General features: G+C 44.4%; 2 protein-coding genes across 5 annotated transcripts; one reads left to right on the top strand and one right to left on the bottom strand.

The window, feature by feature from the left end:
• Window positions 1–28,062: 28,062 nt before the first annotated feature.
• Window positions 28,063–31,453, top strand: LOC134431523 (trefoil factor 1-like). Its single transcript, XM_063179522.1, has 4 exons — window positions 28,063–28,144; window positions 29,070–29,216; window positions 30,580–30,729; window positions 31,446–31,453. Exons 1-4 carry the CDS (start codon window positions 28,063–28,065, stop codon window positions 31,451–31,453), a joined length of 387 nt encoding a protein of 128 aa, XP_063035592.1.
• A 10,058-nt stretch (window positions 31,454–41,511) lies between these two features.
• On the bottom strand, window positions 41,512–105,864 carry ABCG1 (ATP binding cassette subfamily G member 1). 4 transcript variants are annotated; one of them, XR_010031354.1, is made up of 16 exons: window positions 105,774–105,864; window positions 102,450–102,693; window positions 67,447–67,564; window positions 66,183–66,315; window positions 64,336–64,386; window positions 61,788–61,933; window positions 60,948–61,071; window positions 59,545–59,659; window positions 58,184–58,332; window positions 57,922–58,023; window positions 56,273–56,441; window positions 54,920–55,020; window positions 53,276–53,434; window positions 51,099–51,217; window positions 44,028–49,206; window positions 41,512–43,992 (listed from the first exon to the last, which is right to left on the bottom strand). XR_010031354.1 is itself a non-coding variant. In XM_063181263.1 (15 exons), exons 1-15 carry the CDS (start codon window positions 105,813–105,815, stop codon window positions 48,978–48,980), a joined length of 2,001 nt encoding a protein of 666 aa, XP_063037333.1. In that variant the 5' UTR covers window positions 105,816–105,864; the 3' UTR covers window positions 41,512–48,977. The 4 variants fall into 4 exon arrangements, 2 of the variants coding, with proteins under 2 accessions (XP_063037333.1, XP_063037346.1); XR_010031352.1 differs by having other exon boundaries at window positions 41,512–44,027; window positions 44,063–49,206; XM_063181263.1 differs by having other exon boundaries at window positions 41,512–49,206.
• Window positions 105,865–133,659: the final 27,795 nt, after the last annotated feature.

The following is a 133,659-nucleotide window of genomic DNA, read 5'->3' as shown; positions in this document are numbered from 1 at the left end:
ACCATTTTCAACACCACACATGCAGGTCCAGAGGGCTGCCAAAGCAGGTGGGGCTGGAGGCAGCTCTGGTTTAAGCAATCCTGATTAGGGGTTTCATGGTAAACACCTTGGGAGTGTTTAACACCTTGCTATTAGGGGAGTGTCTATTTGCCACGTTATTAAAGAGGCTGATGAAACAGCTCTGCTTTGGGAACTCTGGTGTGACACTGGGTTAAATTATAACCACAGTGTCCCTTAGAAATACCCGCTTGTGGGCACGGCCTTGCAGCAGCATGCCACAGACTGTCAGGAAATAAATCCAATGTTCTCCACATGGTGCACTTTGTGAGATATGTCCAGCACATGCAGAAAAATTCCTTTGCCATTCATCCTCTGCTCCTGTCACCATGACAGTTTAGCCAGGAAATTGAGACAAAGCTGGGAAGTTTGGATGAACCACATGTGATTTTTATTCAATATGAACTTTCCCCAGGGATTCTGAGAAATATCACATGGATAAACTCTCCTTTGGCCAATCCAAAATATTTTTTCCACTTGTGATGTATGAATAAGCAGGAAATTTCTGGAAAGAGTCAGAGAGAAGCATAAAAATGAGAGCCTAAGTTTGGTGTCTGAGGAAGGCAAAGTGCCTTCTGAGGGGTGATGTGGTGTTTTTTGGGGTTCCTCATGGCAGGAGGAAAGATAAATCTGACTCTATGTTTTTAGAAGGATATGATATGATATGATATGATATGATATGATATTATGGAATGCTATACTAAAACTATATTAAAGAATAGAGAAAGGATCTTACAGAAGGTTTAACAAGATAATAATGAAAAATTTGTGACTCTCCAGAGCCTTGACACAGCTGGCTGTGATTGGCCATTAAGTTAAAACAATTCACATGAAATCAATCAAACAATGACCAGTTAGTAAACAATGTCTAAACTACATTCTAAAGCAGCAAAACACAGGAGAATCAATCAGATAATTATTGTTTTCATTTTTCTCTGAGGCTTCTCAGCTTCCCAGGAGAAGAAATTCTGGAGAAGGGATTTTTCAAAAAATATGACAGTGACAGGGTGACATGCATTTAACTTGCATTTGAGATGCTTTTAGCACATCCTGCACCGGGTACATCCCAGCACAGATCCCCCACACTGGGGATCTCCCCAGCTCTGCTAGGGCAAGATTCAAGTCTGTAAATGCAAATTTAAGAACTGCACATTAAGCTTAAAAAAAAAAAAAAAGATTAGATCTGGCTCTTCACTTCTTTGAGTGCCTCCAATACCCAAACAAAGCAGGTTAAAGCTTTCCCTCCAAGGGCTGCACTGTGCATCCTGCTCCAAGCCTGGCTGGATCCCTGAAAGCTGCACACACATCCAGCATCTCTGAGATAGCAGCACTGGTTTAAAACCTGCAGGCCAAATCTATTGCCTCCAACAAAAAGCCCTGTGAGAAGCAGTATCAGAGCTGTGGGCACCAAGAGCCCCAGATTACATAAAGCACAGTAAGAAAGGAGCTTACCTGGTGTGTTTGCCTTTAGGGAAGGTACAAGGAAGTGTTTCTTATCTGGACTGCAAGAGCACATTTGATCATTGCCTCTAATCTCTCTTTTGATGTGTTTAACGCCAGCAGAGGCTTCCAAGTTTGTTTTGTTGCTTTTGTCACGCTTTGTTTTCTTGCTGGTGGAGCTCCAGCCCCAGCAGAGGACAGCAGGTGTATGAGTAAGTTTTTGAGTAGTTTGCATCATTTTTGGCAAGGGAGAGGCAAAAAAGGCAACCAATCTTTTGGGTTGTCAAAATACAACCAGACCAGTATTTCCTGATCAAAAGAAAACTGACTCCATCACCCATTCATTTCCCTGAGGAGAGCTTTAATAGTCTGAGCAATGCAATTGTAAAATGCAATGAGCAAGAGGAAAAAAAAGATTATTGATTTCCCCACCTCCTGATGCTGGAGTGTATTTACTCAAGGTAGATGCAGGCACAGGGCTGGCAGCTGAGACAGGAGCCTGGCCTTGCCTCAGGCACCACGTCAGAGCTCTGCTCTGAGGTTGCCAGCCTTAAATTGGTGCCCCTGGGGCTTTCAGGTGAGACAGAGAGGGGGGAAAAATTATAAGGGAAGAGGAAAGAACAAGAATGCCTTGAAGCACCACAGCAGGAAGCACTTAGACGAAATAATTTGCCCTTAAAAGCACCTGTAACTCATAATTCCTTCCTGCAGGTTTCCCATTGTTTGAAGGGTATTTTGCATAGGGGGTCAAGTGGAAAGGGAGTTTTGGATCCTTTTCATACAACTCCATGTGTCATTTGTTCAGTCACCTTTACTCTAAGCAGCATTATCTCTGTCAGGAACAAATTTGAAACCCTCATAATCACATGAAGCCCACAGCAGATGGCAGCATACAGCAAAACTTTGCCTCCATCCTCCGTTAAAAAATAAATAAATAAACGCTGACCAGTTCATGCCCAGCCACCAGCAGTGGAGAATGCAAATGCAGTCACAGCATTTGTCACATTTTTGGCTGTTTGAGGAGAGGTTACTGAGGAGATGCAGCTCCCCCAGCAGAGATGGGGACCCTCAGGTGCCTGGGAGCACGGTCAGAGCATCCCCAGGTCTCCTCTGGTGGGTGTTGGGCCCAGCTCCCCAAACTGTGTGACTGCTGTGTGCCAGTGCCGCTGCTTCTCATGCTGTGGGATGCGCTGGAAATCACAGCCTCAGGATTTTTCATGCCGGGATATATTGTTATTTTAAAAAATATTAAAAAATTCTAGTGGAATAGCAGTAAGATATCACTGCATAGCTGGCTCTGATCCAGAGAGATCTGTTAAGCAGTTTGTTATCCACATCTTCAAATACCTGTCTATTCCCACTGGAGGCTGAATTTATAAGTGGACATTAACAGTGAAAAAGAACCTTCTCCTTAGAAATTATTTTGTCACTCACCAGTGACAGAAAGAAAAAAGTTTATTAAGCGGTTTAGCAGCCTTCCTTTTTATTTGCACTTTTGCTAGGACTGGGATGGGATCACAACCTACAGGCCTCAGGGCAAAAATAATACCATCACATAAAAATATTTCTGCACAGGTACCTGGTGCTTGACACTTACAGCCATGTACAGGTAATTTTAAGATGCTGGTAGGGAAGTGGAAGTTAAACTGTAGAAACAAAATAACTCATTGCACCATGGCTGCAATGAAGAGAGGAGAGAAATGTGACAACTATTCAAGATTTCCTTCACCTCCTCCTGTCACATTCATATTTTCTGAAAAATCTTCTTTGCCCAGGATTCTTCTTTTGGGAAGCTGAGAAGCCTCAGAGGAAAAGGAAAACAATAATTATCTCATTTGCTTCTCCTGTGTTTTGCTGCTTTGCAATGTGGTTTGGAGATTGTTTACCCACAGGTGAATGTTTGATTGGTTTCATGTGAATTGTTTTAACTTAAGGACCAATCATGGTCCAGCTGTGTTGGGACTCTGGAAGAGGTAATGAATTTTCATTATCATTCTTTATAGTCTTCTGTCTGTATCCTTTCTCTATTCTTATTATAATTTAGTATAGCATTTTTAAATATAATTAATATTCTTTATATAATACAATAATTCTTTAATGTAATAATATAATATCATAAAATAATAAATTAGCCTTCTAAGAACATGGACTCAGATTCCTTCCTTCCTGCCATAGAGGACCCCAGAAAATTCCACCTCCTCCTCCTGTTTCTCCTTCAGAAGGAGGAAAGGGTGTCCATGGCAGCTGGAGGCTCTGTGTCCCTGTCCCTCCCTGGATCTGCATCCCCACATCACCCACACCACGATAATCCCTGATTTTTACAGCTCCTCCTCTGCAATACCCCAGATCCTCTCTTCCTCTCAGGGACCTTCTTGCCTCACAAGCCCTTTGCTTTCTCCTCAGGTCTGTGTCCCTAAATGCCAACCTTCCCTCTGCTGGCTGTCCCTCCTGTCCCCTGGCATGGGCATGGGGCAGGGCAGCACCAGACCCCAAGGCCAGCAGCTGGTGCCAAGCCAAACCTGCCACATCCCTGCTTTTCCCTCAGTGGGAGCTGTCACAAATGGGCACAACACTTGTCAGATGTTGGTGTCACCGTTTCAGGATTTTCTCCTGCAGCTTCTGTCTCAAATTCTGTCCATCAGGATGAGGAGTGTTGAGGTTTGACTCCAGTCCCATGCAGCTGCCTCAGAAGAAAAATGTGAACCTTTTGGACTGAGATAAGAGCAACTTAATAACTGAAAATAATAATATTAATAAAAGAAACAACAACACTGCAAAGGAGAGAGGGAGATAAACAAAACCCAAGGGAACCAAGGGATGCCCAGTGCTCACCACCCACTGACCAATGCCCAGCCCCAGCCCCTCACACGCAGCTGACTCCAGTTTCTGCAGTGAAGATGAAGTTCCACAGCATGGAATATCTCTTTGGCTATTTCAGATCACTTGTCCTGTCCCTCATGGCTCCTTGTGCAGCTCCTCACTGGCAGAGCATGGGAGACTGAGAAGTTCTTGTTTTAAAGTGATCACTACTTAGCAACAGCCAAAACATCCGTGTGTTATCAACAATATTCCCCTGCTAAATCCAAAACACAGCACTGTACCACCTACTGAGGAGAAAATTAACTCTGTCCCAGCCAAATTAACTCTGTCCCAGCCAAAAGCAGGGCATGGAGTGATTGGGGGACTGGGAAGCCCAGAGGGAGGAGGGTAGATGTGCTCCCCACTTGCAAGAAACAGGCAGAACCCCAAGGTATAAAAAAACTTCAAGCCTTCATTCCCTTCCTAAGGCAGTGTCATATTTTCTGGAAAAATCCCTTTACCAAGATTTCTTCTCCTGGAAAGCTGAGAAGCCTCAGAGAGAAATGAAAACAACAATTATCTGATTGCTTCTCCTGTGTTTGCTGCTTTAGAATGTGGTCTAGAGATTGTTTACTAACTGGTTGTTGTTTGATTGGTTTCATGTGAATTGTTTTTACTTAATGACCAATCACCTCCAGCTGTGTCGGACTCTGGAGAGCCAGTCATGAGTTTTTCATTATTCTTCTTTGCAACCTTCTGTCTGTATCTTTTCTCTATTCTTTAGTGTAGTTTTAATATAAATACATAAAATAATAAATCAGCCTTCTAAGAACATAAAGTCAAACTCATCTCTTCACCTCATCCTGGCTGTTTTGCGGAGACAATCAAAACTCCACAACTTTTGTGAAAGTTGTAAAGCTGGTATATTTATTATGGCGCTGGACGCACGCGGGAATTGTTCCCCTAAAATGACACACGTACTTCTGGGAACTTCAGGTCCCCTTTTATTCCTACAAATACCACAAATACCATCTCCTCCTCAGCTCCTCGCCCCTCTGGGATGGAGCCTCTGGTCACTGTGCCCCTGTCACAGCCCCAGTCAGTCCCTGAGCATCCCTGGGCTTGTCCTGCTGTCACTCCAGCAGATCCTGTCCCCTGCTCCAGTGACATCTGGGAACCAAGCCCTGCTCCTTCCCAAGGGAGCCACAGCAGCCATGGACACCTCACCCTTCACTCTTGTGGAACTGAACCTCCTGGGTGTTTGCAGAGAAAGAAATGGAGCCTCAAACTTCTGGTAGGTTTGAAAATAAACACAAGCCAGCAACCAAAAAGGAAAAAAATGCCTTGGAAAAGTTAAAGAGCTTTACATTTAAGGTTTCTATCCAGGACCTTCTGCTCCACCTTCCACATTCCAGGAGCTCCCCAAGGGTGTGTTTGGTGGTGATTGGGCTCCACAGAGAAGCTCAAGGCCAGGTCAGTGGCTACAGAGGCAGAGCACACCTCACTGCCTTGGGGGCTGTGGGCATTCAGAGCTGCTCCCCTCCCTGCCAGCAGCAGATGGAGCAAACTGGGAGCATCCCAATTTATTGCCAGGCCTGCCCTCTGGCAGCCCTGCCTGCTGCGCAGTGCCAGACGTGCTGCACCTCTGCATCAGCCCTTCCCAGCTTTCTCAGCCCGAGGGCCACAGTCATTTTAAACAAAGTCAGGACAATCTTGGACCATGCAGCCAAATGATTTTTTTATTTACAAGTAGAGATGCTTCTTTATTTATGGGACTTCCCTTTTCCTGTTCACCCATGTTTATGCATGGACATGTGTTCATATTTATAAAGCATTCCTTTCCTTTTTCCTTTTTCCCCTTTCCTTTCCTTTCCTTTCCTTTCCTTTCCTTTCCTTTCCTTTCCTTTCCTTTCCTTTCCTTTCCTTTCCTTTCCTTTCCTTTCCTTTCCTTTCCTTTCCTTTCCTTTCCTTTCCTTTCCTTTCCTTTCCTTTCCTTTCCTTTCCTTTCCTTTCCTTTCCTTTCCTTGAAATTTCCTTTCCTTGAAATTTCCTTTCCTTGAAATTTCCTTTCCTTGAAATTTCCTTTCCTTGAAATTTCCTTTCCTTTCCTTGAAATTTCCTTTCCTTTCCTTTCCTTGAAATTTCCTTTCCTTTCCTTTCCTTGAAATTTCCTTTCCTTTCCTTGAAATTTCCTTGAAATTTCCTTGAAATTTCCTTTCCTTTCCTTGAAATTTCCTTTCCTTTCCTTGAAATTTCCTTTCCTTGAAATTTCCTTTCCTTGAAATTTCCTTGAAATTTCCTTTCCTTTCCTTGAAATTTCCTTTCCTTGAAATTTCCTTTCCTTGAAATTTCCTTTCCTTTCCTTGAAATTTCCTTGAAATTTCCTTTCCTTGAAATTTCCTTTCCTTTCCTTGAAATTTCCTTTCCTTTCCTTTCCTTTCCTTGAAATTTCCTTTCCTTTCCTTTCCTTGAAATTTCCTTTCCTTTCCTTTCCTTGAAATTTCCTTTCCTTGAAATTTCCTTTCCTTTCCTTTCCTTGAAATTTCCTTTCCTTGAAATTTCCTTTCTTTTAAATTTCCTTTCCTTTCCTTTCCTTTCCTTTCCTTTCCTTTCCTTTCCTTTCCTTTCCTTTCCTTTCCTTTCCTTTCCTTTCCTTTCCTTTCCTTTCCTTTCCTTTCCTTTCCTTTCCTTTCCTTGAAATTTCCTTGAAATTTCCTTGAAATTTCCTTGAAATTTCCTTGAAATTTCCTTTCCTTGAAATTTCCTTTCCTTTCCTTGAAATTTCCTTTCCTTTCCTTTTCATTTTTGGCAGCTGCTATGCTGGCCAGCAACACCTGTGGTCACTGACAGATTGGGACTGGAAATTCAGAAATGCTGCTTCAGGTGATTCATTAATCCCCTTCCCACTGCAAATGCTGATTCTAGGACCTGAAAATCCTGGTCCCTGCCTGATATAGGGATTTGCCTGGGAGGAGGGTGATGGCTGTTCCTGCCAGCCCTCTGAGTGCTGCCAGCATCCCTCTGTAAGCCACCAGGGGTGTCACTGTCACACCTGTCCTCACAGGGACCTGCATGACAGGGATTTGTCCTGAGAATCACACAAATACACACACAGCTCAGTGTGAGCCCTGCAGCAGAGCAGGGATGGAGCCAGGGCCATCCCAGGGACAGGGGAGCTGCTGGGGAGAGCTCCCAGCCCACAGGGCATCCTTCCCTCAGGAAGGGCTCCTGCAGTCCTGCAAGGGCTGCCCTTTCCCAAGGGCTGCCTGTTCCCAAAGGCTGCCTGTTCCCAAAAGCTCCCCATTCCCCAAAAGCTCCCATTCCCAAAGGCTGCCTGTTCCCAAGGGCTGCCTGTTCCCAAAAGCTGCCTGTTCCCAAGGGCAGCCTGTTCCCAAAATCTCCCTTTTCCCAAGGGCTGCCTTTTCCCAAAAGCTTCCTGTTCCTAAGGGCAGCCTGTTCCCAAAAACTGCCTGTTTCCCAAGGGCTCCCCATTCCCAAAAGCTCCCCATTCCCAAAAGCTGCCTGTTCCCAAAAAGCTCCCTGATCCCAAATGCTGCCTGTTCCTAAGGGCTGCCTGTTCCCAAAAGCTTCCCATTCTCAAAGGCTGCCTGCTCCCAAAAGCTTCCCTGTTCCCAAGAGCTCCCTGTTCCCAAAGGCTGCCATTTGCCAAAAGCTGCCTGTTCCCAAAGGCTGCCTGTTCCCAAAAGCTCCCTGTTCCCCAGGGCTCCCTTTTCCCGAAAGCTCCCTTTTCCCAAAAAGCTCCCTGCCCCCAAAAGCTCCTCTTCCCCAAAGCTGCCTGTTCCCAAAGGCTCCCTGGTCCCAAAAGCTCCCCATTCCCAAAATCTCCCTGTTCCCAAAGGCTCCCTGGTCCCAAAATCTCCCCATTCCCAAAATCTTCCTGTTCCCAAAGTTTCCCTGTTCCCCAGGGCTGCCTGCACCCCGCTGGTGCCTGCCTGGGGTGACCCCTGCGCCCCAAGGCTTGGCAGGCAGCAGTGTCACCTTTTGTCCCCCACTGACGTCACCAGCCCTGCAATGTTGACTGAGCCCTAATCAGTCCCTATGGACAGCAATTACTGCAATGAGTGTGGCATTTAATGAGCTCTCTTCGGGCCCTGTGGTAGTTCCCAGGAAGCAACAGAAACCACAGGCACACACAGGAATGGGGTTTCTCCCAGGCTTTTTTTGCCAATGATGGTTTTGCAGTAGAACTGCAGCTCCACCAGAACCATAATCCCAATTTCCCCAGTGCTGCAGATTATCCAGTGGAAGGACTGCACCCCTGCTCTGCCTTTTACCTGAAAGCGCAGCTACCAAATCCACCAAACACTGCTAAAAGAAAGGAGGAACAATAACAAGCCCCTCTGCAAATCCTGTCTCATTTGGGGCTGCACATATTTGCCTCACTAAAGAAAAAAACAATTTCTTCCTTTTTCTCCCCATCACTTGCAGCCCCTGTTCATTTTGTCCCTTGGATTCCCATCACTTGCATAATTTAAGAAGCAAATAGAAAATATTGCTGCACACACATATAAAAGCATTGATCTGGTGATTCACTGTATTGGATAACTTATTTAGCAGCTGGCAGAGCACACACCCAGTGATAAATGAGAGCCAGGCTGGTGAGAATGCCCAGCTTGGTGGCTGAACTTCCCTTTGCTCAGGATCAGTCACCAGCCTGCTTTAAATGTGCTAAAACATGTTAATAAAAGTGACTAAAAAAATTAAAACAATTGAAAGCTCCACAATTAAAATCAGTGTGTTTGAGTAAACACAACCAATGTCAAATAAAAGCCTCAAAAGGGATTGTTTCCTTTGGAGACAAGTCCTGCCCAAAGCCTGCAGATGGACATTATCCTGAATCTCTGAAAACTCAGGAGTTTCTCTATCAGCATCCAGGAACTGCAAAATCCAACATCTGAAATTAGCCTGGACTGCTAACTCTTCATAGGGAGTTTACTTCACTATCAAGAAATATTAAATATTAAGTGAATATTATGCTTCTAGCTGTACAGTTATGTGCAGAGGTGAAATGTAACTCAGTGCAGGACCATGGTGGGCATAATGGACGCAGCAAATGAAGAAAATTTGAGCATTATTCATCAGAAAAGGAGGGGAGTTAAAGGTTGGGACACCAATGATTTGTGTTTCTCTGAGCTGTGGTGGTGGCACAGTCACACAGAGATCTGCTGTCCCAACAGTGCTGCTTATGGGGCAGATCAACAATCACATTTTTCTGAAACAGATCAGGAATTATTGGAGCTTCTTTCTTTCTTGAGTTGGTGAAAAGCTGATTTAAACCATTCAGTAGCTCAAAGGGAGCAGCCCCATCCTACCAGCAGAGAATTAGGGAGTAAAGCTCTGTTGATGCTTTCAAATTCTGTATGGGTGCCTCTCACTATGTTGTGTATGTGCCACCAGGAAAAATAAAGTTGCATTGAGAACACACCCCAAGGAGTGTGCTACAAAAAATCAAATCAATTTTCATTCTCCAAGACAAATGAACTCAAAAAACAAGCCAATATTCATGAGGGAAATGAGTTTTCCTAAAGGTTTAGTTAATCTGCTAACAGTGTAAGGTTTATTTAAATAAGTTTCTGTGACATCATCCTGTATAATCTGCACTGTACACAGTTCAGAAAGGTTTCTTGTGGAGAAACCTCTAACTTTAAAGTTTTTATGGAGAAACCTTTAACTTTAAGGTTTCTTATGGAGAAACTTTTAAGGTTGTGGTGGTGTTCACAGGGGTCAGAGGATGAGGGAAGAGATGAGGATCTGACTCCATGTTTCAGAAGGCTGATTTATTATTTTATGATATATATTATATTAAAAATAAATGCTATATTAAAACTGTACTAGAAGAGTAGAAAAAAAGATTTCCTCAGAAAGCTTGAAAGAAAAGAAAGCATAGAATAATAATAATAAAATCTTCTGACTGATCAGAGAGTCTGACCCAGCTGTGATTGGCCATTAATTGAAAACAACCACATGAGACCAATCCCAGATGCACCTGTTGCATTCCACAGCAGCAGATAATCATTGTTTACATTTTGTTCCTGAGCCCTCTCAGCTTCTCAGGAGAAAAGATCCTAGCAAAAGGATTTTTCATAAAATATATCCGTGGCAATAACCTACTTCACTAAGCAGCCCTTTTCTCAGAGGATTGACCTGTGTGTTCCATTTATAGTGACAGTGCAGCCCTGGGCTTATGGCTGCTTTGGATCCCGGTTTGGCCACCCATCAGTGGCAGCAAGGGCAGGTGTGGCTCTGACAGGAGCAGAGGGACCAAGGAGAAGCTGACAGCAGGACCCTGTGTTGTGGCAGGGGGTTGGAACCAGATGATCTTTAGGTTCTTTCCAAGCCAAACCATCTATGATTCTGTGATGTGCAGCCTTCAGGGGACAGCTTGTGGTGTGGTGTCCCTTCTTCCAGGGCTGTGGCATGGCAGGAGGCATTTGGGAATACTGGGGAGGCAAATGCCAGTGTGGGCCCACTGGCTGACTGGCCACACTCCACGGAGGCACTATCAAATGAGATCCCCCAATACTATGGGCCCTAGGATTCATCTCTCTATTCACCATTGGAAGATTAACAGGAATTGTCTTAGCAGAGATCATCTGAGCATGGCTGGGGAGCAAGAACAAGGGCTAGGAGGAGCTCAGGGTAATCCTGGAAGGAAAACAACTCTATCTCCAGGTCATTAAGTACACAAATTAACCAGAAAAAAATCAATTCCTTTCTGCTGCAGCAAGCTCAGGCACGGATGTGCTCAGATGCTGATGGAGGGAGGGAGGGAGGGGAAGGGGGAAATTTGTCCCCTCAGCACCCCTGGATCATGGGAATCATTTAAACAGCAGCATTGGCCCAGCTGTGCACAGGAACCAGGGCAGGGCAGAGAGGCTGGGCATGGATGGGGATGCTCACACTGGGGTGTTGTGCACATTCCCCAGGTCCTGTGGGAGCTGCCCAGCTCCCAGCAGTGCTGCAGATGCCATGTGTCACAGACGCCTTTTATAAAAATTCATTTTGGTAGGATCTTTTCTCCTGAGAAGCTGGAAGGCCTCAGGAACAAAATGTAAACATTGATTATCTGCTGCTGTGGAATGCAACAGGTGCATCTGGGATTGGCCCATGTTGGATGTTTCTAATTAATGGCCAATCACAGTCAGCTGGCTCAGACACAGAGCCAAGCCACAAACCTTTGTTATCATTCTTTGCTATTCTATTCTTAGCCAGCCTTCTGATGAAACCTTTTCTTCTTTTAGTATAGTTTTAATGTGATATATATCATAAAATAATAAATCAGCCTTCTGAAACATGGAGTCAAATCCTCGTCTCTTCCCTCATCCTCAGACCCCTGTGAACACGGTCACAACCATGGGCTATTGCAGCTGGCACCAAGGGTGCAGACAACCAAACTGAGCCCTGAGGGACAGCACTCAGGGCCTTGGGCATACCCAAACGTGCTCAGTTTGTCAGGAAAACATAAAGACCTCCACCTCTGTTAATTAATCCCTTCATATTCCTGTCCCAGTGTTGCTGAAGAAGAGGAAAGCTGGAGGAAAAATGGAGTTTGCAGTTACCAGCCCTTCCCATGCAGCCCTCAGGACTGGCTGCTCCAGGTCAGGCCAGGCCCCAGGGGAGGGACAGGCAGGGCCCAGCTATGGCTGGTGCAGGTTCTGCCCTCCCTGTGGCCCACTCAGAGCTGAATCCTGCTGCTTTATCCCTGGGCACTCGTGGTTTCAGGGAAAGTGGGGCAAAAAGTGCTGGGCTGTGGCTTCATCCCTCCCCATCCCCTGCAGGGATCTCGCATTTCAGATGGGTTTTGCTCCCATGACTTCAGCTCTGAATAATCAACCACACCCCACAGCACGTGGAGGAGAATTTTGTGGACTCCATGATGTCAGAGGTCTTTTCCAACCTAATTAATTTGGGATTTCAAAACCAGTTTTTCTAACTTTTAGGTTTTTTATGGAGGATTGGAGAGGAAAGACACCATGAGTTTAGCTGGATGACAAGGGGGGCAAGCAGAGAACCCGCTGAAATCTGCTTTCATCCTGAGGGATTGCTGACTCTGTCCTGTGAGGAAAATGAGGTAGGAGCAAAAGGCTGGTTCCCAAAACCAGGGAAAGGGACTGATCCAACAATTCCAGCCTAGTTCCTGCAGGATCAAACACTGACCCAGCACGAATGAGGGGCTCAGGACAGCCCTGCTGCCTCCTGGGCTGTATAGGGAGGTGAAAAAGGGTCTGACCACCTCAGTCTGGGGTTGTTGTAGCATTTTCCTGGAACCAGGCTGAAATCCACCAGCCCAAGCAGGAACACTAGGATGGGGCTTTTGCGGGTCTGTTTTCCCTGGTGACCATGAGTAGTCCCACCAAGCCATCAGTGACCCACACTGAGCTTCAGGGGACTTGCAGTCAGAGGGGTAACCTGCAGTGCAGGAACTCTGAAGCTGTTAAAGTAAATAGTCACCATGGCATGAGCAGTTTTTTAATTTTAAAATGTCTAGAAAGGTAAAAGGATGCTAAGAGAAAATAATTTCCTTCTCTTTAATCTCATCCTCCTTTGAGCTGTGGCATGAGAGAGGGATGAGTTCAGAACAGGAATGGCCCAAACTTTAGTAAAGGACAGGATTTAAGGCACATCTGCTTTGTAGGGGTCTCTATGCACAAAGCCTATTGGATTTAACCAACTAAAAAGAGGAAGACAGAGAGGAAGAGATTATTTAAGGGTTCATTTTGTCTCTATCATTCCCAGAGACAGATGACTCATATTTTTATATCCTAGAGGATCATAAAGAGGACAGATGGAGCACACAAAGCCCTTTGTCCTCATCCTGTCCCTATTCACCCCCTTGGCTGCCACCATGGCACAGGAATTGATCTCTCCAAGAACACAAGCAAACTTGTTTTCTTTCCTTCTATTACAAGGTGAAATGAATGAGGTCAGGAAAGTCCCAGAAAGTCCTGCTGGCACTAGGATGACCCACCTAATGTGAATGGGAGCCAAATGTTCATGCCAGGCTGGTCCCTGACCCTGGTGACATCTAAAGCAAATTAATTTTGCCTTTCCATGTCCAGACAGGCTCCTTCAAAAGGGAGAAACCCTCATTGCCAAGGTTGCCCTTTAAAGACCTTCCCAAACCTGAAATCTGTTTGGGAGCAGTTTTTCAGGAGCATTTCAGCCAAGGGTGTCTCATCCTTTCACTCCCTCTGCAGGTCTGTGCCTCCCTAAGGCCAGCAATGGGCATCACTTGCTCTGAGCATTGTAAATCTCTGAGAGCAAGGCAACACCAAGAAATTCACCAAATTAGGCCTTGCAGCGGTGATTATTTTGTTACATCATGCTGTTACAATGGCCAAGTTTGGTTCCAGCAAGGGAAGAAAACCTCTGACTAAAAATTCCTGACCAGTGTGTTCACTGCCATAACTGGTAGGGAACGTTCTAATCAAAGTTTGTATAAAACTACCCTTAGGAATAGCAAACAAAGCATTTACTAAATAACAGTTACTCTGAACAGATCCCAGCACAAACAGCAGGGCTTGTGGAGATGGAAAGAAATAATCTAAATCATTGGCAGGACTTTTATGCTTACTGCTAATGCAATTTTATTAAGTAAAAATATCTTTAAGGGGCAAAGGGACTGAGCCAGGGATTTAACTCCAGGCTAGAGGAGAGAATGAAGGGAAAAGCCCCCAGTCCTGGAACCTTCAGAGATTGAGAGCAGCAGCTGGGGCTCCCAACTTCCACGGCTTCATTCTGGCTCTCACAATTCCCCTCTCAGCTTCTCCCCTCCTTAATGCAAACAATAACATGGGCTTTAGGTGAAGGTGCCTGCTCCTGTTGCCAGATGAGGAGGACATGCAGCAGGCAGGGAAGGGTTCCTCAGAAATCAGTCCCCTATTTTTACAGGGGCCTCATGTTCTGCACATTTCCAAAGCTCTCCTTCGTTATCGAGGAGGTGAATAAAGAGGTTTTGAACCACTCCAAACAAAGTCCAGCCAGGCTGGGACTAAAACCCAGAAGGAGCATTTGTACAGCAGAGGAACAGAGGGTTCCAACAAGCAGAAACTCATAGTTCAGTTTATTCAGTTAAACCCCACTGGCCTCAGTGGGTGCAAAGCCCCTCACAGGATGGGTCAGGCTCATCTGCTCCCTCCTCCCTGCCCAAGCAGGGGCATCCCAGAGCACAGAATTGTGTCCAGATGCTCTGGAATATCCCAGTGAGACACCCTTGGCTGCAATGTGCTGTGTGCCTGTGTTCTGCACTGGTGCCAGCTCAGAATTTACCACAGTGTCTCTCCAAAGGTGCAGGAGGGGGACTTTTGCCACCAATTCAGCATTTTCAGCGGGGCAGGGCTGGTGAAAGAGCTGGGCTGCTTTCCTTTGTTTACCTGCCTGGCATGAACATGCCTGCAATGCTGGGCCAGAGCCTGTTCCAGCTTTGGGCAAACTGGTTTTACTTTGGGAGAAAAGCAGTGTTTGTTCTGTGGCTGCTGAAATGAGAAATGCTGTGAATTTCCCTGAATCCACCAGGTTTTCGTGAAGTTCACCAATGGCAAAGCCTGATCTCAGCACATCTGTTTGTCCTCACAAATGCTGCTGCTGCTGTTGCCCTTCCAGAAGCCTCAGTGCTTTTCCCAGAGCCACTGGATGTCACCAGCACGTTTTAGGGCTGACACCAGAATGCCCCCAGCTGTGATAGACGAGTAATGCAGTGATTGAGTCTCACAATAATTACCAGAGAAATATCAGGTTAAGAAAAGGTGTTTTTTTTATCCCAAGTTGTTATCAAGGGACAGCTGGGGTTGGGACATCTGGGAGGGCTGGCTTTTCACTATGGTGACATCTGACCTCCAATCAGGATTTGAGGAAGAAAACTCTACCACTGGACAATGAAGACAGAGTCAATGGACAGAATTTTGGGGAGGGTTAAATGGTTAAAAGGCAAAACCTCCATTGTGTGGATGGACACATGGTGGGAAAAATCCTTTGCTCCCTGCGCTGTAATATTTTCTCTATTCAGTCTTCTGTTGTATTTTTGATAAGGTTTAATAAACCTCTCTAAATTAAAGAAAAGTGAGTGGCTATTTCTCAGAGCAGCCCTGTCCCTTCCCCAGCCTCCCTGCACACCACCACAGCTGTCTGAAACCATGTCTGTGACCGTGTTCACAGGGGACCGAGGATGAGGGAAGAGATGAGGATCTGACTCCATGTTTCAGAAGGCTGATTTATTATTTTATTATATATATTACATTAAAACTATACTAAAAGAATAGAATAAAGGATTTCATCAGAAGTCTAGCTAAGAATAGAATAGCAAAGAATGATAACAAAGGTTTGTGTCTCAGAGAGTCCGAGCCAGCTGACTGTGATTGGCCATTAATTAGAAACAACTACATGAGACCAATCACAGATGCACCTGTTGCATTCCACAGCAGCAGATAATCATTGTTTACATTTTGTTCCTGAGGCCTCCCAGCTTCTCAGGAGGAAAAATCCTAAGGAAAGGATTTTTCAGAAAATATCATGGCTACACATGCCCAGCCTGCTGCCCAGTTATTTTTGCTCTCCCAGTTCCTTTTCCTCTCCATTCTGATTTAAGCCCTTCATCATCAGCTCCCACAGGACTATCAGTAGCATATCTGTCTGACACAGGCAGTTCCACTGCTATAAATTCTCCACAGCCCATTGAATAGAGACCTTTTAATTAGGTTTTAAGAATTTTCTCATTAGTGGAGAGACATTGAGAATTCCGGTCTCATTTGTGAAAAGCAAAATATGTTAGAGAGGGAAACTGCTTGGTTTACTGCAGTATTAGCATTTCCCCCCCATATTTATGGGCATGGATTAATTGCTGTTTTGCTGCTCTGGGTAGAAATATGTTTGAATTCATATTTAATATGTTTCAATTCATTTTATTGTGCTACAAATGACAAATTTAACCCAGTGATCCAGTGTGAGAGCCTTCTTGGGCTACTGCATTGTCTGTTTAACATATAGAGAGAATGTGAACAAAATCTTTCATCATCAACATTTGATTGCTCTGCTGTTTGCACCAAACTAGCTTTGTGTTCTCACTAACAAAGAGGTTTTCTGGCTTTCACTTTACCCTTGAGATAGGACTTCATGAGAGTGGGGAAGATTGAGGCAGTGCCACCTCCTTGGCAAGTTGTTGGGAAGGATGAAAGTTTGGCAATAAAGTCTCACAGATATGTGTGCTTAGCAGAAAGATTTTTAAATGTAGAGTCTGATGAAGGGATAGAGATGGAAGCAAGTTTTGATATAGAAGAAAAGAATTGCTGAGCCAGTCTGACTGGATAACCAAGGAGGCAAAGGGTGTGTTAGATAGAAGGGGTTTTATGGCTTAGAGCAAAGGATAAACCCACCCCAAACAAGATGTTTTTACCAAGTAAAGAGATTCCACAGGCAAACAAGTCTGCAGATGTGGCAAGTAGAAAAAAGGTCTCAGAATTTTCCACTGCAAGAAAACTGAAAAACAACTTCCGGCTTAAACTGTAATGTACTAACTTTTAGTGATTGGAGAACAGTAACATGAATATGGTAATTACAGTAGTTATGATAGGCTATAGATAATAGTTCAGGTATAGATTGGTTCTACTGTATTGAGATGCTCAGCAAAGAAAAGTCTGTAATGCATTGTAACCAAAACCAAAGGGTCTGCAGGCCTGCCTGCAGCTGGAGCTGACAGCTGTGGGCACAGCCCTGTCACCCACCACCCTGGGCTGCTGTAACCTCTTGGATGGAATAAACTGCATTTTGGAGAGTGCCTGGAGTCCCCCATCCCTCATTTCAGCTCTTACACAAGTGTGGAAAGGCAAAGCTCTGCTGCCTTGGGCCCTGGACACCCTTTTGGCCACAGCAAGAGAGGAAGTGTCCCCTTCATGTGTGCTCCCCCTCACGTGTCCTCCCATCTGCTGGCTGCTCCAGACTCAGGGAATTCATGAACCAGCTGGGATATTTCTGGTGTCTTTAAACACCCAGATGGATTTTCCCTCCCAGGAACTGTTGCAAATGGTTTTTTGTTGAGGTGACAAGGACTCCTATTGCTTGCCCTATCCCAAAACACCTTCAGGTGGGGAAGGGCCCTTCTGCCAACACAATCCTTGCAGGCATCAATTTCTGCCTCAATCCACTCATCCAACTTTATGTTGGAGAGATCCCAGCCAGCTCCAGCTACCGAATTTTGTTCCTGCTGGGTGCATTTGGTCCAGCCCTGGTTCCTCAGCTGTAGATCAGAGTGGCTGCAGCACTTTTCTCTTCCTGGGGTCACTCCAGGTAAGCAGGACACAGCCAGGGCAGCCTCAGGTGCCCTTTCCTGTGCTGGAGCATCCTTCATCCCAGCTGGAAACCCCTAGAGTGCTCCTCTGGGCTGAGCTCTGCCTGCTGCAATGCTCTCACCTGCTGTAACGTTTTGTGAAAAAAGCACAGTAAAATAAGACGTTCTTGTTAAGATTTTCCTGTTTCGAGATTTTTTTTTCCTTTTTTGATTCTTGCCAGAACTTTACAGTTCATTTTTTATGCCCAGTCTCTTTAAAATCTTTAAAGTGAGGATTTCAAAGGAATTTTGTAGCTAGCCTTTCTTTTTTCTGTTGAAATTTCTGCTTCTTTCCTTTCTACTTTCTACTTTTCTCTATCATTATTTTGTTAAATCCCGTGAAGAATTGAACTGAAGAGAGACACAGTTTTCCCCTGAAGTAGCTCTCCCGCTAATCATCATATATCAACTCTTGCTAACACTGGAACTTAATATTTCTCCCTCTATTTTTAACCACATTTAATTGATGCAGAAAAACACTTCCTAGCCAATATTTCCTCCCCTCACAGCCATCAATGAAAAGAGCAGTGAGTGAAACTTGCTAAAAACAGCAATAATCTCGACTGCACTCTGCCAGCTCTGTAGGTAATTTTTGCTATCAGCCCAGGTCACTTTCTGACCCCAATTCTGTCACAGACCCTGTCACACTGCACATCCCTCTCAGCCTTTCCACTCCTCACCACCAGCAGCTCAAGCAAGATCTTTTTGCTGCCCACTTTTGAAACCACCAGGGGCAAAACTTCTCTGAAATGACCATTTCCTCCCACACAGGGTCTTAGGCTCACTTATTATTTCCTAAGTCTCCTGCTTCTCCTATTTCAGGCATTTCTCATTTGTATTTATCTCTTTGGCTATTTGTGTCAGAAGTAACCTTGCAGCCCTTTGCCTGCATTGCCTGCTTTTCAAAGTTTTGATCATTGTTCCCATAGTAGCAAATGAGAGCCATGGATTCTTTTATTTTGCTTTTTTAATATCTCATGTGTCCCAAATAGTATTCAGTCCTTGACATGTGAGGTGAAACCCAGAGCTCTCAATCTGCCTTAAGAAATTGCCAGAAAACAAAAGGGGTAACATTTCCTTTTGGCTTGCAGGGTGAATGGCTGCTGACCCCTGGCTGCTCCTGTTTACTCTGCTAATTGCTCTGACATTAATGAATGAATGATGCTAAAGTGATGTGTGAAAAACGCCAACGTTTTTAAAATTATAAAATTTAATAATAATAAAATTGTTGTTATAATAGTAATAATAATAAATTAACAATAATTGGATAATTTAATAATGTTATTATAGTTATATAATAAATTTATTATATTTATAATAAATTATTGTAATATTGTTATTATGACAATAATAATAATAATTTGGACAATTTGGATTAGGACAATATGAGACAATAAAAACAAAGAGCTACAGACAGTCCAGGTACCTTTTTCTGGGCAAAACAAGCCCAAGAAAGGACCCACGTTAACAGAGAATTAACCCTTAAAAGAAAAAGCCTGTTGTGTATTCATACACCTCACACATGGTGCATAAATTCCATTCAAACACAGGACTCTGTCTGGTCAGTGTCAGCTTCTTCCTCTTAATCCTGACGATGTCTTCAGGGCTGAGCAAGGCAGGAAGAAGTTCATTTCTTCTGATAATGGAGCAATAAATTCTCTTTCTCTGAAAGATTCAGGTGTCCTGTGGCTGCTGTCTCAGTGCGAGTCCGTTCTTTAAAAAAAGTATCCTACATAACATAGTTTCTATTTTAACCTTGTGTTATAACTTAAAACTATATTTAACACACTGCTTGAGAAAATTAATACAGCATAACTTTCTAACACAACACATATAATATTCATTTGAATATTTGCAAAAAGCCAGTCATAAAATACGCATTTTTCACAGATGCAATATGGGCAATATGTATCAGCTGTTTGGTGCCATTGCCCTCAGAACATCAGAGTTTGGGGCTGCTGGGTGGTCTCAGTGACCCCTGTCCCTGTGTGCAGTGAGAGGGGTTGGCTCAGCCCCTTGCAGGTGCTGCTCTTTCACTGCACTGCAAGAATCCCTCCCTCCCTCCCTCCCTACCTCCAGTCACTGTGGAAGGGAACAGACCCAAAAACCTTCTCCACATCACAAGAGGTGCTGGATTTGGGTCTTTCTTCTGGGAATCACAGCCAATCCACAGGTGTCACAGACATCTTCTATGAAAAATCCTTTCCTTAGGATTTTTCTTCCTGAGAAGCTGACAGGCCTCTGGAACAAAATGTAAACATTGATTATCTGCTGCTGTGGGATGTAACAGGTGCATCTGTGATTGGTCTCATTTTGGTTGTTTCTAATTAATGGCCAATCAAAGTCCAGCTGGCTCGGACAGAGCACTGAACGAGACACAAACCTTTGTTATCATCCTTTGCTATTCTATCCTTAGCTGGCCTTCTGATGAAATCCTTTCTTCTATTCTTTTAGTATAGTTTTAATGTAATACATATCATAAAATAATAAATCAGCCTTCTGAAACGTGGAATCAGATCCTCATCTCTTCCCTCATCCTGGAACCCCTGTGAACACTGTCACAGACAGGTCTGTGTCTGCTTCAGGTTTTGGTGAGTTTCTGAATTTTCTGTGAAGCTTCACACATCAGCATTTTATATTCTCCAAACCAGGACATTTTACCAGATTCAGTATCAAACCCAAACTAGATTATCTTGGCCTTGAGCTTGAAACTTTCACTAGATGATTTGAAAAGATGTCCCTGAGAAATTGTGAAAATCAAAAGATGCAATGATAAAATCATGGGATTGCCCAAACTAAATAAATCCCTCCCTAGCCCAGTTTCCTGAGCCAGTTACAGGTGCTCACAGGAAAACTTCAACAAGGTGCAAAGATAATCCACTCATACACCACATTATTCTAATTTCTCAATCCTTCTCCATCATTTTATTGAATGCTTTCTGGTTTTTTTATTCTGAGAGATGATGAGTAACTTTTTCTCAAGCCCAGCCAGCCACAGGCAGTGATACTTTCCCAAAAATATCCTTCCAACCTCCAAGGATTTGCAGCTTAGACATTTCCTGAGATAGATGTGCAGTTTGGTGATCTAACAGCCCCAAACAATATTTGTTCAATGAATTCACCCAGGTGCTTTTCTGACTTGTGGGAATTTTTAGCATCCACAGCTGAATTGCATCATATCCCTGTGCTAGGTGATGAGCCACCTCCCTTCATGTGCTTCTAACTTACCACTGAGACTTTTATGTTGGATGAGACCATGAGCTGAGCCCCCTGTGACCTGTCTGGACCTGGAGAGACCTGTTTTACACAAATATTCCTGATGAGGATTCTGTCCCACATTGCTGGGACCTTTTACAGGGACCTTTTACAGGCTGGAGATTGAGAGCACAGCATGAAAAAGTAAACACAGAGTGGGTTTATAAAATGGAAAAACTTTGTAAAATCTGTGATTCTCGATTCCTTGCCTAAGGATTGTTACTCTGTCATTTGCTTTTGTCATGGTTGCTAAGCACTGAGCTGCTGTTTGCTCCAAACTCTCTGTTACCCTCCATGTGCTCCTGCCATCCTCACCCTGCACCCACAGGAACCTCAGTGTCACAGACATCTTTTATGAAAAATGCTTTCCTTAGGGTTTTTCCTCCTGAGAAGCTGAGAGGCCTCAAGAACAAAATGTAAACAATGATTATCTGCTGCTGTGGAATGCAACAGGTGCATCTGGGATTGGTTTCATGCAGTTGTTTCTAATTAATGGCCAATCACAGTCAGCTGGCTCAGACAGAGAGTCCGAGACATAACCTTTGTTATCATTCCTTATTATTCTATTCTTAGCTAGCCTTCTGATGAAATCCTTTCTTCTATTATTTTAGTATAGTTTTAATGTAATCTATATCATAAAATAATAAATCAGCCTTCTGAAACATGGAGTCAGATCCTCGTCTCTTCCCTCATCCTCAGACCCCTGTGAACACGGTCACAGTCAGTGGTCACAGCCAGCTCAGGGTCCCTTGTTGGAGCTGGGAAGGTGGGATTGCTCCTTTCCCAGGTGTGCATCACTCCACATTTCCAGATGTGATGCCTCACGTGCCATCTGTCACAGATGGATAATGAGATGATTGGCTCTCACAACTAAAAGATAACTATTGTGTGCATATTAATAAAAGCTTTAGTGGTGTATAGTTATGTTATTGTGGTTTAGATGTCCTCTGTTCTCCCCACAGTTCCCTTTCCCCCTGTATTGTTGCCATCACACAGCCTGGGCTGTCCAGGACAGGTACAAAGAAGCTGCACAGGTGTCCCTTGCATGGGGCAGCTGGGAATGGAAAAGCTTGGGGGTGCTCAGGGGGTGAGCATGGCAACAGCTGAGCTCCAATCCAGTGACAAGAAAGCAGTTTGCACTGATAAATGGCACAGAAGAGCTGAGTGACAGACTCTGGGAGGGGCCAGGGCTGGCTGATGCAGCCCCCAGGGGTATAAAAGACTGAGCATCCATCCTGAAGATGAACTGGGGATGTGGAGTGCATGAGGGGCAGTTCCCAGCACTGCAGCTTTTTCCTTAAGTAGCTCTTTTGTTGTATTTTTGTCAATGTTTAATAAACCTTTTTAAATTTTCAAAGTGAGCAGCTGTTTCACACACATCCAACCCTGCTGTCGTTCCATTTTGCACAATCCATTGAAGCAGCTGCCCCATATTTTCACTGCCATTGAAATTCTGTGTCGCCAATGGATTTTGCCCTCTCACCTCCTCTTTCAGATGGTTTTGAGCCTGTTAGGCTGCAAAGGTCCCAGCATAGCTCTCTGCAGGAGCCCCCTCATGACTTCTCCCTGCAGTGAAAACCATCCTGCCCTCTGCTTGGTTTTATCCAGGAGAAAATTCCCCCATCTGGCCTGGGATGATTTTGTTTCTAAGATCCCTTCTCTCTTCAAAACATTTTTCCATAGCTCATTGCTCTCATGAGCCAGAGGGCTTTTCTCAGCACCTCCTCTAATTACACTTTCTCCTTTTTAACCCAGGGCAGCCAGAACGTCACAGAGGGATTGGGACTGTGTTTTCTCCTTTGTACTCCTTTCCTAATAACTGCTGAAAGCAATTTGCCTTTTTTTCACTTTGAATATTCAGCTGGCACAGCGATGGGAAGCTGTGTGAGTGACAGCAGCTAATTTGCAGCCCATCTTGGTGATTATTTACTTTGGTTACTCTTCCTCTGGGCACTTTTTATTTCATTTACCATTTATCACCAGTCAATCTTGTAAAATATTTCCACCGCTGTTCAGCTAGCTGCACTTTAAAAAAATATGAAAAATAATTCTGAATCATCAGCATATTCATTGCTTCATTATTCACTAAGCTTTCCTGATCATTTATGAGTATGTTGAGCAAAAATTCTCTCCTCTCTCCTGTGATTGCTGACCTTTGTCTCCTCTCTGAAATTGTTTACCTCTTTCTGAATTTACTTCCCTGCAGTATTTTTTTCTATTTTCTTTATTTCACTTAGAAAAAAAAGTAGTTTCTTCTAGTAGTTCCCTTTATCTCTCATTTAATTATTCTGGGTCTATATGTGAGCCTGAGGACATCATTCTCATGTTTTCTGTTTGATGGTAAATATTTACTGAGTTTTTCAGATTGTGTCTTTCAATAGCACCCTGCTGTTTGCCAGCATCTCACACACTTTACTCCTCCTTTAAGCCCAATTTAATAAATCTTCTTGATTTATTTTTCACTTTTTAGATGGTAGCAGGTCAGGATTTGTGTTCCCCCATTGCCTGTGGCACGGTAAGCTGGAATGCATCAGGACCATTATCATGACAAGACCTTTCAGAGGCCACATTTCAAACCAGATCTGCATTTTTTAGGAGTTTCTTTCCTTCTCTGGGTCACTACAGATCTGATTGGGGGTCTAGAAAATTAACAAAATACATATTTCCCTGCTCTGCTGGCTCCAGCCGTTGTGTCCTCTTCTCCACAGGCTGGTCCCCACCTCATTTCAGGAATGATAAGGATTTTCTGGAGTTATTTTGGTGCTCACAGAAAATGATGGCAATGCTGAGATCATGGACTGCTTGGAGATCCCAGAAGCATTAGGGAAAATCACTGGCTCAGATCAGTATTTCTGAGCTGGCACTGGGCTTTGCAGTCACAATCAGACCTTTTTGTAGTGTGTTGGATGCTGAAATTCAGGCTTTTAGATCTGACTCAGCTCTGAGTTACACATTTGATTCACTTCAATAATTAAATCTTTCTTTTCACCTTGGGCAAGGATGTTTGCCACAGAAATGTGACAAAAGTACCCTTCCAGCACTGGCTGTGGTTTGCAGGAATGACATTTTTTTCAATGACATATTCATTGAAAAAAATTCCCCTGAAGGAGTTTGAACTCACAAAGTTCAAGCTGATTTTGATAACTGCATGAACACATCTGTGGCAGGATCTTTATCAAAGCCAGGGATCTCAGGGGTCATTTTGAATTGTTTATTTTCAAAATGACATGTGGGGTTGTCTCTGGTTGTTTTCTGACCCCTCAGTGTTATCTGATATAGATATTGTCCTGGTTTGAGGAATTTCCTGTGCCAACTCAATATTTTCTGTGCCTCACACAGCTGGAAGGAGCAAATTGCAGACACCCCTCTCCTTTGCCACTGATTTTTTTCTCTGTTATGATGATTTATTTTAGATAACACTAAAAACTTGGGATTTACTTCGTGGGCTCACAAGCAGTGATGTTGGCCCAGTGACAGATTTCTTCATGTCAGCATCCAAATTAAGAGTTACCACAAAAGGAAATTCCCTTCAGGGCAAAACACTCCCTTTAGGATGAAAATCAAAGCTGCACTGTTTGCTTGTTATTTTAAGTGAAAAGAGATAGAAAAAAATACTCTTATCCTTCAAAAATTCTGGATTAGGAGAATAAAGAGTTGCAGGGTGCCTCCAATCCACAGCAAGACCCAGCTGTGGTTTCTCCTTGCTGGGAAGAAATGAGAGCACCACAGTACAGCTGAAAGGGACCAGGGGAGGATGAGGAGGGAGGATCATCATCCTCCCCTGGTTTTGTTGGGTTGGTGTTTGGAGAGTTTGGTGTTACTGGAATAGCTTTTGAGGTATTAAAGAGTCTTTTTTTTTCTCAGCTCTGCCACTGAAGAAGTCAAGATTCTTCAGCTTTGTTTTTTAAGGTTGTTTATTTTTTCTTATCCAATATATTATCTTTTACTTGCTGAGATCTGTCCAGCAGGTCAGGCTGAGGCACACTGACTGCCCTTGGAGTGGTGTTAACTTTTTATACTAGAAACTACATGTACTTTATTTACAATTATTTTCCAATACTTATTACTTATGTTAGGCAGTTTGTCTCTACTTTAAACTAATCTAGAAGTGTCACCATCACAGCAGAAGATGGAGGAGAAGAAGAAGAAGAAGAAGAGGAAGAAGAAGAAGAAGGAGAAGGAGAAAGAAGAAAGAAGAAGAAAGAAGAAGAAGAAGAAGAAGAAGAAGAAGAAGAAGAAGAAGAAGAAGAAGAAGAAGAAGAAGAAGAAGAAGAAGAAGAAGAAGAAGGAAGAAGAAGGAAGAAGAAGAAGAAGAAAGACAGGGCACACTTAAATTCTTTTATTTTCCTTCTTGAACCTCCATTCAAAAACTCCAAAATTCTACATTTTTACTTTGTGATAAATTCACTAACATTCTATTCAAACTTTTGTGGTTTGTAACTCTTCACACAAAGCTGGTAATTGTTTCCATGGGTTAAAATTAAAGGCACAGGTGTCTTTGTGCTAAGGTCTTTGAGCTTCCTGCTAGGGATTTGAGTCTTCTAGGGCAGCCAGAGGAATATTTTGGGTTTTGACAGGAGGAAGGAGCCTGGAGAGGAGGAAGGAGCCTGGAGAGGAGGAAGGAGCCCTCCAAACCCCTCCTGGCACCTGCAGAGCCCGAGCTCCATCACAGAGTTACCGAAAGCTTTAGGCGGGTGCCGGCCTCTCAGAAGGAAACACATTTACAGGGAAACCCCAGATAATTTTCAAGGCTTTGCTATATAAACATATTAAAGATCTTTAAGTAATCCCCTGGCAGGGAGCAGGCAGCCCATTCCCTGAGCTGTGTTTGCTCTGAGATGCCAATCAAACGCTCTTTCCGCAGCGGGAGCTCGGGGCCAGATTTGCCTTTGTGCCCGCAGCTGGGATAGGGCCCAAGGGGTGACAGCCAGCAGATAAGGCCTTAATTAATGTCCAGAAAGGAGCAAGAGCAACAAGCTTATCTGCAGTTTCAGCTGACTCACACGATGGGCTGATAATCTACTGAGAATGCCATGGTCCTCCTTGGGGATCGGGATCGCTGCTTTCCTCCTGCAGCCACTCTCACTGCCCATCTCCAGGCTCTGGGAAAGCTCCCCGTGATTTCTCTGCACAAGGCATCATGGTGGACCTCTGCACATTGGGGGAAAACTGGATTTTAAAGTTTTCAGTGCATTTTCTCTGAGTGATGGAGGTGAATATGTGATCCGCGCTGCTGGGTGATGGAGCTGCTGCAGCTCCCTCTGCCCCTTCTGCCTCTTCTGCTCCATCTCCCTCTTCTGCTCCTTCTGCTCCATCTCCCTCTTCTGCCCTTTCTGTTCCATCTCCCTCTTCTTCCTCTTCTGCCCCATCTCCCTCTTCTGCTCCTTCTGCTCCATCTCCCTCTTCTTCCTCTTCTGCTCCATCTCCCTCTTCTTCCTCTTCTGCTCCATCCCCCTTTTCTGCCTCTTCTCCATCTCCCTCTTCTGCCCCTTCTGCTCCATCTCCCTGTTCTCCTTCTGCTCCATCTCCCTCTTCTGCCTGCAGCCTGGGCTCTTGTGACATGGAGAATACACAAAATATCTCATTTACAATTACTAAAAAATATCTAATTTATCAATTGTGGCTGTCAATGAGAAATGCCTTCCATGTCTTAAATAGGGACGGATATAAATAGAGTTCATAACATATTGAACAAGTTCACTTTTAGGAAAAAAACCCTATTATTATTTTTCCCCTTGTAGGACAAAATCCCTTCCACTTTGCTGGAAATACTTTTCAACAAATGAACTCCCTCCAAAACACAACCATAAGAAGCTGAAAGTTCTCACTTTGAGCTTTGTAATGGAAAGATGCACAAAACTAATTCATATATAATATTCAAAAGCAAGAAGACACAATTCTGTCAAAGATGCAAAAGGTTCATTGAATCTCTTTATTTTGGTGATGGACAGGAAGGGTCACCTGGTGGTTTTCCCATGGGAAAAGTGATGCTGCAGAGCACCTGCAGGTCCCTCCTGTGGGGAGATGGTTCCACCATTCCACTCCTTCTCCTCCCTCCCTGGCCCTGCTCTGATTGCTTTTAAGAGCTGACAAGCAGCTAGAAGTTAAGAAATATTACAGTAAATGGTAGGAAATTGCCCAAAAGGAAGATAAAAGCCTCCAGCAGTCCAAGCCCCAAGGCCTGTTGTGCCAAAACAACCCAAAGGCTGCCTGGGAGGCCACTTTGAAACCAGGAGAAAAGCAATCAGGAAATCATTAGGTCAAACACAGTGTTTGGCTTTGGCAAAACCCATGCAGGTGGTGTTGGATGGGTTGGGAAATGCTGCTCTGCTCTGGGGATCAGGCTGAGGGGATGGGGACAGCCCCTGTGGTGGCACCTCTGGAACAGGACCTGGCACAGGGCAGCAGCTTCAAAATGAAGCTGGGACACTCAGGACTGATGCCTGGGTGGGCACAGCACCTATGGGACAGGCTGAGATCATACAGAAACTCTCATTTCTTCTCTTGCTGTTGGACTCTTGGGCTTTTGGGGTTTGGTTTTTTCCCTGCTCTTACCTAAATCCCCAACAGTGGCCTTATGTGTTCAGTATATCTCAGCCACAGCTTCCATTTTCTGTGTTTATGTATTTTTTCAGGTGCACAGTGCTCTCCTGAAGCTTGGAGGTATCACAGCTCCAGCCCTCCTCACCTGAATCAGCATAACCAAAACCTTAAACCAGGGGAAAATCGAGGCAGAATAGATACACTGAGTAGAAAATATATGTACATGTTTTTTAGTAATGACTGGAAAATAAAACTCCCTAGAGGTCTAAAATACTCTAAAGACAATGAAATCAGAGCACTATGAAGTCTGGCACTCAGAGGCAGAGTTTCTGTCAGCCAGAAGCACCCAGCAGCATCCATTTGATTGTGGGATCACGTAACAGATCTGGATCTATAGGCACGTAACAGATATGTGATCAATAGCTCATGGGAGCCCAGAAATTTATCTCTGGGATATCACAATAGGCATGGCAACACTTCCTAAGCAAACAGAAGAAAACCCAACCTTCTTGGTTGAAGCTTCAGAGGGAACAATGTTATCAGAGCCCGCTGGGCAAACACGGGGAGCGCATAAAACCCGCGGCTCCCGCGGAAGGCAGCACCTCTCCTCCTCTCCTCCTGCCAGAGCCATGGATCTCAAGGTGGTCTGTGCCCTCTCCATCACCCTCCTCATAGCCCTCAGCACCCTGGCAGAGGGGAGTGCACCTCCAAGTAAGTACCTGCACGAGCTGCTGCCCTCCAGGTACGTGTGGGACCCTCATCCCACCAAAGCCTGCCAGCTTTGGCAGCCCAGACAGAAAATGGCTTTTTGTTCTGCTGTTTATCCCCAAAGTGGAGCCTGCTTTTTAGTTTTTATCAGAGAGATGGATAGCAAAGAAAGATTGCAGTTGGACTCTTGTGTTGTTGGAATAACCAGGAGCCCGCTGCAAAAAGGCAGAGGTGGTCACTAGAACAGGACCAGGAGCCAGCTTTGCATAAATTTTCTTCTGAACATTTGGTTTGTGCTGCTTTGCCACGTGAATACAGTTTTGAAGAAGTCTATCTGCCTCCTCATTAAAGGCAAGTCATGTAGGCAGCTCCAGAAGTGGAAAGCAAGTCACTCAATGACAGCTGGAGGACAGCTGCAGAATTTCTGGGTTGTGGCTGACTGCGCAAATGGCTTAAAATGTTAAAAGCATTGCTGCAGCTATTTATACATCATCCTATATTTTATATTACTTTAATTTGTAATATTGCAAAGATTTTGTATCTTTACACCTATTTGAATATCCACTGCACTTTTAAGTCTTTCCCTCTTCACGTGAGATGGGCAAAGCAGCAAAGATCTAATAGCCTAATATTTGAAGTTTTTGGGATTTCCCATTTGGTGTGGTCGATTCAAAACCCACAAACCACACGGTGCTGGGCTTGCTTGGCTTCAAGGGAGACCACAGACCCTCAAAATGTGATGTACACCCCTGACCAAAATTGGTAGTGGTGTAAAAGCAACTTTTAAACCATTCAGGCTGTGGTCTTAGCAGGGGACTGAAAAGGTGGAAAGCATCTAGGGAGAGAGCATTGTGAGCATTTGATGAACACCCCTCCATGACAGCAGTGCAAACTGACACCTGTAACTTGCTCCTTCTGTCCTGAACAGCAAAATGCCAGTGTAAAGTGGTTCCCAGAGAGAGGACAAACTGTGGCTACCCAGGGATCTCAGCAGCAGAGTGCAAGAAAATTGGGTGCTGCTTCAACGCCTCAGTCCCCAGCGTGCCCTGGTGCTACAACCCCAAACAAAAGAAAGGTAATGTCACTGCCAGAAACACTGATTTACCTCGTGATTGATAGTCCAGAAATGTGTACAACCAGGGAGCAGTTCTGCTTTTCTCCTTAGGCAAGAAAAGTGGGTACAAACATCTGTTAGGGGACCAGTGGCAGCAAAATGCAAAATCGAGCCTTGCTTACCTGTCAGACTCCTGCCTCATCCTCTTCACACAATTTATTTCCTCTTCCTTCACATTTCTAGTTATCAAACAGCCTGTGCTGATTAATTAGAGACATTTCAGTGTCATTTGTGGTCTTGTCCATGGGTAGAGCAAGGGATTCTCGGCACTTATTTAAGTGGGTTTGCAGTGTGGTTACACCTGTCAGCATCCTGCTTCTATTTTTTACCATTATTTTCTGAGAGGATAACAGCTGCTCTCTCCTAGTCTTTCTAGGATTAGCTGGATATTTTACATAACTGTGTTAAGTAATGGAGTGTAATTAGCTGTTTTAATTAACTCAGTGTAAGCTACATTTGCTGGGCTGACAGCACAGCTCCTTCTTAGGAGAGCTTCAGAGCAGTCTCAGCAGCTGCACAGGTGGCATGAAAGGAAATGAGGGTGCAAAGCCCATGTTACCCAACAAGATATCCTGATATAAAATGGAATTAATCAACAGGGATCAGAATTACAGTGGGAAAAAATGGTTTTGCTTTTGAGCATTGCCTGCAATTCTTGTAAACCTTAAAAAACAAGCAGCAGCAACTTAGAGTGGCATTTTATAGAATTGCTTTTCTGAGCAGAACTGCTCCATGAGAGGAAAACTGAAGTATTCAAGCTGGGTGGTATAATCTCTTTACTTAGGATTTTAGCTTTAAGTGCCTGGGTGACCTGTGATTTCCTCCTAAAACACTTATTTCCTTTCTGTAACCTAAGCTGGCACGCAGAGAGGGCTGGGTGGTCCTTTCCCTGTGTTAGCCAGGCTGCTCTGGTGTTACCAGGGGCTCAGCTCATGGCCATACCTGCTCTGAGGCCAGTGTGTGTGTGTGTGTGTTACCCCTGCAGGACACACGGGACTTTCCACCCCATTGATGGATTTAGGATGGGCTGCTGCCAGACACCTCCAGGGGTGAATTTTGCCTCCTCTTTTCCCTGGGGCACAGCGGCAATTCATCACCCTTTGGAATTTAATTTGCATTAGGAGGCTGGGTGAGGACTTGGGTGAATCTGGTGGTTGAAATTGTTTCAGAGAAGGTCATTGTGGCCATGCCATCTTCCCAGTGCCCTCACCTTTGTGTCCTGTCTTTCATTTTTAATTATGCCACCAGGCAGACAGAGCACAGACTAACACATTCTCCTTCCTTTCTTGTGGTTTTTTTTTTTTTAATTTTTTTTGCTTTACAGTGAAGAAAGTGTGTCCCAACGACCCCTACAGCAGGATAAACTGTGGCTACCCTGGCATCAAGGCCAGGGAGTGCACAAGGAAGGGCTGCTGCTTCAGGGCACACCCCGCCGGTGTCCCCTGGTGCTTCTACCACCGCGTCGTGGAGGAAGGTAATGTCCCACTGCAGATGTCCCCTGTGTCCCTCTGGGTGCTCCTGGCACTGTCCCTGCCCTGCCCAGGCCTGCTGTGCCGTGCCAGACAGAGAATCCTAAAACTGTGAGCACAAAAAGGTGGTTAAACCCAAAAAACCCCATCTTATATAGAGAGTGGCAGTGTCCCTGCCCTGCCCAGGCTGGGTGTGCTGTGCCAGCCAGAGAATCCTAAGGGTGTGAGCACAAAGAGGTGGCTAAACGCTAAAAAATCAGCTTTTTGTACAGAGAGTGGGGTGCTGCTGGTGCACCTGAGCCAGGGGTGTGTGGGCAATGTGAGTTTAAGATCCCAGCTAATCGCAGAATAGAGGTGCAGCCACCAGCTCACATCCACCTTACCATGAGAGATAAAAGGCTTTCCTTCGGAAATCTGGAGTGAAACTTGCAGAAATTTCTGATCCCCAGCTAACTTTGTTTTAGTTGGGATTGACCTTTCAGCACATTTAATAACCAATAGCCTCGGCCACACTGTGTTCTGTACTACACACAACTCACCATAATTTGGTTTTACTGATCTGGATCATAATTGGCAAACACATCTACGTGTGGAGGTCGGTTGAGATGGCTAAAAAATTCCCTTTTGGGTGTCCTACATTGAGGCAAAACTCTTCCTAGCATTTTGTGTGATTTGTAGAGAAAACATGCCCTTAATCTGCTTCTCCTCCTTTCCTCCCCAGCTTGTTAAAGGAGAAACTTCCATTGAGAATTTTGAAACTTCGGATCTACTCCAACGGAACAACAGACGGAGATCCCAGCTCAGACTTTGTATTTTGCAACAGCCATGATTTCCAGGCTGGTTTTTTATCTGGGATTGACTCCTTTCTGATGAAAAGTTATGGTAGCTTTTATTCTCTCTGTAGGCTAGCACTGCACAGGTTTTCACTGTAATAAAACAAGTACAAAACACCTTGTGAGGGTTTTTTTCTTTTTGCTGTCTCTATTTAAAAGCTGTGTATTTCTCTGTTTCCCAGGAAATTTGGCATGTCAGCAACCTGCTGATGAGGGAGCAGGCACCAGTGCTTCCAAAAGGAACACAGCACTCAGCTTTTTGTGTTAGTTACTCTTCACACTTGCAAGTGACTGCTTGAATTTGTCAGCTGCCATCACACAGCCACCCATCCTTCTGAATGCTGGAAATATTCAGTTTGCCTTTATATAGATTTAGCTGTGGGTTTGGGGCTTTTATTTCCCCTTGAGTTATAGGGAAGGGTGCCTTTGATAGCTGGTCTGGCTCAAACACCTCCTGTCCTCTCATCTCCCTGTCCCTGGTGCTCACCACAAGCAGGTGCCACGGGTCACACTCAGGAAATGTCTGTGCAGCAATAAAAGCAGCACAGAGGATGCATTTAAAAATAAAAATAATAAATAAATAAATAAATAAATAAATAAATAAATAAATATAAAATAAAATAAAATAAAATAAAATAAAATAAAATAAAATAAAATAAAATAAAATAAAATAATTTAAAAACTAAAAAACAAAAAAGAAAAATTTTAAAAATTTTAAAAACCAAAAATAAAATAAAATAAAATAAAATATAAAATAAATAAAATTTTAAAAATTAAAAAATAAAAAATTAAAAAATTAAAAAATCAAAAATTTAAAAATAATAAAAATATAAAATAAAATATAAAATAAAAAATAAAATAAAATAAAAATATAAAATAAAATAAATAAAATAAAAATTAAAAATTAAAAATAAAGAATAAAAATTTTAAAATAACAAAAAATAAAATAAAATTAAAAATAAAAATAATAAAATAAAAATAAAAATAAAAATAATAAAATAAAAATAAAATAAAAATAAAAATTAAAATAAAATAAAATAAAATAAAATAAAATAAAATAAAATAAAATAAAATAAAATAAAATAAAATAAAATAAAATAAATTAAAACAATAAAAAGCACCCAGCCCTGGCCTAAACCTGAAGTGGAGCTGCTGTGTCTCACCAGACAAAGGAGAAGCTCCTGGTGTTGAGTGTGGCTGCTTTCTCCTGGGAGTGTTTAATGCTCAGCACAGCAGCTCGAGTGCTTCCCTTCTTCAGCTGAGTGAGAGATCAATAAGGAGCCTCTGAGAGCTGTGCTGGGAGCAACGTGGGGACCCTGAGAGTGCTGCAGCAGCAAACTGTGCTCAGGGCTCAGCAGGGGAGAGCAGCTGTACAGGGCTGTGCTGCAGGGAGGGAGAAAATGATGGAGACTAAATGACAGAGCCATAGAATGGTTTATTTGGAGGGACCTTAAAAGGTGCTCTAATCCAACCCCCCTGCAGGGAGCAAGGACATCTTCAGCTGGGTCACATTGCTCCTAGCCCCATCTAATCTGTCCTGGAACTCCTCCAGGGATTTTTCACTCCTCTGAGCAGCCTGTTGCAGCCTTTCACCACCCCTATTGTACAAATCTTCCTCTTTTCCCTGCCTCCTTGGAGATTTGATTTACCCCTGCACACTTTAGTGGTGAGTAAGTTTATCCAGGCAGGTAAAAAATTAGTCATTCATAAACCATCCCTAACAGACTCAATGATATGATGTGGACATGGTCCATATTCATGCTGCCCATATTACCCAATATTACCCATTGCAGTATGAGCCATGAGCTGAGCAGTGTGCTGAAGGTCTTTGGGGTGTTTCAAAGAATCACAGAAAACGATGAGCTGGGTGGGACCCACAGAAATCAAGTCCAGCTCCTGTCCCTGCACAGCCCCAAGACTCCCTGTGCCTGAGAGTGTTCAAACACACCCTGAGCTCTGCCAGGCTGGGGCTGTGACCAGAACCTGGGGAGCCTGCTCGGTGCCCAGCCACCCTCTGCGGGAGGAACCTTTTCCTATACCCACCCTAAACCTGCCCTGACACAGCTCCAGGCCGTTCCCTCGGGTCCTGTCAGTGTCAGCACAGAGCAGAGATCAGTGCCTGCCCCTCCTCTGCCCCTCACAAGAAGCTGTAACTGCAGTGAGGTCTCCCCTCAGCCTCCCCTTCTCCAGGCTGAGCAGACCAAGTGTCCCCAGCATCATCCCTGGGCATGATGTCACCTGCAGAAACCATGAACCATGCTCAGGAACCATCAACCAGAATTCCCAAGGGCTGAGCCAGCACTGGGGTGGGGTTATAAATCAGAGTTAGCTGCTCACAGCACCAATAATCATCACCTAAGGATGTGCCATCATCACTCAGTCCAAAGGGATGATGTCAGTTCTGGGGATTTACATTCAGGAATGTGACAGATGAGTAATGCCACGATTGACTCTCGCAATTAATGGACAAATATCATGTATATAGGTTAAGAAAAGTTTTATAGATTTACAGTTATGTTGTACCCCCTCACATGGATATCAAGGACAGCTGGGGTTGGGACATCTGGGAGGGTCAACTTGTCACTATGTACACATCTGACCTCCAGTCAGGATTTGAGGAAGAGATCTCCACCACTGGACAGTGAAGAAGGGGTTAATGGACAGAACTTTGGGAGGGGTTAAAGGGTTAAAAAGGGAAAACCTCCATTGTGAAGGGGCTGAGCACATGGTGGGTGTTGGAACTTGTCTGGGTGTCCGGAGTTGCTGAGGACCCCACTGAGGGGCTTGGAGACCCTGGCATGCAGCCCAAAACACCTGGGGATTTGATTTTGACCCCTGGAGCAAGTTGCCAGCTTTGTATGAGGACGTGAAAGTCACACAGGTTTGAATAGTGTAATAACAAAATGATCACAGGGTGAAAATGTAGATTTTAGGATTTCTGGTATGGGGGTTATGGGGACAAGATGGAGGAACTTGGACGTGTCCAGCCTTTCTCCTTCTTCTTCTTGTTCTCCATTTTCTGCAGTGATGTTGGCACTTTGGGATTGGTTTAGAGTAGAAGTGCACTGTCTAACATAGGTGATGGGTATTGAGAATTAAGTGTAAATATGTTATACATAGTTTGTAGTATAAAAGGACAACACTGCCTTAGGGGTGGTCAGAGTGCCTGTGGCTGCCCTGCTGAGCAGACCTCGGCTGGGCAGAAAGAAAATTTTATAGATAAGAATTAATAAACAACCTCAAGACCAAAAAGTGAAGAGTCCAGACTCATTCTTCAGTAGTGCGGGCCGAAGCAGAGACATCCTGCACATCTCGGGGCAGCAATTAACAACAGCAACCTGAGAGGTGGGGAAAATCTTTTGCTCCCAGCACCATAACCTTTTTTCTTTATTCAGTCTTCTGCTGTATTTTTGATAAAGTTTAATAAACCTTCCTCAGCTATGAAAAGTGAGTAGCTGTTTCTCACAGGAAGAGCTCGAGGTCTCTCTAGGTAGACTGTTATCAACGCCCACACAAATGAACCTGAAAAAAAACTGCCTGGAATTCTAAAAATGGAACATTTTTAGAAACAGGGGTGAGCACCAAAGACAAGTGTGCAGGACCTACAGAGATGTGGGTCCTACAGAAGGAGGGACCTTCCTGTCCTGAGGGCTCCCCTCACCTGGGTCAGTGTCCATGGGCCTCATTTGCAGCCCCAGAGAGAAAAAGCCTTGAATGAAGAGTCACCCTTTGTACCTGCAGCGCTGCACAGCCACATTGCCATGCAGGGAGTGCTGAATAACTGTGAAAAATTCGTATTTTATGATTGGCTTTTTGCAAATATTAAAATTAATATTGTATGTGTTGTGTTAGAAAGTAATGCTGCATTAATTTGCTTAAGTAGTGTGTTAAATATGGTTTTAGGTTATAGCATAATGTTAAAATAGAAACTATGCTATGTAGGATACTTTTTTTTTAAAGAAAGGACTCACAGCAGATAGCAGCCACAGGACACCTGCATCTTTCAGAGAAAGAGAATTTATTGCTCCATTATCAGGAGAAACAAACTTCTTCCTGCCTCACTGAGCTCTGAAGACACTGTCAGGATTCAGAGGAAGAAGCTGACACTGACCAGACAGAATCCTGTGTTTGAATGGAATTTATTCACTATGTATGAGGTGTATGAATATGCAACAGGCTATTGCTTTTAAGGGTTAATCCTCTGTTAATGTGTGTCCTTTTTTGACCTTATTTTGCCCTGAAAGGGGTACCCGGACTGTCCATAACTCTTTGTTTTCATTGTCTCATATTGTCCTAATCCAAATTGTCCATAATTTTTATTACTCTAATTATATTGCTATTTTTATAACCATTTTATTACTATTAACCTTTTAAAATTTTAAAAACAAGTGATTGGCGTTTTTCACAACAAGTAAACAGAGTTTTGAATATTTTTCTGAAGGGGCAAAAAGTAGGTCAGCGTTGTGATTTTCGTCAGCAAAGGTGCTACAGGAACCCATTTGTGTCAATTTGTGGTGTGGAGGCTTTGTGCTGATGGGGCCATTACGCAGTGAATGACGTTGAAAATCCCAAATACCCAATAGTCCCCAACTGCAGCCATGGCAGCTGAGTGCCACCACAGCTCCCGCTTCTAATAAAGGCTGAACAGAGCATGTTTGATGTGAAAAACACCAATTGCTTGTTTTTAAAATTTTAAAAGTTCAGTAGTAATAAAATGGTTATAAAAATAGTAATACAATTAGAGTAATAATAATTTGGAAAAATTGAATTAGGGCAATACGAGACAATAGCAACAAAGAGTTACGGACATCCAGGTACCTTTTCTGGGCAGCACGAGCCCGAAAAAGGACAAATGTTAACAGAGGATTATCCCTTAAAAGCAATAGCCTGTTGCATATTCATACATTTCATTCATCATGCATAAATTCCATTCAAACACAGGATTGTGTCTGGTCATCCTCAACTTCTTCCTCTGAATCCTGACAGCGCCTTCGAGGTGGGAAGAAGTTCCTTTCTCCTGATAATGGGGCAATAAATTCTTTTCAGGTGTCCTGTTGCTGTTATCTTGCTGTGAGTCCTTTCTTTAAAGAAAGTATCCTACATAGCATAGTTTTATTTTAACAATTTTTATAACCTAAAACTATATTTAACACACTACTTAAGAGAATTAATACAGCATTACCTTCTAACACAACACATACAATATTCATCCCAATATTTGCAAAAAGCCAATCACAAAATACATGCATCTTTCACATTTGACATTGCAGATTGATTGCAATGGTGCTGCAGTGAGTGAAGTTGTTCTGCTGGCTTTTAAAGCAATTGTCACTGAGGGAAAGGTCTGGGAAATCGTTCATTTTGGAGTAATCAGGAAAAGCTGTGTTTGGCTGTCAGGGAGAACTAACAGGGGAGAAAACTGGGACAGACAAGGAGCTCAGAGCAGGTGGGTGCCAGCAACAAAGAACAAACCTGGAGCCCTGTGAACATGGGATTTAACTGCAAACACCTCCAAAAAAAAGTGGGTTTTTTAATGTACCACTTCCTTCAGGTGCCATTCCCAAATCACTCCAGGGCATGGATCCTGCTACAGTGTCACACAGCTCCTCTGGCAAAAATGAAAGATTTCAGACAAGGTGCTAAACTGAAGTGAAAAAGAATATGGGAACTGAAATCTTCCTCTGTTGAGAGCAGCTAGGTCACACACGGTGCTGCCTCAGGTCTCTGGGTGAGTTCTGGCTTTGCTAAAGTGTGAAAACTCAACCACAAAGCCATCAGACAGCTTGGAGAATAGAAAATAAAACACAAGAACCAGGCCTGGCTCCCTGTGTTAAACCCAGGCAGAATGATGATCTCCAGACCCAGATTCAGTTTCCAAGGTTGCCTCACTGCCAGACTGAGCCTAAAAATGAAAATTCCCTACTCAGGGGTGATGGCTGCTAAACCTTCCTTGGGAAAAAAGTTCAGGTGAGAGTTTCAGAGGCTCTCAGGTGAGTTTTGCAAGCAGCTCCCTGCCAGAAACAGCAGTCCTCTGCGGGCAGAAGAGTCCATTATTACTCTGCAGGCTTTTTCCCCTCATCTGAGCCTTCTTCTGAAGCATTTCAGAGCTGCCAGTGCTGGTGTATGAACATGAGCTGCCCAGCTCCCATCCGTGGATGATCTCTGTCCCAGCACATTCACCTGGTACACAATGGGACTAAAAATGTGTCCTCAGTACTAGAAAAACACAGCCAGACACACAGACTTTGCTGTAAAATATTTAAAATATTTGTGATGCAGCACAGAATGCATTCAGGCTCCAGAAGCAGCTGGGCTGTAGAAGAGGATGCTCCTTTTTTCCAGTGTTTGCCATCCTTGGGTGCTCCTTCCCCTGCCAGTGAATGGTGGAATTTTCCCATTTTCCACTTCATAAAAATTCATTTAGTAAAATTTCCATGTACCAGAGGTGGGCAGGGTAAGAAAACAAAGTGATTTTCTGCTGTTTCTATTCACCTAGCTGGGATAACTCCTTGTGCTTTGTGATCTCCTTTTGCACACCCAGAAATCCCCCTTGGAGAAGCCACCAGACAAAGAGAAGCCCTTGTAGGGTCCTCCAACATGAGCTTCTGTCTCAGAGGATAACAGAAGGTTGTTTTGGTAAACAGCAATTTTGGGGGATTCAGCACTAGAACACCACAATTGAAATGAGAATCTGAAGGTCTTGAATTGAAATATTTCACTGCAGCTGAGCCAAATATCTCAATTGCAGGAAGATGTTTCTGCAGTAGGTGTTACAGAAATTCTTGGAAATTCCCAGGGGTCTGACGTGCTACCGGTGTGGACTGACACTCCAGGCTGGGGTGTTCTCAGAAAGCTTCATGAGAAGTACATTTGGTAAGTAAAACATGAGTAAGTAAAATCCAGCTCCCTCCTGCCACAAAATGAGATTTTCCCTGCTTCTTACCCTTTTTGAGACTTGGCAACGTGCCCCATCCAAGGAATGCTGCACCAAGACACAGAATTTGAGATTTACTTTCACTTTTGTTTCTTCTTTAAGTACTTTGGGGTTACAGTCTGACTCTTACACAGGAGAAAGACAAAACAAGCACCTGCAAGACTCTTGATGAAGCCACAAAAATCTGCTTCATATCTGATTCTACAGATGCCATGGGGATAAGAAAAAAGGTCCTAGAAATAGAGGTAGCTTTATTCTGTCTGTCCAGCAGAGCAAAACAGGCAGTGGGACAAGAGAATGACTCTGCTAGAAAGATTTGGGGGAAACAGTGCAAACTCTGAGGGGTGTTTGAGCTGTCAGAAGCTGACAGTGGATTGGCTTCATGTCTTGATAATGTTTTCTGTCTGTGGAAGAGAGAGAATTGACTTTTTTCTCAGCCTTCCCATGTGTGTGCAGGCACAGGCTTGGACAGGAATGTCAGGAATCCAGAAAAGCCATCAGAGAGAGTTAATTTAACAGTGCAAAATAAAACTTACAGATCTTGAAAAAACCTACAAGGCATGTGATGGTGTTCACAGGGCTCTGAGGATGAGGGAAGAGACGAGGATCTGACTCCATGTTTCAGAAGGCTGATTTATTATTTTATTATATATATTATATTAAAACTATACTAAAAGAATAGAATAAAGGATTTAATCAGAAGGCTAGCTAAAAATAGAGAAAGAAAGAACAATAACAAAGGTTTGTGTCTCAGACAGAGAGTCCGAGCCAGCTGACTGTGATTGGCCATTAATCAGAAACAACTACATGAGACCAATCCCAGATGCACCTGTTGCATTCCACAGCAGCAGATAATCATTATTTACATTTTGTTCCTGAGGCCTCTCAGCTTCTCAGGAGGAAAAATCCTAAGGAAAGGAATTTTCATTAAAGATGTCTGCGACAAGGGCACAGAAACAAAAAAAAACAAAAAAGGCACAGAACCAAATGAGGCTATGAAATTTAAAATGCGCTTAACAACAGGAATGGATGCAATTAGTGTCAGATTCACTAATCCAGCCCTTGACAGCTTTCCTGCCCCTACATGAAGCTGGCAATCCCTTCCTGAAGGTGTCTCAGGGGCAGATGTCAGTGCTGTGGCTGACAGCTCCTGCTCCCTGCTCACCTGGGCAGGTCCCTGCTCCCTGCCCTGCTCCATCTCTCACTCCATCCTCCTCCTTGGCTTCCCATGCCCTCCAGCCTGCATTCCAAAGCAGGGTTTCAATGGGGAGCTGTCATAAAATAAAGTTTCCTTTGGTTTCAAACACTCTTTATTTTATGCATCCATTTGGAGAGCACAGTGGGTGGGAATTGCATGCGAGGTATATTAATTTTTGCAGTGCTGCTAATGAGAAGTTTATGGTTGGGTTGTTTAATAGCATTAAGTGCCATATGAAAAGTATTACTGTTATTACTTTAAGCCACTGCTTAAAGTAATTTATGTTGCCACTCAGGCTATGAAGGGCTCCTGTTCCTCCTCTTCCCTTCCTGATCTGGGGACAAAAATTGGCACTGGGAGGCATCAAATTTTTTGGAACATAATTCCTTCAATTTAGTGTTATTTCCAGGGCTATAAAACATAAAATAAAGTATGATCTCTGACATCATGAGAAAACTGTGTTGAAAATGTAATCCTATTGCTTCCTTAGGGCAATCCATGCTTTAAGCATCACTTCATGTTATTTTTGAGTGGGTATTTGTAAAAGTTAGGGCAGTTTTCTTTGAGCTGTGGTGAGCAAGGCAGGGAATTTGGCTGCTGGGGTGGTCTGGATGGGTGGCACAAAGACAGTGATGTTGTCTAGGCTTGGCCTCAAATCCAGCACACAAACACCACGAAACAGCCTTAAAAATGCATGGAAACCAGCCAGGCAAAGTGAGAATTTGGCAACAACCCTGAACCCTCCCTCTGGCACTGGCATTGCCCTGCAGGGTCAGGATTTCTGCCCAAGGGTTCCCTGACAGTGCAGAAGAAATAGTAATGTCACTTCTTGGCCAATGTCACTTCATGGCCAGTGTCAATTCATGGCCAATGTCACTTCTTGGCCAATGTCACTTCATGGCCAGTGTCACTTCTTGGCCAATGTCACTTCATGGCCAATGTCAATTCATGGCCAATGTCACTTATTGGCCAATGTCACTTCTTGGCCAAAGTCACTTCTTGGCCAATGTGGATCTTCAGGAAAAACACAAGAAATGCAAATACTGCCTTTCTAAACCTGCTGAAGACTTTCCTGGTGCCAGAAATGTCCTGAGGGCTGCAGAACATCCCACAGGTGCTGTGGCAGGATGAGGGAGAGCAGTGTTTGCTAAAATGGGAACTGGACAGGTAGGACAGGAAGGATAAAGCAGAGTTTTTGTTCATCTGGGAAGAAGGGAGGGAGAAACCCACCCATTCCAGAGTGCCAAGCAGAAGGCAAACAGGGAATGATCCTTTCCTGCTTCTTGCAATGAAGCAGCACAGGGAACATCTGTGGCAGCAAGGGCAAGATGAACAGATAAATCTGTGGAAGAAAAATTCATCAGAATTGGATGAAAATACAAAGGTAATTAATAATCCACTGGTTCAGGAAGTCCTTCAGTTGTGCAGGGTTTCTCAGAGAAGCACCCCCTAATTTGGGGGTGTCAAAAGCCTTGTTTGGTTTGGAAGGGACCTTAAATATAATCTACTTCTGACCCCCAGTGTGACTTCATGGATTTTTACTGGATATTTCTGTAACCCACCTCTGTTGGGGGTTACCTGAAACCACCACAACTGGAAACAGGAATTCCATGTCTGTTTAGTGGATATTTCTGTAACTCACCTGTATTGGGGATTACTGGATATTTCTGTAACCCACCTGTATTGGGGGTTACCTGAAACCACCAAAATTGGAACCAGGAATTCCATGTCCCTGCTGGCTGCCAGGACCAAGGAGCAGGCAGTGGAAATGTACCACTACCAACACATCTTCCCTCAGAGTGAGAACAGGAACAAAGGCATCTGTCTGAAAATAATAACACTTTATTTGATTTTTTTCTCTCTGTGTGTGTGTGTGTTACATTATCATAAATGTTCTCTAGTCTCAGAAAACAAAGCCCTAAGTCTGGAAAATAATGCACATACAAATCTCTTCTTACAGGTATTAAGTATACAGAAATATACAAAGATTTCTCTATTACTGTAATATATCATCAGAATGCCCCACATCCCACATTTTTACTCAGGTCCACTGTACCAGGAAGCATAAACTACAAAGGTAACAAGCAGCCTGAAAAAGACATGGTTTGTATAATATAATTACAATATCTGTATATATATATATCTACAACAGTGCAAATATATCACAGCGTGCAGGCAGCAATAGTCTCTAGAGAAGCAGAATAAAATTGATTCATAGTAATGCAAATGCATTACAGAAACAAGAGACAACAATGACATATTAGATATTCAGAATATGCACACTTTAGCACGCTGATTTTAAAATCATACCTTGCATTGACTCTTGCTTTGAAAAACAAAAGAACCAAATGTTAAATAATTCAGTAACAGGTTCAAGGGCAGGATCTCACAATAAGGTCAGCTGACTCAGAAAAGGTATTTGATAAATCTTTACTGACACAGGTGAAGGCTTGGCCCCACTGCAGGATTTGTTATCTTCTTCTTTTAAGGTTTATCAGTGTAATTGTCTCAAATTTAATTTTCTTTTGCCATAATTTAGGAGAATTTTTTCCATATTTAAAAAAAAAAAACTGTTCAACAACTAATTCACATTTGGAAAGTTGGTATAATTATCACTGAGGCCAGGAAAGTTTGTTTCTGGAAGTAACAGGAGTTTGCATAATGATTACCTTAAATGGGCCACTAAAATATGCTACAACAGGGTCAAAAAAGAGACATCACAGATGCCACTGAAGTATAAAACCCCATCAACCTTAAAAAGCAGAAGCCTCCATGTTGCCTTGCAATCTGCTGAAAAAGACATTTTTTAATTTTTTTGAGTGAAGCACACACAGAGATCCAGCACGTTGGGGTTTCGGTAGCTCAAGGATGCTTCAAAATCCTCCACCTTTACCCACCCTGCGCTCTCCCCAAGCAGCTCATTCTCACACCCCACTGGACAGCAGCCATGAACAGCCAGAAAAAAGGGACAAAAGCCATTGATGGGAATGGGCTGAGCTGCATGGGAGCCCCCAGGGGAAAAAAAAAAAAAAAAAAAAAAAAACCAAAAGAAAAAGAACCAGGAAAATCTGGATGTGTCCTGAAGGCACAGCCAGTGCAGAGAATGCAGGCTGAGCCATGGCCACATTTTGTGCCACAGGAGACACATCCTGGCTGGTCTAAATCTCTTAAAGAAGAGATTCTACAGCTGACAACTGCATAAAATTATCATTCTTAGTAAGATTTCAAAATAACAAAAAGACCGCAGCTAAATTTTGTGCTCTACAGTACAATTACTCCTTCAGAAACTCTAGGTGAAACACGTACAGACACAGAAATAAAGCATTAAACAGAATTAAAATGAAACTTGCCATGTTTGCAGGCTCAAAACTGAAACTTTTAGACATGTGATATGAAGAGTGCTGTGTGGGCTGACAGAAATCACTCAGTGGGATCCCCCACACCAACCCCTCTGTGGGTTATGGGAACAGGAATTTGGAAGGAGGGCAGCAGGAGTCGATCCCTGGAAATGCCACTGCCCCTGTTCCCAAATGGCAGAGCTCCTGACGGGCTCCAGTGGCACTCAGCACTCACTGAATGCACTCCCCAGAGCTGTGTGGCACTGCAGTGACCAGCCTGCCACAAGCTGTCACACAGGACATGACACAGGTGTCATTTTCTGCCTGCTTCAAGCTCCCAACAGCTTCTCACATGATCATGCATTATAAATGGATGTGCACACAGAAATTCCTGAGCAGCTGCACCCCGTGGGGCTGTTCTGGTAGGAAATAAAAGAAATCCAAGGAAGGATGGAGACTCTCCTTAGTGCTGTAATTCACAGAAATATTTTTTACTGTCTTTTGCAGCAGTAGCCAGATTAAGTTCTAGTTGGGCTTGGGCCCTTCTAATTTCTCCTTGAATAACCTCACAGTGTCCCTGTAGCCCTGCTGGGCTGCCTGCCCTTTCTTCCAAAGGTCACACACCCTGTTTTGTTCCCTGAGCTCCAGCCAAAGCTCCATGCTCAGCCAGGCCAGGCCTTCTGCCCCTCTGGATGTCCTTTAGCACATGGGCATGGATGGCCTGCTCCTGCTGTGCCTTTAGGATTCCTCCTTAAGAATCTCTGTGTCTGCCTGGACCTCTCAGCCCTTCAGGGCTGCCTCCCAAGGGACTCTGCCAGCTCAGCTCTCAAGCACGGTCTGCCCTGCAAAGTTCTGCTGCCACCCCTCCATCTCCCCAGGAACCAGAACCTCTCACCTCAAAACCTCTCCCCAAGAGCCAAAACTTCTCATTTCAAAACCTCTCCCCAAGAACCAGAACCTCTCACCTCAAAACCTCTTCCCAAGAGCCAGAACCTCTCACCTAAAAACCTCTTCCCAAGAACCAGAACCTCTCACTTCATGGTCACTGTGCCCAAGAGCACCTCCAACGACCCCATCACCCAGCAGCCCTTCTCTGCTCACCCACAGGGCCAGTGGGGCATCACCAGGGCCTGGTTCCCTCATCAGGGTGAGGAATTACCTCCCACACAACCCAGGAACCTCCTGGATTTTTTCCTCTCTGCTGTGCTGTGTTTCCAGCAGACATTTGGCAAGTTAAAGTCTCCCACAGGAAAAGGGGCATTGATCAAAAGACTTCTCATGGAACATTTCATCTACCTCTCCATCCTGGCTGGGTGATCTGTAACAGATTCCCACCAGGATATCAGCTTTGCTGGCCTTCCCCAATTCTCAGAACCCCAAAATCCTGCCAGCACTGTGTAAATAGGTCACGTCTGTGAGGATCACTGGGGTGGCACAGGTCAGGATGTACCACACTTCCTGACAGAAACAAGTGATTAATAAAACATTCCTTCCTGCTGAGAACACAGAGTTTGCCACAGAAGTGTGGACAGAACTGCCAATCACCTGAGACATCCAGTTCTTGGACTCAGGTTCATTATCTCCCACTTACATAACCAGCTCTCCCTGGTACATGTGCACATATTCCCCTCTTTTAATTAAAATAGGTACTTTGTGCTCCAAATTCTGAGAGCTGAAGGATTTCAGCACCAGTGTCCTTCCAGTCCCTTTGACCAGATAAAGTTTGGCATTTTCTACATCCAGTTCTTTCAGGATGGCCTCTGATTTTGATCTGCAACAATGGAACCTTCTCGATTTTTAAGAGTAGGATCTGCTTTCCAAATCTTTTATTTACTTGTAAATAATAATGCCTCAAGTTATTTTTAAGAGCCTTCAGGGTTTTTCAGATCATATGCAAGTTTCCATGAACAAAAACAAAAAAAGAAGTGTGAAGGACCTAGAAGCTTAACTAATGCACACAGTAAGCAAAGCAACATCTCAAAACAAGTTAAAATAGAGTAAGGAGGCCAACAGGACATTAAAGTCTTCCTGCAATCCCAACAAAAATCATACATTCAGTTTCCAAGTGAAACCTTTAGCCTCTTACACAATCTTTAGCCAGGCTGTGGCTGGTTCAAATGGTAATAGTGGCATTGATTTCAGAGAGTTTATGGCTCTTTATATATGGCTATAAAACTGAAGGTTTGAAAAATTGAGCATTTGAAGCCTTCAGAATCTTGCTGGCCTTGTTATTCTTCCAAGTGAAGCCTCCAGAGCTTCCCTAAGTGCTGCTCACAACAAGAGCACCTGCTCAGCCCATTAACCTGGGGGTGTGTTTTGTACCAGCCTGTTAGAATTTATCTCCAAATAAAGAGAAAAAAAAGCCAACCTGAGACTACATTAAAAATCTCTGCAGTAGATGAAGACATAATTGGGATGGATTTTAAATGCTTCTGTCCCAAAGCAGTGATAAAAGAGAGATCATCAGTTAATTTGTGAGTGAGGGAGAGAAAAAATTATCTCATCTATGTTTATCACTGAGTCTCCAGAGAATTACTTCTTTACTGGGATACTACAGCCTGAAAACATTTCTAAGAATAGTAACTTCCATCTAAATGCTGCCAGCTGAAGGCTGGAAAAAGCATATCTAACAATAAAAGGAGTGACAAAAATATTCCCAGAGCAGGAATTTTCTCAGGAACACCTGTGGAGGACCAGATTTTTGGCTGCCACAACACAACACAAATTTATAGTACAGGAGGACATGCTGGAGGCTAAAAACATAAAATGAGACAGTCTGAAACCAGAGGAACAGGCACAGACAACAAGACAGCATCCAAGGAACTCATACAGCTAAAACTGGTCTAGATGGGAGAGAGCAGCATCCTGCAAGATGTCGGTGTGGGAATGGAGCAAAGTCACCTCATCTGGAGCACTGCAGGGATTGTCAGGGTGTATTTGGTAAATGGAGCTGGTAAACACAAAAAACATCAACCCTGAAGGTGCTCAGTGCCAGGGATGTCACACTCTTTGACCTCAGCTTGGAGCACAAGTCTGTAAGCCAAGAGGAATTTGGCAAATGTCTTTGTCTGCTTGCAAAAAGTGTTTGAACTGCCTGTCACAGTCACAAATATGCTGAGAGTCTTGAAATTACCAAGGCACGTTGTGCTAAAGGGATTTCAGCCTGTGCCTTGTTTAAAAACTGCTCACAGCTATGAGTATTATTTGGAATTGCTCAAATTCTTTATTTCTCAAATCTGACAGCCATATAGGCTTGTACCTGCTCGTGATTATGCCTGGAAAAGCTGCAGAGCTGTACAAAAGCTTTTAGAGAAAGAACAGCAAAATAAAAATTATGCAAAGAGGCCGTGCAAGGAATTTGGGGTTTTTTTCAACAGTAAAGATTGATTTTGCTTTCACAGGTAAACCTTATTTTCAGGGAAATTTCAGCCAGCCTTCCTAAAAACATGGGACTTGATTTAAAGCCGTCCAGACCCCAGGCTTGGTTCAGATGTCCTGAGTTTAACAGATACATGCAGTCTGTGTCTGTATTGGTAAATCAAACAGAGCCTGGGCATGGGCCAGGAAAACTGGGAAACAATTTTCTTCCCTGCTAAATGGGAAAGCTGCAGCCCAGCAGAGCCAGAGCTTTTGCAGACAGTGTTTGGGCTGTGTAAAAGTCAGTGCAGGGCCCATTCCTGTTAACCCCAGCTGTTTGAGGACTATCAGAGCTGGGCCTGGCACTATTTATTTCATGAGGATAGACACAGCCACAGAGTCTTGGAAAAGTTTGTGGATTTTTGAATGCTGGGGGCCAGAAGATGCACCAGGACCCTCTTATCTACCCTGCTGCCATGAGCTGCTGGGCTCCTCAAGGCTTTGCTGACACTGAGCTGCCTCCAGCCTGCAGTTCAGCATCCTGATGGGAATAATGCATTTACAGAGCATTCAGGCCTCACTCAGGGGTCTGGGACACCCAGATAAATTCACAGTGCTGGCAGAAAGCTCTGCAATTTGCACAAAAGCTCACCAAAGTGTCCAACATGAGCATCGTGGGTTCATTTTAGGCTGAAAATCCAAACCCATGAAAACTCACATCAGCTTGGAACCAGAATTGCCCCTGCCAAATTCACAGAGGTGAGATACCCAAAATAACATTTTCTTTGGTGTTCAGAGCAATTGATTCTCATGCTGTGCATGGAGACTTAGGGATGAGGACAAAACTGCCTGGCACAATGAGAGCTGCAGCGTTTCAGGGTCATTTGTGTGGTTTTGGGAGGGTTCCACACAGAGGGTGTTGCAGATGCAATGAACACCTCTGGATGAGGCAGCCACAGGTGTTTTAACACAGCAGCCTATTTATTTCGCTAGGATAGACACAGCCATGGAGTCTTGGAAAAGTTTGTGGATTTTGGACTGCTGGGAGCCAGAAGATGCACCAGGACCCTCTTATCTACCCTGCTGCCATGAGCTGCTCAAGGGTTGGCTGACATTGGGCTGCCTCCAACCTGCAAGAGTTCAGCATCCTGATGGGAATAATGCATTTACAGAGCATTCAGGCCTCTGGGACACCCAGATAAATTCACAGTTGTGGCAGAAAGCCCTGCTATTTGCACAAAAGCTCACCAAGGTGTCCAGCATGAGGATGGTGGATTCATTTTGATGGAAAAAATGAAACCCAAAAAAATCCAAACCCATGAAAATTCACATCAGCTTGGAACCAGAATTGCCCCTGCCAAATTCACAGAGGTGAGATACCCAAAATAACATTTTCATTGGTGTTCACAGCAATTGATTCTCATGCTGTCCATGGAGACTTAGGGATGAGGACAGAACTGCCTGGCACAATGAGAGCTGCAGCGTTTCAGGGTCATTTGTGTGTTTTTGGGAGGGTCCCACACAGAGGGTGTTGCAGATGCAATGAACATCTCTGGATGAGGCAGTCACGGGTGTTTTAACACAGCAGCCCAAGCTTTGATCTGTGGACAGCTCTTGCACTCCTTTAACAATCACTTTAGGGACAGATCCTGCTTGCACAATTTCATTAAAAATAAGCCTTGGAGTGCTTTGATTTTTTTTTTCAGTGGCAGGAGGTAGATCAAACAGATAATGAACAGAGCTAGTATCCCAAAATATCACAAATACTAAGGATTTAAAGACACTGCAAAAGAATATTTTTTTCAACCATTCAGTGACAGCTTGACCATGTCTAACTGCATGTGCTATCCAGTGCTACTTCCAATTGGGACCACAGGTTAATGCAGATTCAGAATCTGCCTTTTCCTCCTATCATTACAGTTTTCAGATATGAGACCAGCTCGACAAGTAAAGCACCAGAATTCTAAATTCAGACAGAAACAAAAATAATTACTTGAATCGCTTTAGGTTTCTTTTTAAAAAAGTATCCATATTAAAAAGATATCTTTACCTTATTAATACATTTACAGACTTTTAGCCAGAAGGGGGTAATTCTGTGGAAAAGAATTGCAAAATAATACATAGAAAACTGCAAAGATGAAATTTAAAAAGATGAGATAATCTTATTTTCTTTGCATTTCTCATTTTGCATCTCACTACCTTGTCAACTAGAGATGACATGACACTATTCTGGCCACCAGGATCCTGGAGACCTTATCCCAAAATTGGTTTTCATAAGGAAAGCTCCTGCAGCCAGGTTTCTTGTGACAGTTACACTGCCTCTGCATTGATATCCTGTGGTGTATAATTCCCTTCTATAGTTCTTCTTCCTAGTTAAAGCTAGAAAGTGTAATGAAAACATGACCCAACCCAACTGGACTGATTGGCTTAACACTGGATGTCCACTATCCCATTGTGGCTCTCCGTGGGCTCGGTCAGGACAGCATCTGGCTGTCCCCAGCCTGGGGACCAGCCTGCCACAGTGAGACAATGTCAAGTGCCCTCTATTTGATGTCTAAAGTTCTCCTACTGCCTCGGTTCAGCTGCTCCTCCTTTACCTCTCCGCTCGGATTTTGTATCTGAGCACAAAATAGGCAATCAGGCGCAGAGAGAAGAAGAAAATCCCAAGAACGATGAAGTCCAGGTAAAGTTTGGCATTTTCTACATCCAGTTCTTTCAGGATGGCCTCTGATTTTTGGAAGTGGCAGGTGTCATCTTTGTCACAGTGCAGATCTTCTCGGTCCAGTCCGTAGATGGAGAGGATGACGCCCTCGAACCCGTATCTGGAGGGAGGGAGGAAGGAGGGATTACAAGGAAAATCCTGGTGATCTGGTGGGAAGTGCAACACAACCCCTGTGAGAGCTCAGCTGAAACGCTGAGGGGGTCAATATTGCTCTGACACATCTGTCTTGGGGCAAGTTCTATCCCTGCTGCAATCAGGCACATCACGTGTCACGGGCATCTTATGTAAGAGGGAACAAGGGCAGGAGTTTTGCCTTTAATGCTTCCAGTTGGTGCACAGAGCAATTTCTCCAAAAGAAAAATGTTAATTCAGAAAGCAGCATGATTTCAGCTCATATTCAGGAATTCCCCATTTAAAATTGACGTCATTATTTTACTTTTTTTTTTTTAATAAGCCACAGGGATACAATTGTGGCTTGAAGTCAGAAAAATGTTAAAACCAGCATCAGTCTGGAATGTCCCTTCTCCTTCCCTCTGAACATTTACAGTTTCACTGATAATGTTCCAAATATTTGCTTTTGCAAGGAGATAAACCATCATGGATCGAATGCTAGTGCACAGAGCAATTTCCCCAAAAGAAAAATGTTAAATCAGAAAGCATCATATTTTCAGCTCATATTCAGAAATTCCCCATTTAAAAGTGACATCATTATTTTTTTAATTTTTTAACAAGCAACAAGGATACAATTATGGCTTGAAGTTAGAAAAATCTAAAAACCAGCATCAGTCTAGAATGTCCCTTCTCCTTCCCTCTGTACATTTACAGTTTCACTGGTAATGTTCCATGTATTTGCTTTTGCAAGGACGTAAAGCATCTCATGTTAGTGCATAGAGCAATTTCTCCGAAAGAAAAATGTTAAATCAGAAAGCAGCATAATTTCAGTTCATGTTCAGAAATTCCTCATTTAAAATTGACATAATTATTTTGCCTTTTTTTTTTAATAAACCAGAGGCATACAATTATGACTTGAAGTCAGAAAAATGTTAAAACCAGCATCAATCTAGAATGTCCCTTCTCCTTCCCTCAGCACATTTACAGTTTCACTGATAATGTTCCCAGTATTTGCTTTTGCACGGAGATAAATCATCATGGATCTCGTGCCTATGAAAGCTCCCTCTTTGTGGCTTCAGGAGACCCCACACCAGCCAGGCAATGATTTAAGGCCTCACCTTGAATTCTAAGTATTAATTCAGGGGGTGCATCTCATTATCTTTGATAGCAATCTGTGTAAGACCTCACTTGGCAACAAAGAGGATTTTTTTTGCCTGGGATTTCTCAGTGCAGGGTGGGGAAATGGGGAATGGGAAAATTCCCCTCTCCTAATTTCAGCTAAAACCATTTCAGTCTCTAGTCTAAACTGTCCCTCCAGAGGTTTCCTGGTGGGAATTGCCCCATCCTAAGACAGCTGAGTCAGACACGGGCACAGGCACTATAAGGTGCCTATGGATCCTAAAGCAGCAGTTTAAATTAGAGGTGACACAAATCCTGTGCCTCTTGTGCCAGTGCTACTGCAAAACTTAAAGCCAGGCCTTTATCCAACAAACCTATCTGGGATACATCACTGAATTCTACATTTTCTTCCAAAATGAGGTGCTGGCATCAATTTCTCAGTTGGTGATGCCCCCATTATTTCATACATCCACTACTGCAAAATCCAGGAAGATTTCCATGCTGTGCAATCCCACTGAATTCAAAGGGACTGACACGGAATTGTGGCCAGAAAACCTGTTCCTATTTATTTCACAACATCAACAACTTAAAATGCAGAGAGAGAATGTGGCTTACATCACATGTATGAGTGTGTTTATACTCTAAGAGAACATGCTGTGAACAGTCCCTCTGGCACCCAAAATAACCAAGCAAGCAAGCAAGCAAGCCAAGGCAAACAAGCAGCATGTCCAGATGGGAGGGTGAAGGGCTCCCCAGCAGTACCTGACATAGGAAATGTAGGACATCCACTGGAGGTATGTTGGGATGGTGTCAAAGCTGACAAAAAACCCAGAGAACAGCAGGACTGGGATGGCAGTAACTGGGCCCACAAAGGTTGCCACCTGTGCAGAGAAGGAACAGAGTGTCTCTTGTCAGAAAAACAGAGAAAAAGTAAAAATTAACTTCCTTTTCTATGACTCCTAGGAATAATTGCCCCAAATTATTACTAGAAAATTGATTTATTTTTTTTTTCTTGTGAGGGGAAGAGCACCAGCACAGGGCTCATGCAGTAAGGCTATGCTGGTCTCCTCAGGGTAGCAAAGAGAGGGAATCAAGTGTTCTACTGCTGAAAGCTTGACAGCATCGATGCATATTGAGGTCAGAATCATCTGTGGAATGGTCACCTCAGCTCATCTCCTGCCAGGAGTTACATGGCCAGCTTCCAGCCATGCCAACAGCTGACACTCTCCCTTCCTTTGCAGAAATTTGGGTTAAGAGCAGCCTTTTCCTACCTTTCCTTCAACAGCTTTTTTGGATGTGTATGGAAGAACCTTCTGAGCTACTGTGGAAAGTTTCCAGTTGGTGGGGATTGAGAAACACATCAGTCCTGCAGTTCCCAGGACCTGCCCAGTCTGGGATGGACAGCAAGTGAGAACCCACCCCAGCAGGGGCAGGCACAGCCCCTTCAGGTGGGGCAGGACCTTCAGAGCCTCCCATCCAGGGCAGGTCTGTGCTCTGGGGTGAGGGGGGAGCAGCAAGAGCTCTGCTACAGCAAGGAACTTCCTGCCTGTCACCTCTCAACAAACATCCTGGGGACACAGCAGTGGGACAGGGAGCAGAGTTAGGGCACAGCAGAGCTCCTGTGAGACCACAAAACACCATCAGAACTGTTTTAAGTTGTAAAATGTAGCTGTGTGTGTGTATTCTATCCCCATCTGTCATAGCTGGGGCAGTTCTCTGCTGTTCCTGGGGCAGTGTTTCCTTTCTCTCTCCCACAGCCAACCCTCCCTCCAGGAGATCTCTGCTGTCCATGGCCACTGAGTGTCCCTGCAGGGCTGATCCAATCCCAGCATCCCATGGGGAGATGCTCCGCCCAGGGGAGGAGCCAAGCATTCCTGCCTGGATCCAATCTGAGGTGCTGGGACAGCACAGCAGCCTTTGCCCCCTGCACTGCCAGAGGAGCAGCTTTCTGCTGCCCTGCATGGCCAGAGGGAGCCCAGGCCCATCTGCAGCAGCCCTGGAGCTGCAGAGGAAAACTCCCCCCTTGTGCAGGATCCCTGCTGCAGCAGAGCCACAGCTGGCACTGCAGGAGGGCTGAGCCCCCCTGGGATGGGGCTGGGACACCGCCCTGGCACACAGGGGACAGGGACTGCTCTGACTCTGGCAGTGGGTTTTTTTTTTTGTTATTTGTACTATTGCATTTGTATTTTTAATTTTTCTATTAAAGAACTGTTATTCATATTCCCATATCTTTGCCTGAAAGCCCCCTTAACTTCAAAAATATAATAATTTGGAGGAAGGGGGTTTACATTCTCCATTTCAAGGGAGGCAGGATGGCTGCAGCCACCATAGAATGGGACTGCTGTCACCACCCTGACCCACAGGCTGTCAGGTCCTGTTCTGACTCTGTCAGTGTTTTGTCTTGGTTTTTTGAGGGTTTTTTTGCTTTGTTTTGGGGTTTGTTGTTGTTTGTTTGTATTATTGCATTTGTATTTATATTTTCTTCCCTAATGAAGAACTGTCATTCGTATTCCCATATCTTTGCCTGAGAACCCCTTAATATCAAAATCATAATAATTAGGAGGGAGGGGGTTTATATTCTCCATTTCAAGGGAGGCAGGAGGGCTGAGCCACCATGGAATGGGATTGCTGTCACCACCCTGACCCACAGGCTGTCAGGGCCTATTCTGACTCTGTAAGAGGTTTTTTTTGTTTTTGCTATTGCATTTGTATTTTTATTTTTTTTCCCTAATAAAGAACCACCACCCTTCTCCAGGATCCCCGCTCCACCAGAACCACAGCTGGCACTGCAGGACGGCTGCAGCCACCATATCTTTGCCCGAGAGCCCCTTAATTTCAAAATTATAATAAATCATAGGGATGAGGTTTACATTCTCCATTTCAAGAGAAGCTCCTGCCTTCCTCAGCAGACAGCTGCCTTTCCAAACCAGGACAAGTACCTGCAGGGACGTGGAGGCTGCCCCTATGAGCAGGCCCAGGGACTGAGCCACCAGGGACGTCATGGTGCCCAGGGCGGCGAAGAGCACGAAGCGCAGCGCGTCCGAGGGCTGGGAGGTCATCCAGTACACGATGCTGCAGTAGGCCACAGGGAACATGATCTGCAAGGACAGGCACTGGCAGTGAGCCCCTGGCAGCCAGGCACTCACTGACACCCTGAGTGACACAGAAACGTGGCGGGTGTCACAGACACATTTCATAAAAAATCCTTTCTTTGGGTTTTTTCTCCTGAGAAGCTGTGAGGCCTCGGGAACAAAATGTAAGCAATGATTATCTGCTGCTGTGGAATGCAACAGGTGCATCTGGGATTGGCCCATGTGGTTGTTTCTAATTAATGGCCAATCACAGTGACCTGGCTCGGCTCTCTGTCCAAGACACAAACCTTTGTTATCATTCTTTCCTATTCTATTCTTAGCTAGCCTTCTGATGAAATCCTTTCTTCCATTTTTTTAGTATAGTTTTAATGTAATACATATCATAAAATAATAAATCAGTCTTCTGAAACATGGAGTCAGATCCTCGTCTCTTCCCTCATCCTCAGACTCCTATGAACACGGTCACAGGGGGGTTCCCATTAATCCACAGCTCTCAGCCTTTCCATGACATGACAGGTGGAGGATACCTGTCTTTCTGCTTGGGCATTTAAAAAAGGATTCCACTCCCAACCCTTCACCCTCCTATGTCTCAGACATAGTTTATGAAAAATCCTTTTGCTAGGATTTTTTCTCCTGAGAAGCCTCAGAGGAAAAGACAAACATTGATTATCTGCTGCTGTGGAATGCAACAGGTGCATCTGTGATTGGTCTCATGTGGTTGTTTCTAATTAATGGCCAACCACAGTCCAGCTGTCTCGGACTCTCTGGTCAGTCACAAGATTTTATTAACATTCCATTCTTTTCTATTCCTTTCTAGCCTTCTGATGAAATCCTTTCTTCTATTCTTTTAGTATAGTTTTAATATATCATTTTCTTTTAATATAATATATATCATAAAATAATAAATCAGCCTTCTGAAACATGGAGTCAAGATTCTCATCTCTTCCCTTGTCCTGAGTCCCCACCAAACTGCCTGGAATGAGGCTTGGAGTGACTCAGGGCTGCCCCCATCACTGTGCACAGCTCCTGAAAGGTGCCTGTGCTCACCTGGGGCTGGGCTCTGTCTGCAGCAGCACTGACACACCCAGAGCACACAGCCTCGAGCTGCACCAAGGGAAATACAGGGTGGAGAGCAGGGAAAAGGTTTTTCCAGCCAGGGTGAGAAAGTTCTGGAATGGCTGCCCGGGGAGGTGGTGGAGTCCCCATGCCCGGGTGTGTTTAACAAAGCCTGGATGTGGCACTGGGGGCCAGGGTTCAGTTGAGCTGCTGGGGCTGGGTTGGACTCGATGGTCTTGGAGGTCTCTTCCAACACAGGGATTCTGTGAATTCATTCTGTGAATTCTGATTCACCCCTGAATCTTCAGCATACACATCTGGACATTTTCCCCACTATTCCAATGGATAAAATACCAGTACTAATCTTCCTGGCAAGAGGGTTTGTCGTTCATGAACTGAAATTATTTCTGTTTTATTGAAGAGTAGAGCATGTACCTGGAAAGGAACATCAGCCATGGTCTTGGCCAGGTAATAGGCTTTCAGGCTGTACCAGTAGTTCAGATGCTCTCTGAGAAATACTCCCATCTCAAGGGGAACTGCAGAGAACACAGATTATTCAGTCAGATTGGCAGGGTGCAATGCTGCTTCACATAAAAACAACACAAATGTTGTTAAACACATAAAAACAAGATTTTTGTTTTACCCTAATAAAGAACTGTTATTCCTACTGCCATATCTTTGCCCAAGAGCCCCTTAATTTCAAAATTATAATAATTCAGAGTGATAATCTAATCCTGCACTGCTGCAGGCCCAGGGTGGGACTGAAACTCCCAGGTTTGACAGAGCAGCAAAAGTTCCAGTGATTTGTAATGAGATATAAAAGGCCAGCCCCTAGAGCTGCTCACTGTTGAGACTATGGACCAATCTACTCAGGTGATCTGAACCTCCTTTAAAGAGGATTTTTCAATTTAAAGTGGTGTCAAAACTTAAAGAACTTGGTTATTCTTTGTGGTCCAACAGGGAATCCAAACTAACAGCACTCCCAGAGCAGGTGTGAAGCAGTCCATTCTGCAGGAGTTTGCTTCTGACACCACATGAATGAGCTGATTTTATGCAGGAATCATAACCTGGAAGCCCCAGAGAAATTACTGCATCCTCCCTAAGTCCAACCATGAGCTCAGGGTAGGGCTGAGCTGCACTGGGATAAGGAGAAATTCCAGTCCAGGACTGTGACACTGAACTGTCTGTGCTGGAAAACACTGGGAAAACTGGGCAGGGAGCAGTGCCACTGGCCAAGCCTCCTCCTGCTTGCACAGTGGTGCTTCTGTGGGCATAAAATTTATCCCCCCACCTGTTTTAGAGGCAGAATCCCAAGTCAAATGCTGTCTTACACCAACCCAGACACATTCCAGCATTCCAGCTGTCGCAGACGTCTTTTCATGAAAAATCCTTTCCTTAGGATTTTTCGTCCTGAGAAGCTGACAGACCTCAGGAACAAAATGTAAACAATGATTATCTGCTGCTGTGGAATGCAACAGGTGCATCTGGGATTGGTCTCATGTTGGATGTTTGTAATTAATGGCCAATCACAGTCAGCTGGCTCGGACTCTGTCTGAGACACAAACCTTTGTTATCATTCTTTCCTTGCTATTCTTAGCTAGCCTTCTGATGAAAACTTTCCTTATAATTTTTTAGTATAGTTTTAATGTAATATATATCATAAAAAAATAAATCAGCCTTCTGAAACATGGAGTCAGATCCTCATCTCTTCCTTCAACATAAGACCCCTGTGAACACGGTCACATCCAGCACCCCCTCCCCGTGCTGTGACACAGCACCAGCACTCACAGGTGAGGACAGTGGGCATGAGAGCAGCAAACATGAGGAACAGCATGGAGAAAAAGAGGAACCCCGAGTTGCTGAGGACTTTCTTGGCCTCATTGCCAATGCCCAAGTAGAGCAATCCGATGAGCAGCCCAATGCCAATGTGCGAGGTGATCCTCAGGTGTGTCAGGACCTGTGGTAAGCAAAGAGTGGCATTAATCAGGGAGCCTGGGCTCAAAAACAGTGACAGTGGGGCTGAAACTGGATAGATTGCAGGAAAGGAGCACTTAGGTCCAGAAAATCTTCTATAGAAACCATTGCATGGCTTGGGTTGCAATGTCACAGACACATTTTCTGAAAAATCCTTTCCTTAGGATTTTTCCTCCTGAGAAGCTGAGAAGCCTCAGGAACAAAATGTAAACATTGATTATCTGCTGCTGTGGAATGCAACAGGTGCATCTGGGATTGGCCCGTGTTGGTTGTTTCTAATTAATGGCCAACCACAGCCCAGCTGGCTCAGACTCTGAGACACAAGCTTTTGTTATCATTCCTTCTTTTTCTATTCTTAGCTAGCTGATGAAATCTTTTCATCTATTCTTTTAGTATAGTTTTAATATAATATATATCATAAAATAATAAATCAGCCTTCTGAAACATGGAGTCAACATTCTCATCTCTTGCCTCATCCTCAGACCCCTGTGAACACGGTCACATTGGAAGGTTAAAGATCACAAAGTTCAATGCCCTGCCATGAGAAATGTTCATTTCCTATTGGGTGACAGAAATTTTGAGCTTCCCACAAGAATTTCTTCCAGGTAATACAGGCAGGAACTGCAAATGCTGCAAGCTGAAATCTCCCTGTCTGACAATATCATGGAGCCACTGGCTCCTATTCACCAGGGGAAAAAGACTTTCTGACTAAAAGATAAATTTCCCCAGAGCAGAGGAGAAGCAGAAAAGGCATTTCAGGCTTGTGTAGACCCATGTAACTTCATCAGGAATAAATTAGCTTTCTGTGCCTTCTCTGCAACACAGAATTCCCACAAGAGGCTTGGAAAAACAAAAGAAATAATAACATTGGGAACAACTGCAAGCCTTTAGAGTCGAGTAGGAAAAAAATATATTAAAAACAACATTGTCCTTCAATCTGTGCATCAGCAAATCAGTTACAGTTTCTCCTGATTTTAATTAATTAACTTAATTAATCCTTGTTGACAAATGTGCTTATAAAAAACAAGAAGGGAGAACAAGTTGTAGCAAAGTAAATTTTTTATCTACTGATTTTCTGTCTCCAAAAATGAAGATTTTAGGTGGTAACATTACAGCACAATGAAGTTATTATCTCTGCCATCCTGAATTTTCTGGAAAACCTAATTTTGTGACACAGCACTACAACTTCCCACTCACTTTTCAGTAGGATTAATAACTGTATAAGAGACCTGCCAGCACAGAGGGGATTTCAACTTTGGGTTTTTAGGCCAGGTGCTTCTGTGCAGGAAGCTGTCATTGACAATGAAGATGGCAGAGTTAACAGCAAGGCTGAGAGATCAGCCTCTTCCCTTTGGAATTCTGTGATAATTCATGGCTGGGCTGCTGGACAGGACCTTTGAGGAGCCTCACACCCAGCTGGACAGACCTTTAGGGCCACAAAAGTTATTATAACTCATTCTTACCGAGTCCCTCATGATGGTGAGGAAAGTCCTCTTGAAGAGGATGCAGAACTGGGTGAGGCAGCTGGCAGAGAAGCTGTGGCAGCCTTCCGTGGAGGAGGAGTCCTGCAGGAACACGGACAGAACAAACCCCTTGCTCTGCAGCCCTGCTGCTCAATCGCAAGAGCCCGCTCACGTCAGCTGAGTGCGCCCAGAGCCCCCCTCCACCTAGGGAGGGTTTAAATGGGCTAAACCACGACACTCCCCCTGCAGAGCCCACAAATACCTCCTCAGAGGGCCGGTGCCACAGGAAGGGGTTCAGCTCGTGCTCCCCAGGCACGTCTCTCTTGTAGTCGGAGTCACAAATCCTCTCCCTGACCGCCCTGACCAGGCGGCTGCTCTGGTCCCCGTACTCGCCCGAGGCCACCTCCATCACTGAAACACACAACCCGGAGTCACTGCCCTGCTGGCACAGACATCTTCTCACGAAAAATCCTTTCTTTGGGGTTTTTTCCTCCTGAGAAGCTGGGAGGCCTCAGGAACAACATGTAAACATTGATTATCTGCAGCTGTGGAATGCAACAGGTGCATCTGTGATTGGTCTCATGTGGTTGTTTCTAATTAATGGCCAATCACAGTCAGCTGGCTCGGACTCTGTCCAAGCCACAAACCTTTGTTATCATTCTTTCCTTTCTATTCTTAGCTGGCCTTCTGTTGAGAACCTTTTCTTCTATTCTTTTAGTATAGTTTTAATGTAATATACATCATAAAATAATAAATCAGCCTTCTGAAACATGGAGTCAGATCCTCATCTCTTCCCTCATCCTGGGACCCCTGTGAACACTGTCACACTTTGCAAAGGTTGAAATTTCTGCTTTGCAAAGGTTGAAATTACTGCTTTACAAAGGGGAATTTACAAATTACTGCTTTGCAAAGGTTGAAGTTACTGCTGACCACGTACAAGCCTTGTTGTTAAATCCCCAATGCACTACCAAAACCAGATTTTAAATTTTTATATTTTTTTTAATTTTTAAATTTTTTTTTTTTTTTTTAGTACAGGCTTTAAAACGCCATGTGTAAATTCATATCCATACACAAACATTTAAATTTAAAAAAATTTAATTTATCTTTCCATAAATCTTCAGAGAGATCTCCTCATCCTGGAAGTTAAATGAAGTTCAGAGGAAACACAGTGAATACAGAAAATAGACAAAGTCTATTTTTGTGTCACTTTCCTTTTTTTTTTTTTTTTTTTAATTAAGAACCACACTGAAAAAACTCTCAATGCTCTAAGCTGTACTACTGGCCAAGATAAAAAGAAAACAAGCAGAATACCGAAGCCACTTTAAAAAGTTACTATTAGTTACTATGAAACACTAAAGAATACACTTTATCTTTCATTTCCTGAACCTCGACTTCTAACAGAGAGAAATATGCCCTAAATTGTACCACTAGGTGGCATTCAAATTACTTTGGAAAAAAAAAAAATTTGATTACTTTTGTTTTGGTGCATATATGGACAAAGCACATAAGAGTACATGCACAGAAGTATAAATCACACCATGGTTCCCTTTACCCTGAAGGTGATAAAAATATAAAATGATAAACTACAAAATAAATGAAATAAACCATCCAAGCGGTCCTTACCAAAATCTGCTGGGTTGTGGTAGGTTGGACAATTCAGCCCCAAATCTCTCAAGTAAGGGACAAGGTTTGTTACCTTCCCACGGTAAATGCACTGACCTTGACTTAGAACATAGAGCTGGAAAACAAGAAGAAAATAAAAAAAAAAAAGAAAAAAAGTAATAAGAAAAAATGTGAAGTTGTCTCAACCAAGAATAACCAAGTTCTTTAAGTTTTGACACCACTTTTAGTTGAAAAATCCTTTTTAAAGAAGGTTCAGATCATCTGAGTAGACTGGTCCATAGTCTCAACAGTGAAAAGAAAAAAGAAGAAAAAGAAAATAGAAGAAAAAGAAACAAGAAAAAATGTGAAATAGCATCAAAATATTTGAACCTGTTGCCTGATAACATCTCCTTGTCCCTGTGGGAAGAACAGCCTGGAGAGATCTGTCACCACTCGAAATTAACTTTGCATGGAATCACAACTAATGGAAAATTCAATGCCTGGAGCTGGAATTCTGCACACACTGCCTGCAGGACTTCAAACACATTAACACAGAAACACACTCATTGCAGCCCTTGGCACATGCTGAAAATAGGCAAGGAACTGGAGAGCCAAGCCACCTAATTTCCACACATTGTGGATATTTTGGGCAGGGATGGAAGGAGAGCTGGGCAGAACAGCAAACAGCTCCATCACTCTCACTTTTTTTTAGCCACGATTTGGACTTTAAATAAACCTCCCTGCCAGACTGGCAATCTGCAAGAGTTTGTTCACCTGTGGTGGTGGAGGTTTTCTCTCAGCTCTCACAGCACTAATCTAAATCCTCTGACAAGACTAAAATACATTTTTTACATCTAATCCAAACACACATGGTCCGCATGCCATTGTTGGCTTGGAGAGAAGTTCTCCAACTGACTTAATTTCAATTAATTTTCAATACTAAATCCAGTTGTTATTATTATTATTTCATGTGAATTAACTCCTCAATGCACACCTGTGTATCTAGGATACACAGATCTATTGCAGACATTGACACTGCAGCTCTCCTGCTTTTATATTGCTCTAATTTTCTTCAGTGCAAGGAGCAGTGCTGGGTGAAGGCATCACAATCACCAATAATCATGATTTCACAAACCTAACAGCAAGATTCAAACATTCCACATAAATAAAGGAAACAGGCAGAGAAGGAGGAAAAAACATAATAAAGAAGTATATTTTGTTGTTATTTATTTTATTTCTTTATATGATTTGAAGCCATCATTCAGAATTATTCATGTTTTTGATTAAAGAGGTGATTATGCCTTTTGATTAATTTTTTTTTGTTGTTTTGAGGGGTTTTGATGGTTTTTTGATTAAAAGGTGGTCATGCCTTGAAAGCATAAGCACCCCGAACTACAGATGAAGAGAAAATTTGAGAGCAATACCTGGTCAAAGAGCTCAAACAGCTTTGCACTGGGCTGGTGAATCGTGCAGATGATGGATCTGCCACCCTGGGCCAAAGCCTTCATCAGAGAGACCACCTGAAAACATGATGCACTGTCCAAGCCACTGGGAAAAATAAAACCAAACAAGTTTGTTATCCACAGGCACCACTCAAAACCAGCACATACATGGTATCCCTTTATTATCCTTTTACACATTTCCTCTGTATCAGTTTCATTTTATCATATGCCAACCTCATGCTTGTACTTCCCCATCAGGCTTTTAATTAAGTTGCAAGCATGCCTGAGAATGAAAAAGAGTATTCTCAAAGTGCCTTAAGGGACTTCTGCATTTTAGGGCTGCAGATTTAAATGCTCCCAGCTTTAATGAACAGATACATATTCATAGCTTTGCCAGCCTCCTCCCAGGCTGATCACATTCATTACCAAAAGTCACATTTTAAAACATTTACATTCAAGCAGTCTTTGCTGGAAAAATAAAATCCATGCCACAATATTTTCCTCTCTCTCTTTTCCTTCCAGTTTGTGAATGCTTTTACTTACAGCCCTACAATCCAGCAGTTTGTATCTGCTTTAAATATTATTTAGAGCCCCACAGTCCAGCAGTTTGTGTCTGCTTTAAATGTTACTTACAGCCCCACAGCCCAGCAGTGACCCAGGGGCACCAAGAACCCAAATAAAATTATTTCTTGGCCTAATTCAGTGCTTGCAGACAACACAAATGAGCTTTTTCCAAGGACTTAGAGGGGAATAGCTTTTCTGTAGCTCTGTTCTATTACCAAAACCATCTTTGCCTGTGTTTGATTTTTGGCCTTGCAGTACCTGGTGGGTTCATCAAAGAACATGACAGGGGGGTTGTTCACCAGCTCCAGAGCAATGGCCAGGCGCTTCCTCTGGCCCCCAGAGAGGCTCCCAGTCCTCGTGTTGGCACAGGTCAGCAAACCAAGGGCTGTCAGGATTTCCTTCACCTGGAGGGAGCAGAACATTGCAGGCTGTTGGAACATGGAAAACCTCCAGCCCCTTTGCTGATTTTCATGTTGGCTGCAGACCAGCTCACAACTTTGTTTCACCACCCACATAAAGCCTTTTTCCATTTAATGTCGTAGACATCTTTTATGAAAAATCCTTTCCTTAGGATTTCCCCTCCTGAGAAGCTGAGAAGCCTCAGGAACAAAATGTAAACATTGGTTATCTGCTGCTGTGGAATGCAACAGGTGCATCTGTGATTGGCCCATATTAGATATTTTTAATTAATGGCCAATCACAGCCCAGCTGGCTCGGACAGCGAGCTGAGCCACAAACCTTTGTTATCATTCCTTCCTATTCTATTCTTAGCTAGCCGTCTGATGAAACCTTTTCTCCTATTCTTTTAGTATAGTTTTAATGTAATATATATCATCAAATAATAAATCAAGCCTTCTGAAACATGGAGTCAGATCCTCGTCTCTTCCCTCATCCAAGAACCCCTATGAACACTGTCACAATCTAATGTATTTATTAGTCATTTATTAGACTCAGTGTTAACAGGGTTTTTTTTTCTGCCATTTACTGTTTTAACCCAAATTCTGCTTGCTTGTCCTGCATGACCTCACTCAGCGAGGAGGTGAAAAAGGAAATCAGCTCTTCTGTAGCTGTGTATTTATGGGTATGGCACTGACATCAAAAGAGCTCTGCAGCATGTGAGGGGTTCTTACACAGTGAAACCAAGAAGATTCTTTCAGTAGAGCTCTGGGGCTGTCTCTGCAAGGGATCTATAACAAAACCCAGTGGTTTCTGTGGAGCAGTGACCTGCTTTATCTCATCTCCTCTCCACAGTCTCCTATTTCAAGTGCAGCCATTGATTTCAGGTGTTTTCATTCCACTCAGGGTCAATGCAGTTGTCACAGGGACTCTCAGATGTTTGGGATTCCCTCAAGGCACAGCCTCAGGAGGGGCACAGCTTGTCCTAGGGCTTTTGGAGCAAAAGGAGAACAATCCCAGGCTCTAGCATTTGTTTCAGTGACTGTAGATCTGGGCTGGTATTCCTATATAAGGGAAATGGCTCTTTGGCTTCAATAAAAGCATGGACACAAAAATGAGAGAATTCATGAGCTACATTGCTCGTTCAATTAACAAACTCCAACACTTCAGAGGCAGAAAGCAGCCCAGACATTTAATACCTCACTGAAGTTTAGGAAACAGAGCCCACCATTTGTCAAAGCATCAAATGCTTGGATGGAGAGAGTTTTCCAGACAGAATGCCTGACCTGCTGAAAATTGGTGGCACCAACCAGGGCCTGACTCTTTGCTTGTCCTGATTTTGATTTCCAGGAGTTCTCTCTCCCAGAAAGGGGGAATAAAAAATTAACAAAACCCACTAAGCCTTGTTTCTCAAAAGAAGAAGCCCAACTACCTCATTCCCTTTATTTCTGGGAAGGGTAAACAGGACTCAGGCAGCACAAGCAAGGACAGCTAGAAACACACACTGTGGTTCACCTGAGGATTTTCATTGTCCCTGCTTTAAACAGAGTCTGCAGTCCTGCTAGCACAAGTGTATAAATTCATAACATTTTTCTGTGATAAACATTTACACTCCAATTTACAACAACAAAATGAATTATCTTCTGCACAGGCCAGTAACATGAACTAGAAAATTCTTCTAACATGTGTTGAATAAACACAGCACAGATTTTAACTCAAAGAGCTGCTTGTAATTACAGTGACAGTGTGAACAAGTGAATTAACTTGCTTAGCCTAACTTCACTAAAGTGTAAATGAACTAAAGCTTCCAAAGCACAATTAAGTTAACAGCTGTTTCTATATAAATTTATTTTCCAATAAGAAAACAACCTGTGTTTGTTTTCTTCACAACAAGTTGATTCCTGCAAGTTTCCCTTTCTGATTTTTCAAGGGTTCTTTTGAGTCTGAAGAAATGCCCAATTGCTCCAATTAGGAAATAAACACAGAGAAAGGACAGTCACAAAAGCAGCTGATCTACCTAGGGAAGTGCCACAGTTTTCATATTTCAGGAAAAGTTCTGTTTTTCCCCGTGGATTAGAGGGGCAGAGTCCCTAGTGCAGGTCCAGCTGGGTGATTTATCTCACCCCACATGAGATGCACACTGGAGAACCCAAGGTGCATTAACAGGAATCCTGCAGAACCTGGGGATTTGTTCCAGTAAACCTTTCACAATTTTCCAGTCTTGTGCTGAAAGCAGATTTCATGGAGACTGCAGTGAACATTCCCTCCTAATGCACATGTCAGCCTAGAGAATATGAATTATTCTGTCACTCCAAGTCCAGTGCAGTTCAGTGTTAGATTAAAAATGTCTGCTTCACAGAGCTCACTTCTTGGCATCCCCAGATTCCAGTTTGATGGGCACTGTACATACCATTTCTCTCCTCCCTTCATCTTTCTCTTGAAGTTTCAGATGAGCAGATACCTGGAATGCAAAACAATGGAATTTGATTTTTGAGCTGGTCGGAAGCACAGCCACCACTCAGAGGAGATGTCTCAGGCCCAGCACTCCAAGGTACCACTTAAACAACTCCTTTCAACCCAGTCAGGAAATCTGAACTGGAACTACAATGTTCCAGTCACAAGCATCACATTTTTCTGTGCAGTAAATAACTGAGTTTAATTTGACTTAGGCAAAGCACCCAACAGAAAATGTATTAGAAAAAATACCATCCACCACCCATTCTGCAACTCAAAGAGCTTTACAGGAAGATGGGAAAGTGACATATTTTGCACACCCAAAAACTTCCCAGATAATCCCAGAAACACAGTTTATTTGTGCTTCATTCTCACTGTAAGGATAACTGAACTCTGCCATTCTCCAGCATGCAAACAAGTGAGCAGAGAAATAAATAATCTTGTGAAAGATGTCATCTGCTGTCCTGAACGGCAGCTCCACAAAACAACATGATTAACCTTTATTAAAAGCAATTAAACTGTTAGGTAATTATTTTTTGTCAGAGCCTTGATTGATTAATTTTAGACAGCAGATATAATCTTGGCCAAATTCTGCAAAAGTGGTTGGTCCCGTCGGATTCTGATGAAAACACTCAAGTAAACAAAAGAGACAAAAAACTTCTCCAGAGAAAAGAGCCTTTGCAGAAAATCAGACACATAAAACCTGGAGTGATTTCTTCTGGCCTTAAAATTTGTGAATTGAGCTGGCACAGTGTGAGCAACCTGAGCCTTGTTTTGATAACAATTTCTGAGAAAAACTGGCTCATTTCTCAAGCTGAGCTACAGACACTTCCACACTAACTGGTCAAGCTGGCAATTCATAAACTTGCTGATGTGATGCAAAACAATGAGAAGAATTAACATTGCCTGTGCATCTTGGACTTACTCTGTTCCTGTTTTTGCCCCATGAAGAAATGAAAGAGATTTTATAAAATGTGTTAATTTTTAAAAAAGGCACAAAGGAGTAGAAGTGGCAGAGAGATCACACTGAAGTGTAAATACCAATTTTCAGTCAGAACATGAAAGATGGGGAGAAAGAGAGAGAGAGATGAGGTTACTCATCCACCACCCAAGCAAACAGATGGTCTCTACTGTCACAGACATCTTTTATGAAAAATCCTTTCTTTGGGATTTTTCCTCCCGAGAAGCTGACAGACCTCAGGAACAAAATGTAAACAATGGTTATCTGCTGCTGTGGAATGCAACAGGTGCATCTGTGATTGGCTCATGTTGGTTGTTTCTAATCAATGGCCAATCACAGTCAGCTGGCCAGGACAGAGAGCCCGAGCCACAAACCTTTGTTATCATTCTTTCTTTTTCTATTCTTAGCCAGCCTTCTGATGAAACCTTTTCTTCTATTCTTTTAGTATAGTTTTAATGTAATATATATCATAAAATAATAAATCAAGCCTTCTGAAATATGGAGTGAGATCCTCGTCTCTTCCCTCATCCTCGGACCCCTGTGAACACGGTCACACCCTACAAAGGCTCATTTGTGAAGAATGTCAGGTTCCATTCTTTAGATCTAAGGGGCAGACACTTAGATCTCCTTCCAAATCACAATGCTGGGCACAAACTGGAAATTATAGAAGGATGAGCCTGAAATGGAATTGAAGGCATCACCAAATTCCAAGAACTCTCACTGAGCGGGACCGGACAGGGATAACATCATGTGGCACTGCCAGGGGCAGGACCAAGGGCACAACACAAACCATTCTCCATTTCCCCCAGCTCAGATAAACGAGAGCAAGGGGCAAAGCTCACCATCATGGCCTCCTGGACAGTGAGGTGAGGAAGGAGCATGTCATCCTGCATGATGTAGCAGGAGACCTTGCGGAAGGAGCGCAGGTCGCGCGGCTGCCCGTTGATGAGGATTTCTCCTTTCATCCCCGTCTCTCTGAAACCAAACAACAACAGCCAGAGGTGAATCTCACCATCACTTGTGCTGCCAAATGACTGAGCACCTGCAAGTCTTAGGTGGTTGTTGCCTCTGTGAAATAAATTTGGTAGACTGGATAGAAATTAAATTATTTCCTAATTATGCTTTCTTTCATATAAACCTTCATGCCACAATGCTGAAAATTTTACTTAAAATGTATGCTGTCATATATAAACCTGAAGAAATATCACGAAATTAAACGTAGGGGTTTTTTTAGGTTTCTCTTCCTGGTTCCTTATGCCCCAAATGACAAGACAGAGACACCTTGTATGGCCATATGTCACAGACATTTTTTTATGAAAGTCCTTTCCTTAGAATTTTTTCCTCCTGAGAAGCTGAGAGGCCTCAGGGACAAAATGTAAATAATGATTATCTGCTGCTGTGGAATGCATCAGGTGGATTTTTGATTGGCCCATCTTGGATGTTTTTAATTAATGGCCAATCACAGCCCAGCTGGCTCGGCTCTCTGTCTGAGACACAAACATTTGTTATTCATTCCTTTCTATTCTATTCTTAGCTAGCCTTTTGAGAATCTTTTCTTCTATTCTTTTAGTATAGTTTTAATGTAATATATATCATAAGGTAATAAATCAGCCTTCTGAAACATGGATTTAAATCCTCATCTCTTCCCTCATCCAAAGACCCCTGTGAACACGGTCACAGCCATACAAGACAGGATTTAAAAAATGAAACACAGTCACTGCATTTTGGGGAAGAAGGCATCAACATTATGGAGTGATGACTAAAAAGAGTAGATTTTTCAAGTGTTTATGTGATTTTAAAAAACATCACAAACATAAGACACTGAGTCAGATTTGTTACACTGCCAAAAAAGGAGGTTTTCTTTATATGTGTGTTTTTTGGATTTTAAATTGCTTTTTATTTTTGGATCAGACCTGTTGAGAGATAAATCCCAAGTGACCAAAACAGGATACAGAGGAAAAAAGATAAGCAAAAAGAATCTAATTGAAAATCTTTGAAGTGCCTGTTTCTGACAAACTGTAAGCCAAAATTTCTTCTCCTGTTGTCTCCGAGGAGCCCTCAGACTCAGTGATTTTATCTTAACTTGGGATTTTCATTGGTACTGACCTGTATCCTGCCAGAATATTCATCAGTGTTGACTTCCCAGCTCCTGAAGGTCCCATAATTGCAACGAGTTCTCCACTGCTGAACTTCCCTGAAATTCCTTTCAAAAGGGTCTTATAACCTGGAAGGAGAAAGAAAAGTTCACTGAACCCTCAATCACATCTGGGGAGCAATGAAAGCTCATTTCCACTGGATATTGACGACAAACAGGCATTAACAGCCACCTCCTGAGAGGCTGATGCCAACGTCAGCACGCTGCAATATCAAAATAACTATCAAAATAAATAACTATAAAAAATAACTATCAAAATAACTATCATAAATGACTATCAAAAGCCTAATTGTGAGCAGGAGCAGCAGTTCCTGCCATGACACAAATGGGGTTACAGGGTCTCACACACTTGCCTCACTGCAGGATGGTTTTTAAACAGGGCTATGAACCTTGCTGCCATTCTCCATGTGGCAGCTATACAAAATAGTAAAATGCTGTAATACTATAAGCATTCTGAGGCCTCCCAGAGTATTTTAGCAGGTTGTTGTTAAAATATTCAACACTCCAAATTAACAGTCTTGGAGCAGGCTGCCCTCCAATCACTGCAGTTTCAGTGCCAAAATTCTGCCCTCTCACCAAAACAGCAACTTCTTAGAGAGAGCAACAGCTGAGATCTCAAAGGCCTTTTTCCATATAAGAAATGGAAAAAATGTCCTGTATGACAAGAAACTCAGCCAAAGGAGATACACAAACATCTTCGTTCTCTTGCCACGAGAACTCTCTTACCAGAGGAACTCAAAAGGCTTTTCTAGACAGGGAGACTGACCACAGGAACTGTAAAAACAAATTCTAGGGAAAATTTAGAGTGAAGAACATGCAGGGTCTTTTTCTCATTTAGATTAATCCATTCCAAAACTTCATGCCACCATAATTACATCCTCAGGCAAGGTTGTTCTGGAGACAACACCACCTTCTTCAAGCATTTCAACTTATTTCTGATTTAATTATCTTTGCCAGTAAACCTTTATTAAAAACCTTAACTCCATGTTATTCTAAGTGTAAGCAAACTGCTCCAAGGAGAATTCTAGATATGGACCAATTGCATCCACCTTGCCCTGCAGGATTTCCATGTAAAGGCATAAAAGCTGTGTAAGGAAGATGGGGAGAGCCCTGACCAGCATTTAAATTTTTCAGGATTTCTTTCCCTTTTGTCTTTTTTTTTTTTCTTTGCTTGCTTACTTTATTTTAATTACCAGTGCTTCTAGCTAAAGCTTCTAATAATAAAAAAATGCTAAGTAAGGTGTCAAAAGCCAATCTCACATGTTGGCAATGTTTATGCGGTTCAATTAAAACTAAAACAGAAGGGTGGAAAATCCATTTAAATGCAGAGTCAGGGTTTGGCAATCCATTTTGCCACCCTGGTGGATATGCAGGCAGGATGTAAATTCCTCATGTAAACTATCCCAGGGCTCTCATGATCAGCACAGGCTGCAGCTGGAACATGGAAATGCTGAAAAAACCCCAAATTGTCTGCAAGCTCCTAGAAAAAAGAATTGTGGGTTATCTTCTGATTTCTCCTTCTTCCTAACTTCATTATTTGTTTTCATCTCCACTTATTCTCTTTAAATTTCCTCCTTGTCACCATTCTCTATTCACACTCCTCCTGTGCCACAAGAGAGCAAATTTTGCACCAAAACCATTGTCATGCTGCTGTGGGTTCTCCCAGATCCTCTTCCCCAGCACACCCAGCCCAGGGGCAATTCAATAGCCACAAAACCTCTCTAGAAATATCTGATCCTACAATTTTCATGGCAGATGTCCTAGAAAATGTAACTGTCCAAATGGACCAAAAAAACCATTTTCTTGAGTGCCTCGTGTTTGTTTTTTTTGTTTTTGTTTTTTTTTTTTTTTTTTTTTTTTAAACAGGCCAGTAATTTTTCACTATAAATCTTGCCCTGGACCTAGAGGAAACAACTTGTTTGGAAGGCAGCAGGGTCACAGGTACAGAAATAGCAGAGTACCCACAGAGCCTGTTCATGGCACCAGTCCTGAAAAGGAAAGCAAGGACACTCTATCAAAAGGAGCAGCAGCTCTGAGGAGAGAAATCCATGGCACCCCACAAGGTCAGGCAGCTTGTCCTTCACACCAAGGTCTCCAAGCACAGCAGCATCTGAAGGCAAAGGGCAGGAACAATCAGGCCTTTCAGGCACGGCAATGTTTAATAAACTGGAAATGCAGGAACAAAGTCCTTCATTCTCCCTCTTCAGTGTAATGAGAGCCTGCTCCCTCCCAACCCTGTTAAACCTGTAAGAGACTTAAATATCAGAATGTGCCACCAATTATTTGCGTTGTGCACCAGGCAGTAAATATTGCACAAACTCATGAGGGAGGATAAAAAATGTGCACTGCCATCAACGAGGGGCATGCAAGCTAAAATACAGGCTCAGCAGCTGCAAACACGTGGAAACATAGATATCACTGCCTAAAACTGAAACCTTTCCTCTCCCTATGTAGGGCTGTGAGATTTAACATTACACTCATTAAAGTCACTTTTCCAGAGTTTCACAAGCGATGATTGGTTTTATCTTTAACTGCAGTATCTTCCCCCTCATGACCTTCACGTGTTCCTGCCCCTCTGATAGAGGTTTCCATTTTAAGTATCCTGCACACGATGTTAAATCAGAGCAGGGCTCATCACAGAGACACAGAATCAGCCTGGAAAAGACCTCCAAGATCATCAAGTCCAAGCTTTGGCTGAGCATCGCCCTGTCAACCAGCACAGAGCACTGAGGGACACATCCAGTCATTCCTTGGACACCTCCAGCCCCTTCCTATGCCTGGCCACCCTTTCCATGGAGAAATCCTTCCTGAAATTCTCAGCAAGTCATTTGCAATACAGTAGAGAAATATGCTTCAAGAAGAAATAAAAGAAAAGCCCCAGAACTATGAATATTAGATTAGGATCCTAATCACTGGCATTTTGAGTTGCTACCGACCCAAACTCTTCTCCTCCTTTGGCTGGAAGTGCATAATAAGCTTTTTCCATTACAAAGGTTAATTTAGCAAACCCACAAAAAAAAGATTTGACACTGTGGCAGCAGTGTGGTGCCCCAGTATAATCCTTTATGAGGAATTAAAGTCCCCTGAGCAACCACAGTCTCCCCTTTCAGAATATTGAGGCTAATCTTCAGCGGAATCAGTTGACCTAAAACTTCTATACGGGGCCACATGTGCTTCACGAGAAACAGATTATGCATTTGGAGGGGATTGTGTTCTCACTGTTCCACATCCACCTGCCATACATCAGGGAGTTCTCACTGCCTTCAACCCCAGCAGCCCTGCCACCCTGTTCTTCTAAAGCTCTTCCAAGCCTTCTGATGTTTACATTTTTGTAGTGGAGTTTCTCACGCGCTTTTCATGTAAATAATGATTGTTCTGCATTCCTTTCTGGAGGAGGAGAGAATCGATGGTCAAACTGTTGGTTTGACCAGTGTTTTTCACACTCCCTTTGGACTCGACTTACACCAAGAGCAAGTGTACAATTGTGACTTTCTCCTTTTTCACTTCTCCTAAAATTGTTTCAATTTCCAATGGAAATCAGCCTGGATCTTCTGTTTTCCTATGTCCCCTCCTGAAGTTTCTGTGACACAACCTCACAGCCTTCTAGTGACGTTTACAGGATGATTACCAATATATATTTTAAAATATATATTTAGGGGCTGATACATGTGGGAATTTTAACATCATTTTTCAAGAACTACTTAAAATACGGATTTGACATTAACACGCCATCACGAACCAGAACAACCCCTCAGCAAATTTCTCAGCCCAACCCCCTAAAAATAGACCAGAGCAGAAACAAATCAAAACTGAAACAGAAAATTCTAGCAACACAAAACTTTTTGGTCTTCATTTCACCTCACATTACATTCTGGAGTTCAAATGCTTGTCCTGAGGAGCAGAATGTGCTTTGTGTTCCCATGTTAGGATTTCCCTTGAACTCAAACGTGAGGTGTGACCGTGTTCACAGGGGTCCAAGGATGAGGGAAGAGATGAGGATCTGACTCCATGTTTCAGAAGGCTGATTTTTTATTTTATGATATATATTACATTAAAACTATACTAAAAGAATAGAAGAAAGGATTTCATCAGAAGGCTAGCTAAGAATAAAAAAAGAAAGAATGATAACAAAGGTTTGTGGCTCAGACTCTCTGTCCGAGCCAGCTCACTGTGATTGGCCATTAATTAGAAACAACCACATGAGACCAATCCCAGATGCACCTGTTGCACTCCACAGCAGCAGATAATCAATGTTTACATTTTGTTCCTGAGATCTGTCAGCTTCTCAGGAGGAAAAATCCCAAGGAAAGGATTTTTCATGAAAGATGTCTGTGACAGTGAGGCACAGTGATATTTGAGCAGGCTCACAGCTGAACCTCCTGCCTGGCCTGAGCAGATCTCCCTTCCAGAGATGGGATTCCCTCCCTGCCTGGCAGCAGCACAGACCCCCAGAAGCCCCTTTTTTCAATGAATGCACAGAGGTGACCTCCTGTCTCTGATGAAGACACTAAGGGAGCTCTCCTTGCTCAAGTCAACCAAATTTTTTTACTATTGGAATCAGCAAAGGGAGAAACATGTTGATGGTTTTATCTGCTTCCTCATGGATTTTACAGAGATTTATGGGGAGATCTGGTTTTCTGATTAATCATAATTTCTGTGCCATTCCCACAGAAATTATGATTAAGCTGGAAAGAAGCAAACCATCCCCTCCTCATCCTCAGGGCAGGAATAATGCTTCAGGATGTGTCTGAGTCAGCAGCAATTAAAACATAACCAAAACCCACTCCTACCTCACAGTGAATTTCCTCAGGTAAACACCACCTCTGGATTTTTTGACTGAAATGCTTCATTCATTTGCATTCCATTGTCAGTAATCGTCGTTTGTCACTCAGGGAAATGCCACACAGACTCGTGGAAGTTTCTAGGTGCTCTAACCTATTTCTGCCTCCGTCTGTGGGCACCCAGACCCCGTCTCAGGTCCCAGGTGAGCACAGCAGGCTTTCCCTGCCTGCTGCAATTAGAGCAGGATTTGCCCTTCCCAGTGTATTTGAACTGATTCTCTTTCATCACAAGCTCTTCTGGGGGCAGGAAATCACTGCTGAAATCCTGGAACTGCTCAAAGGTTCCTCAGAGCATTGACTGAAGTAAAAGGGAACAGGGAAAATTCAACTCAAGCAGCGCCAGTTTGGCAAAGCCACAAACAACTGGAAACTGAGCCACAAAGGAATCAGCATTTGGCACTTAAAAATCAAAACCAGAGACATCATAACCTGCTCTTTCTGCGCTCCCCTGCCAGGCAGAAATGAAGCATTCCTTTATTAAAAATGAAATAATTGTACAAGGACTATATTTCTACATCTTTTTGTGGTGTATTTTTTGGATAGGATGCATTCCTGCTGAGAAATAACCAGCTGGAAATACAGAAGACAGCTCTGGCAACTACTGTATTACTTACCTGCTTTCCTTTAATGCTTTCAACAAGAAACTGCTTTTTAAACAGCAGTTTAAATTTCAATCCACGAATTTGTTCTCTTACTGTACTATCGGCCAAATTGTTTCTTAAATCATGACAAGAAACCACAGCAATTTCTTGGCATTGTATATTGACCCATTAAAGAATCCCCATTGTATTTTTCTATTCTAAAGCTTGTCAGCTCAGCCCTCACCTCCTCCTACATCAATTAAAAAATTCCCCAAACTTATTTAGAAGTCCAGGGAATTTTTTGGCATTGTATATTGACCCATTAAAGAATCCCCATTGTATTTTTCTATTCTAAAGCTTGTCAGCTCAGCCCTCACCTCCTCCTACATCAATTAAAAAATCCCCAAATTTATGTAGAAGTCCAGGGAATTCTCCAGCACTAAACTGAAATAAGGGGACATGGAGCCAAGCTGTCACATCTTTCCCCTTGAGGTAGGGGCAAGGAATCCTCCCATTAAGGAAAAACACTCCTGGAAAATTCAGTTTTCTGCGGTCCACGAGATCCACCAGCGTCCCACCTCGATGCCAAAGGCCTTTCCCTGGACTATGAATTGGACTGGAACTGCACAAGGAAGGGAAAAGCAGGATAACTTGGTGCCATGTCACACTGAAGGTGGAGTTAGCAATTTATGGCTGAGAAAAGGACCTTGCAGAAGTCCACCCAAACTCTGGGAACATCCTCAGGTGATCTGGAACTTCATTTGCAGATTCTTCAGATTCCTATCACAAACCTGAACAGCTGGGAAATGCTGGCAGACACTCAGTGGAGGAGCACAATATGAGAAACGCACACAGAGGTAACAGCTCAAGGCCAGATTTGCATTTGGAGGTGTAATGAAACATTAGTCAGGAAACATTTTTCCTTATCATTTTTACATCATCCTTTTCCAGGTGTGAACATGCCAGAAAGAAATTCCCTTGCCTGTTCCTTCCTCATCTCTTATTCACTTTCTGCATCTCAGCCCTTTCCTCACTCCTGAGAAGCCACCCTCAGAAAACATCTTTGTGTTTACTACAAGGGACCACTCCAATCTGCTTCATCCAGTGATTTTCCACCTAAACCAACATTAGATCAAAGGCAGGGTGTTTCCCTAAGCTGGAATATATTTACCATATATTTCTAATTCTGTTTTAACCCAGCCAGGGCACTGTGTTCCCCACCCACTGCTTGAGTACAGAGCACTTTCCTCTTCCTGCTATCAACAGGGTTTGTAGATGCTTCAGTTTGTAAATTCTCACTTGAAAGGGATTATCTGTATCAGTTGATGATTATTTAAATAATTTGGATTTCAAAAACCCTCTTGATGTGGATTATTTAAATGGAGGTTCCTTTCCCAAGCTCCACACTGCGTTCAAACAAGCTTAAGTTAAAGTGAATTACAGGTACAGATACTTGGGAAGAAAAAAAGCATCTTTTAATTCCCAGAAAATCTAGGCGACAGAAACAGCTTTCCTGACAAACAGAGTGAAAAAAATATATTGCTTTAATAACAGGCACCTTCCTAATTTTATACTGGTTTGAACTGCACCTCTACAAAGCCTGGAGGGGCAAACTCACACTAGAAATAATAAACATGTTTGAGCCTACAAAATAAAACCCATCTGTGAACTCATATGTCGCTGGTTCATAATTTCTGCCATCCAAAAGTGAGCAAACCTTTTCCACTAATCATCTTCTCACTCTAAAACTTTAGCATCAACACATGCACACATTTCTGCTCTGTTCACACAGTCTCTCAGGGACACTGAACAATAGGATTCTCCATTGTCTAAGCCCTGAGCCCTGCTTTAGGACAATTAAGGGAATTTGCAATTGTAATGTGTTCTGGTACCTTGCCTCAGAGAAACGACCTTCGTTATGTAAATGTCTATAAAACAGCAACCAGCAGCACCAAAACATCAGGACAGAAAGGGCAGAGAAGCCAAGGGGGTGCTTGAAGTAACCAGATCCAGTTCCAGCTCAGAAATGAGGAATCCATTCCTCCCCACCTAGACAAATAAGTCTTCCAAGCTTTAAAAAAAGAAAAGAAATCCCCCTGTGGGCAGCAAAGCTCTTTCTTTGTAGTGGACTAAACTGCATTTCTTAATATAGCCCACAGCCAGGCCTTGTCAAGCATATAGCTCTTGATCCCCAGCCGATTTCCCACTTAGTGGTCATGAGGTGGATTAGTCCTAACCCAGCTGCAGGGCTTAGCCCCTGCTCACAGCAAGGCCGGGGGTGCTCAATCTGCCTAATTTGACACATCAAAATGTTCGATGCTGAACCCAAATTCATTTCTAGGGCCCATAAATTATCAGTGGGTAGGAACCAGCACAGCAAACTGGTGATTAATTCGATTTATTTTGCATTCCTGCTCTGGGAAAGGATAAATAACCCTGTGGAAATGCCTCTGTCTTCACTACAGTGGGAGTTTAAGACAATTAGCTTAGGTGAGCCTCTTGATGCTGTGAGAAATCCCATCTACTGCCAAGAAAATGATGGCTGACTTTAGCACCTTTTTCGTGGGTTGAAATGCCAGTTTGATTGTGGTCCCTCATTTGCTTGCACCATCACAGGGATCGCACACTCCCAATCTTCAGGCTGGATTGGAGCTCCACACCTTCAGATTCTCATCAGGAAGAGCAGCCTGGCCATGCTCAGGATGCACAAAGGTATCAGATGTTATTTTCACTCTGATAACTGGGGACAATTCACACATTTTTTTCTTCAAGTTATCCCCTGGTTCCAGCACACAGCCCTGTGCTGGCAGCACTGGGTTTAAACTTCACCTCAGAGCCTGAAAAACCCAAACGGGCTTTGGAAAATGCTAATCAAAAGCTAAATATTTAAGGACAAACTTAAAAGTTTTTGAGTTTGGTCTGTGTGAATGCCTAACGTTAGACACCACTTCCTCTGTGCTGAACAGTAACTTCCTTCTGTGGCAAGTCAGGAAAACACACAATAAATTGGAGCCTAAAAAGTGATTGTGAGCCCCCAAGCCAAGATTTATGACACACAATGTGACGGTGTTCACAGGGGTCTGAGGATGAGAGAAGAGATGAGGATCTGACTCCATGTTTCAGAAGGCTTGATTTATTATTTTTGATATATATTATATTAACACTATACTGAAAGAATAGAAGAAAAGGTTTCATCAGAAGACTAGCTAAGCTAAGAATAGAAAGAGAAAGAATGATAACAAAGGTTTGTGGCTCGGGCTCTGTGTCCTGGCCACCTGACTGTGATTGGCCATTAATTAGAAACAACCAGATGAGACCAATCCCAGATGCACCTGTTGCATTCCACAGCAGCAGATAATCATTGTTTACATTTTGTTCTTGAGGCCTCCCAGCTTCTCAGGAGGAAAAAATCCTAAGGAAAGGATTTTCCATAAAAGATGTCTGTGACAACAAAATCTCCAGTAACTGCAGGTCACGTTGTATAATAGCAGAGAATGATGAGAAGGCCAATCAGGCAAGAAACCAAGTTCCAGCAGAGGGAGAATCTTAAACCAAGCTGTAGATTATAAAGAATCTGCAAAGTCCTTCAATTTCATTGTTCTCTCAGATCCATGGACTAGATATTAAACTTATGCAAGACACTGGATGTGACAGTTCACATTGTGCAGTCAAACAAAAAACGTCCTGACTCAGTAAAGATTCCACTCCTTTGAAACCCTGAAATAGGAATTATGAGCACCATGCTCCTTCTCTGCTATCCTGGCTGCTCATCATTTTATTTTAGTATCTGAATGCTGCTCTTCCTCAGGATAACTCATTAGTTACAACACTCTGTTGGGCTTGCAAGCCCCCTAATTTTGAGTTTGAAGGTTTAATAGACTATACAACTTATCTGGAGAGCCCACACCTCCAAGGGACAAAAAACAGAGGTGGATACAGAATTCTGGTTTTCTTGACAAATGTTCCAGCAACAGAAGAAAGGAACAAAGTGTCATCAATATTGTGGCAAACCTCCTTGCCCCTTGCTACTACTGCTTACACCTCCCCACTGTGCTGGGAGATGGATGGGTTTGTGCCAAACTCCTTTAATTCCGTGGCTTTTATGGTTATCACCAGAGCAGAAACATCTAGGCAACCTATGTTTCTTTGAATTCACCTTTTTTGCCTCTTTTTTATTTGATTCTGCAGCCTTCTAGTGAGGTTTACAGAATAATTACCATTACATGTGAGTCCAGGGGTCTTATTCTTATTCTTATTCTTACTCTTATTCTTATTCTTATTCTTATTCTTATTCTTATTCTTATTCTTATTCTTATTCTTATTCTTATTCTTATTCTTATTCTTATTCTTATTCTTATTCTTATTCTTATTCTTCTCGTTCTCATTCTTATTCTCATTCTTATTCTTTTATTCTTATTAATATACTGCTATTATTGTTATTATTGCTACTATTGTTAGTATTTTTATTGTCACCATGCTACATCCATGCCAAGATTCAGTTCTTGGGATTATTCTTATTCTTATTCTTATTCTTATTCTTATTCTTATTCTTATTCTTATTCTCGTTCTCATTCTTATTCTCGTTCTCATTCTTATTCTTGTTCTCATTCTTACTCTAATTTTTTTATTCTTATACTGCTATTATTTTTATTATTGCTATTATTGTTATTATTTTTATTATTACCATGCTACATGCACGCTAAGATTCAGTTCCTGGGTTTTTTTCCTGTGGAATGTTTCTGCCTGACAGAGTTAAAGCTGCTCCTCTTCCCTGCACAGGCACATGGAGCCCATATGCCTGCAGCCAGGGATAGAGAATGACAATTAAATAGGTCAATGAACGAGAGTAACCCTCCAACATGAATGCAAATAAATCTCTACTTGCAGCAGGACCTGATGGCTCCAGAAGCAGTTATTTACATGTTGAAGCATTTTGGAGATCTGGGGCATGGCTTGTACTTTGCCTGGACAGAAAATAGCTACCCTAATTTATCTTCAACCCTTAGGAAATATGAAAGGAGGGAAAAAAAAAAGTATGAATGACGCAGAGCTTCATCTTTCCTCTGAATCTGTAGAATTGTCTTTTCCAAGCAATACCCACAGCCTAATCTTTGTCTGATAATTGCTTTTTGCTGCCTTTTTTTTTTTTTTTTGTTTAATTGCCTTTGTTTCTATTACTTGAGCACACAGGAAAGGTCTTTCCTGACAAAAGCAAAGCCAAGCCAGTTAGAAATGAAAGGCTGACACATTCCCTGGGATGACAAACTGGAGTCACGAGCCTGATGCACCGTGAGATGAAAGCTGTTTGTGTGTGACAATCAGGCAGAAAGCAATTTCTCATAATTGCAGCACCTTCATACATCAAGGTACAAACAGTGTTATTCACAGGCTCACAAACAAATAAAACCAGAATCCTTCACAGCAGCCCCTTCTTTTTGGAAAAAAAAAAAAAATAAAGGAAGAAGGAGGGAAGGGGAAGAAGCAAAAGTAAAACTTTGGCTCTTTCCTCCTGTCCAACTCTGTAAGGGTTAAAGGTTAACCCTTACACTTAAAATCTTACTGCCCTGAAGAGACAAACTCAGTTTTGGACCACTATTTCAGCTGCTTACTATTCAGCAGGGGCAAAATTGAGTCAATTTTTGAAACGCTGGGGTTTCATATCAAGGTAAATAAATGGCATTTTTCCTGTCTACATTTTCTTGCCAGCTCATTAGTACAGCCCAAACTTCATTACTGATCATTCAACCCACTGTGGTTAGTGTTTTAGTGTTTTGACAAAATTCTCTGCTATTATAACATCTTAAATACCAATATATAGGCACTAAAATTTAAGGATTAAGTTCAAAGGCTAAAAAATTGAGAAAAATAAACAGATGCACAAAATACAGAAAACCCAAAGTAGCAAGGTATGGACACTAAAACACTATGGATGACTCATTCAGGGATAGATAGCCCCTGCATGAAATCATACTTTACTTTTAATAAAACCTCCAGGGCTTTCTAGGGTTACAGCAGAAGCAGCTGAAGGTATTCAGCATCTTTTTCTTCCTCACTCAGCCTCATGGCAATATCTGGTCCAAAGAGTTTGGTGCACAAGGGAAAGCCTTTTGTGATCTGCATCACACACTCTAGGCCAAACTGGAAGGCGATGAGATGCCTCCTGTAAACTACAGAGGGAAAAAAACCCTTTTCTCAGATTGTTAGAAACAGAGTTTTGTCTAAAACAGACTTCTGCCATGGTTCACACCATGGCAATTCTCATTCAATAAGAATGAGAATAAGAATAAGAATAAGAATAAGAATAAGAATAAGAATAAGAATAAGAATAAGAATAAGAATAAGAATAAGAATAAGAATAAGAATAAGAATAAGAATAAGAATAAGAATAAGAATAAGACCCCTGGACTCACAAGACAATGCTTTGTCCCCAGCCTTCAGACATGAGAAGAGTCATTTCTTGGATTTTGAAAAATGTTTTCATCCCTAGTCACTGCAATTTAAAAGCTGCCAGAGAGTCTGATATCAAGAAAAAAATCACAGATCATTAGTCAGCTCTGGAAACTCAAAATGTGACATCTGACTCCAAGCAAATTCCATTTTTTCACATCATTCTAGCTCAGCTGCACTGGTGATGACAGGAACCTTCTCTGAATTACAGGTGATCTGAGCCTCTGAACACCCCCTGCACATCCCTGCCCTGCCTCTGCCACCCCCCCAAACCAATTTTGCAAACTGCAAATGCACTTTCATCCCCTCACATTCCCACTGCTCCTGCCCCATCCTCTCCCACAAGAAGGTGAGGAGCACTCAGAACCAGCAGGACCCTCTGAAACAGATCCAGGGCAAACATCAGAGCTGGTTTAAAAAGTAAATTTTAAGCTCATGCACCGAGTTTTTAACCCTACTGTGAAAAATGTGTGTTTTATGACTGGCTTTTTGCAAATATTCAAATGAATATTATATGTGTTGTGTTAGAAAGTTATGCTGTATTAATTTTCTTAAGTAGTGTGTTAAATATAGTCTTAGGTTATAACATAATGTTAAAATAGAAACTATGCTATGTAGGATACTGTTTTTATAAAGAAAGGACTCGCACTGAGACAGCAGCCACAGGACACCCAAATCTTTCAGAGAAAGAGAATTTATTGCTTCATTATCAGGAGAAACGAAATTCTTCCAGGCCTCGCTCAGCCATGAAGACACCGTCAGGATTCAGAGGAAGAAGCTGACCCTGACCAGACAGAATCCTGTGTTTGACTGGAATTTATGCATCATGTATGAAGTGTATGAATATGCAACAGGTTATTGTTTTTAAGGGTTAATCCTCTCTTAATGGGTATCCATTTTTGGTCTTATTTTGCCTAGAAAGAGGTACCCAGACTCTTTGTTTTTTATTGTCTCATATCGTCCTAAATCCTAACTGTCCAAATTATTATTACTCTAATTATATTACTACTTTTATAACCATTTTATTACTATAAACCTTTTAAAATTTTTAAAACCAAGTGATTGGCATTTTTCACACGCCCAGGAGCAGAGACAGGGACAGGAGCTCCTGAAGGGCCTCCAAGCCTGGAAAATCTCTGTCAGAGGGAGCAGGAGCCGTGCTTGGGAGAGCAGCCCCGATGGCAGCAGGGCATCCCTGCTCCCTGCCATGGGGACAGCTGCAGCACCTGGCCTGGGAGGCTGTAATTCCAGAAATACACCCAGGGCTTCTCAGCACTTCTCCTCCAAACACTCCAGACTTTGATGAGACAAAAACACAGGGTAATTTATTTTATTTTCACACTAATCTCGTAAAAGACACAACCTATGGTGCTGAATATAAAAACAAAGGAAAACCTGAAGTGTGTGCAGAAATTAACCTGGATTAGGTCCACTTCTCACATTTTGCTTAGAACAACTGTGGTTTTACCTCCCTCTTCTAGAACATTTACACTAATGAATTCACCCAAATTAAAATACTTTTTGCTGTCAAAAAAAAACCAAAACAAAAAACCACATATAATATATACTATATAATATATACTATATAATATATACTATATAGTATATAATTTATGTTATATACTATATACTGTATACTATATACTGTATACTATATACTGTATACTATATACTATATAATATATAATATATACTATATAATATATAATATATACTATATAATATATAATATATAATATATAATATATAATATATAATATATAATATATAATATATAATATATAATATATAATATATAATATATAATATATATACACATATAATAACCTTTAAACACCTCAGAATTAGTTATCATCTTCTGTAGCATGTCACACCTGAATAAATTACAAACAAAAGCCACTGCACGGGGCATTGGTGGTTCTGGAGTGGAAATTAGTAGAATGAGCACCTTTCAGCACTCTCATTTCTGCTTTTTTTTCTGCATTTGGAGAAGTTGGCAGCCTCACAGGGACATACATCCATTGCACTACCATAAACTCCTGAATTTCCATCTGTTTTTAAAAGCTCCAGCTGACCTACACTTTATGTTATGGATTAGTTGGAGCTTATAGAGTAGCACGAGCAAAGCAGGAGTCTTGCTGCTAACCACATATTACAAGCAATTAAATCTTTCATCAATAATATGTCCCATGGAAAAATCAAGTGTTTTTAAGAGAAAAACTCTACACACACAAAACAGAAAAAAAATATATATATGCACTTTAATTGGAGTATGAATACCATCCATTTGATTAATTTTGATTTCACGGACTAAAAAAAAAATCAAATGTACACATTAAAATTATTTGAGGTTTACAAAAAAAGGATGAACTTTGATTCACATTTTCAGGAGTGTCCTGGTTTGATGAGGAAGTGAGTCCATACACTAAAGGGAGTCCATACACTAAAGGAAGTCCATACTAGTCCATATACTAAAATAAGGCATCAGAGTCATTCATCATTTTGGGAATAATGTATTTTTGGAATTATCTACAGAATTATTACTGAAGCAAGGTGGGAAGCAGCAACTCATCACAAAAGCATGACTTCCCTACAGGTTTTCCACCTTATTCTGAGGCAGAGAGAAAACTCAACTCTGAGTTTTGGAGGTGGATTTTTTTTTTTTTTTTGCTCAGTTGTGTTCTTGGCATATTATTGCATATATATCTTGGCATATTATTCTTGGCATTTGGTTATGTTCTTGACCAGCAAGAAGTCACTCCAGAGGCCAATGGAACTCACTGAGGTGAGGAAGATCCAAGCCCAAGTCCTTGAGCTGGATCAAGAACCTCAGCTTGGGTCTCACAGAGTTTCAAGCGCCCTGGTCGCCACTCAGCTGGGCTTTCCCTCTTCCTAACTACAAAAATCCTCCACCTAACAAATCTCCTGCGTGATAATGTAGCCAGAGGAAAATTCAGCGAACAAACAACAAGTTTCTACTCTGCTGCACTGCCATTTCCCAACAAAGAGAGGATATTGAGAATTTCCAGAGGGATTTTCATTACAGGCTCATCAGGAGGCCCTCTGTGTTAACAGCCTTTTTCCCTTGTATTTTTTACTCTGCACTGGTTCATTTCCCAGTAACAACTGTAACTTCTTTTGACATTTTCTGTCCTTCTTTACAATTAGGTTATTCAGCTCTTCAGTGAAGAGGCAAAGGGTAAGCTATGGGCTGATTTAAGCTGGCTGACTCAACTGGTCTAATTAGACAGGAGAAATTTGGTAGTAAAAGCAGCTGCTTCCTCCACAAACTGGAAGTCCATCAAAAGAAATGAGCTGTTTTAATGGCCTAAAGACTCATGTGTATCATTAGTAAGAGAGACACACTTTAAAAGTGCTGGTCTTCTCAAACCCTTCTAATTAGATGTCTCTGTAAACCATATTCCAGTGCACATCTCTCCCAAAGTCAAGTCAACATGTTTCCATTTCTTCCTGACCACCAACTAAACTGACAAGGACATTTCAGAAAAGTGTTTGGACACATTACCAGAAAATTCAACTTGTCACTTGAGGTTCCTTTATTCCCTTATTATAACTTTGTATGTATATACTTTACTCCTGTAAGTTATCATTGCTACCTTAACACATCAGGACACACAGGAAATGAAGAGGAGATAAAGATTCCAGGGTGTTTACACAGTTTTCCCCACAAATACTGTCATTTTAAATGAAATAACAAAGACACACAGCCAGAAGAACATCCATGTCACCTCAAAACATGCTTTGATCCTAAAAATCACAGGCACTCTCCTCACTCAGCCCCTGCCAAACACCACAACACCACTAAAATCAATACAGTGGCACAGAGCTGTGCTGGCTCAGGAGCTGCCACAGGCTCAGGGACAAAAAGCAGGGACTCATGACAGCCTGGAGAAAAGGCAATATTTCACCACTCAAAAGAGTGGAAGATGGAAACCCTCCGTGCAGTAACACTGATCTATCAGGAACTCAGAATATCAATTTGGGGGTTATTTTAACCAGCTGCAAAGAACTTTGATGTAAACATTAAAAGTGAGATGTTCTGCTGGGTTTGGCTGGGACAGAGTGAATTTCCTGCAGAAATTCAGCCCCCAAGGAGCAGTTCTGGAGCAGAATTGGTCACAGACTGAGTTTTGGCTGTTGCTGGCAGGGCTTGCACCATCTCAAGGCTTTCTTTTCTTAGAGTGGCCTGGGGTGTGCCAGAAGCTGGGAGGGGACACAGGCAGCTTGGCTTCACTCATTAAACCACCCTGATCTTCATCTTCATCATTTCCAGCTTTTGCTCTCCCCTGTTCTGGGGGCATGGAGGGGCTGAGAGGATGCTGAGCCACAGGCCAGGGCCACCCCTCCACAGCAATTTCCCCTAGGGAATGTGGAGGTTCAATTGTCTGGCACCTTTGGGATGAAGTTCATCGTACCTCACAATCTGCTGACCATCAATGAAATGTTTTGCCAATAAAAGGAGCCCAGATTGCTATATAATCTGTCCATGTGCTCTTACACAGCAGGAACCTGCATGGATGCAAAGGAGTGGCACCTCTGCTGTGAGGAAAGATCTGGAGAACCGGGCTGATTCAGCCTGGAAAAGAGAAGCTTTGGCTAATTGTGGCCTTCCAGTGCCTGAAGGGAGCCAACAAGAAAGATGGAGAGGGTATCTTTAAAAGGGATGGAGTGACAGGACAAGGGGGAAATTGGCTTCAAATTAAAATAGAGTAGATGGAGATTAGATATTAGAAAGAAATTCTCAATGTGAGGGTGGGCAGGCCCTGGCAAAGGGTGCCCAGAGCAGCTGTGGCTGTCCCTGGATCCCTGGAATATCCAAAGCCAGGTAAGACACTGGGGCTTGGAGCAGCCTGAGGCAGTGGAAGGTGTCCCTGCCATGGCAGGGGATTGGAACAAGATGATTTCTCATCTCCCTTCCAACCCAAACCATTCTGTGATTCCAGGAATGTGTTCTCTGTTTCTCACTACTGTGAGACACCTGAGGAAAAATTTGCTCTACTGCCTATAGATACAACAGCTCATGCAATCCATGTTTTTTTTTTAAATACCTCAAAAATAAAAAATTATTTTACCTTAAAATAATTTCAAATCTCATTGTCACATGAATCATACACCATGGTAAAGCAACTGTGGTCTGCCAGGCCACAGACAATTCTCAGGGCAGCATGTTCAGTGCCATATGGGCAATGCAAAAGTTCAGGGTTTTGAAGGAATTTTTTCCTAAGTGCATGTGACAGAACAAAGCACAGCAATAACAGCTGTAGCCTGCGTGCAAATGGAAAAATAAGCACCTCTAATATTGTTGGTTTTCATTTCAGTGCTGGCTAAATGCTTTTGATCATTGTGGGCAGGTGATGAATGCACCACCTGTGTCTTTTTTTGTCCCTGTGCCAACAGGTGAGATTACCTTATCCTGACAGGGCCTGCAGCAATCTGGCTAATGGCACGAGTACAGAGCATTGCTCTGTCACCAGATCACAACATTTGCAAAATATTGCCATGTTTTTAAATCCCTGTGTGTATGTGTTAAAACTGAGTCACTGCTCCACTTCCAGTGAAGACCTGAGTGGAACCCAACTCTCTGCTTTTAAACTCTGCTATAAAACATGCTGTCCCCAACAGATGAGCTTCTGCCTCTGTACTTGTGATATCTGCAACAGTCCCTGTGCATTTACAGCTGGTATTAATGCTAGCACAGCAGCCCCCACATGCCCTGGTCCCACATTCTTAGTCTACTGACATCAAATATTAAGCTCAAGATCTTGGAGCAGCGACAGGATCTTCCCTACTCAATTCCTGTCTGTCTCCCACACCCTCCATTTATTTGTTGATGATAAATTGTCCTTATACAGCTGAAGGGTTTGCTGCAGTTCCCACAGCACTGCACTTCAGTCCCTCATATGCCACCATGATATTTTCTGAAAAATCCCCTTTGACCAGGATTTCCTCCTGGGAAGCTAAGCAGCCTCAGAAAGGAAAGAAAACAATAATTATCTGATTGCTGCTTTGGAGTGTGGCTTGGACATTGTTTACCAACAGGTGAATGTTTGATTGGTTTCATGTGAATTGTTTTTAATTAATGACCAATCACTGCCAGCTGTGTTGGACTCTGAGGAGTCAGTCATGGGTTTTTATTATTCATTCTTGTAAAACCTTCTGTCTGTATCCTTTCTCTTTCTTTAGTATAGTTTTAGTATAGCAATATAATATAATATATTGCTATATAATATAATATAATATAATATAATATAATATAATATAATATAATATAATATAATATAATATAATATAATATAATATAATATAATATAATATAATATAATATAATATATATGATATTATGTTATAATATATAATATAATATAAAAATATATAATATAATAATATATCAGCCTTCTGAGAACATGGAGTCAGATTCTCAGCTCTCACCTCGTCCTGGGCACCTCACAAACACCACGCTCATATGTCAGTAAGGCAAAGGTTACAGAGAGTGGTTTATTCTAAACAGAATAAAAATTAAAATTTGCTTTTGTCCACAAAAATCCCATCACCTGTTATGTTAAAATAATGCTTGGGGAAACTGCACAAGGCATGCTCTGGTGGAGGGGTGTTTGCTGAACTTAAACCAGAAAGTACCTTCAGAACTGATGCAGAAGCAAGGTCAGAGAACAGGGCATGAGTCCCAAAGTAAATAAACCCCAAAAATGTGCCCTGGTCTGGCGGAAACAGCATGGATGGCTCCAAACCAGACCCTGTCCCCATGAATTCCAGCAGGGCTGTTCTGTTTCTGTCCCAGCAGAGCAGGGCCAGCAGAGGCTAGGGTCACCCTGGACATCACCCCTGATGGTGCAGAAGTGTCTGCAGGCAATGCACATGAGGAGAACATGCATCTGCCTTTGGGGAGGTTCACAGCTGTCACTTTTTCCATCTTGCAGAGCTGCAAAGAAAATGGTGTAGGAGGATGGCTCAGGATTGCTCTTCTCAAAGGCTCCCTCTTGAAATGGGTGCCTACGCTCTAATACTGACTAAGCTGCTGGGCTTTGCTCCTGATCTCATTAGATAATGATACTGCAATACAAAAGGAGAGGTTAATCTTGACTACATCCCCAATCTCCTTTCCTTGTGTACAGCTGTAAACACCCTGGGAGCATTTGGAGCCACCTCTGTGGGTTTGGGGTCAGCACTTGCACAAAATGGGTGGGGGAGCTGGAGCAGGGACAGGTGGGACCAAATTATGAATGGGCAACTCACACCAACCCCGGGGGTGGGAGAGCCAGTGTGGCCAGCAAAAATGCCTTTACAGCTCTTGTCACCCCCATCCCACTCTGCTCACCCTGGTCATCCCCATCCCACCCTGCTCACCCTGATCATCCCCATCCCACCCTGCTCACCCTTGTCACCCCCATCCCACCCTGCTCACCCTTGTTATCCCCATCCCACCCTGCTCACCCTGGTCATCCCCATCCCACCCTGCTCACCCTGATCATCCTCATCGCATCTTGCTCACCCTGATCATCCCCATCCCACCCTCCTCACCCTGACCATCCCCATCCCACCCTGCTCACCCTGGGTATCCCCATCCCACCCTGCTCACCCTGATCATCCCCATCCCACCCTGCTCACCCTGGTCATCCTCATCCCATCCTGCTCACCCTGATCATCCCCATCCCACCCTGCTCACCCTGATCATCCCCATCCCATCCTGCTCACCCTTGTCATCCCCATCCCATCCTGCTCACCCTTGTCATCCCCATCCCACTCTGGTCACCCTTGTCATCCCCATCTCACTCTGCTCACCCTTGTCATCCCCATCCCATCCTGCTCACCTTGGTCATCCCCATCCCATCCTGCTCACCCTTGTCATCCCCATCCCACCCTGCTCACCCTGATCATCCCCATCCCATCCTGCTCACCCTGGTCATCCCCATCCCACCCTGCTCACCCTGGTCATCCCCATCCCACCCTGCTCACCCTGATCATCCCCATCCCACTCTGCTCACCCTGGTCACCCCTATCCCACCCTGCTCACCCTTGTCACCCCTATCCCACTCTGGTCATCCCCATCCCAACCTGCTCACCCTTGCCATCATCCCCATCCCGCTCTGCTCAGTGCAGGGATGAAATGACCACAGAGCACTCTGCTCACAGCTCTGTGAGATGTGCCAGGGGAACACAGTGGATCCTCCCCAGGCTGACCACAACCAGACAATTCCCTCCCCAGCCCACTTCTCACACCAGAGGTGCTCAGGGAAGGCAGAAGCAGCCACAGGGGAATGTGGACACCCAGCATGTGCACAGAGCTCTTCCTGGCAAGATCCTACAGCTTCCAGCTGTGCATCTGCAGTGCTGTTATTGGCCCTCCTGGTGCAGTTAAGGAATGTTTCTAGTCCCCAGAAAAACCAGCCAGAAGAACATCTCCACCATTTCCCCGTTCTCTGCACCACTCTCTTGGTGGCTTTTGCAAATCAAAACACATTATTCCACTTAAAACCTCACTATTTTCCTTCCGAAATCCAAGATACACAACTCCCCCCAGTTTTCACCAGCAAACCACTGTTGAGACAAACAGAAGTAGCAGCCATTTATCTGGCACATAAACATCCTCTCCTTTACACCCAGCAGGAAGGCAAGCTCCAGAGATGCTCAGCTAATGAGGAAATTCAGACAATGATGTTGTTTGCAGCTATAAGGAGGCAAAATAACCCAGACAGGTCTGAATTGGACCCACCACTGCTACACATGAGAGCTCCAACCAATTCCTACAACTCCTAAAGGAAGCAAGAACGAAGCACCAACAATCTGATTACCAGGGAAATGATTGGGAGCAGAAAATTACTCAACTTATGTAATGTAATAAGTCCCCTATTGAAAAGCATCTGCAAAATGCTGCCATTTCTTCATGCCATTCCTTTCACCACTCAGATAAAACAGCTTCCATTTTACATTCATTTTTCCTGCTATTTTAGCCTGTTACGCTGTTAATCCAGTAGCAACAGACCTGAACCACTTCTAAGAAACTGCTACTCTCTTGCTTTTCATTAAAAAAAAAGAAAAAAATCAGGTTGCTGCTGCTTTTCCATAATTACATCATCTTGTCACTACAAAGGAGGAGGAGGAATATACACCTTGATTAAAATGTTATCTTCAAAGTGTTTGTTGCAGTGATGTGCAGCCAGTTTTAGTATATAAATAAATATACCTGAGTGTATGTGCATACATATATTTAAATATGAGAACAGAAAACCTATAAATATCTATATATAACCTATATATATACAGATATATCTATATATAGATAAATATAGATATAGATATAGATATCTATATCTAGATATAGATATATAGATATATAGATATATAGATATATAGATATATAGATATATAGATATATAGATATATAGATATATAGATATATATGTGGCCTGTGTATATATACATTCACTCATATTTACAGGTATCTATATAGGTATATTAAATGTACATATATTGAACATATTTATATCTAGAAAGACAATGCACACACAATATATTTGTGATACGTTACTTTTAGTGTTCTGATGCTTTCAGACACATCTATATGGGATGGTTTCTACTGACACATTCTACCACTATATAAATATGCCCTGAATGTTGGTGACATTCAACACAGACATTTAAAATTAATTTCATTGGCTTCTGTAATCTTATAATGTAGTTTTAGCAGTGAAACATACAAATAAGTGAAAAAGTTCCTTCTGGGTATTAGCCCATACCCTTCCCTTATCAAACTTTATTAATTTCTGTTAATTTGGTCCAAAATGTTCTACCATAAGACAACAGCCCTGGCAGAATGCTGATACCTGTTCCTTGGCTAAACTCTGCCCAATGTGTCATTGCAGTGATTCTAACATTCCATTGGGCCTGTACTTTTAGAGCAGCACAGTTTGAGCACCCAAGAAGAATTGTAGGTTGGCTTTGAAGTTATTTTTATTTACTGTAAAACGTGTGCCACCCTTTGTCCCAATTCACTTTGCTGCAGGAGCTTATTTTTACTGCCTGTCAATAAGAATCAAAAGATGAGTGCTGAAATGTCACAGCCATGCCCTATATGGGAAGGCCTGTTTTATTTTTATTTGTTTGGTCGATTTTATAATGCAAAAAGGATGCATGGGATTCAGAAGACCGATGCCTGTATTTCTGCTAGGAGACTAAAGAGTAAATCTGTTAAGTATTACCATGTATATTCAGAAATTTCATCTTTTTTTGGTGTTCCCAGATGTCAAACTACTGCACAAGGCACAATCATCCTCCATGGACACCAAGTCTGACAGTGACCCCGGGGCTCAGGGACTGGTGAATACTTCAGGTTAAGCATTTCTCCTTCAGGTTATGAATTTCTCCTTCAGGTTATGCATTTCTCCTTCAGGTTATGAATTTCTCCTTCAGGTTATGCATTTCTCCTTCAGGTTATACATTTCTCCTTCAGGTTATGAATTTCTCCTTCAGGTTATGCATTTCTCCTTCAGGTTATACACTTCTCCTTCAGGTTATGAATTTCTCCTTCAGGTTTAATGCATTTCTCCTTCCGGTTATGCATTTTTCCTTCAGGTTTAATGCATTTCTCCTTCAGGTTACAAATTTCTCCTTCAGGTTATTAATTTCTCTTTCAGGTTATTAATTTCTCCTTCAGGTTTAATGCATTTCTCCTTCAGGTTATGCATTTCTCCTTCAGGTTATGCATTTCTCCTTCAGGTTTAATGCATTTCTCCTTCAGGTAATGAATTTTTCCTTCAGGTTATTAATTTCTCCTTCAGGTTATTAATTTCTCCTTCAGGTTTAATGCATTTCTCCTTCAGGTTATGCATTTCTCCTTCAGGTTTAATGCATTTCTCCTTCAGGTAATGAATTTTTCCTTCCGGTTATGCATTTCTCCTTCAGCTTTACATCATCATTCTCCCAGGCAAGAAATCAAGTATCAAATCCTCCTTCAGGGCTGTCTGTCAGGCTCCTCTGAGTGTTTGTGATAGAGCAGCTCACACATATTGTCATAACTCAGCCTGTAAGACAGCCGGAGCTGATTTATTATAATCACAAGTGCAGCAGCTCCATCTCCTATTTGCAGTCACTGACAACTTTCCTGAAACTGGTTAAAATGTGCCCAATGTGAGTTCCACTTCAGGGATGATTTACACCACAGGGAAACTTTCCATGGGCTCAAACAAACAACTGACCAGCCATATTATTTATTTTTTAAATTCAAAGCTTAGAAAAATCAAATCAGCCAAGAAGGTCTAACAATGGTCTTTGCTCAGTTATGTGATAAGAGGCCAGGCAGAGTGGGCACAGAGAGTGAGCTGAGGCTCAGAGGACTCAACCCATTAAATTGGGCACTCTGAAGATGCTAAAATGGAAAGGACAGGGCTGCTGTTCCTGGAGGAAATCCCACCAAGATGTGTCCCCAAAGAAATTGTGGAATGCTGAACTTTACCATGGCATGCAGGGGGTACAGGAGTTTGGGGTGGTGTAGAACCAGCCATGGGGTGGCCATGGCAATTACAGAGGGACAAACATCCATCACAGCACACTCAGGGGACCTGCCAAAGGCAGGGAAAGGCATGGATCACAGGCTGAGGAGGAACAGGCCTGAGAAAGCAGGTGGAAATGGGGATTAAAGGGGCCAGAGGCATGTCAGGAGGCAGCTACCCCGGTCTGGCAGAGCTCCTCATCCCTGCAGCCCCAGCCCAGCCTCCTCATCCCTCCTGCCCAACACTGCTCCCAGATTTCTCTGCGGGAATGTGTCACCACATTTCTCTCCACAGAGAAAAGCAAGGCACAATTCTTCCCAAGAACATTTCTGGGATTCACATTCTCTGAACCTCAGAGAACCGAAAAACAATTCTTATCTCATTTACTGCTCCTGTGTTGTTCACAAGTGGAATGCATCATGGAAGACTGTTTACCTGAAGGGAACTGATAATTGGATTCTGGTGTGTTTTGATTCACTGACCAGTTGAATCCAGGTGTGTGTGGGGCTGACAGTCACGAGATTCTGTGCAGTTGAGTGCTTGGCAGATTCAGTTTAGATGTAATGTAATGTAGTGTAATATCATATAGAATAATATAGTATAATAAAATAATTAATTAGCCTTCTGATATGATGGAGTTCTCCTCATCATTCCTCCTCTTCATCAGGGGCATAAATCTCTACGATAGGAATGCCTTCACCTCTGTGAGCTCATGAGCAGAAGACACCACCATGGACCCAGTGGTCAGCAGCAGAAATTTTTCCACATCTGTTGCTGGAGCAAGAGGTTGAAAATCTGAGGGGTTACTGGAGATCCAGGTGCCAACAACTGAAGGAGACCAAAGTCTGAGGGACTGATGGGATGGACAGCATGTCCAAAACCCACTGGTGGAGAGATCTTGTGTGTGTGTTTGTGTGCAAGCACAGCCAGCCAGAGAGGAGGGATGCCAGGGAGGCTCTGGGGCTGCTCAGCTTTGCCCAGGTGTGATCTGTGTTTAGGAGATCTCTGTCCTCCTGCTGCTCCATCCAGCTGCATGGATGCACTGCCTCACCACCAGCTGCACTTGCAATTCCAGAACCAAGGCTGCCACACTCCAGGGCAGGAGGAATCCCCTCATTCAAAGTCCCACCAGCTCCAGCTGCTCCTAACAGTTTAATTTTTATTACTTTCTAATTACTGTCATTATCATTGGACGCTCTTTGAGAAGAACTCAGCAGTTCTGGTTACAAGACAGACTGACCCAACTCACTGTCCAAAAACTCTCCCATCATTCATCTTTCTATTTATCTACTGTCAATTTGTTCCTCTGGGGAAAATTCTTCTTCAAAAAATTCTGCAAGACTCAGGGTCACAATTAAAACCCATGGGAGTAACTTTTCACTGCCAGAGTAACTTTTCACTGCCAGCTGTGCACAGATGTGCCCCCCTGCCCTGTCCTTGCCTTTCTGGCTCACATTTCTCTGGTGGCAGCATCAGAGCTTCACCTCTGCAGGTGGAGAAGGAGATGGAACTCCATCCCAGACAGGCTTCAGCTTTATGAGCCTCAAACAGCATTTTAGACATCAGCCCTTGATATTCATATGCAATAAGCTGGCTGCAGTTTGTGGCTTTTTGACCCAGAAAAAGAAAATGCTCTTCCTCTAATAGCAAATATTTAGCTCCAATCCCCTTTCCTTTAATTGGGTGCTCATTTACCCATTCCAGCCCTGCCATGCTGGTGTTATTAGAGCGCTTAATTCTCAAAGCACTTGAGGTAATAACTGCATCATGACTAAAAAAAAATTATACTGGCCAGGCTTTGCTGGTGCAGCCCCATCCACTTGACTGCTTAAAAAGCACAAAACAGATGCAACAGGGCAGAATTTAGCTCCATTGCTTAACAAGAGTATTAAAAGCTTCAGTTTGTGGTGGTTTGTTTCCTTTAAATTTCATATTAACCAGGTGCATGGCTACATTTGAAACTTTCTTCTGTCTTCTGTTTTATGTAGGCATAAAAGCCTACCCTCTAAAGCTCAGCAGGAGACAGAGCACAGGTCCATTCTCATTTACCCAGGAACCTGACCACTGCATATTCAATCTTCTCCTCTCCTTTGTAGCAGATGCTCTGCAATTATAAACAACATTTGTCATTACTCTAAACATGTGAGGCGGGAAGAAATATGATTCTTACACAAAAGATGCAGGCTGTACATACTAGATGAGAGGCAGATGGTAAATTAGCTTGTAAAGCCAAGGTCTCTGCCATTTATTTTTATTTGGAACAGATACATAACCAAAAAAAAAACCTGAACAAACAAGCGGTTATCTCTACGGCTATTATGTAATTCCATGTAGCTCTGCCTGGTAAGAATCTGGATGGATTTATCCCTGTACCTCCTGAAGAAAATTAAGTCTGCAGAGTGCATCTGTTCCCCCCACAAATCAGCAGAGCCCAAATGAGCTGTGAATGGGAACAGAAGCCCAGCAGTGACAGGAAGGTGCAGTGAGGGCCTGCAGGGTGACTCGAGCCACATTGCAGCACACACCTCCACCACACATTTCCATTTCCCAGACAGAACTTTGTCTGTCTTTGCTCTGTCCTCCTTCCAGAGACGCTCACACAGCACTGGTCCTGCTGTATTTTATGCCAGCCCTCACATTCAGATCAAATATTCCCTCTGAAATCTTCTTTCCTAGGCGACAAAGCGTCCACAGGCCAAATGAAACTCAAACATCTGCACCAAAGCACGGAATTCACAAGGGAGCTGCTTTCAAAATAACCATCAATGGGATATTTCAGCAGGCCTCCTTGCAGTTACTTTAGGAAGTTACTGAGCTTCAGAGTTACTGAAAACAACCAGAACTGGTTGGCCTCCTCTGTCTGTGCTGTTATCCTTCTCCATCACACCTGGGGATGAACAACTTAAAGAATTGGTTGAAAAGGGCAGTAATTCTGCCATACATGGTGTACTATGTATTCCTCTGGTAAAGCTGGTGAAAAAGTGAGTGCCTTTGGACAATTTGGGGACCCTCAGTTTTTCCATTTCCTAATAGACTTTGATATCAAGAAGAAGATGTCTGTTAAAGATTGTTCATAGACTTTGATATCAAGAAGAAGTCTGTTTAAGCTTGGTCCTGGGCTTGATAAGGAACACTCTGCCAGTCCTAAAGTTCTGAATGTAAACTACTTCTAAATTTTCCACATGGTAAGTAAGAGCTTGTGGGTTTGTTGTCCTTCTGTACCAGTGGTGCTAACCAAAAATTGCTGGGTTCAAAGCTGGCACGGTGGGCAGGCAATCTGAACCACCAACACCTCAGACTCTTGCTGTCCCAAGGGTTTTGATAAGAGATAAAAGGCCTTGTGCAGAAGTTTCTGATACAAGATTTGGCAATATTCATTGCATGTGATTTCCATTAGAAGGAGAAAAAAAGGGGCATTTTGTCATCTGACATGGATGACACGTTTCAACAAGGTATTTTATCAAAGCTCTTAAATAAATGAATCCCACAAGAAGGTAGGTGGCCAGTTCTCTCAGATGCCTACACTGACCCAAACTCCCAATTTATTTTTGACAAAAACTCAACCTTATGTAAGATACATGTCCTTCTGCACCTCTCCAGATGCAAGTGACAGAGGGTCTGGGGTTAAAGCATCACTGGCTGATTTAGCTTTTGCCTCAAGGACTTTCATTTTGAGAATGAACACCCACCTTTCAGTTTGCAATGCTTTAATAACAAATCCAAATCAGTTCATTCCCACATGCCAATCATGTAAATTTTGCTGGGGATCTCCTTGCATGTTGTTTCTTGTCTTGACTTGTTATTTTAATAATAACACCAAGCACTGTTTTCTAATAGAAGACAAAGTTATGCCTCCAAAGCTCAAAGGGTGCAGATGTGAATTATGAAGCAGCTGAGTTGAGTGAGGGCCTGCCACATTCTGAGTGTCATGTTCTGACTGTCTCCACAGTTTACCTACAAGAAAAATGCTACAGAGAAGTGTGAGAGGAAAATAATAATAATTTCTCAGAGGATACAGAGCTGAACTCTGAGATATTAAATCCCCATAGAACAAAAATCTGCCCTAAAGAGCTGGTAAGCTCAGACCCCAAGAACTTCCAGAGGCACTTTCCAAAATGGCATGAAAGAAAGTGCACAACAAAAATGAACTTTAACAGCATTTTTACTCAAGTTAGCTTCTGCTTTTGTCTGCTCTTGTGATTTCTCTTTCCTTTCAGTGAGGTTGTGGAAAACCCTGATGAACCATGTGATGCCTGAGGTTTCCAATTGCAAAATGCCTCTTGCTTGATCTTTCCTCAGCCTTCAGATGGATCTGCAGACTACAGAAACCAAAGTCTGCTTTGAAATGTGACAAAAGTACACCCAGATGCTGCTGCCTGTCATCTGTACCTCCTCAACACCTCGAGCAGGGCATGGCCACCTATGGGCAGAGGAGAAATCATTTCATCAAACCCCACTCAGCAGACAGCAAGCTGTACTGAAGGGTGTCAGGGTGAGCTACAGCCAGCCCCCAACATTTTTTGTGAGAGATGGAAACAGCACAGACCAGAGTTCAGACTCCCAACAGCTCACTGTGACCACTTCTTGGCACAGGAATTCCAGAATGATTTAATTGGCAACTCTCTAAAACCCCCTTCCTCAGCCACAAGGTTTCACAGCAGCAGTTAATAAAGTTTATTGTATCAAAACATTAGCTAGAATAAAAAATAGTGAGGTCATTGTGATGTTTAGGTTTAACAAACAATACAGCAAAGAGAATGAAGATGTTCTGCTTTAAGGCTCAGTGACCAAAAAGCCCTGAGTCAAACTCAAGGCACATTTCTATAAAAGCTCTAGGTCAAAAAAAACTCCAAACAAACAAAAAAAACCTCAAACCCCAACAAAAACAAACCCACAAAAACAATGGATTCTGCTGGAAGGAAAACAAGTAATGCTGAAGTAAGGGCACACTCAGCTGGGAAACAGCAGAAGGCTCAGGCAAAGGGGCTGACCAAGATTTGTTCCCAATAACCTCTACTTTACAGAACACATGCAAGAGGACACTGGGAAGAGTTATTTATCACTTAATAAAACACTGTGAACTACTCCAGTAACAGCAACTACTCAATGTATTTTTACCATCTTGACACAGCTTAAGTGTTAAAAGAAAAACTACACAGATTTTATCAAGGTTAAAACATGTGCTTAGAAACCCTCTGCTAAAAATCATGCCTCATTTTAATTAATTTTGCCAACACTTCAAGCCACTGAAAAGGAATCTACACAATATTTGCCTGAAAACAGCCTTTTACCAGTATTGCAGTTGGTTTCAGCTGGCCTAACTTGTTTATTCTTCCTAACATATGGATCTTAATTTGCACAAGAGATGAAAACAACTGTCAGACAAAGCAGGCAAAAAATGGTGGAGAACAATACAATCCATCTGGCAGAGAGAGGAGAGGAGGAAAAGAAGGAAAAAAAGAAGGAGAGGAAATTTCAAGGAGAGGAGGAAGGAGAGAAAGAAAGGAAAGAGGAAGAAAAGGAAGGAAGGAAAGGAAGGAAGGAAAGGAAGGGAAGGGAGGGAGGGAGGAAGGAAGGGAGGGAGGAAGGGAGGGAGGGAGGGAGGGAGGAAGGAAGGAAGGAAGTGGCGGAAGGGAGGAAGGAAGTGGCGGAAGGGAGGAAGTGGCGGAAGGGAGGAAGGGAGGAAGGGAGGGAGGGAGGGAGGGAGGGAGGAAGGAAGGAAGGAAGGAAGGAAGGAAGGAAGGAAGGAAGGAAGGAAGGAAGGAAGGAAGGAAGGAAGGAAGGAAGGAAGGAAGGAAGGAAGGAAGGAAGGAAGGAAGGAAGGAAGGAAGGAAGGAAGGAAGGAAGGAAGGAAGGAAGGAAGGAAGGAAGGAAGGAAGGAAGGAAGGAAGGAAGGAAGGAAGGAAGGAAGGAAGGAAGGAAGGAAGGAAGGAAGGAAGGAAGGAAGGAAGGAAGGAAGGAAGGAGAAAGAGAGAAAGAGAGAGAGAGAGAGAGAAAGAAAGAGGAAAAAAGGAAAAGAAAGGGAGAAAGAAGGAAAGAAGAAGGAAGGAAACAGAGAGAAAGGGTGAGACAAAGGGAGGAGGAAAGAGAGAGAGAGGAGAGAGAGAGAAAGGGAGAGAGAAAGAGAGAGAGAAAGAGAGAAAGAGAGAAAGAGAGAAAGAGAAGAAAGAGAGAAAGAAAGAGAGAGAGAAAGAGAGAGAGAAAGAAAGAAAGAAAGAGAGAAAGAAAGAAAGAAAGAAAGAAAGAAAGAAAGAAAGAAAGAAAGAAAGAAAGAAAGAAAGAAAGAAAGAAAGAAAGAAAGAAAGAAAGAAAGAAAGAAAGAAAGAAAGAAAGAAAGAAAGAAAGAAAGAAAGAAAGGAAAAGAAAGGGAGAAGGAGAAAGAAAGAGAAAAAAAGAAAGAAAAGAAGAAAGGAAAACAAAGACAGAAAAAAAGAAAGAAAAAAAAAAAAAGAAAGGGGAAAAAAGAAAGAAAAAAAAAAAAAGAAAGAAAAAACAAAGAAAGGAAAAAAAAGAAAAATCTCTGTCGGAAAGTGGGTTTTTGCTCGCTCCCGTTCTGCATCTCTCCCTCCCTCCCTGCTTTCCCATCTTAGCAACAGCGGCAGCGCCCGGGTTACTGCAGTGCATTGCCCGGCAGTAACCGCGCCGGCCGGGCGGGCATGCGGCACCTCCGGCACCGCACCTGCCCCAGCCCCAGCCCCAGCCCCAGCCGGGCCGGGCCCGCTCCCCAGCACGGATTAGCGCTTCATCCCGGCCAAATCCCCCTGCCGCCCCCCGCCTCCCCTGCGTTCCCTTTGGGCAGCTCCGGAGGGCATGGCAGAGGGGGGTGGGGGATGTTTGCAGTGAAGTCATACAGAGGATGCTGCGAAAAAATTAAATAAATAAAGCGGACGGCTAAATGAAAATAAAGGGGTCTGTCCGAGCGTGTGTTGCAGAGCTAATTCCTAAGACAGCACCGAAGCAAATCGGCAAAGCCCAGGCTGTTTAAATCTCCGCTGATGGTTTGACAGCGGTGAAGTTTCCATCTTATGCAGAGAGCGGCATTAGCATCACACGCGGCGCTGGGATCGCGCTGTTCCGATGACACTCTCTCGGGCTGTGACGGCCACTCCTGGCCTTCCATGAATAGCAAACACCTGCCCAGGGCTCCGTGTTCCCCCCCGGACACCTCGGAGCCATCCGAGTGCCCCATTCCCCTCCTGCCGCCCAAAGCTGCGCAACAACAACCCGGACAGCAAAGACAGCACCGGCACCGCTCCGCTTTGCTTGCACGGGGTTGGAACCATCAGAACAAACCCAAAATAACAAGAAATGGGGCGTTTTGTGCCGAGCATGGATTTCTGCAGTGAAAATCCCCGGTTTGCACGGTGGCCGGCCGGAGGCCGCTCCCTCCGAGGTTATCCAGACCAAATCCCCGAGCAGAGCTCGAACGCAGCGCAAGTGACTCATTACAGCCCTAAAAATAACAACGGAGAAATTTCCAACTAAAACGTTGCCTAATTAACCATGAATACTGAGAAGTGTGAGAGGGGAGGGAGGAAAAAAAATAAAAGAAAAAAAAGAAAAGCAATCCCTGAGTTGTTGTGGTGTTTTGCAAGCAAATTTATTACTATTTTCTTGCTGGATGCACTCAATTATATAGGCAGGATATTTCCATCTCCATCCTATATTATAGCAAACCCACCTAGAAAAAATAGAACAAATGTCCTTTCGTGGCTATATAGAAAGTATGTATCTTTTCCATGTAAAGCTGAATGACTTTGACCCAGACAGAAAGCTCCAAAGTACTTTTCATGCCCCCTTTGTATATAGGGGGCTATACATAATTCATCCCCAAACCACAATTCAGATTATTTCATGGTGCTTTTAACAAAAATGACAGAAACCCAAGGCACTGACTTTTCTACCAAATCCTCTTGCAAGCAGTTTTCAGGAGTCCTAGTATGAAAACCTACATGTCTGTAATTTTTCTGTGAACTGGTAAAACCAATTTCTGTGTTCCCATTTGTATTTCAAAGTGCAGTTCAAATATACAGCTCAGAAACCAGGACTCACTTCCATCTCTTTCTCAGCCCTTAGATAAATGGCTTTGTGACAAGACAGTGAAACTTTGGCCATGTTTTGTTCAAAAGCTCTGCAGATCTCGCTTTTTGCATTTAAGGATCCACACTGGATCTAACACAGGGCTCTTTCTTTTCCCCTCCAAGCCAGCTGGGTCCCTCTTCCTAAAAGAAAGGAGAAGTATCCTGACTAAGCAGCCCTATTATTTCTACCAAATGTGCTGAAGTTCCCTTTTTGCCAGTCCATCCTAACCTCATAGCAGTTCCTCCAGGAGCCCTGGGGCTTTCTGAAATCATGAACCTCACTGACCCACAGGAAACCCCCAGGACGTGCTTGAATGTAGCCTGGATTTAAAGGCTGAGACATATTTTCAGTTCTGGAAGACGCTTAACCTCGCAAGTCACTCAAAAATAACCCTTTCCTTCAAACCTGAAGGAATATTGTTTCTTCCTGTTGACCAATTCCCTGAAAGTTTTATGGGGAAAATGCCAAAGTCAGCTGAGACCTTCTGAAACTTTTACCTCTTTAACCTCTCCCGAATTCCCATGTTGGCAACAGCTCCTGCTGAATGGAATGGGTCAGATGGAGCAGCTTTGATCAAGGACTGACCTGCCATATTCCTTCCCCATTAATCCCACTGACCTCAGGGGAAATTACAGCAGGAATTAACCAGCTCCAGAGTCACACCAATCTCTGCCATGAGTCTGATAAAACCTCAGAAGAACAGCAGCATTTATCATATAGATCTCGGAATCAAAATGCCCCTCCCTATATTTAAAGAGAAAATGATATTTAATAGTTCAATTAAGCAGTTTAAGGCTGAGACAAAAATAAATGAAAAATTCCAATTTGAAGTCTACCATGGCTTCTTTAGCTTCTTTGTTGTTGACAAGCAATGCAAATTCACCTTTCTTTGGGCTTTTAATGAAAAGTAAAAGACATGACATACCATGAGTTGCATTGTCTGAACAATCAAGCTAAGCACAGAACACAATGGCAGCACTGCTAATTATTCCTCCTTCTGCTCATTTAGAGCCTAACCTTAACATTACTTTGCAATGCCATTTTTACTGAAGGGAATTGCTCTTCAGCTGAATTCCTGTCCAACATGCTGGCACAAATTGTCTTTGCAAGGAAACAGCACTTCTGCCTTTGTGATCCAACACTCTTGAAAGGTTTTAACTAATTCATTACAGTCATAGAGAATGATGTAGAAATAGTAGATTTTCTTTTTCAAGCTCCATTTAAGAATAGAAACACCATTAATTAAAAGATGTTTTTGAAACAGCATTCCTTATCTCTTCTTACCACAACCAGCACCCAAGAACAATGTGAACTGAGAGGCATCTCCTTCTTTTTTTTTTTTTTTTTTCCCAGCATGTTTTCTGCTACTCTTCTCATAAAAAGTGAATTCAAATATTTCACATTACAGCAATGAGAGAGACATTTAGCACAGGGAATCCACAAGGAATGCTGAACTGCAGCAACCACCAGTGTTTGGAGGCACAATGCAGTGCCCAAGAGAAGGGCAATAAAGTCCCAGTTTCCCAGTGGAACAGGAACCAGTCCAAGGTATTCAGAATAGTTTCATATGTAATCCACCAGGTTTGAACAGATATATCCCAAATTACACACAAAAAATCTTCTACTTGCAGAACCACTACAACAATTCAGAGTATCTGAAGTGTTTGGTTCCTACCTTCACTGGGGACTATTTGGGCAATTTGGTTTTCTGTTTCTCTAATGGAAAATCTTTTCTCTTAAAACCAATATATTGAGCCAGTCCCTGGAGGAGGGAACGTGGCTGGGAGGAAAGTTTGGTTCTAGAAGGTTTCTATAACCAGCAACTCACTGAAACACTGAAGGAAGAGACCTTTGGAGGTCACCTGGCCCAGATTTCTGTCTAAGCAAGACAACTTCCACATTTTCAGCAGCTGGGTGTTTTGCCAGGACATTGTTTTGTTCAAGCCAAGTCACCCAGGCATGTCAGAAAATCTGAACAGGGGTTTTGGATATAGAATCCCTCAATCAATCCTGGCCAGTGAGAAAGAGATTCAGTTAGGAATCCCAAGCTTTTAAATCTTAAATGAGACATTTTGGCAGGGCTCCATTTCTTGGAGGACAAAAAAACCTTCAGTGTTTTGTGTTCATTCTGATAAGATAAAGAATAATTTTGAATGTACCAAAGCTGCTGCCAAACCAAGCTGTTCTCCTATGGACAATGTGGCTCCACGCAATTTTAGAAAGTAATTAAAAGAGGGCCAGTGGGTCTACACACAGTTTTGATGTTGAAAAACCCATTAAGGCATGAAATCTGCAGATCTTTCAACAAATGAATAATTGTATGCACAGCCTGTCCGCATACAGTAGCACTTTCGTGGCAACAGCTCCAGAGCTTTTCATTCCACACATTTTTAGACTATTGAAGCCTTGGTGTTGTGATAATGATACAATTCACAGACAGCAGCCAAGAACTTGGTGAAACAATTTCGAGTGGGACCTTTAAGCCAGTGGATTTGTAGTTTCAGGGCCAGTGCAGGTACCAAGCATGGCTCAGGTGAGGGCTGCACTGGCAGGGCCTTATCTCTAAAAAGAACTGAAGCACACAACCGTGCCAATTTACATTGCTGGGAGAGAGTTCCTCAAGGAAGGGCAATTATGGCATTTAGTACACAAAATTCTCCTGGAGATTTCAATAGTTTTCTCTTGGGCATACTTCTTTTTGCTGGCAGGAATTTACTGCATGACCTAGTTTTCCTTTCAGAGAGGAGCAGCCACACACACCAAAAAAAAAAACCCCAAAAACCTAAAAACTCTCTAGGAAACACATGGTTACACAAAGCCAGCGAAGGCATGAAAGGAATTGATGCCAAGCAGAGGAGAAAGAACAGAATCACCTTTCAGAACTGGAATCAACCAAGAACCTATAGAGAAGAGAGCTGAATAATCTCTTCTTACTCCAAACTTCTCTTCTTTGAGAAGTGCCCAATATTTATAATTTTGGCGTGAACTCTTGCAGTGTGTATCAGCAAAGGAGAACCCAAAGAGCATCCTGGTCCCTGACTGAACCTCAGGATTCAGTCCCAGTGTTTTCATCACAGAAATTATAAGCTTTGAGAGACCCATCTAAGCTGTAGAGAAACCTAGAGCTCACAGCATTTCTTTCCAAACACAGCCTTTAAGGAAAACAGTTTTTATCCTGGTGCCTAAAGCCTTCTGAAATTCTGAGATACTCACTGTTCTGAAAGAGTACTGAAAAAAACAACCATCTCACAAAGCAGCCAATTGCAGGAGTAAAATAACAAAGCCTCCTCACTTCCCCCACCCCCATTTTAAACTCCTGCGTGCTCTACCCACCCTCAACAATAAATTGTAGACAAGGCAGGATCACAGGACAGATATTTGGCAGCACAGCAACACTATATTTACTTCAGATCCTCAAGAACTGGGAGGCAGAAATGAGCAGTTGTATGAACTGTGGATGGAACCTTGTTTTCCTCACCTTTCTTTCTCCACCACGGCCCTTCCTGGATGGAGTAGGACAGTTCTTTGAACTCAATGTTCACAGCAGGCCTGCGGGGCAGGTAGGAGAACCTGTGAGCTTCTGTCAGAGCATTGTCCACTTTTTTCAAGTGTCCATTGATGAGGTGGATGTCCTGGGTGTCGGTGCCGTTGGAGACCACCTCGTCCACAGAAACACACACAGACTTGGGCTCGGCCATGGTGCAACCAGAGCTGCTGCCACCCTGCAGGAAATGGAGAAAGTTCACAGACTTTTGTTTGGGAACACGTTTCAAAACCTTCTGCGCCAGAATTGTTCTTTAAATAGCACAAAAATCCAGCTGTACTGCGCTGAAAGGTGAAAGAGGAGTAAAATAAATCAAGCTTTTGTTGGTTCTTTTGCCTGAGCCTTGACAGAAGAGGTAAAGGAGCTCTTGCAGCACATACAGTTCCTTTAGCACTAGTTTTTCTTTCAGATCTTGCACCAGATTAATACATTTATAAGTTCAGTCCCCATTGTATTTGGTTTCTCACGCACTCAAGGAATTTGGTTCTAGTTACTCTGATTCCAGGGCTTGGGACAGAGCTGAAGGGGAAAGGGAGCTGGCCGAACAATTATTTGTGCAGACATTTCAAAAGACAGCCACTCAAAATACCTAACAGCTCTTGCTACTCTAGATCAGCCTATGCTTCTGTCAAGGTGAAATTATATTTCTGAGAATTTTCAAATGTACTATTTCATGCTTTATTTTCTCCTGCACTGCTAGTTCTGGAGACTTTGCAACCTGGGCTGACAGTACAAGGTTTTTCTGGAGGTCTTTTAGGAAAGCACAATGATTTGCACCCAAAATCCTTGAGTGCTTTCCATGCTTGATAGTGATAACTAATGGAAATCTTATCAGCTACATGAGCACACAAACCCTGCTCCAGTTCTTGCACCACTGACACTGTAAGATCAATGTCCTGCGCTCACAGCCATCCCTCTTGCTACACTTTGCCTATCACAGCACTCTGTGCAATTCCATTTGGCATTTTTTGGACTAAACTTCCTTCCCCTCCCCTCCTGGCCATGACAATGGCCTTCCACCCATCTTTCTCCTTTTTTTTTTTTTTTTTATTATGCACACAAAATTTGGATATTTTTTTTATTCCTTTTACCACCACAGGTGCCTTGCACCAATATGAGCAGGATGTGTGTAAGCTCAAGAGAAAAGCAGTCATAAATTTTCTACAGCTAAAGAGAATTTTGAACAGTTCTGTTTAAAGGCTGTTCGCTGTCATCTGTTGTTTGGCGGATGTCACAAGCAGAGCCAAACATCTGCACAGTTGCCTATTAGGAAATTTAGTGTTTTTGATGCAGATTTGTATTGGAAAGGACTCCTGTAGATGGCTGATGTGCCAGGCCTTCCATGCTGACACATAATACAAAGTCATCCCCTGGAAAGCAGATGTGCTGCACTACTTTTCAATGCATGAACACAGAGCTGCAGATCTTGCCACTGTTTCCCTCTATTTGTCCAATTCAGCTAAGAAGGGACACTGCCTCCTCTTGCCTGTGCCACTTCCATTTCCCTCTCATGGTTCCTGGTATTCCCATCTTTGCTGTAACAGCAGCCCAGCTCAGATCAGTCACTTGTCATGAATGCTGACAAAAACATTTTAAAACCTCCAGTCCTACATAATCACTGATGGAAAAAAAGTACTTCTGCTTAACCACTCCATAGCTGGCATCTTCACATTCTTCACACACAAGCCCCAAGTTCTGGATGAAAATAATCAGCTCTGCTTACCACATTTTCTCAAGAAAGAGATTTTAATCACGCTCTCACCTTACTTAGAGGTCAGGTATCCACTAACACTTACTGTCAAATTCTTAAATAGTTCACTGCCATGGTATGTAATTTGAACATAACAAGAGTAATGTGAAACATCTTAGAGCTCAACAATCAAAGCTGGGGAACTTCCCTAGAAACTAAGAGAAGGCGAGTTAACAATGTTCTTCCCTGAATGTTTTCAAGGCTCACTCTGGCACTCATAACCTCTTTTGTTCTGAGGAACCACTGGGCACTTTCACACAATCAGAGGGAGTATCCAAAAATGAACTCCGAATGAGCAGGTCACCTTGATTATCTAGGTGACAGTCAGAGCTTCTCCAGTTTAGATCGATTCCAAAAGAAACATCCTTTGGACAAGCCTTGCCTCTGACTATCGAATCACCCAAGAGTATGAAGCCAAAGATTTTTGTTACTGGGACATTAAACAATTTCAGTCACTGTGTGGACCGAGCTGCCTGTTCACACACCTTCCCCCTCCAGGGACCACTCGCTATGGGAGAGGATCCCCCGGGCAACCGGCATGATCCAAACGCCTCCTGATACAGAGATCGCTTGGAAAAAACTGGGCAATCCCGTGGCTACGACAGGCACAGACTTACCCAGGGCACAGACACACCTGAGCCCCCTCTGCACGCCCCAACACCTGCAGCACCCTCTCCTCGGCGCTGCCACCCGCAGCGATGCCCCAGCCCCGCATCCCGAGCCCTGCGCTCGCAGCACCGCGCTCACCTCTCCGCGGCTTTGGGGCACTTTGGGCTATTTCCCATGGAGTTTGGTGCAGCCGCTGAGGAGCCGGGCCGCTCCCGGAGCCCGGCCGGTGGCAGGGGCAGGACGGTCCGGCGGGCTGTGCCCGCTCCGTCCCCCGCCGGCCCCGGGTGTTATGCAAAGGTTACGGTCCCTCCGCAAATCCGCCGGGAAGCCGGCGGGGCGCAGCGGCGCAGCGAGCATGCTCGGCGATAATCCCCCCGCCTTAGCTACAGACTGAGGTAACCAGCGGTCAAGTCCCGCCGTGCGCCGCCAGCCGCTCGCACACTCGCATCCTTCACCCCGCATCCTTCATCCCGCATCCTTCACCCCGCATCCTTCACCCCGCATCCTTCATCCCGCATCCTTCACCCCGCATCCTTCACCCCGCATCCTTCATCCCGCATCCTTCACCCCGCATCCTTCACCCCGCATCCTTCATCCCGCATCCTTCATCCCGCATCCTTCATCCCGCATCCCCTGTCCTGCACCCCACATACTTCATCCCGCATCCTTCATCCCGCATCCCTTATCCCGCATCCCTCACCCTGCGCATCCTTCACCCCGCATCCCTCACCCTGCGCATCCCTCGGCACTCATCCTGCATCCCACAACCCCGGGCGCACCCTCCGACCCTGCTTTTCCCTCGGGAGCTCCCCGCCGAGCCCCGGCTCCATCTCCGTCCCCGAGCCCCGCACCTCGCCCCCCGGCCGGCGCTGGCAGAGGGAAGGCAGGGCTCGCCTTACCAAAGCGCTGCCCAGGGAGAAAGCCGCCATCAGACATGCCATGTGCGCCGCTGCCCGTCCGGCTGCCGGAGCGGGAGCCTCCAGTGCCGCCTCTCCGCCCCGACTGGCTGCGGGAGGCGGGCGGGCCGCGGTGGAGCCGGGGCCGCCCCCGGCCCGGCCCGCCCCCAGCCGGGATGGGGGAGCGGAGGGATCGGGGCGCCCCTCGGGGCACCGGGGAAGGTGGGCAGAGTGTCCCCAAGCCGCTGGAGCCGTGGCTGTCGCTCTGCCCAAACGCGCGGCAGGTGCTTGTCCCGGGGAATGGGGCACCGAAGGTCGCTCGCTGGGATAGAATGAGGAGGGCAGCCAGAATTGTCCCCACGCTCCAGGCACGGACAGCTTCCCAAAGAGCTCCCGGGGGCTTTCCCTGAGGAAATGGGAAGTAGAAGCACCATCCAATATCGCCTTGTGCATCCCATCTTCATGAGGACGAGGCAGTTCTGGCCCTGGGACTCCCACCCACTGATTTGTGAGCCATTATAGTTCAGGAACGGAGAGGAAGGGAAGTTGTCACTAAGTTACATTCTCCATTCATTTACTCCTCACACCAAAGACCTGCATTTCAGCGAGGTCACACAATCACTAAATCACAGGATGGTCAGGCTGGAAGAGACCACAGTGGGTCACCAGGTCCAAGGCCCCTGCTCCAGTAGGATCCCACAGCACACAGCACAGGACTGTGTGCAGATGGTTCTGGAATATCTCCAGTGAAGGACACTCCACACCATCTCTGGACAATCTGCCCAGTGCTCAGTCACCGCTGATGAAAGTTCTTCCTCATGTTCAGGTGGAGCTTCCTGGGCATCAGTTCTGCCCATTCCTCTTGTCCCACTGCTGGGCACCACGGGGCAGAGCCTGGCCCATCCTCTGTCACCTCCCTCTGGACCCTGAGGTCCTGCACAGGAAGGACAGTGAGTGGTGTCCACATGGCACTGGGGCTGTGCTGGCTCTGCTGGCTTGGATCTGGACCCATGACTAGGCCAGGGGCTGTGACCGTGTTCACAGGGGTCCCAGGATAAGGGAAGAGACGTAGATCTGACTCCATGTTTCAGAAGGCTGATTTATTATTTTATTACATATATTACATTAAAACTATACTAAAAGAATAGAAGAAAAGGTTTCATCAGAAGGCTAAGTAAAAATAGAAAGGAAAGAATGATAACAAAGCTTCTGTCTCGGACAGAGAGTCTGAGCCAGCTGATTGTGACTGGCCATTAATTAGAAACAACCACATGAGACCAATCACAGATGCACCTGTTGCATTCCACAGCAGCAGATAATCATTGTTTACATTTTGTTCCTGAGCCCTTTCAGCTTCTCAGGAGGAGAAATCCTAAGGAAAGGATTTTTCATGAAAAGATGTCTGTGACAGCGGGCGGATTCATTGGCTCTGCCACCTGGGGACAAAAAGCTCTGCCCCAAGAAGCCAGATGCTGAAAAACCCACCAGCCATCTGAGCGTTCCCATTTCTGCAGGGATTGTTTTGGGTCTGTGCTGGGGCTCCCTCTCAATTCCCCTGGAAGCAGCAGAAAGTGGGGATAAAATACAGCAGCTGTCAGAGAACCGATTTCAGAGCAACCACCAAACATGACATACAGGAGTCCATAATCTGAGAGGAATCTTCTAATCGGGGAGCTTCCCAGAGTGGCTGGAACTCGTGTAGCATTGTACAGACACGGGATAAGCCTCACAAAGCCCTGGGAGGCAGGTAAGTATTTTATTCCTGTGCTTACCACAGGCAGCAGGGCGTTGCAGGGAGGGAGCTGCTGCCCAGAACATCTGTGCCAGGCCAGATGTGGTCCCTGCCCTGCAGTGTCCTCCCTCCTGACAGTGCCTGCGAGGTGGATGCACACAAAAGTGCTTCAGCACAGGGCTGGCTTCTGTCAAATGTCTCCCTGAGGCTTTCCCAGCCCTCAGCTGTTCCTGGCTCAAGGATTTCTTGATGTGATTGTCTCTCCAGAATGGGCTTATAAACCTCAGTGGGAATCTCTTCCACGAGGGAAGACTCCCCCTTGGAAACATGCAAAATTCACCATCCACTCAAGCCTTGGCAAGGAATAGTGAGGAGACTCTGATTTCAGCCTTGGATTCTGCCCTTTGGTGTTGTAGAAAGTTATTTACTTATAACTCATTTACTGGGGAAGAAAAATCTACCTGCTGTGGAATATCACTCCAACATGGATGGACCCATCCAGAAGTCCTCACTGAAGGCTTAAACTGTGCTTGAGTAGACATTTTAAATACAATAATCACCTAATATTAGGAATAAAGAGAATTTATGATGCATTCTTCCAGTGAGGATCCCAGGGTTTTAGTTAACTTGATTTGGAGCACATGTTTGTAGCACCTACAATTTATTCAAGCTGATCTCTTGTATTTTCCCTTAGAACATTGCAAAAGCTGCATTATCTCCATACAGGAGCTGAAAAGGGCTATGAAATACTGATGTGTGTGTTTAAGGCATTTACAGGGTAAAAAAAAAAATACTTAAAGGTATCATTATTTTAACTTTGAGGTGGAACTAGAGACAGAGGAAGCCATACCCTGATCCTAGTGAATATGTGATGCAGATGTTTGCTGTCCTGTTTAATTCCTAAAGCCTGAGAGAGAAGCAAGGAAAGCAGCATAAAAGCTGTAGCAGAACTGATATGTCCAGTCCTGAAATGTGCTGCACAAAGCAAGTTTCAGCTCTGCCCATGAGAAGTTTGTGGCACCAACGTGCTGCCTTCCACCAGAGTTTTTCCTGGGCAAGTGTAAATGACCAGATCCCTCAGATTTATTTTTATCATGGTGGCTGCAGTATCAGTATCTACGGGGGTTTCTTGTAAAACACTGAGACATAAAACAGGTTTATCAGAAACCAAGTTCTATTTGGTATTTTGGTATCTATTTTGATACCACACAGGGAAAAAAAAAATCATTACATAAGATGAAGCATGCTAAAAATAGCAGTCTCCTGCATTCCTACATTCCCTCATTAACTCTTCCATTAACTTTACAGGTGATCCCCTGCTCCCTGCAGACAAAAAATATCAAGAATACAACTCTGTGTAAAGGGGAAAAAGGCAGTGAAAAAAAAAAAAAAAGTAGAGATTTAAAACTGTGTTTAAAAAAATGCAAATTGACAAGGTGGTTTGGATGGCTTATGGAGTATGTTTGCTGTCTTCTGATGCCCTGTGACCTTTATTTGTGCAGATTTATTTATCATCTGGGAAAATAAAATTGGGGGGGGGGTGAATCACCAGCAAAAAGTCTTGTGGCTCTTGTCAATTCTTATTCTAGGGAAATAAAAGTGGAAAGAAGACAGGCTTGAAGAGGAGTAAGATGAGGTTAAGGAAAAGTTGTTTGTAAGCCCCTGAATTTGTGTCATGGGACAGGTGTGAGTGTACAGTGGAGAATAAGAAAGAAGAGGAAAGGAAATTTCAAAGAAAGGGAAGGGAAGGGAAGGGAAGGGAAGGGAAGGGAAGGGAAGGGAAGGGAAGGGAAGGGAAGGGAAGGGAAGGGAAGGGAAGGGAAGGGAAGGGAAGGGAAGGGAAGGGAAGGGAAGGGAAGGGAAGGGTGTAAGAAGTAAGTAGGTGATTGATTGTAAGAAAGAGAAGAATGGATTGAAGGAAAAGGGAGACTTTGTGTCCCATGAAGTTAGTTTGGAAGTGCCCGTCCTCTGCAGGAGCCGCCTGAATGTGTTTGTGTGTTGAGCTCCCGCTTGGGCAGAGCACCCTGATCCTTTGCAGTGTTGCGTTGCTGAGATCGGCAGTAGACACTCCATAGCTGCTTCCCCACCTTGCTGGTTGTCAAACCCTGCGACATTTTCTCTCTACAATGGGGAAGTTGAAGCACTGATCTGGGACATATCACGTTCGCTTGACGGGAAGCAAAGCACATGGGGGGCCGGGCCGGTGCCGCGTGTGTTGCATGATGGCTGAGGGCGCGGGTGGTTCACGCGCAGTCCCGCATGCAGCACGCTCTTCTCGCCGATGCCGGGCTGGGTAAGACGGGCCGACTCGAACCTGCGACCGCGGGATTTTCCGGGCAGTGCCCCAAGACACCGAGCCGATCGTTGAGTCCGCTCCGCCTCCTTCAGCCGGGCTCCTTATGGCTGCCCTCACGCCGAGCCCCGACCTCCGGCCCCGCTCCCTTCTTCCCCACTCTCCTCTCACACCCGACACTCCTACCTGTTCCACACACACACACCACACAAACAACACACACACAACTCCCCCACAAAAACAACAACTAACAACCCACACATACACCCCCGCACCCAACACCCACAACACACACACCCCACACCCGCACCAAACCCCTCAAAACACCCACACAACCTCCACACACTCCCCACAGCTCACAACACACCCCACAGCTCACCCTACAGCCATGCCCCAACAACTCGCCCCACACACCCGCACCCACCGCCCCCAGCACCGCCACAAGCACTGCCCTCCCTCAGCCCCGCGCCCACAGCGCCTCACGGCCCCAGCACAGCCCCGCTCCCGCCTCCCAGCCGCACGGGGGCAGGAGCCACCGCTGCCGCCACCGAGGGCCTTTCAACTCTGCTTTTATTTACTTCTCCTCCTCCTGCTCTGACTTGCTTGCCAATAAATTCAATTAATTCCATACAGTTAATATTCCCAAGTGAGTCTGTTTTACCCATGATTGTGTTTACTCAGTGGTCTCTTTCTGCCCTTAACTCATGAGCATTTTATTTTCTCTCCCCCGTGAGGGGACGGTGACAGAGTGGCTTTGGTGGGTGCCTGGCATCCAGACAGGGCCATCTCAGCAAGAGCAGGGCCTGTGCTGGATCTGATCAGAACCCCCTGGATCCTGTTTCACTTCAGCCACTAGACCTGAAATTATCTTGGATTTTGTGAGGAAAGAACCTTCACACCGGGTAAAACCATATTGGAGACTAAAATGTAAAGAGGCATAGTTATTCCCCCTATATTTCATACACATCATTTGAGTCACTGTCTGTGGTGTTGTGAAAAATGCGTGTATTTTATGATTGGCTTTACGCAAATATTAAAATGAATATTATATGCGTTGTGTTAGAAAGTAATGCTGTATTAGTTCTCTTAAGTAGTGTATTAAATACAGTTTCAGGTTATAACAAAATGTTAAAATAGAAACTATGCTATGTAGGATAGAAAGAACTCACACTGAGATATCAGTCACAGGACACCCAAATCTTTCAGAGAAAGAGAATTTATTGCTCCAATATCAGGAGAAACAAACTTCTTCCCACCTTGCACAGCCAGGACAATGCTGTCAGGATTCAGAGGAAGAAGCTGAGGATGACCAGACAGAATCCTGTGTTTGAATGGAATTTATGCACCATGTATGAGGTGTATGAATATGCAACAGGCTATTGTTTTTAAGGGTTAATCCTCTGTTCATGGGTGTCCATTTTCAGGCTTATGCTGCCCAGAAAAATGTACCCGGACATCTAAAACTCTTTGTTTCTATTGTCTCATTTTGTCCTAATTCAAATTGTCCAAATTATTATTACTCTAATTCTATTACTACTGTTATAACCATTTCATTACTATTAAACTTTTAAAAAATGTAAAAACAAGTGATTGCTGTTTTTCACAATTTAATTTGGGATATGGCTCTCGTGGCTCTTGCTAAACCTAGGACAGTTTGGCCAAATTACAATTTTATAGGCTGTAAAAAAAATGGAGTAGAAGGTATAATTTCACGTATTTTTACTAAAGTGAGAGCAAGTGAGAGCACTCACTCAGGGACAGCCAAGGGAAACCTTCAGCAAAGCTGCTGGGAGCAGATCAGGGGAAGGAAATATTCTGGCAGGCTGATGAAAAGGCTGCAGCCTCCATTTGCCAGGCCAGGTGGAATAAGCTCACCGCGGAGATGGGAAAGAGAAGGAAGTATAAAAGGCAAAATATTTTAGTTCTGCTGTCTTCTGATGCCGTGTGACCTTTACTTGTGTAGATTTACTTATGATCTAGGAAAATAAATTTGGGGGGGTGGGGGGGGACATCAGGAAAAAGTGTTGTAGCTGTTGTCAATTCTTCTTGTAGGGCAAGTGGAAGAAGCAGAGGTTCGAAGAGGAGAAAGATGAGGTTAAGGAGAAAAGTGTTGTTTTGATAGTGAGGCGGTGAGTTAGTGTGAGGTGTTAGGTGTGAGCGTATAGTGGAGAATAAGAGAGGAGAGGAAAGGAAAGGACGAGTGGTTGTGGGGGGGGGGCGGTGTAAGAAGTAAGTAGATGAGTGTAAGAGAAGAATGAATGGAAGGAAAAGAAAAGGGAGACTTTTGCCTCCCATGGAGTTAGTTTGGAAGTGCCTGTCCTGCACAGGAGCCGAGAACGTTTCGTTGCTGTGTTGGGCTCCCGCTGGAGCAGAGCACAGAGATGATTTGCAGTGTTGCGTTGCTGAGATGATCGGTAGTGTGAAGCCTGTGAAGCCTTCCTTACTCTCCTGCCGGCCAACCTTCTGAAGCCACCATGACTCGGTATCCTTGTAGCGCAAGCATTGCACGGGCTGCTTGACACTCGCTGCCGCCGCTGTCAGAAGGCGCGGGGCCGGCCGCGGGAGCTCTGGGGCTGATGTGGTGCGGCTTTTTCTCGAACACGCAGCCTCAGGAAGGTCAGGAAAGTATCGGCCGCTCCCGAAGGCGCTGAGCCAAAGCTCGCATCTGCTCCGCCCCCCCTGCTCATGGCTGCCTTCAGGCCGAGCCCCAACCTCCGGCCCCGCTCCCCTCTTCCCTACTCTCACACCCGACACTCCCTCCTCTCCCACACTAACACACCACAAACAACACACACACAACTCCCCCACAAAAACAACAACTAACAACCCACACATACACCCCCGCACCCAACACCCACAACAACACCCTCTACCCACACCCCACAACACACCAAAACACACACCCCCACAACACACACACACCCACCCCCAAACACCCCACGCTCACACAAACACACCGCACAAAACCCCTCGAAACACCCACACAACCTCCACACACTCCCCACAGCTCACAACACACCCCTGCACTCACCAAACAACCATGCCCCAACAACTCGCCCCACACACAACACAACCCGCACCCACCGCCCCCAGCACCGCCACAAGCACTGCCCTCCCTCAGCCCCGCGCCCACAGCGCCTCACGGCCCCAGCACAGCCCCGCTCCCGCCTCCCAGCCGCACGGGGGCAGGAGCACCGCTGCCGCCACCGAGGGCCTTTCAACTCTGCTTTTACTTCTCCTCCTCCTGCTCTGATTTGATTGGCAATTAATTCATTTAATATCCCTAAGTCAGTCTGTTTTACCCATGATTGTGCCTAGGGAGTGGTCTCTTCAAAGCCCCTCCCAGCCGCTGTGGCTGCCTTGCTGAGGGAGGGGAGTGTTGATGTTGGAGTGCGTCGGTGTTGGGGTGTATTGGGGGGTGTGGGGAATGGGTGTCGATGTGGGTGTTGTGTTGTGTGTTGGGTGAGGGGTGGGTGGTTTGTTGATGGTGGTGGTGCTTTTGTGAGGGAGTTGTGGGTGTGTTGGGCTTTGTGTGGCTGTGTGAGTCGGGAGCAGGGGAGCGGGGCGGGAATGGCGGGGCAGACGGGAGCCAGGCGCTGGGGCTCGGCCTGAGGGCAGCAATGAGCTGCGCGGCTGAGGGAGGCGGGGCGCACTGAAGCAGTGGCTCAGTGCCTTGGGGCACTGCCCCGCAATATTCCGCGGTTGCCAGTTCCAATCCGGACCACCAACAACCAGCTCCACCATCGGCTGCATCATCGCTCTTCTAGCAGGTCCGCGCCCCTTGCCCCGGCCACGGCCGTCTCGGAGCTACCGCCCAGCGCCACCACTTGGGCGTGCTGCGTCTACTGCTCAAGAGGGACTTCAGCTTGTGGGCTTTGGTCCCCATTGAGATCCAGCAGGGCGAGGATCACGGGCACTTCCAAGGCCTCCCCTTGAAATCACCAAGCTCCTGCCAATCTCAGCAACGCAACACTGCAAACCATCTAGGTGCTCTGCCCAAGCGGGAGCCCAACGCACAACACTCGGCTCCTGCACAGGGCAAGCACTTCCAATACGACACCATGGGAGACAAAAACCTCCCTTTTCCCTCCATTTATCCTTCTCTTACACTCATACACTTACTTCTTATTCTCTCCTCTCTTCTCCCTCTCCTCTTTTTCTCCACTCTGCACTCACACCTACTACCTGACACTAACTCAGCAGTTCACAATCAAACCATCTTTTTGTTTTCAACCTCATCTTTCTGCTCTTCAAACCTGTGTTCTTTCCACTTTCATTTCACTACAATAATAATAATTGACAAGAGCAATAAGAGACCTCTTGCCTATTTTTTTCCCCAATTTTATTTCCCTAGTTGATAAAGAAACCTCAAGAAATAACTGGGCCATGCCATCAGAACACACCAAACATACTCCACAAGCCATCCAAACCACTCTGTGTTTTCAAACTCCAAAATCATCCTCTGTCCACAACAAACTCTTGTTCTGGCACTTTTGTTCTGGCAAATAGTTGCATGAGCCTTTCACAGGGGCCCCTTCCTTTTTGCCCTCAGCTTGACTCTTTAGCAAGATTTCTCCTGGAATCTTTTCCAGAAAACTCCTTCAGCTCTGCCCACAGCAGCTTACATTAACAGTAAGTTGCAAATTGGTCATGCTGAGGTGCAGTTTGAGTGAAAATTCCATCTAAAATATTTTGCCTTTTACACTTCTTTCTTCTTCCCATCTCCAGCCTGAGTGCCCGGGGGGGGCAGGGTGCTGTGGGAGAGGTGCTGCTTGCAGCTTTTGGCGAGAAAAAGCTGAGTTTGGGTCACGGCTGAGAATTGCCTTTAGAAACAGCTTTCACGTACTAAGCACAAGTCAAATCCTCCAGGCATCAATCTTTCCCTTTCAGGCAGTTCCTTCTGCCTAGCCTTCCCTGGTGATGTGTGTGTGTCTCCCTTTGCCAGGTGCTTGACTCCATCCCTTGGCAGTGCAGAGGGAGGCTGAGCTAAAGGATTTCAGGAGATTGGTGCCATGGCTGATTTCCACATTGGCCTGCAAATGGAGGCTGCAGCCTTTTCATCAGCCTGCCAGAACATTTCCTTCCCCTGCTCTGCTCCCAGCAGCTCTGCTGAAGGTTTCCCTTGGCTCTCCCTGAGTGAGTGCTCTCCCTTGCTGCCCTGAGCCTGGAGCCTGAGGCTCCAGGCTGGGCAGCTGCAGCCCAGGCAGATGGGATGCCTGAAAGGCAGCTGGCATTGCCAGTGCTCAGCGTCAGCCATGGGTGCACATTTGTGCTTCTGAGCAGGGCAGCAGGGTTGCAGGGGCACTGCACTGCAGGCATGCACAAAGGTGTCCAAAAGAGCCTCAGGGCTGGGGGCCTTTTCCCTAGAGCCCTTGTCTGCTTCCAGCATCAAGCACAATCTGCTGCTTCTTCCTTCATGATGGCAGAGGGAAAGGCTGCCTGCATGCTCTGTTTACATCAACGGGAAGCTGTGAGTTCATAGAAATTCTGCCCAATCTCTGACCAGATAACTCTGTGTGTCCAAGCAGGAAGGCTGGCAGTGTGTTTTCTTGCTCTCTCCTAGCACATCTTGGGATCAGCTGGCAACTGAGGGCTCCTTAGGTACAGCCCAATGAAGCACCAGCTCTTGCAGAGCTCAGCTAAGCCCCTGTGGCTTCTTCTTCCCACTACTACCCCCATTCCGTTTGCTTGATCCAAAAACAAAACAAAAACAAAACAACAAAAACCAAAGAGACACACACACACACAAAAAAAAGAGAAACAACAAAAACATCCAGAAAAACCAAACCCTTGCATCATAGGCAAGGCTGTGCCCCTGCTGATTGCCAGCAGTGCCACAGGCAGCAGCCACAGCAATGAACTGCAGCTGAACTGCTCACACACAGCTCGCTGTTCTGCCCTTCAGTTTCTTGCCTGGGCATCTCTGCAAGGGGATGCTCCAGTAGCCAGATGTAAAAATGCTGATGAAATCCGGTGTGAAATGAGCATGGAAACCTCTGGTGTTATTGCTGGAAGTGTCAGCTGAATACAAATGTGTGCAAGACACAGCTCAGGTGGCATCCATGTCTGGAGCTCCGGCCATGGCTGTTCCATGCCAGGTGTCTGGAGCCCTCCCCTGGGGACAGGGAAGCCGAGATGGATCCAGAATCCACCCCAAATCAAGGTCAATATTGAAGAAGGAAAGCCTGAATGTTCTTTTGGGGATTTGGCCATTTCTTTCCAATCTCCCCGAGACCCGCCAACTTGTGTGAGAGAATCCACAGGATTAGCTCAGATAGCAATTTTCCAGGCAGCTAAAATAGAGATGGATCCCACCCATGACACAGAGTATAGCAAACCTGAAAGGAATGACTGATGATGTTCTTCAGGATGAAATAGATCTGAAGGCAGATGTGTTTCAACTGACTGATCCCATTCTTCTCAAATAGTATGAAGGGAGGTATTTCCAGTATGGATAGGGAAGCATTAATGTCATGGACAGAAAGACATGACAAAATTCAGAGGGGAATTTTTATTGGACTGTTGTTCCAATAATCAGGGAAGGGGAGGAAGAGGGAGGACCACAGCTGTGAAATCAAATCTTCAGGGGAAGGTAACTTTGAAGTCAGAAGCAAAGTATCCTCAGGGTATTCAGTATCTTTTAACCGTTACAAGACTTTCTTTAAAATATGTCAAATTACACCTTCCCTTCCTTTTTTTTGCACCCTAAAAAATTGTAATTTGTCCAAACTGCCTTAGGTCTAGGAAGAGCCATAACCCGCATTACGCCATAAACAGTCCTTAAATGATGCGTATGAAATATGGGGGGAAATTATGCCTCTTCTTAAATTTTGGTCTCCAATATGATTTTTCCTGGTTTGCAGATTCTTTCCCCACAAAACCCAAGATAATTTCAGGTCTAGTGGCTGAAGTCAAACAGGATCCAGGGGGTTCTGATCAGATCCAGCACAGGCCCTGCTCTTGCTGGGGTCACCTGCTGAGATGGCCCTGTCTGGATGCCAGGCACCCACCAAAGCCACTCTGTCACCGTCCCCTCACGGGGGAGAGAAAATAAAATGCTCATGAGTTAAGGGCAGAAAGAGACCACTGAGTAAACACAATCATGGGTAAAACAGACTGACCTTGGGGATATTAATTGAATTTATTGGCAAGCAAGTCAGAGCAGGAGGAGGAGAAGTAAAAGCAGAGTTGAAAGGCCCTCGGTGGCGGCAGCGGTGCTCCTGCCCCCGTGCGGCTGGGAGGCGGGAGCGGGGCTGTGCTGGGGGCCGTGAGGCGCTGTGGGCGCGGGGCTGAGGGAGGGCAGTGCTTGTGGCGGTGCTGGGGGCGGTGGGTGCGGGTTGTGTTGTTTGTGGGTTGTGTTGTGTGTGGGGCGAGTTGTTGGGGCATGGTTGTTGGTGAGTGCAGGGGTGTGTTGTGGTTGTGGGGAGCTTTTCCCACGTGTTGTACCCCAGTCCTGAAGTCCACAGTGACTTTGCATTTCCCGAGGATGCAGCACTGCCACACGTGAACCAGTTCTTGCACAGACACCCGAGCCAGCAGTGCAGCACTGAAATGCACTTCAAATAAAGCCAGGCCAGGGCAGAGAGCTGAGCATTGCTGACTTCCCCACAGGCAGGGACTGCATGGCTGAAGGATTGCTGGGACTCCAGGGGCCACAGTAGCAGCTGTGACCAGCTGTGACAGGTTAGTGACATGTGCCCAGTCCATCGGTGGCCAAACGTGCAGGAATTAGCAGCAGCTCCTTGTGAAAGGCTTTCATGTCATTCCTGTGCACCGACCAAGGGAGTCAGGCAACAATGGAATTCTGGCTGAGACGTTTGTGACGGTGCCAAAGAATTTGCAGGGCTCCAAGCTCAGCACTCTGCAGCCCTTTCCTAGCTGTGCCAGGGACTCCGAGGAGCTCCTCTCTCCAGACTGACAGACTGGCACTGCAATAACCAGCACAAATCTGAGTGTGGGGCAGGGCCTGCACTTTGGCTCCCTCCTGGGCAATGACAGCTCTGCCTCCACATGTCTTTGTGTACATGACATTAATTCTTCCCTAGCCATACTGGAGATACTCCCATCAATGCTACTTGAGAAGAATGAGATCATTAGAAAGAATGAGATCATTGATCTGCCTTCAGATCTATTTCATCCTGAAGAACATCATCAGTCATTTCTTTCAGGTTAGGTATGCTCTGTGTCATGGGTGGGATCCATCTTCTAATTTTAGCTGCCTGGAAAATTGCTATCTGAGCTAATCATATGGATTCTCTCTCAAAAGTGTGAGAATCTGGAAAGCTTGGAAAGAAATTAGAAAGAATATTCAAAAGAATATTCAGGCTTTCCTTTTTAAACATTGACCTTAATTTGGGGTGGATTCTGGATCCATCTTGGCTTCCCTGTCCCCAGGGGAGGGCTCCAGACACCTGGCGTGGAACAGCCATGGCCAGAGCTCCAGACATGGATGCCACCTGAGCTGTGTCTTGCACACATTTTGTATTCAGCTGACACTTTCAGCAATAACACCAGAGGTTTCCATGCTCATTTCACACCGGATTTCATCTGCATTTTTACATCTGGCTACAGGAGCATCCCCTTACAGAGATGCCCAGGCAAGAAACTGAAGGGCAGAACAGCGAGCTGTGTGTGAGCAGTTCAGCTGCAGTTCATTGCTGTGGCTGCTGCCTGTGGCACTGCTGGCAATCAGCAGGGGCACAGCCTTGCCTATGAATGCAAGGGTTTGGTTTTTCTGGATTTTGGGGGTTTTTTATTCACCAAGCAAACGGAATGGGGGTAGCAGTGGGAAGAAGAAGCCACAGGGGCTTAGCTGAGCTCTGCAAGAGCTGGTGCTTCATTGGGCTGTACCTAAGGAGCCCTCAGTTGCCAGCTGATCCCAAGATGTGCTAGGAGAGAGCAAGAAAACACACTGCCAGCCTTCCTGCTTGGACACACAGAGTTATCTGGTCAGAGATTGGGCAGAATTTCTATGAACTCACAGCTTCCCGTTGATGTAAACAGAGCATGCAGGCAGCCTTTCCCTCTGCCATCATGAAGGAAGAAGCAGCAGATTGTGCTTGATGCTGGGAGCAGACAAAGGCTCTAGGGAAAAGGCCCCAGCCCTGAGGCTCTTTTGGACACCTTTGTGCATGCCTGCAGTGCAGTGCCCCTGCAAACCCTGCTGCCCTGCTCAGAAGCACAAATGTGCACCCATGGGCTGACGCTGAGCACTGGCAATGCCAGCTGCCTTTCAGGCATCCCATCTGCCTGGGCTGCAGCTGCCCAGCCTGGAGCCTCAGGCTCTGGGCACAGGGCAGCAAGGGAGAGCACTCACTCAGGGAGAGCCAAGGGAAACGTTCAGCAGAGCTGCTGGGAGCAGAGCAGGGGAAGGAAATGTTCTGGCAGGCTGATGAAAAGGCTGCAGCCTCCATTTGCAGGCCAATGTGGAAATCAGCCATGGCACCAATCTCCTGAAATCCTTTAGCTCAGCCTCCCTCTGCACTGCCAAGGGATGGAGTCAAGCACCTGGCAAAGGGGGACACACACATCACCAGGGCAGGCTAGGCAGAAGGAACTGCCTGAAAGGGAAAGATTGATGCCTGGAGGATTTGACTTGTGCTTAGTACGTGAAAGCTGTTTCTAAAGGCAATTCTCAGCCGTGACCCAAACTCAGCTTTTTCTCGCCAAAAGCTGCAAGCACCTCTCCCACAGCACCCTGTCCCTGGACACTCAGGCTGGAGATGGGTAAAAGAAAGAAGTGTAAAAGGCAAAATATCTTGGATGGAATTTTCACTCATACTGCACCTCTGCTTGACCAATTTGCTGTTAATGTAAGCTGCTGTGGGCAGAGTTGAAGGAGTTTTCTGGAAAAGATTCCAGGAGAAATCTTGCTAAAGAGTCAAGCTGAGAGCAAAAAGGAAGTGGCCACTGTAAAAGGCTCATGCAACTATTTGCTGTAAGAAAAGTGCAACAAGAGCAGTTTGTTGTGGACAGAGGATGATTTTGGAGTTTGAAAGCAGAGAGTGGTTTGGATGGCTTGTGGAGTATGTTTGGTGTGTTCTGATGGCATGGCCCAGTTATTTTTTGAGGTTTCTTTATCAACTAGGGCAATAAAAGTGGGAGAGAAAAAAGGCAAGATGTCTCATGGCTGTTGGCAATTCTTATAGGGGAAAAGAGTGTAAGGAATAGAGGTTTGAAGAGCAGAGAGTGAGACCAAAGGAAGATGCTTTGATGGTGAGTGTCTGAGTTAGTGTGATGTGTTAGGTGTTGAGTGCGGAGTGTGAGCAAAGGGGCGAAGAGGGAAGGAGAGAAGAGGGAGGGGGTAAGGAAAGAGTAGATGAGTGTAAGAGAAGAATGAATGTGAAAAAAAATGGGAGATGGCGTGTCCCAGTAGGCCGAATTAGAGGTATTACAAATTCAGAATGAGAGATTTTGCGCAGTGCCGACAGAATTGAGGCAGCGTCAAGGTTCAGTCAAAGCGAGTGTTTGTTGCGGTGCCTCCACAGCAGGCAATGTTCAAGGTAACATCAGCATTAACATACCCTGTGTTGGTTCTACTGCAAGTGCCTCCCATGGCCCTGACACAGGCTGTGGCTGCTGCTCGCCCCATTGCACGGGCCAAGCGCTGCCAGAGCTTGCGGCGCCCTCGGGAGCAGCTGGTGCCCTCTCCTACTGCCTGTGGCTGCACAGAGTCATGCTCTAGTGCAACCAGACTGCAGGGCTCGCAACTCGGGGGTTTCGAACCCACGCCCCTCGGTACTGCCAGCACAGAGCTCCATCCCTCTGAGCCACACCAGCTCCATCTGCAGCACCTCCCTCTCTCGGGGTGCCGATTCCTGCGCTCATGCCTCTCCCCGCCTTCCTGCCCCAGGCTGCTGTCTCTCCCAGCAATCACACATGCACACACCAACCTGCAAATCAGCCATGGCACCAATCTCCTCAAATCCTTTTGCTCACCTCCTTCTGCTCTGCCAAGCAATGGAGTCAAGGACCTGGCAAAGGGGGACACATGCATATCACCAGGAAGGGTTAGGCAGAAGGAAATGCCTGAAAGGAAAAGACTGATGCCTTGACGATTGGACTTGCACTCCGTACCTGAAGGCTCTGTCCAAAGGCAGTTCTCAGCCATAACACAAACTCACCTTTTTCTCCCCAAAAGCTGCAAGCAGCACTTCTCCCACAGCACCCTGCCCCTGAGCGCTCAACCTGCAGATTAAAATCAAATAAATTTCAAATTCAGGCAATCTCCGGTTGCCCGAACACGCCTGCTGAGACAGGACAAGGCCTGAGTCACTGCTGTTTAGTATTCTGTGGGGAAATCTTTGGGTGTCTTTCCCCTCACAGTTTTTTTTGTTTTTTTTTTTTTTTGCTTTGAAAACCAAACTAAACACCAGCTGGGGAAAGGATATGAATACCACCTTCCTCTTTTTTCCTGTGTGAAGTAGAATAGCTTCATGAAAACCACAGCTTCACCTCAGGCTCTGAAGCTCTTCTGCAAAGGGCAGGGCACTCTGAATGAGCCCACCTGCTGCAGGTTGGCTGAAGCAGTGGCTGTGCCTGGCACATGGACACTCTGACCCTCCACACCAGGAGAGAAAGGAGTCCTTTTCACAGCCTGTCTGCCTCAGGTGTTCTTGGGAATGACTGGCAGCAGAAGCACAGAAGATTTGGGATTTTCCAGTGGGATGGCCTTTGCAGAAGGTGCCTGCTCAGCAGGGAGCTTCCCAAGGAGGCAGAGCTGTCATTGCCCAGGAGGGAGCCAAAGTGCAGGCCATGCCCCACACTCAGATTTGTGCTGCCAGTCTGTCAGTCTGGAGAGAGGAGCTCCTCGGAGTCCCTGGCACAGCTAGGAAAGGCTGCAGAGTGCTGAGCTTGGAGCCCTGCAAATTCTTTGGCACCATCACAAACGTCTCAGCCAGAATTCCATTGTTGCCTGACTCCCTTGGTCGGTGCACAGGAATGACATGAAAGCCTTTCACAAGGAGCTGCTGCTAATTCCTGCACGTTTGGCCACCGATGGACTGACATTGCTGTGGCTGCTGCCTGTGGCACTGCTGGCAATCAGCAGGGGCACAGCCTTGCCTATGATGCAAGGGTTTGGTTTTTCTGGATTTTGGGGGTTTTTTATTCATCAAGCAAATGGAATGGGGGTAGCAGTGGGAAGAAGAAGCCACAGGGGCTTAGCTGAGCTCTGCAAGAGCTGGTGCTTCATTGGGCTGTACCTAAGGAGCCCTCAGTTGCCAGCTGATCCCAAGATATGCTAGGAGAGAGCAAGAAAACACACTGCCAGCCTTCCTGCTTGGACACACAGAGTTATCTGGTCAGAGATTGGGCAGAATTTCTATGAACTCACAGCTTCCCGTTGATGTAAACAGAGCATGCAGGCAGCCTTTCCCTCTGCCATCATGAAGGAGGAAGCAGCAGATTGTGCTTGATGCTGGAAGCAGACAAGGGCTCTAGGGAAAAGGCCCCCAGCCCTGAGGCTCTTTTGGACACCTTTGTGCATGCCTGCAGTGCAGTGCCCCTGCAAACCCTGCTGCCCTGCTCAGAAGCACAAATGTGCACCCATGGCTGACGCTGAGCACTGGCAATGCCAGCTGCCTTTCAGGCATCCCATCTGCCTGGGCTGCAGCTGCCCAGCCTGGAGGCTCAGGCTCTGGGCACAGGGCAGCAAGGGAGAGCACTCACTCAGGGAGAGCCAAGGGAAACCTTCAGCAGAGCTGCTGGGAGCAGAGCAGGGGAAGGAAATGTTCTGGCAGGCTGATGAAAAGGCTGCAGCCTCCATTTGCCAGGCAAGGTGGAATAAGCTCAATGCGGAGATGGGAAAGAGAAAGAAGTGTAAAAGGCAAAGTACTTCAGGTGTTCTGTCTTCTGATGCCGTGTGACCTTTACTTGTGTAGATTTACTTATGATCTAGGAAAATAAATTTGGGGGGGTGGGGGGGTGGAACCAGGAAAAAGTGTTGTAGCTGTTGTCAATTCTTCTTGTAGGGCAAGTGGAAGTGGAAGAAGCAGAGGTTTGAAGAGGAGAAAGATGAGGTTAAGGAGAAAAGTGTTGTTTTGATAGTGAGATGGTGAGTTAGTGTGAGGCGTTAGTTGTGAGCGTGTAGTGGAGAATAAGAGAGGAGAGGAAAGGAAAGGACGAGCGGGGGGCGGGTAAGACGTAAGTGTATGAGTGTAAGAGAAGAATGAATGGAAGGAAAAGGGAGGTTTTGCCTCCCATGGTGTCGTATTGGAAGTGCTTGCCCTGTGCAGGAGCCGAGTGTTGTGTGTTGGGCTCCCGCTTGGGCAGAGCACCTAGATGGTTTGCAGTGTTGCGTTGCTGAGATTTGTCGGCGCGCTGCTGATTTGCAGACGTTTCAAGCGCGCCTCGGCGCAGCCCTTCCTTCCGGCTATCTGGGCATAGTTCTCCCCTCCCGGTCAACATTCTGCTGCCACTACGATTCAGGACCCGCGTGTGGCGGGTTGGGTCAGACTGCTCGGTATCCACAGTGTCCGCGGCAGAAGATGCGGAAACCGTCCAGGGGGTGCGGACGTGCTGGAATCCCCGTCAAGCTCGAACGCGCGCCTGGGGAATGTATCGACGGTATGTGGCAGCCCCCGAAGACGCTGAGCTACTGGCTCGCTCCGCTCCGCCTCCCTCAGCCGGGCTGCTCATGGCTGCCCTCAGGCCGAGCCCCAACCTCCGGCCCCGCTCCCCTCTTCCCCACTCTCCTCTCACACCCGACACTCCCTCCTCTCCCACACTAACACACCACAAGCAACACACACACAACTCCCGCACAAAACCAACAACAACAACAACTAACAACCCACACATACACCCCCGCGCCCAACACCCACAACAACACCCTCTACCCACACCCCACAACACACCAAAACACACACCCCCACAACACACACCCCACACCCGCACAAACACACCACACAAACCCCTCAACACACCCACGCGACTCACCAAACAACCATGCCCCAACAACTCGCCCCACACACACACTCCCCACACACAACACAACCCACACCCACCGCCCCCAGCACCGCCACAAGCACTGCCGGTCCTTCAGCCATGCAGTCACTCCCTGTGGGAGTCAGCAATGTTCAGCTCTCTTCTCTGTCCTGGCTTTATGTGAATGTATCAAACAAGGAGAGCAAGGTTACCTTTAAGACTTTTTTCCACCGGTTTGTCATTTGCTGTAAAATGGTTTGTAGAGTATTTACATGCCTACCCCAATTTTCAGCTATTTGTTTACATGTGTGTTTAACCAGACTTAAAAGCCGTTTGCAGTTTGGTACTTTTCCCTCTCCTGGTCCCAATAAGTTAAATAACTCATAATAACAGCAAACACATAATAAAGTTTTTTCCAGTATTTTTTCTTTTTTTCTTTAATAAACAAAATGCACTGAACCCTTTAGGGCTCCCTTTGTTGCAATTTCTCCTGCCATCCAGTCATTTGAGGCTCCTTTTTAGTACCTTCCCAGCCTTTCTTTCAAGCAGTTGGTGCCAAAACCCGATGCAGCATTTCAGTGCTGATCCCACCAATGCCATGTTCAGAGTTAACATCACCCTGCTCCTGCACCGTTAATCCAAGCATCCCATTAACCTTTTTTGGCCACGATGTAACTGTGGGGGAGCTCAGGCTGACCTGCTTATCCTCCCACTGCCAAATCCTTTGCTGAATCCATTCCTGCTGAGAGATTCCTCTTGTTCTGGAGACATGGCCTTCATCCCTGATTCCTAAAAGTGCATTTGGGCACTCAGCTGCTTAAATACTTTTCACTTAAGTGCATCAAGCTTATCAAGAAGTCAAGATCATTGCATTGCAGCTGTTCTTGCCTCTTTGTTTACCAGTCTGCATAAGTCACACACCTTAATCAGCAGAGGAGTTATATTTACTTCCAAATCACTGATTCAAATATTTAATCTCTTCAGGCCTAACAGTGCCTCCAGTGCAATCTTAATCAAAACATCCCCTTTAGAAGCTTTCCCGGGGATAAATGCCTTGAGGGATATTATTTTACCTGTTGCTAAACTATTTACGTTATTTTATGATACTGTACAATGTGGGATAGATTAGGACAGGATACTAATTCAAACCTCACAAGAATGTGGCTGAGTCACATGTCAAGGTGTGCATGCCCCATCCCCCAAAGTGTTCAGGGCTGGGTTGGATGGGGATCTGAGCAAGCTGGTCTGGAGGAAGGTGGCCCTGGCCATGGCAGGGGGTTGGAACTGGGTGATCTTTAAGGTCCATTTCACCCCAAACTATTCTATTCTATTCTATTCTATTCTATTCTATTCTATTCTATTCTATTCTATTCTATTCTATTCTGAAGAGAAATACAAAATAAATAGAATATATAGATATATAGATATAGATATAGATATAGATATAGATATAGATATAGATATAGATGATATAGATATAGATATAGATATAGATATAGATATAGATATAGATATAGATATAGATATAGATATAGATAGATATAGATATAGATATAGATATAGATATAGATAATTCTGTTCTATTCTCTGAACAGAACTGGCATCAGAACTCTGCAGCCACTGGCTTCTGACCCAGTGGGACAGTAAATACACGGATACCCTATGTTGAGCACAACATTTTTAAGTTACCAAATCGATACTTTTTAAAGATTCCAGTGTTGGTTCAGCAGTGACAGCTGCAGAGAACAGCTGAAATCTTTCTCCTTTTATTTCCACCAAGGTGCACTTTGCACAGTGCATAGACAGCAAGCATCTCTCAGTTTCCTTTTTCTGTTTTGAACCATTTGGATCGACTTTCCACCTCACCTGTGCACGCTCTGTGGACATCTGGAGTTTCCAGAGGTAGCACCTGTGGTGAGGAGCTCCTCGCAGCCAGTCATGCACATGCTCACGGTGTAACAAATGTTCCACAGCAGCAGGGTGTGTGGTTAAGGGCAGGAGCACACACTGGGCATCCCAAATTTTCACAGCAGTTCCTCAGACTTTGCTCAGAAAACTTTTTTAAGTAGAAAAAGACAGGCCAGATTACTATGACAGCCCCAGAGACTGATGGAAACATCTCCAGGATAATTTTATTCAAGATATTCTTCCAGTTTTGTGGAGAAATTCAGGGCAGAAGATGGTTGGGGAAGGAAGGACCCTCAGGGAAGTTTTCACTGCTGGGCTCCCCACCATCCTGTTTGAAGCAGATTGAAGGCTGGCACCTGCAGCCTCCCTGGCCAGTCTGAGCTGACAGGAAATCAAGCAGGATCCTACAGAATCATTTGAATTTTTGGCAGTTTTCCAATGCCATGGTTTTGGCCTGGAAAAAAAAATGACAGCTAGTTTTGTACTCTTGAGTCTGTGTCAGAAGTAATTCCTAAACTGAATAGCCATTTCACTCCATTTTAAGCCCCTCAACCTCCTCAGCTCTTTTAAGAGCTGAGTAGTCAATTAAATAAATAAATAAATAAACAAACAAACAAACAAATAAACAAATATGTGATTATTGTATCCTTAATGTAAGAAAAACTAATTAAAGTCATAATGAAATAATTACAGACTGCATTGTGCAACGTAGAGAATGAAAAGGGCAACTGTTCCTGGCTACCTTTGGAGAGATCATTTATTAAAAGAGAACAAGACAGAGACAATTGCAACACAAGCTGCAGGACACTGCAGAAATCTGTTTCCTCATATTTAAGATATCAGTCACTTTTATCATTGCACAAGCTGAACAAAATCTGATCTCTCTTTACAGTGACCCAAGGGCTTCCTTTGCTAGAGTTTTTGGTTGGTTTTTATGTTGTTTTTGTTTTTTTTTTTTTTGGCAGTGACAGCCTGGAGCATATTTTCCTGTGAGAGAACTGTAAATACCTCACATGCCTTTGCACCCTCGTGCTGCAAAAGGCATTAAGGACAACCCAAGTACAGAGTTGTTCCAGCAAAGCAGGAACCAGTTCCTGAACAACTCAAAGAAAAGGGCATTTTCAAGCATGGCATAAAACTGCAGATCTATTCTCTTTTCCAACTAGGTTTTTCAGCACTTTTTGCTAAAAATGAGGACATTTTTCTCAGAAAAGCATAAGGACACACATTGTTAGCAACAACCCAACCACAAACCTTTGTGCCTAGACAAAATATATTTCAGAAAAAAGGAAGAGGAGGGGTTTATCTGGTTTCCATCTCAGTATCAGCTGAGCCACCCTGCTGCCAGCTGCTTGTCTGAGGCAGGCAGGTTGCTGGCAGTGAGGTCAGAGCAGGTGTCTCCTGTCAGGCTCTCACAGTCACAGCCCATCCCTGTTTCCTTGCTGCTCTGTGCAGCAGCCTGGGCACTGACCTGCCATGAAGAAGGAAGCAGTCACAGCCCTCCTAAATTTTCTTAGTTCAACCAGCATGCACTAATTTGGCATTAAAGAATTTTTCAGCTTATCCTTGCTTTAATCCTTTTTTTTTTTTCCTTTCTTCCCCTCTCCTCCTGGGTTGCCCAGTGTTTACCAAAACACAAGATCAGGCAGCAGCTCTGCTGCTCTGGGGGATGAGGGCATGTGCAATAGAGCATTTTCTGTAATGTGTGGGTGTGTGTTGAGGTCAAGATGCATCCAACAGGCATGGTGAGAGGGATATGGGATGGAAAATATCTAAATCCTATCCCACACAGGACCAAAATCTTGTTAGTGAGAGCCATCCCATTTATGCAGTTATTTAGAACTAGAGGAAGGGGCCTCAAGCTGCACCAGGGGACCAGCTGCACCTCAGGCTGCTCACCAGGAGGAATTTTTTCATGGAAAGAGTTGTTCAGCATTTGAAAGGGCTGCCAAGGGAGGTGATAGAGTCACTATCCCTGAAGATGTTCAAGGAACAACTAGATGTGGCACTCAGTGCTCTGGGCTTGTTGGCAAGGTGGGATTGGGCACAGGTTGGACGCAATGACCTTAGAGGTCTTCTCCAATCTAAATTATTCTGTTATTCTGTGATACTCAAAGCAAAGAGGGAAGGAAAAACACCAGTCATGAAAGGAGATGGGGTAAATAGACCCTTTTGACAAAATCCTGGAAAACAGAGAAAAATTCTAGTGCCAGCTGGGTGCCTGCAGAGCCACAACTTCCCTCATTGCTGCTGCTGCTGAACTCTCCATGCTTGCAAAAACTGTTCTTTCTTCATGACCCAAAATAATGTCCTGCCTCTGCCTATAATGCCACAGATCTGCTGACCCACCTCACCAGGTGTTGGCATGACAGACAAAACTGGTACCTTCTTCCAAGTCCTGGAAGTTGGGAATGGAATCTTTTAAAATTGTGCTACAATGGAGTTTGTGTTGCTGTATGTTCCCTTCAGATACAGGGGAGAGAAACAGCCATTTCTGGGAGATTTCATCTCCTGTGAAGCAGACACACAACACAGAGCACGTGAACCATGTCCTGAAGGTGCTCATTTTTCTCTGTTGACAGCAGAGGCCAGCCCGAGGTGAGACAGAAGCCTCATCCCTGCCACAGCATCCACCCCACGGCAAACACATCCCTGCATCCCTGGGAGGATCCAAAGCTGTGATTCCTGCAAGGTTTTCTTCCACCTGGGCAGCCCTGCTGGGGGGCAGCCCCCAGGCCAAGGATGAGCTGCTCTTCCCAAGTCCATTTCTTCAGGAAAGACAGAAAGGAGAGACGAGATTGTTCTGCCCATCCCTTTGGCCCTTTAGGGCTGTTCACTAGTCCGTGGCTGTGGGGTTATGGCACATTTCATGTGTCTGGTTTGAACAGAGAGGTGTTTGCTAAAGAAGGCTGGAGCCTCCTCTGAAATGGAAAAATGTAAACCCCTCCTCTGAATTATTATAATTTTGAAATTATAGGTTCTTAGGTAAAGATAGGGAATAGGAATAACAGTTCTTTATTAGGAAAATTAAAAAATACAAATGTAATAGTACAAAAAAAAAAAATAAAAAACACTGCCAGAGCCAGACCATGCCCTGCCCCCTGTGTGTCAGGGCGGTGTCCCAGCCCCATCCCAGGGGGGCTCAGCCCTCCTGCAGTGCCAGCTGTGGCTCTGCTGCAGCAGGGATCCTGCACAAGGGGGGAGTTTTCCTCTGCAGCTCCAGGGCTGCTGCAGATGGGCCTGGGCTCCCTCTGGCCATGCAGGGCAGCAGAAAGCTGCTCCTCTGGCAATGCAGGGGGCAAAGGCTGCTCTGCTGTCCCAGCACCTCAGATTGGATCCAGGCAGGAATGCTTGGCTCCTCCCCTGGGCGGAGCATCTCCCCATGGGATGCTGGGATTGGATCAGCCCTGCAGGGACACTCAGTGGCCATGGACAGCAGAGATCTGCTGGAGGGAGGGTTGGCTGTGGGAGAGAGAAAGGAAAAACTGCCCCAGGAACAGCAGAGAACTGCCCCAGCTCTGACAGATGGTGACAGAACACACACCCCAGGCACATCTTCCAACCTAAGGTGTGTCCTATAGCTGAGCACCACAACAGTGACCCTCCTGGCACCTCCTGTTGGCATTTATTGCCCATCCATGCTCCAATTTCCATATTCCAGGCATGAATTCAGTGAGTACCAGGCACAGATTTAGGCACCGTCCAGCAGAAGGGAAGGAAAAAATGATCGTTTCCTTAAATACTAATTAGAGTTTAATAACTGATGGCACAATATTCAGGCTCTTGAATGTGATACTCAAGAGGAAGCTCACTGATAGCTGCTCTCTGCAGCTATCCCTGATCTTAGACAAGGGGGATGATGAGACATGGGAAATGACCTTACTGACTGTGAAGAAAAGTGACAGTTGGAATATCTCATTTTTTAATTGCCAAAAGCTAATATTTAATTACATTTTTGATTCATGGGGTGGTTTTTTCACAGATAATTTGGCCATGGTCATGAAATTATATCTGGTTTTAGTATTAATTTACTTAAATGGCTGGTTCCCTGAATCCAATGTGGAAATCTCCACAAGGAACAACTGAAAAAATAAAGAGCCCATAGGCTGCTTAAGGTTTCTGATTATGAGAAGAGAAAACAAATAAAGATGTATTTCAGATGTATTTCATAGGCAATTAACCTTTTAATGAGTTGAATAGTTTATTGTAGCTATGGGACAAAAGTTTAGAAGCTGCTGTCAATATCTGACCACAGTGACAATGAGGTGGCTTTTGGAGTGTCCAACAACCACACCAGTGCCTCAGGGGGAGGCAGGTGACAACTCCTTGAGTTGTGATGTCCTCATTTCACCTCACACGAACCCAGAACATAAAAAAAAAAAAAAAAAAAAAGACAAAAGAAAAAGAAAAAGAAAAAACAAACAAAAACAAACAAAACCAAACAAATTGGAAGAGCAGTTTGTGGAGCAAAAAACCATTTTTCTTCAAGCGTATTTTGAGGGTTTAGGGCTGTGCTTTAGGCTGGTATTTAGACAGGTAATATCATGCTGAGATTCCCACAGACACCTTAATCCCTTCCTTTTTTGACTGTAATTCCCCCAGGAGCTTAAGTGCATGTGTGACCAGAGAGCTGCATGGCTCCTCATGCCTGTGCCACCACTGAGCTGCTGCCAGGGCACAGCCAGGGTCACCTGCAGCATGTGCAGCTCCAAAGGTGTGTCCAAAATCACCTGCAGGATGTGCAGCTCCCCTGGTGTCCCCAGGGTCACCTGCAGGATGTGCAGCTCCCCTGGAGTGTCCAGGGTCACACCTGCAGCATGTGCAGCTCCAAAGGTGTGCCCAGGGTCACCTGCAGGATCTGCAGCTCCAAAGGTGTGTCCAGGGTCACCTGCAGCATGTGCAGCTCCAAAGGTGTGCCCAGGGTCACCTGCAGCATGTGCAGCTCCAAAGGTGTATCCAAATCACCTGCAGGATGTGCAGCTGCCCTGGTGTGCCGAGGCTCACCTGCAGCATGTGCAGCTCCAAAGGTGTGTCCAAAATCACCTGCAGGATGTGCAGCTCCCCTGGTGTTCCCAGGGTCACTTGCAGGATGTGCAGCTCCCCTGGAGTGTCCAGGGTCACCTGCAGGATGTGCAGCTCCCCTGGTGTGCCCAGGGTCACCTGCAGGATGTGCAGCTCCAAAGGTGTGCCCAGGGTCACCTGCAGGATGTGCAGCTCCCCTGGTGTGTCCAGCCTCTCCTTGCTCTGTGCCACCTCTCCAGAGCAATAAAATTTATTAATTCCCCACCTCTCAGGTCATCTCGTGTGCTGGGGAAGAGGGCACGGCTTGAAGAGAGAACTGAAGCGCACTCAAGCCATTGGAAGGAAATAAGTTTCCAGGCTGAGCCAAAAATGGGTGAATTAGTGAAGATTTTGGTGCAAACAGGTCCTGGAGCAGCTGATGCCGGCACAGGCAGCGCTATCTGCTGGCTCCTGCTGCACAGTGCAGCTCTCTCTGATCCCACACCTTCCAGGATGGAGAGTTTTCCATGTCTAATCAAGGTGCTGACAGGATTTATGGAGGCTCAGTTGTGGTGTTATAGTCGTTCAGCCTCATTAAAAAAAAAAATTAAATTTTTTTAATGAAGCTGGAAGTTGAGAAGGAGGAATAACTGGCAGTGAGATAGCTTTGAAGTCAGCCCACTCACACATATCCATTAAATAATTTTTTGGTTTGCTGTGCACATCTGCTGTGGGATCCCAGAGCTGCCCTGACTCTCTGCAGCAACTCAGCCAAACTGGGAGAGTACAGAAGTGCAGAAATCGAAGCTGAACTTGTCTTCTGTGAGTCCAGTGTTGGTGTAGGAAGTGCCTCGACCACTGACAGGACCAAGCCATCCTAAAATAATTTTGAGTTTTTTCTAATCCTGCGTAACCTGTGTTGTGTTGCTGCCAGCACAGGATCATGAGAGATTAGAACAGGGCCCATACAACACCAGCAACAACAGCTTAAATATCCCTAAATTAAAACATCAATTATTGCAGTAATTTCTAGCCAAATTTCACAAATATTCAATATTTCATTTATTACTTTCTTTATTCCAGAAAAATAAACTTTTCCCCCACAGCAAGAGGAATGGAGACAGGTTTAACCTGCAGCTCAATAGACCTTCACTTTCTCAGGACAAATTTTAAGTGGGGCCATGGGACAGCAAAGTGGATGTGAGCTGGACAAATCCCAGTTTTCCACTGCAAACTTTCTAACCAGAAGTCGAGCACAACTAAATTTTTTGGACTGTTCAGAAACGGAGTCCTTAAAAGAACCAGTTAACTGGAAACAATTGGCAGGTGGGTGTGTTTATACACCAAAAAACGTTTAAATCCAACTCCTTTTCAGCAGCAGCACAGTCTGGATCTGCTCAGAAAGGGAAATCTGGGTTTCCAGCAGGCAGATCCACCAGTTTGATCCATTTAATGGTAGCTCAACAGGGATGTTATTGATTTAGGTCCCCAGAATGCAATGTCCTTGGACAGCCCAGCTCCCATAAAAGTGACTAAAATGACACAGCTCTGCTTGGATTACCAACAGGAATATTTCTGTTCCTGGATTTTTTTCCCCACTAGTACACTTGGAAGCTGATGCCAGCAGGTTTTTAATTCCAAATTCAATCATGAGGACCAACCACAGCCTGTGGTAAAGCCCTGCAGTGTCCAGTGCAGGGAATGTGGGCCTGAGGAGGGGCTGGCTGATGTCTCAGCAGCTCATGCCTGTTCCCTGGCACCAGCTGCCAGCCCCAAATCCCCCAAATGTTCCTCTTCCCAGGCAGTGCTGAGGGCACACAAACACTCCTTGGGCTGTAGGTCAGTCTGTGCTTGGGGTGTCCTGAACTCCTACAGCCCTTCCTTACTGTTTGAGGAGAGGAAAGCAAGCAGCAAAGTTTGGGGAAGGCACATTGCTGTGTTTTTTGTGACTTTGACCCCTCTGGTTGCTGGTTTGTGCCACTTGAGTGCCTTCAGACCCTTTAGTGTCTCACTCCAGCGTTTCTTCCAGCACTTGGCAGATCCAGCTCCCTGCAGAGGAACCTTCTGGCCCTGGGGCTTCCCTGTGTGGATCCCCAGTTCCTTCTGTTCCTCTGGCACCTGGCTTGTCACAGGCTGGGGGACAGCAGGGCAGGCATGGCATCCCCAGTGTTCCCAGGCCTGCTTGGTTAAATCTGAGAGCTTGCCTGGTGCTTTCTCCTCCCTTTCAAGGTGTTGTCATCTACAATGGCAGAGGCACTAAGGGAAACTCCTAGCACAACCTAAATAATCTCAGTTGGATAGATGGCAACTCCCCTGCCTAAATAATCCAAATTAGATAGAAGATGGCATCTCCCCAGCCTAAATAATCCAAATTAGATAGAAGATGGAATCTCCCCAGCCTAAATAATCTCAGTTAAACAGAAGACGGCAACTCCTCAGCCTAAATAATCTCAATTAGATAGAAGATGGCATCTCCCCAGCCTAAATAATCTCAGTTAGATAGAAGATGGCATCTCCCCAGCCTAAATAATCTCACTTACATAGAAGATGGAATCTCCCCAGCCTCAGTTAAACAGAGGATGGCAACTCCTCAGCCTAAATAATCTCAATTAGATAGGAGATGGCAAGTGCACAACCATCATGAATCTACAATGACAGAGGCACTAAGGGAAATTCCTAACACAACCTAAATAATCTCAGTTGGATAGATGGCAAGTCCCCAGCCTAAATAATCTCAGTTAGATAGAAGATGGCATCTCCCCAGCCTAAATAATCTCAATTAGAGAGAAAATGGCATCTCCCCAGCCTAAGTAATCTCAGTTAAACAGAAGATGGCAACTCCTCAGCCTAAATAATCTCAATTAGATAGGAGATGGCAAGTGCACAACCATCTTGAATCTACAATGACAGAGGCACTAAGGGAAACTCCTAGCACAGCCTAAATAATCTCAGTTAGATAGATGGCAACTCCCCAGTTTAAATAATCTCAGTTAAATAGAAGGTGGCATCTCCCCATTTTAAATAATCCC

The sequence above is a fragment of the Melospiza melodia genome, chromosome 2, assembly GCF_035770615.1.
Source record: "Melospiza melodia melodia isolate bMelMel2 chromosome 2, bMelMel2.pri, whole genome shotgun sequence".
In the NCBI taxonomy this organism is placed as follows: domain Eukaryota; kingdom Metazoa; phylum Chordata; class Aves; order Passeriformes; family Passerellidae; genus Melospiza; species Melospiza melodia.
This window is presented reverse-complemented; position numbering and strand designations above follow the sequence as displayed.

What these genes read in the sequence shown, in the direction of transcription:
- LOC134431523 (XM_063179522.1), top strand. Translation starts at nt 28,063, where the DNA reads ATGGATCTCAAGGTGGTCTGTGCCCTCTCCATCACCCTCCTCATAGCC. An exon ending in AGAGGGGAGTGCACCTCCAA is followed by an intron (nt 28,145 to 29,069) that starts GTAAGTACCTGC and finishes TGTCCTGAACAG; the next exon opens with CAAAATGCCAGTGTAAAGTG. An exon ending in CAACCCCAAACAAAAGAAAG is followed by an intron (nt 29,217 to 30,579) that starts GTAATGTCACTG and finishes TTTGCTTTACAG; the next exon opens with TGAAGAAAGTGTGTCCCAAC.
- ABCG1 (XM_063181263.1), bottom strand. Translation starts at nt 105,815, where the DNA reads ATGGCATGTCTGATGGCGGCTTTCTCCCTGGGCAGCGCTTTG. An exon ending in AATATTCTGGCAGGATACAG is followed by an intron (nt 66,316 to 67,446) that starts GTCAGTACCAAT and finishes GTTTGGTTTCAG; the next exon opens with AGAGACGGGGATGAAAGGAG. An exon ending in ATGAAGGGAGGAGAGAAATG is followed by an intron (nt 61,934 to 64,335) that starts GTATGTACAGTG and finishes TGCTCCCTCCAG; the next exon opens with GTGAAGGAAATCCTGACAGC.